The sequence below is a fragment of the Paralichthys olivaceus genome, chromosome 2 (assembly GCF_024713975.1).
Source record: "Paralichthys olivaceus isolate ysfri-2021 chromosome 2, ASM2471397v2, whole genome shotgun sequence".
Taxonomy (NCBI): Eukaryota; Metazoa; Chordata; class Actinopteri; order Pleuronectiformes; family Paralichthyidae; genus Paralichthys; species Paralichthys olivaceus.
Genome location: NC_091094.1, coordinates 23,303,958 through 23,435,718, shown reverse-complemented (window position 1 = coordinate 23,435,718; position 131,761 = coordinate 23,303,958). Strand labels below are relative to the sequence as shown.

The following is a 131,761-nucleotide window of genomic DNA, read 5'->3' as shown; positions in this document are numbered from 1 at the left end:
TCCCACCACCAGTTGATGTTAATCGATGTTTGTGACCACTATGTCTTCAGTTGTGTAAGTTCACACATACAATAGATCCCATTATTCTGTCTTTTAATTTGTAATCCTACCCAATTAATAATCCACTATTTTTACATGGCAGGATTGGGCCTCCATTAATTTCTTAAAATGTATACAATTCAGGGAGAAAACCCCAATGAAACCAAAACTACAGTATATGGCTACAGAGCATTACAGTTGAGTTGTAAACTGGCTGAACTGACCCTTTAACCTTTAACAGATCACTGTTAACTGCCTTCTACAGTCATGTCTGTTGCTGGGTGTCACCCTTAAAGAGATGTTGCTGTTGCTCTGTCCTGTTGTACACACTCCAGGCGGCTCACAGTCGTATTATTTAGCTCGGTTCGTTTGCAGAAAACAAATGTGGATGCTCTGTGCACTTTATTCTAATTACAGCGTGCCACAGCCTCCATCCATTCACACAGGAGCTTCAGTCAAATAGTGAAAAGCTGGCAAACATCCCAGCGTTGCATCGAGGCAATTAGCTGTCCTGCAGTGTTTGTTATTCATGGTTTGATGTAAAAATTTGTTTATTAAGACGGGCTACGGGCGCTGGTGTGCAATAGACCTGCTTGTAATTAGATTCCAATTATTTGTCTGTTTCTGATATTGTAAACTGGCACTTACCAAATCAGTTAAATTGACACAGTGCACTGCTTGGTTTACCCGGTAATTAAAATGTGTTCTGTTAATTAGATGATGACCACTTTATTCCAGGGCTCTCGTGTTCGGGCTCCTCGGCGGCTCGCTGTTTGGATCATGAGTTGCCAGACGCTTCCCTAATCAGCCCTTGTTTTGTTTCAATTACCACCTGCTGTTGAAAAGGCATGCCTCGCTGCCCCCCCTCCCCCTCCACCCTCTAAACACACACACACACACACACACATACACAACAATACCACGAGGCCGGTTTCAGCTCCAACACAACAATCAGCGGTTCACAGCTGGGCTCGCTTTCTTCTTTTTTAGAAGGCGCAGCTACGTTTCAAAGAAACTGCGAGCAATTAAAAAGGGAACTGAAGCAAGATGAAAGTACAAAGGTGCTTATCACATCAGTTAGCGAGCCTTGTGTGAGTAGCCAGTGGTAATTATGCTCATTGAGTAAATAGCGGAGATGCTCAGATGTCGCCTTCTCTTGGTAACAGGAGGTTAAGGGTGGGGCAGCTGCTGGATCCACTGATACGTTCACTAACTAAACATGTCAAACTATCTAAAGCAGGAGCTGCGTGGAGCTGAATGTAGATGAACTGCTGGTTAAAGACCTCCACTGATTATAATAACCTGAATTTCTTCTCTTTGAAATGCAGCTCATGCTCTGTGGACTTATCTTCTCCCAAATCAACAGTATCAGTTTGTTCGCCTCTCTCGTGTTGCATTCAGGGACCAAACTCAGATTTGTGTCAAACATTCAAGTTTGTTCTTCACCTTGGTAAAACTCTATTTTAAAAAACAGGTCCACCTCAAAGTCCACTCACAGGCTCATGATCACAGCATGATCATCAAAAGAGTCAGCCATGTTGTCATGGAGATGGATCTATTGACACCAACTTCTAGCTCAGATATTGGTGTAATTTCACTGATAACACTTTTAGATTCAAATGTTTTTCGGTGCCGTCAAGGAGGTTACGTTTTCGTCGAGGTTTGTTTGTTTGTTATTTAGCAGCATTGCACATAAACTACTCAACAGATTTCTAACTTGGTCGAAGGATGATTTGCGGGCCAGGGATGAACCCATTCAATTTTAGTACGATTCCAGATCAGGGGGCGGATCCAGAAATGTATTTTCAATTTCTTAAACACGTGGCATTTTTTCACAAATTTTCCAGAGAATTATTCAAAATTCATGATTTAAAAATACAAACATTTAGAGGACTAATATCTATGAATGTGTGAAACTTGGTGCAGCTTGATTGAATCGCAGGGGGCTGTTTGAGGTTTGTGATCTATTGATTGTGTTCTAGTTTCCCAGTTGAGTTGAAGACAGTAAATACAAACTCAGACCCAACAGTGAACATTCTTTCATGAACATTAAATCAGTACTTGTGTTTGGTGTACACAAACAATTACAAACACATCAGTGAGCCACACGGCTTCATTGGGTCACTTCTTCACCATCAGCCCACTCACTGTAGTTTATTCCTTCTTGGTGCCATTCACTGACTTGCTGCCATACACTAAATACACTTTATTTCATGTATTTATACACATATAAATCCACTGCTGAAAATAGTCTGGGAACAAATTGATGGTTTTCTCATGTTTGGTCAAAACTACAGCACTGATATGACACAGGGAAGAACAGAGCCGGTTTTAAAATGAAACTGTTTATCTGTGAGCCATTTGATTTATGTCTTCAGTCAGAATCAATGGGCTTGAGGCTGAGCCACATACAGAGAGGTGAGAAAGTGCTAAGAGGCAGACTATAGGTTAGAATTAAGATAAAACTCATTATAGGTTGGAATTACTGTCCCAGACTATAAGAACAACTGAAGAATAATACAAGTTTCATCCATTTAGGAGTCCCTACTTTGGTTGTTAATGCTTTTGAATTTTCCTCTTTATACCACACTACACATACATTTTTTTTAATGTTTTAAATGTTTTAAAACTGTTCTTCCATCCATCCATCCATTTGTTCATCCATCTGTTCTTCCAACTTATCCATCCATTCATTTATCCATCCACTTTCATCCATCCATCCATCATTTATACCACTTGTATTGGCCCTTGCATACATCAAATCTATATATATCACAATGTTTTCTACCTCTCTACTTTTACAAAAGAGCTGAAAGTTGATAATGTGGCTTTGTTTCATACGTTCTGACGTTTTGAACCATCATGTGAATAAATCACGCCAACGACTCCTGAGAGTTTGCGCAAGAAATATATATCCAAAATGCAGAGACAACTTTCCACAGACTCAAATGCTTTTTATATGGTTGGGCCAGTTTGCAGTGTTGGACTGCAGCACAGGAACCTGCTGCTGTGCAGTGAGGGTCCTGCTCTGTCGCCCACAGTGAGAACAGTGATGGTGGAGAGTCCTGCAGGTCTCCACCGTGGTCTCCGCTCAGCTGCAGACGTCTGGCCTGCACTCGTGTCCCAGCAGCCGACATCAAGACAAGAAATGTTTGCTTTGAATAATTGAAGAGATGCAAAACAACATGAATAATTAGTACATCTGCCTCTCGCACTTTTTGTGTCATGGTGAATTAACAGAGAAGTGGCGGCTGCTGGGAGGGGTTTTAAAAATGATGATTTATGTTCAGGAGAGAAATAAACCCAGTGTATTCAGAAAAAAGAAGACTGATTGTTTGTTAGAATGCACACAGTGTCAACCATGTTAGCACTAATGTTTCAGGACTGAAAAATGCTTGTATAAATATATATAACTGCAGTACAACATGATGAACAAAGCCTACTTTGTTTGTTAGCTCAGAAGGCCAATGAGAGCAGTCAGTTAGCTTAGTTTAGCATATAGCCTGCAGACACAATGGAAACAGTTAGCCTGGCGAGCTGTAAAAATGTTTGAGAAGCTGAGATTCAATGTGTCTAACTGTGAGCTTTAGCTGGTAGCTGTTTACTTTTGGTCACACTTTGGCTAGCACTGTTTTACGCTCTTTCCCTGATCTCTGCGATAGGCTAGGCTAGGCTAGGCTGATCGAATGTGCTGCTGGTAGCTTTATACTCAGCGTACAGAAAACGTGTATTTTGCACAACGGTTTAACAAGCAGCCTATTCAGTCCATATGTTTCCTAGATAGCGGTGGACACGACACAATACACCAGCTTTAATTGTACTTTGAGATTTCGAAGCATGCTTTAATATACATGGTGTTTGGGTGGCTCTCTGACAGCTTGACTTAAACGACAGTGTATTAATGCAGAGAGCCTCTGAATTCCTCCGGCTCTGATTCAGATCCTCTGTGGGTTTCGTGGGTTTCCTCCTCGTCTCTCTGTGAGAAAAAGTTATCATTTCAACATGGCTGGTGTTTACCTGCTCTGAACCTTGATTGAGGAAGCCTGTGCCTTTACACTGATGCCCTCCTAATCTGTATGACTGGCATTCTCATTTCTCTGACGCTGCCATTCAAAACACAAACATGAAATGTTGGTTTTAGAACCGCGAGACCTGCAAGAGTGAATTTCAAGTGCTTATTCAAATATTTCATTAAAATGTAAATTTTTGACAACGCTGTACGTCTAGCTGTGCACAAGGCATGACCTGAGAAGTTATGAAGTTATAACAGCGTTTCTTTCTCTGATGCCAATTAACTGGTGGGGGGACTATAATGTCCTTACCTTGTTTTATCGCCACATAACAGCGAGCCAACAAATGCATCTGGTGTAACAGGAGCTTCAGGTATTGACAGCTAAGATTGGTGGTCTGCAGGAAAAAAAGAGAAAGTCAAACATGAAGCCTCCTGGAGACTGGTGGCTAATCAATTCTCTTATCTCACACAAAGTGCAAATGGAGTGATTAAAATTAGGGTTATGCAAAAGCAAGGAGGGAAAGTGAATTGTAAATGAGTCCAGCGGCCGCACAGCTGGCTGCGGCTGAACGTGGAGATTTATCTCCTGACATTTGTCAGGACCAGAAACAACATGTCAGAGGTTCACTTCACCAACACTGATAACAGAGAAAGGTCCTAATGATTTTGATTTTTATAACATTAAAATAAACCATCACTGATTCATTAATTTTGAAATAAAGTAAAGTAAATACATATTTCTCTTAGAAAAATTGATGTGATTTGACTGCCCCTTTGTAGGATTACCAGAATATCCCATTTGGCAATTCTTTTTTGCAAATCAGTTTTGATATCGTAAACTGGCATTTACCAAATCAGTATCTGACTTTCTGTTTTTCTTTTCCTTTTATTTCCACTTTATTTTTCCTAGTAAAAATTTCAGTCAAAAATGTCAAGTCTTATTGCTCCTTTTTTTTTTTAGATAGAAAGAACATAACTTGATAAGTTGTTTGTGCACATGGCAAACCTTTAGCTTTGCTTTCAAAAATATACAACATGAACAATTACAGTAATACCACTCTGAGAAAGTTAAAGGAAAAGAGAAAAAAGAAGTCACACAACAACAATACTATATAATATAATATATAATAAGGTGGATGTTGTCAAAGTCAAATACGTACGTGCTACAAATTCTGAGACACTTTTCCCAACTTCTGAATTTGAAAAAATATGTCAGAATGTTTTTTAGCAATACATTTTTTTTTACATTACAATCTGAATTGTTATACTTAGATACTGTTTCATAGTAATGATTCTAGATTTAGACAGATGTAACAGTTTGCTGCTGAAATTGTTTGAGAATAAATGTATCTGACAGATGACTTAGTTTTCATGATGCATGTAACTGAATACCTTGTATGGAATGTTGGACTGTATCTATTGATTTTTCATTTAAAACTTTGAGTAATTTATTATGGATTCATGCTGTGTTAATATGGAAGGTACAGATACAGCTGAAGACGGACTGACACTGGGAGAGGAGTCGGTGATGGGGTTAAATCCAGAATTTTTCTTGTTTTTGTCTTTCGAAGGGGTTTAAATGCCTTGGAGGCTGTCTGTTCAAAAAATTCTGCAGTTTGAAAGAACAATATATGAGAAAGTCATGACAAACAGCAAATACCCTGCAAGGCTCTTTCCTTGTTAATCAGGTATTCATAACCGCAAAGTGTGTTCTTGCCAACAGATATATGATTACATCAACAGTGACATATTGACTTTTAGGGAGTCTTTCAATGGGATGATGATTTGGAAGTGACAGTTTACATGTGAACTGCTCTCAGACACTGGGAGAGAAAGCAGTGATGGATTGAATGATCAAGACTATTGCTAAAGTATCTGAAATAAAGAAAACATATATACATAAATGAAGACAGTAAAAATGAGCTGATGTTTATTTGGAGGGGGTTTGTGTGTCTCAGCTTGAAATATGCTGCAGTTTGCATGAACAATATTTGATAAAGTAAAGATGAGGAGCGAATCCCCTGCGAGGCTGTTTCCCTGTCAATCAGTTATTCATCACCTCAAAGTGTGTTCTTGCCATAAGATACATGAATGAATAAACAGAGGTATGTTGACTTTTAGGGAGTCAGACTACCTTATATTTGCTGTTCCGCCGCTTTGATCCGATGATGAAAACTTCAGTGACATAAACCTCCGGGTTCGTATCGCTCCAGGTTCTTCACTCTACCGCTTTATTTCTTTATTTATTCTCTCATTTTTAACTTGCAGGGGGGAAGAAGACAAAACGGTTGCAGGTGGTGATGAAAATAAGAGCCATCCATCATTATTTATTAGGCATGAAAAAGATACACAATAATGTAATTTAATCTCTCAGCAGACAATTATTTCCACATATTGATAACGCAATGCGAAAAGTGCCATGAATCCTAATATGATGTTTGCTTTTATTGGTGTATGATACAACCAGAACAAATAATGTAATTGTATCAGGAGGAAAATGTGATTATTTGCCCATGCTAACATTATAATACCAATCTGCCGCAGACAATGGTATCATATTATTTTGCTGTGCTTAACTAGTTGCAATTTGCATTAAGTTATTATGTCTGGGTGGCAATAAAGGCAGCGCTCTGCCAGTGCTCTGTGCTTTTCTTAGTTTCTCATTACAGCTCTGTGAACATTTTGGGAGGTTCCCACTTCGAGAGCCTGCATGATTCCTGAAGAGGGAAACTTTTTACGTGCAATTTGATATGATATCCTTTCCTCTCTATGCGCTTTATCCTTTATTTATTTTGTTTGCAGCTGCATTCCAAACACAGACGACTATCCAGCGTTCATCCAGGCCAATCTGAGGTTAAAGCAACATGACACAATAGACACAATTATTATGCAAATGACAGCGCTGGAAACAAAAACACCTTTTCCATTAAAAAGTAAAATGCTTTAAATATTTGCATATAGGTGCTCTGATTTGGTTATTCCCAATTTCAAGATGATTAACATTAATGAAGGAGCGGCTTGATGCACTGACTGTCAGGCCACATCAGGCCACCTCTGTAACCTCCTCTGTGTTTTGCATGGCGAGGCGTTCACGCCATACTGAACTAATGACCAAGTCAGCCCGTGTAAAATTAGACCGTGCATCTACACAAGTATCTCTCTGACATTATGAAAATGTTTTATTGATGACTCATTATTAGCATTTCGGCAGTGAGGTGAGTTTGATCCACCCAGAAGATGCAAAGTGTAATAATAATAATGTCTGCTTAATTATTAATACCCAAAACCTAATCCATCTCTGCAGAGAATATGTACATATTTTAGTGTCTCATTTGAATTTTTGCAACAAACACACCTAAAAACCATTAGACGGCTCGTGGTAATGACAGGTTTAAATGGGCTTATTTTTAAGAATTAATGTGTGACTGCCACTGTACGGCCTGAGCCCAGAGACAGAGGTCTTCCTGTTTATTCTGTTTGATTCTGAGAGCGTGCAGCAGCCCACCGCACGTCCCCGTAGAGAGGCGAGCAGAGCACATACTGTGTGAAAGCGTCATTCTGCACCGGAGGCTAGAGGAGTGTTTGCAAGTCATTAGTGGTTTGTAAATGATATTTGTTCCCATGTGACATATCATTTGAAATGGTTTTCTAATAATAACACCCACTGATAATAAAATAAGAGGGCCCTCATGTTGTGATTATGCTTTTCATAAATTCCGTTTGGAAAAAAGGAGGGAGGGGGGTATTTCAGTATGAATAAGTGCTCAATATGTTGATATGAATTTTACACTCAGATGTGAGCGTTCCACTGATACTGTGAAAGATAACGCCGCTGTAAGCTCAGGATCAGTTGCTGTATTAAACTTTGGTTGTAACCTGAATCGGTTCTGTTGTGACGAGAATCTTCTTTTCCTCTAAAGCTCGTGTCATTCTGTCCTGAAAGCAAAAAGCTTGACCTGTCACCTCCTTCCTTAATGACCCCTGACAAACACCTTCTGCCGCGCATTTCCTGTTTGCCAGAGCACCGAGCTAAGACAACTTGGCACGGGACGCAGTGTGTCTGGTGAATGGGGAGCCGCGCCGCCGCCCGAACACCATTTACCTCGTATTTTATGAAATGAACCAGCGGCTTGGAGATCAATAGGCCCCCGTGGTGAATGCGAACAACGCTACTGGGTCCTTATCAGGAGCCCGCTGCCAATCTGTGGCAAGCGAAGCCTGCACCTTCCCTGGATACACCATTGGTCTTTGAAATTAAAGTTGACGCCTGTAATCCAGGGAAATGGTCCCTCTACTCTCGCTTAACACCGGTTTAGTTTCACCCCAGCTGATGATAAAGCATGACAGAAATACAGAGCACTATCTTCTCGCCGGGGTTGATAGGTTTTGCCAGCTTATCAGGGAACAGGCAGCTAACCTTCTTACGCTTGGCCCGTTGACAAAACTGAGGAGTCAATTTACAATAGAAGCCGTGCTGCGTGGCTCGTAAATAAAACCATTCTCTCTCGATAGAACACACAAAAAATTGTGTCAAAAGAAAATACCCAATTTTTATAAACCACCCAAAAGCGAGTAAATGTATAACACAGGAGGCTAAGCGCTGGTGATGGAGTGTATTCATGTAAATCCGCCCAAGCACAGCTGCAGGAAATTGACAGAGATCTACTGGAGCGCTTTGCCTGTAAAGGGTGGGATTTACATGCCTAACTAGGGCTTAACCACCCTTCCTCCAGTTTACCTGTTACTCTCTGGCCTGTGAGCATGAGTCTGGATGGGCTAAGGTTGCACTGCTTATTCGTAATGCCTTTTCATCCCTGTTCATATCTGTCAGTCTCAGGAGTGAACTCGTAAACTCCACCGGGGCCGCTTGCTGCATGTCACAAAATTGGTTCAGTGTGACAGCATGTCAGGAGGTTTGTTTGTTTCCTTTCCTTTCTCCACGGCAGACCTCAGATCAGCTAAAAATTAAAGCACATGCGTGTGTACGGCAGGATGTGAGTGATGCCGTACGAGGCCGTACGAGGCCGTGAGGTGTTGAGCGCTGCTGCAGGACTGCTTTATGGGTAATTGAGATCACATTAAAGCGAGTGCTTCTCCTGAGGAGAAAGTGCAAGTCTTTTCCTTTTGGACAGGATGTGGCTTTGGGCAGTCAGGGGGTGGCGGGCGTCGCTTCTGGGCTCCACAGCCCTCAGCTCAATCTGAGCCCCTGCAGGCCCATTCTGTAGACCGCTTATGGCAGTTCAGACTAAGCAGAAAAACTGTTTGGCTTTCTTCTTTTTTTTTCTTTCACATGAAACTCGCATCTGTACACGTAGTGCACGCAGTGGCGAGCTCGTGCCAAAGCAGCCTCAACAAAAACAGTGAAATGTTTCCTCATTGGTTTTTTTCCTCTGAACCTCAGATCCTTCCAGATGATTGAAAAACACAAATAGCGAGCACTGATTCTATTAATGCTGTCGTCCTTTCACACAGGAACCGAGCACAGATGCAAAGCATTCCTCTTTGCCTTGTGTGTTTTGTACCCCCCCCCCCAACAATGATTTTCAGAGCTGGAGCCGCCACCAATAAAATTAATGGGAGACTTGCTGAGTCCATACAGGAAGTGGGCTTCTTAAATAAACACATTGTTTCCAAACTAATCCACACCCCTATTGTTTACAGACCAGGGAACAGGGCTGGGTGCAGACCAGGCTAGTCTGTCCCGATTACCCCCCCACCCCCTGTCAAGGCCGCTCCGTTTCTAAACAGAGGACGAAAAAATATCAAACTTCACTTTGATGTTATTTTAGGTCAGCATCTGTTTTCATGTTTGCTCTAAATATTACGTGATGTTCAGAATTTCTCATGAGCAGAAGCCCTCGTTACTTTTTTAAAAATGGGCTGAAATGTACATTCTCCTTTTCTGTGTAACAATGATATAAGTGAAGAGTTTTCAAAAGAAATTAATCTTTGGAAATGTTTGAGAAAAGCCTTGCTTTATTCATACGGTGTACTAGATGTGTCTCCACTATATCCAAGATAAGAAGGCTGCCATCTTGCTCATTAGGGGCCTAAGTCTATGCAGCCACCAGGGGGCGAACGAAAAAAGTGTCAGTTTGGGGGAGCGTTCATGTTTCATCTTTATATACAGTCTGGTTTATAGCATGATAATGGGGGGGGGGCACATGATATCGTTTACAGTACATCGACACTGGTGTCGGCCCTTATCAACAAAAGCTCTGGAATCTCGTCTTTCCAAACTGACATGTTTGTTGGCGTCCTCGTGTATATGAAACCTCTTTTCATCCTGAGATATTTGTATTCTTCCAGTTTGTCGATGCTTCTGCTAGTGATCGAAACATTAACATTTTCCTGCTGTAATCACACATAGTATCACTCGGACATTTTCCAGACATGGAGAATGTCAGGGCTGGAAGGAAAAGTTCCGAAAAGCGTGCATAGCAGCTATGGACGCTTTTCAGGAAAATCCAGACATGTCTGAAAGCAGTTTAAGTGACCACTATGATTTCAGGCTATAACCATTTATTTTTCCTGCCCACCCACACAAAAGAACCAACAAAATTACAGCACCCATCATCTCTCGTCTGTAACAACGATTCTCACTCACTGGCAAACCAAAGTCCTGACATCACTAAAGCACTCAGCATCTTTCTAAGGTTTGCTTTCTCCTATAGTTCTGATCATACTGACCATTTTAATAATTTGATCTTGCTTTTACATCTGTAAAGTTTTTTAGAGGTTCGGGTTGGTAGAATTTAGTGACATCTAGCGATGAAGCGTCATGTTGCGGCTGAACACCCCTCATCTCACCCTCCTCTTCCGAAGATGAAAGAGAACCTGTGGAAGCCTTCAGTTGTCTCAACTCAAAAGGTTTTAGTTTGTCCAGTTTGGTCGAGTAAAAAACATTGCGCCCTCCTCAGAGAGGACTTGTATAAAGTATTTAAATATAAAGGGCCATTCTAGGGTAAAGAAAACAACAATTCGTGCAATTTAGATGAAACACACTAGTGACAGCATCACTAGAATTATTTTATATTCAATTTCTGCCAATGGATCCCTTTCACCTAAATCTTACTCACCCGGCCTTTAAATGTTTTGCTCTCTAATGCTTTGTGATCATCTAATTGCTTTTATCTATTTCCTTATGTTTGCATATAATTGTTTTTTATTTTACTTGTAAAGCACCTTGTAGCTGTGCTAAGGTGCTGTGTGACTCAATATTAGTAGTAGTAGTTTAAATCAACAATATTTATCACAAATAAACAAATACAGCTCCCTCTGTTCCACTTCCCCCGTCCCTCTACATTTTTTCTCAAACAGAAGTAAACAATATTAACATTTATTTTTTTAACATCATTGTTATGTGAAGTGAGTCACAGACACACAGTTTGTCAGTTTTCATTCTGATGACAGTCAGTGTGATCATGAATGAGGTTTTCTAGAACAGAGCCCAAAAGGTTACAGTTACAGTTATAATCCGAAATCCGAAAAACAGAACATCTCGTTTCAAACAATAAGCTGCAGTAAATATTAACTTCAAACAATGGCCTCTCTTCTATTTGCATGCAGAGACCCTTATGTAATGAACATATTTTTACATGATCAAATCATCCTCCCTGAATTTAAAGTATATGTGGATATTCAGAACCACTCTGTCAACCACTCTCACTTATCGCCTCCTGCATTGATTTTTGCTTCAAATACTACCAGTCACTTATCCCCCCATTTACATAATGTCCGATGAGAAAAATTTGTCGGACAGATTGTAATTCATATCCCCACTCTGCGCGCTCGCCGCCCTGCTACTTCTGTTAGCTACCTCACATTTACATTTCAATCAGTGATTATAGCCTCTCCTCCTCTCACCCCGCTGAAAGTAAATACTGGACTCCACTATCTCGCACTGAAATGCGTTCAGTCGGACCTGCAGGGATAGGCATGAATATTCTGCCTGGTACATATTTACCATGTGCTGCTAAGTGTCACATGCTGCAAATGCATCCTTTAATAGCTCGCTGCTCTGCGTACAGCACAGTGTGGCACTGACACTGCCAGGACCCTCAGACGTGCTAAAACGTCTTGTTTTGGATTAAAGTGGCCACCAAATGGCTGGTGACACATCCTTCGAGGCTGCTGTTCAGTGTCCGGCACACTCGCCCCATCTTCGCTACGTTTATCATTTTGTTTTGTTAGTTTAAACCCACTGCCCCTTTTCCCCCTCCTTCGCACTCTGGGTTTATCTCACTGTGCGTCTCTGAAATATCAGCATGCAGAAAATGAACGTCTGACACACGAGCCGCTTCCTGTGAGTTTTTTCATGCAGCCACACACATTCAACACGTCACCGTGGACAAAGGTCAAGCAAGGGGAAAATCTGCCTGTTTTTAATTTACTGTTGACTGCAACTGTGAAATCAACGTTTGACATGTTTGTTCTCTGGTGTTTTTTGCAGAGATGGCCTCGAGCATAATAAAGGAACAAAATGCTGTGTGTTTTATGAAGCTGACACCCACACAGGCAGCTGCTGATGACAAATGTTGGGCTCCCTGCAGTCGTAGCGAGGCCTCACACAGAAAGCAGGTTATATCTTCACTGGGTTGGAAGCCTCTTTAGGAAATTCTGCTGCGTTTGGAAAAAGCTCACTTCCATGTCCTCCACCGCTGGACGCCTGCTGTCTGTTGACTTCTCTGTCAGTGGTAACTCAATATCCAACTTCATAGGGAAAAGTCTGTCAGTTGATGAGTCATCGTCGACTCACAATCATTACATTTGATTTGTTCGAGCGTGAGTTCAGATTTCCTTTGTGTCTGGGCTGGAGCGGTGAGGTGACGCTCAGAGGGGAACTGTTTGCATGTTTTCTTATTTGCTTGTTTTGGAAGAAGTTGTTGCATCTCATCTATCATGAAGCAAGGAGGGAAAAAAAAGGACAAATCATAATAATCACACTTTGCCACAAACTGCTCCCCCCGGCCTTCTGTTTTCCAAGTTTGGTTACACACATGTTGGCTCCACAGAATATTCAATAGACATTTATAGGAAATAAATTAAGAGATGAATGCAAACCATATGGCATTCGGAGGTTTATTTGTAAAGCCCCTGCATCAAAGCTTTTTCCAGATCACACCATATTAGCTATGTTTTTCCAGTCCAGCAAAATCAGGAAGGTAACCACAGACTTCCCTGATGGGAAACACATGAGCGGCGGTCCGCCGAGACAAGGAGCCTCATACACGGACAAGGCATCGTCAGGGAGCATCAGTGAAAACAATTATTCCCTGCATGTCTGGATGTCATATGTCACCCATGGGTTGGCTTTAATAAGAGGGGAGCACGGTGGAGCTGCGTCACTGCTTTGCTTTTTAGCCTCACGGTGACCCCCACATCCCCCCCACCCCCGCTACATTCACACTTCTTCATATGCGAGGCGGCCTGGATTCCTGTGCGAGGCGTGGGCTCGAAGACAGGCCGGGAAGCAAGCCAAGAGGAAACGGCAGTGCCCAGGGTATACACTTCCACCCCTGCATGAGCACAAGGCTAGACCCCCCCCCCCCCTTCTCCTCTCTCCCTCCCATGCATTTCATATGGGCCAGACAAGTTTACGGTTTTGTGCATCCGAGTGTGACAGCAGCAACCCTCCTGCGTGTGACGGGCCCAACAGCAGCTGCCGACACCCGGGGTGGTTTCCCCTTCTTCGCTGTTGATCTTGGGCTCGCGCTGCACACACGCTAAAAGGCCTGCCAATGGCAGACGTGGAGGGCCACACCGCTGACAGTCCGCAAAGTTTAACCAGGAAGGTTTTATTTTTTGCTGTGGAGACGCACACTCTCTGCCAGCTTGGGTTGCGGTTTGCCTTTCCAGGGCTTCAAACGTCTAGAATGAGCATAAAGATGTAGACGGTGGAAGTGTCAGTTCTCTTGCCATTACACAACACAGACCACATCAGGTCAACTCTCTCTCATTTGCCTTCTCTGCTCTACACACACAGATAAATGCACTATATGCTCAGAGTGATCAGAACCTGCTGAGCGCCATCAGGCAGTTTACCTCCGGACCAACAGTAAAGCGCTTTAAGAAAAAAAGAAGCCCGAGATTCCCGCTGAGGGAAAATGCATCAAAGCGCCTGTCTTAAGGCTATAATTAGCCACCGCGGTGCTTGAAATGTAGAAGAATGGAGTCTTTGGAGAAACAGGGTTGTTTATTTCTTCACATTTGTTGGTTTAATTTTCCCTCGGATTTGCACATTTCGCACAAGAATTGAACAATATCCACTTAGTTTGCTCTTAGTAGTGGTGTTTTGCACAATAAAGTTAAAATTAAGGTGATGTCATATTACAACAAGTGGTTTTGTTTTGTGTTTACAGTGAATAAACTGATCCTCTTTCCCATCAGTCTTTCAGGTTGCATAACAGCGGGGGCTTCGTCTTGGCAGAGCGCAGCAGAGCAGCGGCCGTGGATAAATACAGTCAGTCCATTCTCCAACGATGTATGAAATCCTAAACTAATAGAAATGTATGACCTGCCCTCCCTCTGTCTCCTGTCTAGTGATCGGGCCAAACCAGTGAGCCTGCCGTTGGCGTGCAGCACGCCGCTGATGAAAACCATGGCCCTCAGAAGAACTTCGGCATTGTCTTCCCTCAAGAGAGGAGGAAAACTCCTCTATTCTTTCAGCCACCGACACATCTGCTGACAGCTCGCTGCTCCACCAGCTTTTCTTCAGTAAAACGATTTATAAATATTTAAAATTTACTGATGTTTTCATGCGCTGTGTGTGGGGAGGTTTTATATAAGGCTTATTCGACAACCCGTTCTGAAAAAAAGTCCCAGTTGTAAAATAACCTCCGGTGCCTGGGATTCGATAAAAAGGAAACAGCATGATCATTTTTTTTATGTATGAATCATATTTGCACAAATCAAACAGTTTCACAGCTCTGGTCTAATGTGGAACGTTGCTTTAACCAAACGCTGCAGTCAGAGTGCACAAGGACGACAGATCGTCTCACATGGAAGAGTTTTGAGTCTGAACGGCTCAGTTTGATCTGCCTACTCTTTACGTTGCACTTTTGCAGCACCTTTTCAAAACAAAGAGAAAAAGAGAAATTCATTGGTATTTATTTGCAGTTGAGGGGCTGTCACTCAGGCTACATACATACTACTACTAAAACATTTTCTGTCCACACAAGGTGTTTGGCCTGAAAATGGTTGTCAGTGTCTATGTCATTCTTTCCAAACATCTCCATTTCGGCCCGTCCAGACTAAACCAGGGCCGGCAGCTTTTCCAAACTTCTCTGTTTTAGTGGCTCTAAAACTCCAGAGTTGCTTTTGCACCAGATGTATCTGTAGCGATGTTGATGCATTTTCAAAAGAAAATGTACTGGTGTGGATATAGCATCAGTCAGGCAGGGAGTGCAGGCATGACCATAAGCGATGCTACTGGGAATCACACAGCGTCGCCTTCGAGTCATCTGTACTTTTATCAGATCTTCTCACCAGCAGGTTTCTAAGCAAAAGATCCAATATCCTCAGGCTGCAGTTTCTTCTAGCACATGAAGTCAGTGTGGACCCCAACACAAAGCCTGAAGTAAACGCACCACACCACATCTGAAAAACTAAAGATAACCACGACTCTTATAGACTTAATATGAAACAGGTACGGCTGTCCAACAGAAAGAAGGGTTTATAGATCGTCTCGCTCTGTAATTCAATTTGTGACTGGATCCATGAGTGTAAATTTGTTTCTGTTTTTTTTATCTACAGATGAAGAAGGCAGTAGCAACTGTTTGCCTAGAGAGGCCTGCCAAGCCAAATGATATTCTTGGGTTCAGTCCAAGTTTTCTTAAATATGGACAACAGATTTTAGGCTAAAAAAACCCACACACATTTATATCATGCCACGCAGGATGGAAAGATATGCGGAGAAGGGTGATAATCAAAAGATTTTCATTTATTAACTGTGAAATTTCACTGAAATAACTGTTTCTATCTGATTTTCATAAACAGTGAAAGTTAAATGGTTGTATTTATATAACGCTTTTCTAGTCTTGAAGACCACTCAAAGCGCTTTACACTACAGTTTTCCATTCACCCATTCACACACACATTCATACATAGAGTGCTTCTATAGCTAGCACTTTTTGTTGTTCTATTGGGCAGTTTGGGGTTCAGTATCTTGCCCAAGGACACTTTGGCATGCAGATGGGAAGACTGGGGATTGAACTTCCGACCTTCTGGTTGGAGGATGACCGCTCTACCCCCTCTATACAACAAGAGCATAAGAAGCTGCTGACATAAAAAAAAAAAGGAAAAACATCTAATACTGTGATGTAGTAAAGTGAATAATTGTGAGATTGAATGAATTTAACTCTGATTGATTGAAAGTTGAGTTTTTGAGGACTGTAGTGGACCAGACTCCTCAACATGTATGTCTTCACTAACTGACTTCAGGTGTTTTCCATATGGGCTGTGTTTCTGTCACTGTTTCATATTTGTTCTGTTGTCTGTTAACAGAAACAGGAACTGCCTTATTGGAAATTCAGTTTTATTAAAATACTGTATATGTGAGCAAAGAGAGGTGGAGAGAAGCAAACAGACAGACTGTTTGAGGAGGTTTTAGCTATTTTACATTGAAAGCAATTGTTTACAGTGTTAGACAGTCGTTTTCAACGATGCAGTGTTACACACTGACCACACATGGTATATACAGTATATTATATATATTTGTTTTTGATCATCTACAATGATTAGACGTCCTTGGCCTGTATGGATTCCTAAATGAAGTAGTTTTCTTCATTTTCAGTCCACATAAAACATCTCAGTGTGTATTACTGTCATTTACCCCAGTGTCCTTATTGCCCAGTAAATGGCGCTCCAAAAGATCCCCTCATATTTACTTCCCCCATTTGAATTTGCTATCGCTTCAACCAGCAATTTATTCCCCCCCCCCCCCGTGAATAATGTGACAGTGAGTGACCCTCGAGTTTCACTTGATATTGTATTTCTTATTTGTTCTTTCATTTGACTCCACTTGAGCATCATTTAAAAAAACAAGCGCAGAGAGAGTTGATCCTCATCCTTACTTTAAACCCTCTCACATTAATCATCAATTCATCAGATCTCTTGTCTTTGCGTTCGCCTGCCTCAATAACTCTCAGAGCGGATGAGTCACCTCCAAAAAGTGTCTCCATCGCACAAGTGCAGAGAGAAGAAATCCCCCAGAATTCTCTGTTTCTTTATCCAATGTCAACAGCTGACAGTCTTTCAAAGTCAAAAGCAGTGTCAGTTTCAATAATTAAAGCTGTTTGTATTTCAAAAGGAATATTTCATTTACAAAAGAAGGTCATATCTGGACTAATGCCAGTGGATGGACTGCTTTGCTTCCATCATAGAAAAGAATAAGTGCACTGAGCCCAACCCCCACCTGTGAAAGTGATTACATTTTATGATTAAAAGGAAAAGTAATTGAATACCGCTGAAAAACTCCAGTTCATATTGACATTTTTACCACAGTGGATTTAAGTTGCAAACAACATAGACTATTCTGTTGTTGTTGTATTCTTTAGATCAAAAGCGGCTTTAATAAGCCCATTATAAATACATCTGAAAATTCACTCTGATATTCAGCAAACAAATCAATACAGGATGTGCACCGTTCATTGGTCTTTTATTGTGGCACTGTAGGCCGTTGCTGAGGTACCGCATGGTAATGAACAAAAACCATGCAGGGCTTCGGCTCCCCCGCTGTGTTCAAAGCCAGTCATACGCGGTGTACTTTATAATTGAAATAAAGGTAATCTCTCCATTCCTTTGAGCTGCCGCTTACATTCCTCTGCTGTTGTCTACAAGAAACACGTCACAGCCCGGTGGTGGTGGGAGTCCATGAAAGAATAAGTCGAGCCACATCAGTCAAGTGCTTTGTGGTTGATTCTTGAGACAATAATGTGTGGTGTGAGACTGACTGACATCTCAAAGCCAGCGTGGTGTATTATCAGATGTATTTATCTCCTGGTACTTAGGTGAGTTTCCATAGGACGAGCAATAAACCATATGTTTTCTCATAACTTATTAAACAATAGTGATGAAGTGTGTCCCTAAATCTATATCCCTGTTTCACTCCTGGTTTGGAGCACAGTGACGGTTGATTAGGCCTTGACGCCCCCGTGCTTCACCACCAGTCTACTTTACCCCTTTGCAATATTGATGAGCAGCAGGCCCCTCAGTGGAGCCTAAAAGCCCCCTTCTGGCCCCCACGTCTGCTTAATGGGGAGGGTAACACCAGTAGACCCCATCGACAACTGTCGGCTAAATTGAACAGTCATGAGATGTGTCTCAATTCAGCGGCCGCGTCCTGTGGAGGACTCGGTCTACGCAGCAGACGTCAGCTGCATCATCCACGAAGTGAGAGGTCTGGTTTACCTTTTGCGTCACCAGCTTGCCCCACTGTTACAGCCGTCGCCTAGCAGCAAAGCTACGGACGAATGTCTACTGTTAGCTGTTCAGTTGAGCACTCACATTTGAAAATAAATTCTCCTGACATTTTTTTTGTGCAGCCTTTGAAAAACAGTTTTTCATAGAAGCGCAATGAATTATTGGATATGTTGGGTCGGGAAGGATCCACCCAGTGGATTGTTGCTGTTGTTGCTCGGGGCTGGAAGGATTCATTTGTCTGCCACATTTGAAGGAGCCCTCGAATTGGGACAGACTAGTTCCGCCACTGTGAGGCAATCAGTGAATGCAGCCAACGAAGGATGAGGCCCCTGGATTGGGATGGCTACGATTTGAGAGAAAACAGTTGTAGATCAGTTTATGACCATGAAACATTTTTTTTGTAATTCATATCTCTCACTTCTATTACCAGGTACATGATATTAAAATGTTTAAAATATTTTTACATTTCAACAAAAATACAAACAATAGCTTAACTTTTCCATGTTACCCAGAGCAGTGGATTTGGCTGATGATTTCCAAAGCTTTGTTCGGCACCCTCAACAGTCCAAATGAATTAACTGGAATTTTACTAAACATCAATGCAGCAACACTTCATTTTATGGGTTTCTGATGTCTGACTAGTTTATTTGAAAGTTTCCTGAAAGGAAGAAGATCTGGTACAAATTCATGGGAATGTGGTGACAAAGCTCTGAGACAGATGTTTGAGTGTTTTCTGTTAAAAAGCAGTGGATTTATATTTGGCCAGGGAAGACAGATGGTTTGAAAGAGGAGTGAAGGAAGCTGTCTATGTCAAAGTAGAGAAACCATCTCTGAACAGAGGAGGAGGTTTAAAACACCACCTATCAGTCACATACACTCGTGACTGCCGGGGGGGGAGTCTCAATGACTCCGAGAGAAACCAACAGTCAGGTAACAACCCTACAATTAAAATACCTGGGACTCCCAGCAGTCAGTTAGAACTGAAGAAGCATGTTGGATGGGAGCTGAAACACCTTGAAGAGACTCAACCAGTCCTGTTGACCTGTTTTTAGCACTTGGATATACCATGAGCGGGATGACTGAGAATCTCCACAGACCAATTATCAGGCTGCAGTTACGTGATTTCTGTTGGCCGTGTAATAATAAATAGAACAACAAAGCATCAGTGTTAATAGGGTGTATTTCAAAACACTGCTTGTAACACTTGTTTTCCACAGGTGGTCATTATGTCAGGATTCCTCATATATCTGAACAATGCCTCACACAAACAGATACATGTTTGTGTATCTGTATTTACTCCTCATAACCTCACAGTGATCAGACTCCTCTCTCACCTACACTACTTGACCGCTGCACTCCTCAGCCTCACTATTGTGCACTGCAGTATAATAAACCTTGTTTGAAGTACATTAACCTGGCCCACAACAATGGGTATGTGCACCCTGAGGGGGATACCGGCATTATTGGCTTCCTGTTCCTGGAATGTTCCTGTCTTGACTGTTAACTGAACTCGTTTTAAAGTTTGCAGGCATGTGGGGGAAGTGAATGTATTAAAGACATATCCTTCTCTTCTAATGTATGAATAGGGATTAAGTGTTGATTACAGAGAGGGCCTCACTCCATCTGGACCTTAGATGAAACTTCAGATAACTGCATTCCTCCAGCTCCTAAACATGAGTCCAGAGTCACAGGGTAATTTTTTTTAAACATGCAAACATTTAATCTCTACTAATTTTCCAGTTGCTAATGTTTTCAAGACCAGACTTTACTGATGGAATGTCTCGATGTTTTGTATTTAAGATAATAAAAAAAAAAAAAGGAAAACAAGATTGGAGTGTGGACTTAAGTGACTTAAAGGGTATTTGCATCTTTTTGGTCTAGGCTGATGACAGCTCTTATTCATTGATTAACAAATTAAATGATTTATGTTTGTATTACATTTATAACTAAATACTGCGTAGATCAACTGAGCGTCAGTGTTGTTGGTGCTGAATAGCGACCGTTTCTCACAGTTGCACAAACCAACAGTGGCAGGAGTTATGTAAAAATCAATGACACTGCTTTGATAAAAACATAAGAAATTTACAGTGACCAATAGCATCAAGCTTTACAATCGATTTGAACAGCCCAGGAGGGAGCAGGTTATGAGCCAACAATCCCTCTGTGAGCTGTTCTAAGCACCTAATTCAAAATAAGAGCAGAGCAAGGAAGTCACTTGACAGTACTGTCTGACCGAAACATACTGTCTCACTGAAATACAGTATAATCATTATTACATCATGGAAAACTTGATTAAACAGACACATTTTGTTCAATTAAAAGTGCATGGCCATGGCTACATGTGTGAATAATGCTTTAACCCTCTGATTTTCTACTTTAAGAGATTATTACGATTATATATGATGAAGGTTAAACTTCTCAGGTGTAACAGGGTGACAGAGATGTGAGGTAAACACAGACTGTACAGATTTACATGACATCTACTCATTCAGTGAAACAAAGTTGTGGCCTCCACTTAAGTGTTCCAATTCAAACAAATAGAACATTATAAAATGAGTAGAGATACTTAACACAAAGGGCTTTGTATTTTGGGGGAGTTTATTTCAAACTTTTTTGCCATCTTTTTTCACAACTGCATTTTCATCAAGCACTTTTTTTTTTCTTACTGCAAATTTTTCTGTGTCAGTCTTGACAACAAGTACGTGACTGGCTGTTCTGTATGAGCTGACAGATATTTGTCAAGGATGAGGTCACTGAGGAGCAAAAGTTGTTCATTTGAGTGTTAAATGAGTGACTTAGCAATAAGATTAAACAAACATCATTTCACTAACTGACTCTTTTAGGTTTGTCTAACCTCTTTTCCCACATGTTGTGTTGGATGTGCCTTATTAAACATTGGACAGAGCTGAATGCATTTGTGATGGTAGCATACTACTGTATTCAATAACGTTATGTTACTTTAGCTGTTTTTATTGAACAGCTTTAAGAAGCCACTAAACACTACCTACAGACAGACGAGTATTTAGTAGTTTGTCTAATATAAACCTAAACCACAAATAAGCATTCTTCACTATACCAACGTCAATTCAATTCAATTTTATTTGTATAGCGCTAAATCATAATATGCATTATGTAAAAATGGAAGTTTACTTGGTGCCTGAAGAAAGCATATATAAAGTGATGAGTATCGGTCCAAGGACAGAATCTTGTGGAACTCCATGACTAACTTTTGTTTGAATGGAGGAAGCATTGTTAACATTGAACAATTGAAATCTAACTGATTTAAACCAGCCTAGTGCTGTTCCTTTAGTCCCTACATGTTGTTTCAGTCTCTGTAACAGAATCTTATGATTTATGGTGTCAACTGCTGCACAAAGAACCAGCAGGACGAGAATAGAGACAAGCCCATTATCTGATGCCTTAAAAGGTGATAATATTTCAGTGTTGTGTTCACTACTTGTTTCTGTTGTAGACAAAAGTAAAATCTTTTTTTGTGCAGGTTTGCAGACAGGTATTTTACTACAGCCATACGTTTAAATTGTTTCTGTTTAGCATTTTTATTACTACTAGTCCTATCATATAAAATGTGAAATATCCCCTCATCCAAAAATATGGAGTTATGTTATTTAGTCATGTTTGACCTATAATTCCTGCTCTGAAGAAGAAAGGATCAGACAATAACAATAATTACTAGGGCTGCAAGCAGCACTGAACGGGCCCAAGAACTCGCGAACTCGGGACCTGACGCAGTCGCCAGGGAGGGAGGTCGGGGACCGGGCAAAGCAGCGTTTTTGTTTTGATTCAAGCGTTTTTTCTCTCTTGTGTTGGGTTTGTTGGGCTCTTGCACTGTTTATATCTGTCCATGACACTTTCCACCATTCACAACTTTTCATCATACCCCTGTCTGTGCAGACACAATGTCTTTAATGTCACCAACATTACAATTATACATCACAATATAACTGACTGCGGTTGTCATCAACTTTTTGTTGTCAGTGTTTTTCTCTTTCACTTCTGGATGTAGTTCTATAAAAACAAAATACAGTATCTTATTTTCCAGATGTCTGTGAATAATTTCCATAAATTCTTCATGATGTAATATTTTTATTCATCAAAACTATTCCACATATTTCCTTTAAATGAGGTACACAGACCTTGCCTTTATTGGTCAGTTTTACTTCCTTTGACAAATATCTCAGTATGCTTTAAATATTTCTATAATGGGAATTCAGTTCCCTAAAGGAAAAAGCATTTATTGTCATTTAAGTAACTTAATGTTGTTAATGTTGCATATTGCTGTATATTCTGGACAGTATTAAATATTCACAAGCCTTACAGCAGTGAATAGTAAATGTGTGCAAAACTCCGAAGCAGAACCTGACAGCAACACTGCTGTGGAAAGTAAACTTTTGCATTAATTCAGGGCTAATTCAGCTTTCAGAGCAAACAGATGAGGAGACAAGCTTCTGGGCAGGTTACATCCACAGAGCTGTTTATCAAAATAAGCAGCCAGTCCAGAGTGGTCAGCCTATTGATTTTCCTGCCAAACATAATCTGTTTCACCATCATAAATCTGTGTCTGACATCTGCACAAAGCCCCATTTTAGCCAAACACTGCCAAGTAAGGCTGTTTATTCACCGATAGCCTGATAGTCTCCATGACAACGCTCACTACAATTAGACAACTGTAATCCCACCTTCAAACATGCACGTAGTTAATTATTTCAGCACAAAGTGAGAGGCAAAACACGAAGAGGGGAGAAGGAAAGGCAGCTGTGGAATCCTGGCCTGCTGCTGTCAGGCCCCGTGCAGCCACGTGTGTGTGCGTGTGTGTGTGTGTGTGTGTGTGTGTGTGTGTGTGTAAGTGTGTGTGTGGTGCACTGAACACAGCGCAGCCAGCCTTTAATGAGGACTGGGCCAAAACTAAATGATAGAAAAAAAAAAGCTGAGATTGAGAAATAAACACAAAATTGTACAAAGAAGTTTCAAACTTTACATCTACACTGAACACAAGCAATATTTAAGGGACATTCCACCCAAAACACATCACTTCTCCACCTCCTCCCACTATCCAGAAGTGGAGCCATAATAATCAAGATACGAAGCTGCCATCTTACACATGCTCATGCATGTGCTTGACCGATCATGAGTCAGTCTCAGCTGTCAAATCAAACTTATTGGAAAAATGTGCACTTGAACAAACAGCTGTGTGATATTAACTGCTTAAAATAATAGGCAATTATTGTGGAAAACAAAACTGACCTCTACTTTGACTTTTTAGTTTAGATCGCCAATCCACGTTTACGATCAACCACAATGATTACAATCCATCACCACTGTCCATGATCAGAATCCTCCAGTACAATCCACGATCAGCTGCCACTATATATATATATATATAGTGGCAGCTGTATATATACAGTGGACAGTGGACAGTGGAAGCTGTCTCAGTATTAATACATATATATATATGTATATATATATATATATATATATATATATATATATATATATATATATATATATATATATATATATATATATATACACATATATATATATATATATGTATTAATACTGAGACAGCTTCACTTTTGTGGAGCTGTCATGTCTCCATCTTTCTAACAGTCTACACTCAATACCATTGTGGAGGTGAATAGAATTCCATATGTGGTGCTCTATTAACACTTTCTTATCTATCTATCTTATTCAGAAATCTGTTTCTCTGGATAATGAACAAAACATCCTGTCAACTTTTTTTAGGATTTAGGCAGGATGAGGTTGAGACACTGAGCCTTTACTGAGGAAAAGATGCACTTCTAATAACAGGCTCCATCATATAGAGTTGAAGATTTTGGCAATTCATAGATGACAGAAGCTAAAAAGTAAATGGATCGAGCTTAAAAAAACAACATAGTCCAAAATGAGAGCATCTTTCATTAAATCCCCCATGCCTGGTGAACACCGCCTGGTGAGCATCCAAACACCTCTAAATGGTTCTTTGTTTTGCGTTGTGTCAGTTGTTCACTCTTTGTGTTATTCCACACAAAAGCACAGCACCACATGCTTTCTCCACTTCCCAACAGCCTCTCTTCAAATGTTGACTCAGACAGCAGCGCCCTTATTCCCAAGAAGCCCTCAACAAGCACCATTTGCTCGTGCTCATACCATGTTAACAGAAAAAACTCATTTGCAATGTATTGTTAAAATTTTTATTAATAGCAATTTATGTCACTCAGACAGGACCTCTGAGAAAGAGAAAAACATTTAGACCTTGTACAAATCTATCACTCAAGTTGTCAAAAAAATTTGTTCTCATGCAATATAAATAGGCCTGCGAGTCTGTGGGTAGCGAGATGGGATCTGTTTCTGTGAGGGCGACGGGCTGGCTGTTTAGAGGCTCCCAGTAAAACAGGTCATGCTGTTCACATCATGAAGCTTCAATCACAAACAAATGTTTTATTTAAGGAGCCAAAGCGTTGTTTACTCCAGTCTGCTTACTCTCCTTCCCTTCCCTTCCTCAGCCGCCCGGGCACACTGTGTGTATTCAGCACATTTGAAAGCTGGAAGCACACTAAGAGGAAACAAAAACACTCCTGACAGGAAGCTCCACACTGTCATGCAAAGGAACAAATAGGTAGGCATGTCGCTAAGTGAACAAATTGCACCGACACAGTTTAATAAATGAAGCATTCAGGGAGAACAAATGTGTTAACCGTTGCAGAACTCACTATTGCTGTAAATAACCTCCGCAGAGCTTGTTTGCTGACTAGACTGGAGGGTAAATCTGAGTAAAGTACACAAGACATGGAGGCTCCTGCTGTATTTGTCACTGACAAATATGACATGATAATGTGCTGCGCCCGTCTAACATATTGTCAGAATATGTCAAGTTATTATGAGTCAACTGAAGGATCTGTCCCGGGTCACAGTCCTGTCTCTTGTCCTATTGACTGCAACTGTGACCGAAAGCCAATTCTATTGACAAATCAGCCCTGCAGACGTCCACTATCAGCATTTATCTGTAGCTATAGTTCCATAATTCATCAAGGTTGTTGTCTCCTTAAAGGATAATTCCGCTCCTGTTTAACATGAAAATGTATCTACAAGACTTTTCCGACGACACATTAAAGCTATCTGGGCTTCACTCGATGTGGAGTCTTGTTGTTGATATGAGTTTGCCAGACAACCAGAGGAGTCACCTGACCCAATGTCAAATCACCATTTGTCATTTTAATACTTTGGTTTTTGCACATATTAGAAGATTGTGTTTCTGTTACAGGAATCTAACCCCACACAGGAGGCAGTGCATGAGCTCTAGTTCATACACCCTGCGTTCTGTACAATCAGTCAGATCCACAGCCGGGCCGCACCCCCAGGTTCAGGGACAGTTTCATCCCCCAGGCCATAAGACTTAAACTCCTCCCATCGGTCATTATTCATCTCTCTGCACCTTACAATATTTGTACGATATTTGCACTTCTTTTGTATTTGTATTTTTTATTTTTATACTCTATTTAATTTTTTATATTTTATATTCTATTTTTATTTTTGAAAATTCAGAGCATGTCTAAAGGGAGGCCTGGGACTCAAGCATTTCATTGCCAGCAACTGCTAAATGTAATTGTTGTGCATATGACAATAAAAACCCTTGAACCTTGAACCCACTTCGATTGGTACATTATATAAACAAGCATTAAGAAAGAAGAAAAGAAAAAATACATTTCTCCCTGAATGTATTGGGCTACAGCTCTTTACAGTGTGAGAGTCACAGTAAAAGTAAAAACACACAGATGGAAACATTTGGACACTAACTGCCCATTAGAACCACACATCTTAGTTCACAGAACAGTGTCTTGATTCAGCTTTGACTGAATATGTGTTTGTTTGTCTGTTTATGTGTTAGCAGGATTACAAAAAATCCACTAAACCCATTTCCACCAGACTAAGTGGAGGGATGAGAGCTGGCCCTCAGAAGAAACCATTAGATTAAGGTGCAGATCCAGGATTCTTTTTTACTGTCTTTGATAGCTGCTTTTAGACAATCACTGAACTCCAGATAATCTCCTGACATGCTCTATGGGGCTGTATGAGAAGGTCCATTAATAAAAACTATAATGTCCGAAGGAGCTGATGTGAGAACACAGCAGTATTCACTGCCAGCGGGTAAGTGTGTTGATGACGTTTGTAACTATCAACAGATGCACAAATGAAACAAACAAAAAGGAAACAAGCATCCCAGGATTTAAAAGCAGTGCCACACAAGTATAACACATAGAAGACACAGTCAAAGATGTCAGGAGTTTTTTGGTGATAAGAGCCAACGCCGGTGTCGATGTGCTGTGAACACAAACATGTGATCTCTGCCACGGGATTAATTTGTTACGTCCTGCCTGCTGCATCACCCCTCACCTTAATGCTCCAAAGATTTGTGTGTTGCAATAATGCGGAGAATCTCCTGCTGCATTCCTCATATAAGGCGAACTCCGAAGAAAGTTAATACTGGTATTACCATTACCAATTGAAATTATGTACAAGTTCATAAAATGAAGTTTATAAACAAAGAAAAAAAGAAATCATGCTCCTGTTACCAGAAGCAGAGTGGACAGCAGTGTAACCTGCACTTTACTGTGTCATTGTTCACTCTCTCCCCGGAGAAGATGTTGCTTTTAGAACATTACATCGTTCCATCTTCAACAAATGACATGCTACTCAGAAGCACATTAAAAGCGAGTGTTTCATTAGTGTGGCTGTTGTTGTTTTTCACACCGGGAGCCTCCTGTTTTGCATATGATGAGATGATTGTGCGTGTGAGCAAGAGGGAACGAGTGGTGCTTAATGTGGTGGACAGTGATCAGCGCCCCCCCCATCAGGACTGCAGGCCATCTCATTTACATTCCTGCCCGTTTGTGGACAGAGCGCTGCAAATCTACTGCGGCTCCTCTCTCCTCTCCTGCCTGCAGCACCCACCCAATATGTGTGTGTGTGTGTGTGTGTGTTTGTTTGTGCTACTGCCCAGTCAGCCAAGGAGGATTTTGCACAGGTTAAAGCCTCTAAATGAAAACCGTTATTCTCATGACTAATTCATGAGATGCTGAATTATAGCTGACAAACAAGAGAAATTTAAGTATGACAAGCAAAATGAGGCATAAAGCCTTGTGTTCTACAAGCCAGAAAAATGAGATGATTGAGAGAAGTGAAGGAGCCGTTCACCAGCGCCATGCAAAATCTGACAAAGCTGACTGACCTGGTCAACTACTACTGCGACATACAACATACAGTACTTAGGCTTGTAATGTGCTTGGTTTCCCTTTGCTCCACCCTCCAACCCCCTGCCAACCTCACCCCTAATAGATGAAATATGGGTTTTTAGCTGCAGGCCAGCAAGACGGAGTGAAAGAAAGAGAGAGGGGGGATGGAGGGGTTGAAACCCAGGCAGGGGTTCTGCTGGCCAGAGTCTGGCTCTTCACATGTCCTCTTCCAGCACTCACACCAGCACCGCACAGTGAGATAAAAGGTGAAGGGTAGCCAAAACACACGTCCCACCCCCCATTTCCCTCTTCATCTGCTGCTCTCCTCACTTCTTCATTTCAACCCAGCCCTCCGTCCACTGCCTACCACCCTGAATTCACTCTCGAGCAAGCGTCGCAGAGGTTAACCGTCCTCTTATCCCGTCTAAACCGAGAACAAAAGGAATGTGCAGTGATCGTGGTGCTTTTGAATAGTTCAAAAGATGTCGTCTCGCATAAACCCTGCGTCCATCTCGATCACAAAGGAGGCCGACATGAGGGAAAACAGGACTTCAAATGATGCAACGAGACAGTGGCGACGATTTGCAAGGGAGTTTCTGCAGACTGTCATCACACGTGTGAAACAAAGACCCTTTACATTTGACAGGGATTGTTTGCTCAAACTCAGATCAATGCAAAGAAGAAAAAAAATGAAAAGAAGAAAAGGTATACAACAGACTGAAGACTTCTTTTTATCTCTTTTATCTGATATTTACCTGTCAAGCAAATGTGTCATAACTGAACTTTTGACAGCAATTGCTTTGGAGGCAGGGAGGAGATCTGTCCTCAGGGGGAAAACACCATTAACATTACTCTTGTTTGAATTATTTTTTCCGTTAATTTAGGGAGGAGTGTATTTACATGATGGATCTTCAGTATTGACTGAATCATTTTTATACAGTGTGAATATGCAAATAGCAACTCAAACATTAGAAAATTCATATCCTATGTACAATTATGTAAATCGTCTTTGGTTATTCATTCAGTTATTCACCCTTGTATTCGCTCATGCATTCATTTGCCATATTAGGGGCTGGCAGTGATGCCCTGAAAGCGGCGGGCTCTCTCCGCAGGCTCTGTGGACAAGACAATGGGCGGGAGAAAATCCCCCTCTCCAGAGTTGCGGTGCTGCAAGTTGACCCACGCACAGCACACAACACCATATGGAGGGAGATCGCTTTGAAGAGGTCTGGACGGCCCTGCACACCAGTGCACAACTAGGAGCATACATTCTTGTGCACGCACCCTTGACCTCATATACACACACACAGTACATGATCACTTTTTGTTTCCCTACTGTAAGTCACACACACTGTGCTCAGGCGATCTCCCACTATTCTAGATGGGTTTTTTTGTTTTAGAGCTTTTCAGCGTGAATGAAATGACAGTCTAAATTAAACATTTGTGGTAAACTGCTGCTCCAGTGTGTATGATCCAGCTTTCCAGAATCAGAGGCATGAAGTGTAAAACAACAGTGCTGGCTGTTTCTGTTCAGGGGCTGCATACAGTCTACGTAGCCTATGAAGGATGCAGTCTTAGTGGGCCAAACGTAAATGATACGTTCTGGTCTACAGAGGCTTCACCAGCTCGTCATTACCAGTATCACCAGCATGCCCCATCTCTTATTGCTGTTGCCTAGCAACAGAGGTGAAGTTGGACATGACAAGAAGTTTAGTTTAGTTTGTTTTACCATTAGCTGTTCTGAGTTGAGTTTAAGCCTTATACTCATGCGTTAGAAATCTCGGAAAAACCGTTGGTCACTGTAGCACAATGAATCCTGGGATAGGTTAGCCTGTGAAGGATCCACCCTAGGAGCCTTAGTTTCTTGCAGATAACGCAACACATTTGGAGGAGCCTCTGAAATGTGACAGCCTAGCTGTGACATGACCGGTCTTCAAATGCAGCCTCAAAAGGATGCAGCCCCTGAATTGAGATACAGCTGCAGAGAGGTCGATCCGGTTTTGTGACGACCTCTGCTGCAGACAAATTCCATATGTTGTAACTTTCATACAGAACAGTGAGGCAGAGGGAAGACACAACCTTCCCCTCTTGTACAGAGTGTGTGAGAGAGGCGACAGTTTAATAGCTGAGCACCCTCAGACATGTTTTGTCGGCCCACATCCTAGTGAACAATACTTTTCATGCCCTTATGGTTTTATGCCATGTAAATGGGAACAGTAAGCTCATAAATATGCTCTACAGTTTGTGAGCGCACATGGGTGGGTCACTGGGAGGATTGATTTCCATGAGGACTGACATGAAAAACGTACACATAATGTTCACAACACATGGTTCTGATCAGACTTTTGACCTTCACGTAACCTGCAATCACTAATTTTAAGCTTGCTTCCATATGGAGAGGGAGTGCGGTATTAAAGGTGACATGCGAAAAAAAAAAATTAGGAGAAAAAAGAAAAGAAAGGAGGCTTAGAAAAATAAAGTACTGAACTGAATTGTGTCATAACTGGCCAGTCACAGCGAAATATTTTCATTCCTGAATAGCTTCACTGTGTAATGTAATGATGCTCAGGCCCTGACATTACGTGTGTGTGCTCAGGTGGTGTTTTTTTGTTCATTCCTCTCTCCAGCTTACACTATTCATAGCGAATCGCGGGTTAAGACTGGCATTTGGAAAAGCAAGAGAAGCAGAGCTGAGATGCTGGTTTTTCTGGCTAATTCTCAGTATGCTCTGTACCCACCAACTACAAAGCCTTGAAACGAAACAACAAAACCACAAACTGATGATGTTCTGTGGCGTAACACAACATACACTGAGGCGATAGTCTGATACAAAGTGTTGCTGGAGGGTGAGAGTGTCCCGTGGCGAGATATGTTTAGTGGAGAACAAAGCACAGGAAGGAAATGCAGAAGACACACTGAGCAAAGAAAAACATTTTCAAACACGACAGCAAAACACACCCTCCCCCAATCCGCAGAATTAACTGGGAGAGTTAATGAGTTGGCTGCTTGTTGGTCAATGATGCCATCAGTGGTTGTCGAATGTCTGACTGCAGTAATAAGATGTACATGTTTATAATTTTGTTTTGAAATTAAATATTTTTTCTTCGTCTTTTTTATTGTTTTTAAAGGTTTATTTTGGAATTTACATTTGCATGGAAGCTGCCAGTGCAACTTGTGGGCTGACTGTTTTCAGGGTAAAAATAATGAAATGATGACAAAGAGACAGAACGGATTTCATTAAACAATAACTGTGACTAACTGAGGGTCTGCATCGGTCTGGTGTTCTCTACATGTGTACCTGATCCCACATTCCATTCCCTTTCAGGAGGTGGTAATTTTGTTCCTGGGGCATGAGCAGTTAAACCATATAGTCAATGCCATCACGAATTTTGGGCTGTATCCGGACATAGGGATCTGTGCCTCACTTAGCGTACATTGGCTTTAATCACGAGGACCATAGCGGCCCCCACCGGACTGGAGGACGCGGACACTATGAATTCCTTTCATCTCCATCCAAAATTACATTTCAATGTTTCCCACCAGCAGGGTCTGGATCCAGCTGCGTCCTACAGCTGTATATAAGGAACTTGGCCAGTGTCCGACATTAATGACAGCATCGGTGAAGCTTATTCTGAATAAATATGTTGACATTTGGAAATAGACTTTAAAGTGCAGTAAGGTTGTTGTCCTGGATGTGTAATACAATATGTCATATGCTGCTTTTGAACTTACTTCTATAAATTCAAGCCAAATGGCTGAAACAAGACTTTTACAGAAGTTTTCATCAGCTTATTTTGAGATGAATAATGTTTTATGATTGAGTTTTAGTTAACTAAAGCTAAACTAAAAATGTTCATAGATTTCTGTGACAAAGATGAGACAGGGGCTTTATGAGGCGGTCCTCCTATATAAAAAAGCCCATAGGTCGTCTATGCAAACAGTTTATAGTTAAGTTGTGTTGTTGGGTGACCTCTAGCAGCCAGAGGAGTGTGTATCGATGAGCTGACAGTGCACTGGTCTTCAAACTTATTGAACTTTAACAATTTTCTTCAACTAAACCAAGTAGAAGTGTCCCTTAGCTTATAACCTAACCATTATAGTTACTATGACGATGGGTCCCATGGCCATGTCCTAATGGCTATATTTCTGTGTCCCCTTCTGTATAGGGGAGTAAGTACATTTTGCTCATCGTGTTCTTGTATTTATACTTCAGTAAAGTTCAAACCATGTTCCAAACAGTACTTTTAATCATAGCAGGTTTGTTTCTTTGTGGCACAGTTGAGCAAAGATTGACTGTAGAAGTTGCTGTGGAAGAATGTTTCAACTACAGAAAACTGAAATGAAGAAAAACTGCTTTTCATTTGAAATGTGTAAATACAGACACTCTCAAAGCCGTTCACCTCCTGTGTGTATTCACAAGAAGTGAAAGTAGTCCCTGCGTGTCACTGCATCTGCCACATGCAGGGCCTGAAACGCTCCACGCTCCATGTTTGTGTAAACTGCGTAACAAATTGGAGAAAAAGGCTGGAGCCAGAGACACAGAGTAAACTCCCTCCTGGACAATACCATGCTGTATTATTAATACAACAGCATAGGTCCTGGCGTTGTAACCTGCTAAGATGGGGGAACATGCTCATTGATGATATCAAGGTGACTGAACACACACAGAGCAGCGGGCCAGCTGCTGTTCAGGCTGCATGGTGGGGCTCACGCTGTGGACTAGGTGCCTGGCTGCATAATTGGGAATTATTAAACATGGCTCTAGCAGCGAGGTGATCATGAAATTGTATTTTCCGTCTTGAGGGATGAAAGCAAGAATTAAAATGTTTCCGTTTGTTAGGAAGCGAGGAAAAAAAATTGAAGAGTCTTGTCCTAAACCTCCCATGATTCAATTTCTGTTAAGAAACAAAGGAAATGCATTTGGACAAGCAGGGAGATGGATGATGCAGACTGCTGTCATAAATTGTGGATTGTTGTAAATTGCAATCTGGATAAATATTTCAGCAACAACTGGACCAACATGATGAAATGCAGGTTCAGAGATATTGTCCATGAAAGAAATGACTTTATAGTTAACTGTGATGTTGACAGACCTTCTATACAGCATGGATTATCAAATTGAAATACTTTTATATTATTATTTCACCTTTTAGTTCAAAATACTTTACCTTAAAAAGTGTATATCTAAAGAGAAAAAGCTCTATCACCTTTGTTGTCATACAATTTAAAAACACATTACTAATAAACACTATAGATATTTCTTAATCTTTGAGTCTTTTGTATAAAAGTGAACCTAAGGTCTCCACCACAATACACAATAACTAAACTGATAAAGGTCTTGATTGGGGACACTGAAATGTTCATACAACACATGTTACACATTGTGGAATAAAATGCAAAATATAAAGATGAATATCCAAAATATATGTGGTCTGTCACAAGAATATAATAAAATTCTCCCACAATAATTTCTTCCACATTTATTTATTGACATGAGGGAACATAACAGATGTGATGGAAATAACTGACTCACTCAGGGTTTTTTCATACTGTAGCTGAGTCTGGGGTTTTTTTGGTTGTGTTGGGCTTCTACATAATATTGTAAGGTCTCCACTTTACTCTGTTAAGATAATAGATGCTGTGATTTAGTGCAATACAATTCAAAAAGAATGGTGTCTACATTTTGAAGCAGATTTATTTATTTTTTTTAATAGCAAAATACACTTACACTTGTGTGAGTGATACATGCTTATTTATTTTCTAATTCCAACACGGATGTATTGAGATGAGTAAAAATTTGATTAAAGTAATTTTCTGTGTGTTGCATGAAAGCCATTCAAATAACTACAAAGTAAATCATAGATGACACTGTACAGATGGTGTTTTCTGTTGTCTGTTAAAAACAAAACTCCTAAAATCAATAAAAGGTAAAAACGTTTTATTGCGAATTTACACTTTTATTTGTAAAATACATCAATCTTAATCTTTCTTTTCCACAGTGTAGTAAAGATGTATGGAAGAAGGGTTCTTAAATTTCTGCTGATGCAAACATTGTATAATAATGGTTGAAAAAATTGTAGAAGTTGATAGAATTGTGTATCAATAAAAAATAATAATCTAAGCTCTGTCAGATACGTATGGTCAGATACCTTCAAAATAATATGCCAATAATGTTGAATTAAACATATTAAACAATCTGTGGTGTCATGGTTTCCACGCACTTTGAATTAAATGATTATTTCAGTAGTTGTTTCCCAACCCAAAATAACTCATAGTTAAATTCAGTTAGGTTGGTGCATATATTAGTGCTGCTTTATGAATCATGCATGCAGACCCACACTTTAAATAGATGTCACACCACACTGTGTCAACATAATAAAAACCAACAACTTAAAACAGCCAACAACTTTCTCCTGTTCAACTGAAAATTTACCTCAACTTTCCATATCAGAAAAGTGTGACAGGCCACACGCATCTTTGAAATGAGTTCATCTCGCTGGAATCATTAGTTTGGAGCTGCAAGCAGAACATTTTCCTCTGTAGCAGCAGTTTCACATCACGATGCAATAATATTTTCCAGCATAATCTAAAATGATGTTGGGGGGAAAAAAACGACGAGTGGCTTGATGTGGCAAAGAAGCAGAGGGTGTTAGTGATTGTCCTATATTGCTCATGCTCTCATGGATTACTTAATTATCAGCCCGTGCCGACGTTCTGCTCTGTTAATGGTAGGCAATATGGCCTTTACCTCACTTAAGGAATAAATTGTATTGCTCCAAATCTCTCCATCTTGTGACGAACACGCCCTCCCACACACATACAAACATCCCTTCCCTTCTCTCTTCACTGCTCACACAGATCATTTAAACTGGAATGGGATAGTTACTGAAGCAAAATCCCGATGAGATCCGCCGCTACTCACAATAACAATTTCTTTAATTGGGCATCTCTGCCTATTTCCCTGCAACCTGTTTTATTCATCTTTGCAGAAATCAGGGATGGGATTCTCATTGACACATGCTGGGTTTATGATTTTGAATCATGAGGAGTGCAACTTTTCAGAGAAATTGTTATTGCCTCAGTGGGAAGCATTGTTGTGAGGCTCAGAGGATAAAAAAAAAAGAGAATGAAGTTAATCATGAGCTCAGCCAGTCGTAAGCTGTGGCAGGTGGCGGCTGGGTCGACATCAGAAGAGAAATGAATGCACACCTTGAGGAGGAAGACGGCGGGGCAGGGGATGGGTATCTGTGTCATCAGGAGGTCAGTGTCATTAGTGATGATACGGGACAGAGGAGCTGGTCAGTGACAGTGGAGGTGGGCTCGGCTGATGAGCTGAGAAAGAAGAAACAGAGAGTATCTCAGGATGTTAATGTCACATTCTATTTTATTATTTATTCCACACTACGATTTCAAATGAAATATTTTTATTGAGCATTTTTACATCAAATTTTCTAGTTTAAACATGTCTCTCTGCTACATTTTAGGGTCCAATGTTCCACAGTTTTACTGAATAAATGACACAGTTCTCTAAATGAATATTTCACCAATTTACTGTAGATTTCAGAGATTTATATTTGTCCCACTCATTCTTCTTGAGGCCTGTTATGCTAGTAACAGAACAAGTTTAGGTTATCTGACCAGATATGATCAAACTTATCTTCAGCCCTAACTGCCACACAGTGACATCACCTGAGGCAGTTCAGGAGATTGGAGCTGTCTGCAACACTGGAGACAAAAAAGACATCAGACATACATGGAGTCATTCTCCTCTTGTCAAAAATAATTTGATACAGAGAGAGTTAATAAAGTAAATTCAAGCACTAATTAAACATTTGCTTGTTTCTTGATGAGAATGAAATGAGAAAGCTCAGGAACAGGGACTGAGCTAGCTTGCCATGACAAAAAAATCTATTACAGTTGCTGTAAGTTAAAGTGCACGAGTCTCCTCAGTAACTATAATGTTAGATGGTCCACGAGATGACCATATTTTCTGCAAATGAAATTTTACAGGAGAGCTCAACCTTTTCAGAAATCTCATATCTACCTCAACTGAACTTCAAACTGTTTTTTTACACAGAGCGAGCATGATTCTGTCCCGTACAAAACCAGACCAATTACTCTGTTAATGTAGTTAAGGCCAAGAGAGTATTTACTATCAGACAGAATTGAAATAATGTCAACATATCTTTTACTCTCTAACTTTTACCTGAAGAATCCCAATAAACTTGAAGTTAAAGAATGAATTAAATTATTAGTTTTTTTGACCAATATATTATTATATTTGTCAGTGTTGCATGTTGGATGCTGCAGTGAGGTAGCTTGAAAACCACTTTATATACAATTTTATACATAACAGAGAAATATAGATACATCTTAAGAGTCATGAGATGATTATCAAAGAGGACAAAATGAATTAAATGATTTTTAGCTGAGTTATTCGATCATTTGAGTATTGTTTAAAAATAAAACCATGTATTTCTGAGGGGGAGAAAATCACCAATCAAACAAGAAATCATGTCAGAATCCTAAAAGGTTTACAACTCGCAAACCACTGGTTTAATCTCCAACAATGACTTGTATTTTAAAAGTTTGTTTCATCATCCAGTTAAAAAAATCTTCACCTTAGAAGTAATCATTAACTTAAGTGGACAAAGAAATGCATTGCAGTTACACACACACACACACACAGGGACGACAGTGAGGGAGACCCACTGACCTCATCATGAGTTGTGCTCTCAACAGGAAGTCTCCTCCGTTTCACACCTTCCCTCCAGTGGACAGCGAGCAGCACAGAGGCTGCGCTCAAACCGCCTCTGACACCCCCTTGTTTGCCAGGTCTGTGTGTTTTCCCCTCATGGGCCTGTTTGGAGTAAATATCCGGCATTAATAACCACACACAGATCTTTTTACCAGAGGATTATTGAACATTAATTACATTAGCATTTTCTCTCTTACAACAAGGTGGCTTCTTATCTGTGATCTTCAAACTGCGACTGGGAACTATTGATCTGGGCCATGTTGTCATTCAGATGATAATTAGGAGCGGGTGAGGGGTCAGCCTCCAATCCGTTTGAACATCTGGATGAGAGTTCCTCAAGGACAATGGGAGCTGCAGGATGCCGCCACTCTGCCAAGCCCTGCGTGTCTTCATGTGCCTAAGTCCATTATACAAATTGTCTAATTAATTCCCACATTCCAGCAGCCCAACAATCAATGGAGACAAAACACTGAGACGAAACCCAGAGCACAGTTACACCTGGTGCATAGGGAGCTGGAGGTGAGGCACCTGCTGCACGGATTAAGTGTGACCTTTTTATTTGAAGTTACAGTTTAAGTTAACAGCTTCCAGGATAAAATGCAATGTTGCATGTAATTGCTAAGGTAAAGAAAAAACTTCCAAATGAAAACATTGTTTTGTGACTTTCACTCTTTCTAATCCATCTTATCTTCCTGAAGAGAACACTATTAACATTAATCTATAAAAATTCTGGACCACCGTGAGTTTGCCATCGTTTTATAGAAGGTGCTATCACAGGTTAGGCTTATCTATAATTAAAACTGTATTTTAAGGCAATGCAAATTGAGATATTAACAGACCTAACATATATCCTTCTCAGTGTGCTGGGGACAGAGTTCAAAAGAATCATTTTACAGAGATTCTGCTTTGTAAAAAAAAAAAAGTAGTTCATTGTATTCTTTTTTCATGAGTAAATAAAGGTAATCTCCATGGGTGCATTAAATTCTGTCGCCGCTGCATTTATGTTATCGTTAATGCGATGAATAATTCCGTTTGCACGCTACAAAAGTGCTTACAGCAGAAGTTTGCAAAAATCAACTGAGCAAATCGTGTGAGAAATTCCTAAATGGTCTTGTTCAGAGTGTTTAAGTGTGGAACAGCTCTCCTGCACTCTCTCAGTGTTTGGTACCAAGCTGTACCACATGCATGCTTGACCACTTAGAACAATGGCTTGTTAATCCTCAGTTCAAAGCAGAAACCGACGCAGAGCAAGACAACAGATGTCGCTCAGCTGAAATGTTTCCAAAACTACAGATAAGCGCCGGGTATGAAAGGAGGAAAGCGGCTGTTTTAGTCTGCAAATTATTATTGCCTGTAAATTGTAACTTAAAGGGCCTGTGGTCCTGTTAGTCAGACAGTGTGAGCTGTTGTCGCCACAGGAAACAGCTTATCATGGTTTCTGTTAACATGCTGCAATGTAAATGAACAGCTAAACTGTACTTGATCCAAATGTGCAAATGCAAAACATAAATGTAAATCAGTGTGTGTGTGTGTGCGTGCCTGCATGCGCCTGGGGAGGATGCAGACAAACAATGCAAATGTTGCCCCCTTGTGGTTCATGTGCACTCATGGGTGTGAGGGGGAGCTGGCAGACATCTGGGCCGACAGACGAGGCACCTGTAATGGTTTGATTTCAGGATGTAAGATAAAGGTTGGAGGAGTAAAGGAGGTGTATTTTAGCTGAATCTGATGTCATGTGGGAATCCTGAGTGACATAAGGAGGAAATTAGGCTTTTTAGGTTTTGTACGAAGTGAAATGTTCAGGAAATAAATGATTTATTCATCCAACCAAACCTCGACATTAACTGCATCCCTTCCCTACATCTTCGTCCCTCTCTACCGTCTCTCTCTCTTTCTCTCATTAGAGCAGAGTAAATTTCAATGTCACTTAAAGTCACGGCTGTAATTTATTGGCTCCTTAATACTGATGGACAAAGGTCGTGAGCAGCGCTGTGAGGCGTTCTATCAGGTTTATCTGTGCGGGTCATTAACCTTGACCTGGTGTAAATGCACTTCAGTCCAGGAGGCTCCCCCCGTCCTGCACGTGAACATTTTCCATGCCCCCAAGAAGTTCCACCCCACGCTGGCCACTCACTCCGCCGCCCTGTTAGCTCAAGTGCTTTAAACTTGCCTTTAATTGTCATATGGCAGCCAACGCAGCTTTCTTAATTGATCTGACCTTTCACAGCGCTTTCTAATTTCCAATCCCGCTTTCATTGTTCCATCTGGTACTTTTAAAACGACATCTGGTTGACTGTACTTTACCCGCTGATCTCTGTACAGTTATTTTCAAACTTAATGTATGCTTCAACAGATGTTAGATTTTATAGGTGAGCGAGGAGCCGGACCGCGCTCTCCCACGCCAGCCCCTGTGTCCGTAATGCTTCCCCTAAACGATTCAAATATTGACAGTAGAAATTATGAGCCTGGTCGTCGACAAACTCTCAGCTATTATGTTGAGGCTTCTTGTTTTTGTTCTCTATTTGTTAAACATGAATTCACCACAGCTTGTTCTAATCGCTGCCCATAAATAAAACATCAACTTTTCGGTTTATGAACAAATAAACATTTTTTTGTTCAATTCTGCAAATATGTTTGATGTGAGTGAGAAGGCAGGGATATTTGTTTAATAGATAAAAAGCTAAATGTGGGCAGTTGCTCACCATGGTCGCTGAGGGAAAAGCTGTAACAACATGGTCACTGCTCAAACACTTTCCAGAAGAATTCCTGTCAAGAATGTTAAAATATTCCCTTCACTATCAACACCACAGCTTCTTTTATCTTCACTCGACTTGAAAAAGCCTCTAGCATGGGGTACCTTCCCTTTCTGCACGTTCACTACAAATTTTCCATGCATATACATAATCTCCTTTTTAACCCTTTCCATTGAAACTGCATTGCTCTGGTCCGTCCTCCCTGTCTCCAAACATGGACGATGAAAATGTTGCAGACCCCCCTCCAAATGGAAACTTCATTTTCTGCACTGACATTTTTTCCAAAAGATAAATTTCCTATGGCCTGTATTTTCATGGGATAGTGCTCAGCTCAGCTCTACCTGCAGGCTGTTAAATTAGTGCCATATAATTGACTGATTAAACGCTTATTGATTGCTGAGATCCGGATGATGGAGACAGAGGATATGGATACTCTTGCCCTTGCATTTTACACTGTCCTCTGTTCATGAAAGAGCATAATAAAAAAAAACTGGACCCTGACTTTAAAAATCTGACTGAAGCTACATTTTGCAGATTGATGACTGAAGTTTTATCAAGATTGCTAAGAAATCATCAGGAATGTAACTTTTTTGGAGCAGGCATTTTAATAAATGCATATCAGGAATTAAATACGTTGTGTTTTTACAAATGTCTTTCTATTTGATAACAAAATAGGGTAGTGTTAGACAGTCTCACTGGGCTTTCAGAGACAGGGATTGACATGCGGCTGCCTCAAGGTCAAAGTCTGCTGCTGAAAGCCTCCAGCCACTGATAGACACGTCCTCCCTCCTGAGCCATGTTGGAGCAAACACACCACAGAACATCTGTTCGCAAACAGCCCTGATGGAGCCACACTGACACCGAACGCACACCTCACCACCCAATTCCCCGGTCGGGGCCAGATGGTGGCCCGTGCCGCCGCTCCCTCCTCTCTTCGTCCAGGACAAATCATGAGGAAGAATGGCCTGCAGGTACCGCCCCAGGCACGCCTGTGCCACTCACCGCTGACCACCCTCTGGTGGCTTCCAATGTTCCCTCCTGTCAAAAGACAAATTGTCCAACAGACTGCTCTTTTATGAATTCACCCCGCGGTCCATTTCTCAAAAGAGGTTAAGGAAAATCCTTGGCCTGAGCTGCTCAACTTTGAGACAGAACTCTGTCCTCTGAAAAGTTAAGATGCCTGGAACCAGAGAAAAGCAACGGGTCTGTAAACAGGGGGGTTGTTCTGAGTTTCTCTTTAATGGTTAATCTGACTGATAATCTGAGATCAACTCTAACAGACACATCACTGCTGTCCTCTGTATGAGGTGCCTCTGAACGTCCTGATCTCAGAATCATGTGCTTTGATGCCATCATCAATAGGAACTAAGGAGAACTGTTCTTTACCCGATATATTTATTAGAGTCAACTACTGGATTACTGGAAAATAATAAATCAATAATCATCAGCTAGTGTTTTCTTAGTGTCAGTTTGGGGAAGCTGAACCTATAAAGTATGAAAAGGATAAACACAAGAGACAGAGGTTAACCACTCACACAGCTTCGGTTTGTTCACACACACAGACACACACATCAATCATCGAGCAAACAACCAAAACCATCTCATCATCATTATCAAACCAATTGTTCAGTGATTCAGCTGCTCTGTGCTTTTCTCCAGTCTCTTTTCATGTGGGATGGTTTCACTTTCAGATCCGTCTGGACTATTTCAGCTCTAAAGTCATCTTTTCTTACAGGTGACCCGGTTAGGAATGTCACCACAGATCAGGGATAAGTGTGATTAATCTCCACTGACATTTTTACGGCACCTTTTACACAGCATTTCATCTTGAGGCAGCGCTGCAGAGATGTGTGGGAAACAATATGTCTCCTAAGACAGTTAAAATCACGGCTAACAGCAATATCTGCTCATGTCGTCTCTGTGTGATTTTGGGGGGTGGGGGCTGCCTCAGTTTTGCACTTGTTATAATTACCACTAATATCCTTGGTGAATATTGTGAGCAAGCTGTAAGTCAAGCAGATGAGACTTTCTTTCACCATTGTGCCATTGGACAAATGAAGTGTTATGTACAGCTGCTTGGATGTTTACATTGTGCATAATGACCATGGAGGTTATAATTACAGTATGAAATGATCTCAGGCATGTTTTAATAGGTCACGTATGTCAACAGCAGGCGAACTAACCCATTAATGCTTTGTCATCATGTCACATCTATTCCCTGGAGTGTGACGTCCAACACTTTTGATACAAGTCAAACAAACACTGTTCGCTTCTTCTCACTGAGCAGAACATTTCATTCAAGCCAGGAAACAAGCTTAACATTAACCTGGTGTACCCAAAAAAAAATCGCAAAAAATCGCTGTTCACCCGAAATAGCAACACATATTTCCCCCCACTGTGGTCTGTAGTCATGGATAAAGTTTTGGTTTTGTTTGTTGAGATTGCTGAGATTATTGCTGAGGATGGAGGATATTCAACTTGTGGTGCTCACAGCAAAAACCCAACATTGACATGCCCTCCCAGAAACAATGTCCTCATAATACTGGATAATCCACACAGAGCTCAAAGCCAATAGTTTTCAATAAGACCTGTCATTGGTGCGTTTTTATTCAAAATGTCATTATCCAGTGCTCCGTGTGCCGAGACATAAAATTCAGTTCATCATTTTATTAGGGTGGCGGCAGAAGTCTCAAACTGTTGCCAAACAAAGCCATAACTGTCTGTCTGTTAAAAAACCACCAACTGTCCTTTTAAAGGATAAGGCTGTAATATTCTAGGCCTAAACAAACATTGCTTTAGTCTGTCTCCTAAGGCTTTGTAACCTTCACAGTCTGTCTATAGCACTCAAAACAGAGGCTATTGGTTCCCATTTAAAAAAAATAAGTGAGGTCATTAATGCATAGTTAAAAAAAAAGAACAGCTCAATAATGTTCTAAACAGCTGGACATGGTTGTTACTGGCAATCGTTGCTCAAGCAGGGGTAAAAAGTGTTGCAGGCTATTTTCAACTGCAAATGAAAACAGTTGGTATTCTTGTGAGTATTTGCGGCTGCAGAACAATGTGGTATTCATTCAAAACAAACATGTTTAACATAATGAAGACACATGTTGCAGCACAGTGGCTCATTGATGGGGCTTCATGGCCCAAAGAATAAGTTTCACCAGACTTTAGAGGCACAGGTAACTGTTCAATAGTGTTTGCTTTTTAATGAATTTGCTGCCAATAAGAAAAAATATAGAATTTGATTTATCATTTCAAATAGCCATAAAATTGACTATACCTTTGAGACAAAACATTTGGCGCTATGGTGTACGGGATGAATATCATGCCACATTCCAAAACTGAGCGTTGAAAGGTTGAAACTTTGTGTTTGAAAGCTTGAAATCTAATCAAAATGGTTTTGCATGATTGAAAGATTGAAGTCTAGCTAAATGTTTTGATAGGCTGAAGAAAATCCTAATCTCTCTAAACATTATTTTGTATTTGAGTTTCCCTTCTTCAAACCCAAACACTGTTTCTCCAACACATTCTAAAAGTTTAAAATCTGTCCCTGTTCTCCCAGTGCATGTTTGTTTTCCATATCTGAAACCTTGTAAATAGGAAGTGGAAAACCCACTTACATTGAGGAAAAAACATTGAAACCTGAGTTTTCATGGGACAAATCTTTATTTTGAAACTATGCAGACAATGAAGAACACCTACACTCCTATTGAATTGAGTTTATAACACATTTTTCAAACAGGCCCATACATTTGCAAGCTTGGGGATCACATGTTTTTTGGCCAGCAGCTCAGATCTGAAAAACTGGAGAAACTGGACTGTAAAATAGTTGGGATCCTGGTGGCAGGGGCTCACTGTGGAGTACAAACCAATCACTTGTCATATACTGATCACTGATAAGCTGAAACATGCAGAAATAAACTGCCAGTTTCCCAGTAGTTCCCGGACTCAGTCTGTCCTGATGGATTTCAAGATTTATCATAAATTTGTCATTTCCACATATTTATAAAACATGTCCACATTTTTACCAAAGCAAACGCAAATATCTTGGCAAACTAACCCAGATAACAATTTTAATATTGAATCATTGGTGAATTCCTGGTTTACAGTTTATTGCTGATGACAGTTTAATCTTCATCATCTGACTCAGTGACACACAAGCCACGCAATCAGATGTTGCTCTCCGTGATCAAACGCATCTTTCTCATCCCCGGAAACATTAGGAATAATATTTACACTAATGGAGAAGTTCCATAAACATCAAATACCCATGCCAAGAACAATCAAAGCCTCACAAGTGACTCTCAATGAGAAGATATGACTGAATTCAGCCAGCTGTTACATCATCAGGATAACTCACATGATTTTTGGACAGCTGGTGAACTCCTCTGCATGGCTATTTCCTGAGCAACACTTCAGGCGTGTTTACAGTAAAACCAGGGCCCTCCAGACACACCACACAAGAGCGTACTTGACCGCGTGATGCGCTCTCTGAGAACGAGGTAAAAAAACATCAAGCGGGCCCCACGACCAAAGATCTCCCACCAAATCGTACTGGTGTTATTTAGTGAGATTGAGCTGATTAAAATGCTGAATAGAAGCAGAGGTGGAGGATGTTTTTCTTCAAGCAATCACCAGCCTAATGGTGCAAAGAATTTCTACCTGACGAGGGCATTCCTACCACAGGTACGTGTCCTGACCGCCAGCAGCAACAGCAGCCAAACAGCAATTTAGCACTCTACTGCAAGTGTTTACACTGCACTTTGGCACTGTGACTTTTTTAATGTAACTTGCTGTTTTTTAATATTCACTGTGTATTTACGTATAGAGGGTGAATTTGAAAATGGGATGCTAAGACTTGATGTTTTCATTCGCAGCCCTCCGGGGCCCACGGTGTGAGCTCGTCCCCACAGAGTTGAGGCTGGAGCCCACTCACTGACAGAGAGGAGCCAGTTGGTGCTGCAGGAAGGGCGAGGAGAAAGAGATGGCGCGGGTTGGAGGAGGGGGCAGGGTGGGTGCTCTTCATGCCTTCAATCCCACATGATCTCACTGGTCCTGGAGAGTATATCAGGCAAAAGCACCGTGATCATTAAATGCCCATGCTGCAAATCTTTTTAATTATTCTCCTTCCTCCCTAGCCTTTTAATGAGAGGAGTATCCACAGATAATGTGGGTAATTGGACAATGAGATTCACTCATTCAATTATTGACCACTGAATCTGCTCAAGAGTTGATGGGTAATCCTCATTCTCGGCTCTGGCTCCGAGGCTCAGTGTTCAGCATCCTGGAAAAAAGAGCAAAGAATGCTCCTTCTGGGGGATTGTATGTCATTTAAATACGTTTTTTGGGCCCCGTCCAAAAGAACTCATTACATTATAATTTGTTTGAACCATGAAAGGGTTAGATTTAAATGCTGTTTGGCAGGCTTATCCATAAAATCTTGCTTACTAACCTCTGGTATGTGAAGCTGGCCTTTGCACTTATACCACATATTGCCTTTTCAGTGGGAGATGTGCTGTTGAGTGATCGGCTTTTGTTTGAAAGCTATTGAAACAGAAGAAGAGTGTGTACCAGTCATTTTAATGGTCTGCTCTGAATCTGCCACAATAATTCAGCTGGATTCATGATATTAAATGTTCATCATGATGGTCGTTAAAGAAATAGTTTGACATTCAGTCAAACAAGCTGTTTTTCCTCTTGTAAAGACATTTTCATGTTTGCACAGTAAATAGGCGGTTAGCTTAGCATACAGACTGGAAATACAGGGCACCAGCTAGATTAGCTCCCCCCACATATATGCATTTCCTTACCAGCATCTCTAGCTAGTGGCTCATTTCATAAGAAGCTAATTAGTATTTGTTTAATAATGGAAAAATAAATCATGAGGCTATTTCTTATCTTTGACCAATAAGTTCCTGCAGTATTTGCTAGTTGCTCTGTAAAATAGAGGATCGTCAATTTGAATATGGAGCAGACAGAAACATGAGACAAACTTTAGCTGCAGGGATAATGCATACAAAGAAAATAGAAAGATGTGATTAGACACAGAATCGTTTGGATCCTTTAAACTCCCTTGGCCCTACTCCTAGATATAAAGTGCTCTTCGCTGAAGTATCCCCCTTCAAACAGAGCCACAAGGTACAGGGCTATAAAAGCTCCCCCTAGGAATCAGGACACCACTATGTCATCAGCAGTTTATCAACATTAATACAGTAACAAATAATATACAATTTTCAGCTTGACAATTTTTCAAACTTCATATACGTGACACAGGAGTAACCAATGTTACTTGTTATTTTACTCACTCAGACTGTTTACAAGCTTATTTTGACGCAGTGAATAGCAATTTTCCTGAGACACTTAATATTCGGCTTGATTTAAAAAAAAAAAAAAGATTATTTTGCAAGATTTCATACTTACATTTATGAGCATTTTACCAACTTTGTACGTTTGTAAAGCATTCCGGAACTTCCATGTACCCCTTTGTTTTTAGGGGGGTCCTGAATACAGAGTTGAAGGGGTATTTGAAGGGCTCTTAAGGCCCTTAAGTTCAGTCCAGAGGCTGAGCAGAACACAATAAACCTACATTCACTGTTGCCGGCTAGCTAGCAGTTTGTACAGTTAATATTTAATGGACATAGGCATGTAATGTATTAATCTTTTCATCTAATTCTCAGCAAGAAAATGATCATGAGTATTTACCAGATGCAGAAACGTCCATCCAAATAATTATAAAAGGAAATACAAGCATTTTGTTAATATAATTTAGCTCATTTTCTGGGTATTCAGAGGAGATAAATCCAAACCACACAGAGTTTAGCTCTCACGTAGGCTTACAGTATCTTTATACAGGTATGTAGCATTTATCCTGGCTAAAACGCGATTACAAGTAACAGAGTAAACACTGTTCCCCTGCTAAAAAAAAAAAAAAAAGGTGACTGATTCCCCCCATCTGAACCCCTGCTTAACGCTCAATTGAAAAAAAAAAAAATCAGTCTCTGGATAAAGGACTTCTCGAGTTTGAGTGAATTTCAAACCTGAAGGCAAAATCTACAAACCAGAGTGAAAACCCCAGAGAGAGGGAGAATTCCCCCACTGATCATCCAATTTGGATGATAGCAGTGTGTGTAGAAAGAAAAAAAAGAAAGCAGGAAGGAATCTTCCATCACCCTGCTTCTTTGTGGCGGCCCACATTGATCCAGCGCATTAATCATGAGCAGACAAACAGCATGTTGTGTCTGTTGGTAATTGTGACTCTCAACCATACTTAGCCTATAGCTACTCTCAACATGAGCTGATAAACCACTCTATTACCACAGCACAATGTAGGACATGTTCCATCAGTGCAGCTTCAGAGCAAAGAGTTTCCTGTAGCAATATCACAAAAAGCAGTTTATCTGTGTCCAGTAATGGAATTATGCACATTCTCCTGAACAGATATTTTCTCACTTGCAATGCTCCATTAGAAGAAACATATTATTACAAAGGGACGAACTGGCTTGCTACCGTTAGCTTTCCAGCACAGCGATCATGTTAACAGTCAGCCCCGCCTCGATCCACTTGTGAAATTCACACCTCCAGCTAGAGTCATTATCATAATTGTTACCAAATACTGTAACTCCCAAGTTTTAATTGCAATGCCATTAATTTCCAATCTGAATAATTCCCTTGCACAGACAATTTCATTTCCAAATTGACATGCCCACTCAAATGATTTCATATAAACACACTGATAAAAAAAAATAATATCTCAAGGGCCAAATAGGAAGAGAGAAGGGTGGAAGGAAAATTGTTTCAATATGGTCTCAAGGCAGGCAAACTGTATCAAGAACTAGTCACCGTTACTCCTCCAAGGCTTTTAAACAAATATGCCCTTCAACTGACGCGTTATCATCGTCTGTGCAAAGCAAATAAACTATGCCTTGCCTCATTTCTTTTCAAGATAAAAGACCAGTCGTTTGGGCATAATGGTCAGAGCCAACAAAATGAAATTATAAACCATTCATTAAATCAAGCACACAAGTGGTAACTTTTCTAATAAAAGATTCTCAAAGTTTAATTAATAGCAGTCGTTAGCGCTCGTTTAGAACTTATCGATTTAAACATAACAATATGTTAAAATAATGTATCCTGCAACAGTCATCACCCTCCCCCGAGCGGGGCCTCAGCTCACACCACATTGTAATCAACAGATTGTTAGACATGCATTTTCTGGGCCACTGACAAAGCCTGATGTATGGGGTCGAAGGGAGCGCTCACAATCCATCCATTGCTGCAATTTATTATCTTATTTTAATTGTATACACAAACATTGAGGTGATTTAGGTGACATGGTGGAAAGATGAAATCCGTTTATATTAAAAGGGTTGCTCACCCCTGGAGCCCACTGCCAGCAACACCTTTCAATGACTGCTTTTAACAACATGGTTATTGTTTTATTGATCAGAGTTTTATTACATATTTGACACCCATGTTATGTGTTAATCGAACTGCATATAATTTTTTGACACATATTTTACGAGATTATGACTGCAATTAATTTAATAACTATTATTTTTTCGGTGATTTCAGTCTTAACGAGGTTTGTGGGAGAGTGCTCCATTCGTCTTGGCCGTGTTGTCACTCATGCACTCTCTGGCACAGTGGCGCAGTGCATGACCTTAATGGAAGCCGCGGAAATGGCCGATCGAGCTTGCGTTTGCACTCCCCGGTTCATCTCGGAGCCGCCTCCTTTTGTTCTAGGAAGTGATATCACTATTAAGGAAGCCATTCATAGCCATATAATTCCTCCTTTCTACACTTAAACACTCCGAGCTTATGGGAAAATTATACAACTCAGCCTTTGCTCAAAAGTACCTCGAGGATGTATCATTTTTCAGGCAGTGTACGTTTAACCTGCAAGGAAAAAAATAACCATTTTCCACATTGTGAAGAGGGATTAATATCTTTTCTTAAAACACAAATTATGCAACATTGGCTTTGCACTCAGTAAATCAGGCAAACATGGACGCCTGCTGATGGTACATGGGCAGTTAAAGCAGGACAGGGGGGACAGGGACATAACAGCGTGTCAAGCTGAGATGAAGCTCACACATCTACAAAGGCCGACACAGAACGGGGCCACTGTTGGTCAATAGCATCCATGTGTGTCTCCTCTCATCTCTACGAAGTGCACATCTGCTGAACATGGCACAATTTATCTATCAGAAGAATTATTAATTAATAGTTCATCTCATCCTGTATAATTGAGGACAGATCTGGAACACCATTAGCTGTGATAATAAAGAGAGCGTTACCTCCCGCCCACCTGAGCGCACGGGGAAAAGCCTCCTCTGCTCCGGCTCTTTGTGGCCTTGTCAGCAAATGTATTCTTTTGCAGTGAGCAGTAGTTAACAACTTATAGGTTTGTCAAACCAATTTCATTCTTTTTAAATCTTCATAGCAATTATCTTTTTGCATAATCAGTTTCAGGACCTTGGGGGTCTACTGGGTCTTGTAACGTCTTTAAAATAATTGTTCAGATAGCAATTTGAAGTTTTGTGGAAATTGCTTAATAATCAGATCCCAAAGTCAATATTTGGCCGAGGAACTAAGTTGTAGATGGAAAAGACTTCATGGGGCTCTGACAGAAAAGACGACCGGCTAAAAATAAAATCATATCAGAAGTTGGTGCCAGCTCAACATAAAGGCATGCATGTGCGCTCCGATGTTCGAGTGTGTGCACACTAAAGCTAGTGGGTGTCCATGTGCATGCACATTACACTGAACCTCATGTGTGCAGGTGCACATCCAGAGAGAGTAGACCCATTTGAAGTCATAGTAATTTTCCATTTTAATTCACTATCAAAAGAAACAAAGTCAGAAAGATTATCAGAGGGAATAAAGCTATATTATCATGAAACATTAACAGCTGTTGTGGACCTAACACGGCGGTTATCTACGATGAACATTTGAAAGATATCCAACTTAAAGCAAGGGGGGGGGGCAGATTTTATGTTTGTCCGAATTACCCTTGTAATGAGATGTATCTGAGCCTGTAGTAATGACAGTAATGAGAAAGATAAAATGACAATGTGTAAAAACAGAGCTGGCATATCAATGACTCGCCAGACAGAACTTACTGTCTGATGTACTGTATGTGGGGACAAAGGAAGCTCGAGATCCGTGATCCCCAACAGCAAGGACAAATAAAATAAAATACAGGTCTAACACGGTGCTCCCCTTGACTCCTAAAGTATATATGAATCACTACCCTTATTATCACTCTGACACAGCAAGGAGCTTTGCTTTATGAACACTACTTAAGGAGCATATCATAATGTGCACTGACTAAAGCCAATCATAATCTGTCTTTCCCAATAACAACAAGACAATGCTTTACAGAAAACGTCTGATGTCATATCATCATTACACTAATAGCAAAAGTGCGGTCTACTCTTAGCCCCACCCAATTAGTCATTTTAAACTGCTTATTGGTGAGAAAGCATCAATGATCAATTCAAGCGTTTAGCCTGTGGAGCAGGGCTTGAGTCAGTGCCAGCACTGATTATCTTAAGGAGCAAAATGGTCTGTAATAATGGATATTTCTCACCATGTGTCTGTGAAGCTACACACCAGTTATTTTACTTTTTCTAGTAAAAATGGAGTTTCAGCCATCATTTCAACCATAAACATAAAGTTCAGGTTTATTTGTGCCATTGATTTAATACTGAAATGAAATTTAAAAAACAACAATGCTACCTTGTCAGCACCAAAGAGCAGACATAGCCTCGTTGGCAACTAGGTAGTCAGCTATCTCATGGAGAATTCAGCAGCTGGTGGTCAAGTTTTATTTGAAGCTAATGCTGCTCTTTATCTGCAGGATGTGTACTTTGGCAGCTTTTAGCAACAAACTAACCAAACCAACGTTGTTCAGAGATCTAAATTCATGGTTGAAAGCACATATGGCTCAAATGCATTTAGGGCATGTCAAATCAACTAATGCTAGTTCAGTGGTAAAAATGGCACATGGTTTAAAAAGTTTGTAGTTTAATTAATCATGGGTGCTTTTTGAGTACCATCTCCCATTGGTCGCTATTATAACAGTGTATTTGCCAGGTAGTGAGGGAGCATGCTTCTCAACAGAGGAAACAGATCTGCTTTGCAAAATGAAGGCTCAAACAGACCAGGGTCTTTTTGGCCAATGGCACAATTGCCTTCCACTGGGTCAAGGCACCAACAAATTCTTCACAGCAAAATTATTTTAAGAGCAACACACCCATGGGACCAGTTGATGCACAGGTGCATTTGCACTGGACATGAAAATGAAACTATAGCAAAGATATCATGGTGCTGCATTTTGTCTCGTAAGATGGAATCAACATTATGTTAAATGTTATACATTTTTTCACTGCTTCATAGAAGCCACAAATCTATTGAATGCTGATTTGGACATTATTTCATAATTGTTAATTATTATTATTTGAACAATCTGAATATTGAAATTGAATATATTCATTTTGATTGTATAAGGAGTAAAAGACTTCGATCTAAACTGAATTAACAAAAAATAATAATATTGTAACTATACTGAGAGTTCTTTACAGCTCTGGAGAGAGAGGATTTTTATGAACAATATAATTTTCCTGAAATGTATGTCAAGCAAAGTGTCACAGGGCAAGACTTTGATGTGTTCATTAATTACAACTGGCATTTTGAATTGAGAGAGTAAAAGCATAGCTAAAGTTATTTAAATAAACCTTCTTCCAGTTGAACAAATATTTATGGCAAAAATCTTGTACAGTTTCATACATTTTGAAGCTTATATGGTTTTTCACCATCAGAATGTTGGAATCATATCAGTAATAGGATTGAAAAATGTAAAATGACATGCAGCTCTATTTAAAGAAGCCAAGTGGTAGTGTTATGGCTGAAACTACTATTTTAAAGATATATTCTTAAAAATATACTTGGGAATATTTTGAGAATGAGTGTAACAGCGCTCTTTAATCAGGAGATTTGAACAGACACTTCTGAGGTTTACTATTGTTTGATCATTGCTAATATCCAGTGTGACACAATGAGACCTCAGACATTAATGAACCTTTCAGCTATGCAAATTAAATACAGAATATTGACTGAGTAAAATGAAATAGATCGCCTGAAACCAATATAGAAGCTCTGAAATCAGAACAATACGCCTAAATGTTAATAGAAAAAAAAAATCTATTTAGCCTTTTAGTGGGTTGAATAACTTCAAGGCTTTTTCCGAACACCCCATGGATCATCCTGAGGTCCCAGGTGGGACTGTTGCCTTAGGAAACTCTCACTTCCTCCACTGTGGAGAGAATCCCCAGTTGGTTTAAGTCATATACTGTTTGACGCCAAGGAATCCAATTTACCCCATTCCCATACTTCTTTGATTTCCTTTGCTTTGTAAGGTCATTTATCTGCAATCTTAATTTGGAAACTGTGATTTCTTCCCTCTGTGACAAGCAGCAGGAGTCTCTCACCCCCACCCTTGTGGGCTGTCATAAAGGTAGGCAGGTGTCCTCAAAGATGTGGCAAAACTTGAATATATCAGACATGTTCAATTAGAGCAAAATGATCTCCAAAATGAATTATTGTGTTCTTAATGGGCTGAGCAGAAACACTCCCTAGAGCACACAAGGTGAGCTCTGCTTTAAGGTACGGCACTTAAAGTGGATCAGAACAAGCTGCTCCATGGGAAACTCTGTGGTAGTTAATGAAGACCATTAATAACTGCAGCAACGTATACTATTAAAGATCTTCACCAGTAGTGGAGCAGTCAGTCTGTCAGAAAGGGATTCTTTGATTTCATATTTCATCCTTTCTCAAGCGTGGCTCAGTTTCCCAGAGGTGATTTTTCAGGATTATCACCTAATGCTGTGAGGAAGTAGTTATCGCAGGCTATTTTGCACTAGAGTATTTCCAACTCTTCAGCACTAAAGTTTAAAAGTAAGTTTATTTGAAAACTGATAAGAGAAGCATATCCATAAAACACTAGGAATTTTGAATGTTTTGAATAACTGTAAATCAAGTCATTAAATTTAAAGACATTTTGAGTTTACTTAACTATTTTACTACTTTTCAAAAATAAAATGTAACAAGCCATACTTCGCATTAAATTAGACAAAACAAGAAATTATGTGTTGAGTCTAACAAGGATCGAGCAGTGAGGAAATAAAAGATTTAACTTTATTTTGCAGTACAGCTCTGTAATAATATGTGGTAAATCACGTCAAACTGTTGGAAATAATCCAGTTTCCCGGCAGTGGCCTCCGTAGGTAACTGCTAGGGTTGGATTACATATCATTAAATGGTCAGATGAAGGTTCTTATTAGTGGCAAATGTGTTTGTTTATGGTCTAATTAACAACAAATCATTTCTAGTTTTATTGAATTTGATTTAATGTACAGGTTGTTACATCTTATTGGCACACTGTAAAATAAAATGTTACCAAATATAAATACATTTTCTTGATTATCTGTATTTTTCATTGTGAAGCATGTACGTGCACGGGATGATCTCATGAAAATCATGAAAAAGTAGGCATTAGGGATTAAGAATGTACATGTATGTGATAATTACCGTACAATATTCAACAAAACCACCCATATTATATTAAGTGGTTGTTTTTTCATGTGGCACGTTTAATAAAAGCATATTTTATTTATATTGTTATAATGACATCTCCCTATGACATTAAACTTGGCCCACCAGGGTTAACTATTTGAAAAAGAATGGAGTGAATATGACATCAAGTGCCATCTTCCCTTTGTCTTTGCCGGCCTCAAGGTGACATGGGAGTCTGCTCTCATCGGCAGAGCCAACTATGACACTTATTCTCTGTGGAACTCATTAAGGGACAAAGAGGACCTCTGCACCGGCAGCATGTTCAACAAACTAAGACTCCTCACTGAAACCACAAAAAAAAAACTTCCATTCAGTTCAATGCAGCACCTGCCAGGGCCACACATGGTGAAATTGTTAAGTTGTCCTTCCAAGGTGATCTGGAAGGAAGGAAATAAGATAATGTCTGTAAATATCTCATGGTTCCCTTGTTTCTTGACACTGAAGTCATCAGTGGGCTATACAAATAAAATTTGATTGATTGATTGATTGATCAGTGTTTCTGTCAATATAACCCACCAGCCAATGGGAATTTCACAGAATAAATTGTGCTAGTTGAAATCCATTTTTATTTATTATCTGTCATTTATCTTTCTGACAACTTCTCACAAAAGATTGGTCGTGCTAAAATGTTTGCACTGAGTACCACTGAAGACTTACAATATGTTTGGTGCTTGCCCAGTGAATGTGAGTACGTTGAAAAGGCAGGTTCACTGCCACAAACAGCACATAAACACATGCAAAAATGAGAATAGCAAAGGATGTGTCTGAGTGCTAGTTTAGAGCCGTAAATGAGGGAGTGGACTGTAAGTGAAGTAAAAGGGGGTGTGAAAGCATTTAGACTTAGTATAGAACTTGATCTCAGACTGTCACTTCACTCTGCTTTGAGAAAAGCAGCAACGGAGAGTGTCAACCACTGATTTACAGGAGCCAAAACGAAACCATAACTTGCTGAACCTCTGCGACAATGTCTTTGATGTCGACTGATGACACCAAACCAGTTGTGTCAGTGAGAAACAATAAGTCCAACAGAGTGACAATATGATGTCGTCACATCATCAGTTTCCTTATAAAGAAAGCGAGAGCACAAGATTAGTTTTATAATCTCTTAACACATTATATCATCATCACAACATAAAGAAAATAAGAGGAGGAGGAGGGGAGAAAGCATTAGACACTCTCAGTGGAAGTTATCTTCAGGAGTTATATTTACACTAAGCAGCATAGTGGGAGCTCTGTAGACAAATACTCTCACATCTTAATTTTTCAATTAGCATGGCTCTTGTTCTCTAAACATATGCAAACACAGCGGGGCGTCCATTAAAATGCAACTCTAGTGTTGAGCCTAATTAGAGTAAATTGGTTGGCTTGTATTGGGAGAAATTTGAATGCAGCTCACTATGCATGTTTCACCGCATGTTTCACCCCAACAAACAAACTGGCACTCGCTGCCTCATAAATATGTTCAGCAGAATCACTGCCTCGAAGCAGTGACTGAGTGTGTGTGTGTGGAACTATGTTCATATATGGCACATGTGTTACTTTTCTATAATTGGTATCCTCAAAAAATGATCATGGAATTGACATCTTCAATAATATTATTCACTATAATTTCACTAAAAAATTTCAGGGTGCATTTGGAAGGAGAGTTATCTAACTACTAATTTCACAAATGTCTGTCTGTCTGTCCGTCTGTGTGTATGTAGAACGCATATCTCAAAAACCATTCACCCATGGCATGTATCTTCTTAATGAATTTGGTGTGATTTAGACACACAACACTCTTAGATAAATATGGAATGAACAAGTGACCAGTAGCAGTCAGTGGGGACGGGGCAGTATGTGTTCAGTCTGCGGATTCAGCTGAACATGTCCTCTTCCACGTCCTCAGATAAACAACAACATTGATTGGCAACTGGCACATATAATTCTGTCCTGCCAGCTATTTTTCATAATTTAATCATTCTTGTTTCACCATATCAGAATGGCACAGACATTTATGGGTGTTTGCCGGTGCTCATTCCTTCATCAATGTAACAACATTCATAGAACCACTTCCTATGAAATAGCCGACATGCAATGTATGTCAGTTTAGTAAAACCTTTATATTATAGACACACATGTGAACAGCAAAAAAGCACATTCAGTTCAATTTTATGAGAAACATTGACTGTAAAAAATAGACACAAAATTAACTTTACTCTGCACTATAGACTATTTATAAAAAGCTCTGCACTCAATGTGAGGTACACAAACAATAACAGGTCACAGTATATTGTAGAACTGTTTGAGGAGGAGTCACTAATGACCATAAGGAATAATTCAGGACAAAAGAACAGAACATTACAAACAGGCAGGTTTAGAACCAGCACTACTCTGGCAGAGTGACTGATATTTTAAAGTCATGTTTCCTTTTATGATGTGATGCTTTGCCTTTAGCTTCATTATTACTTCACAGGACGAGACTTACTCAAACTTATAAAACGTCTCTGACTTTGTGTCTGTGATGCTGTGATCAGAGTGGATCTCCAGGATTTTTTGCCAACGTCACTGGAACATCAGAGAGGTTTACAGTACAGTAGGCAGCAGGCCAAATGGACCCTGTGCAATGTAAAGGATAATTTGTCCTGGATGCTCACCGATTTGTCGAAGTGAAAAGCTGCCTCCACAGCCAGGACCAGAAGACTATGTCGCAGACACATCCTGAGAGCTGACATGAGTACGGAGACACCGAGCTGTGGTATCGGTGTCAGACATTGACTCACATTGGCCTCAGTTGTGTGGAGCCTCATGTTTTTGGTTTGAGGTAATCCAGTTTGTCATACTAAGTACATTCTCTATTTGTGATGCAATGGACCAGATGGCAGATGAAATGACGTTGAGAGCCGATGAGAAAGACAAAGGGAGGGCAAACGCTGCTGAGGAGGGCTCTTGCTGGGTGAGAGGAGGTAAGTAACGTGACTCAGGTCTGTGGAAAAAGTCAGAGCATCGCCACTGAATCACTGCGGTTCTTGTAAATCTCTGTTATGATAATGTGCAGTCGTCTGTGTTATCCTCCATTTTCCTTGTCCTGAAGCAGCTGCCTTAGTGTACTTACTTATATATTCTGTGTTATATTATATTGAATGTGTTTTTTTAAAGAAAAGTTGCACGGCTGCAGAAAGATTTCCCCAACAAATCCCATTTTGCAGCAATGAAACAAATGGATTTTGTCAGTCACTTGCTTACATACATTTTTAAAATTGTGTCGATGTTTTTCAGTTCAACGGCCATGCTGCACGTTTGAGTTTGCATTTTGATTTAAAACATGAAGTGAAATTATCCTCACATCCACCACTTTGAGTTTACTGTGGTGTCTAATGAGTGAGTGTGGCTTGGCAAAACACTGGAACAAAACCTGAAAAATGCAAAGTATGCCTGCAGGCATTATTTCTCTATCAGCTAATGGTCATGGGCACAGACTAGATGCACTTCTTACCTAATTCATTAGATAACCCCAAAGCATCACATTGCTTCTCAGCTCAAACATACAGAAGGTGCTGATTTTCAAGTTTATTTTAACTTGTTGTTCTTCCAACCAAATTCCTTCCTTCTTTGCTTCTCATTTCAGCCACTGATATGTGTTTAATAAAAATGTAGAAATTTCCAGTGAGAGATAAAAACCTGACGGCGTTAACACAGGAAAATATTTTGAACTTTTCTATTGCATATTTATTACAAAACAGCCACTAAAATCTTAAAAATGGCCAATACAGCCCTGAGCAACGTCCATTTGGATCTGTCTCTCAACAGTTTAGGTAAGACAAACAAGACAAATACAGTTTATTCGACTTTCAAAAATGTGCCCAGTGTTTGAATAAATCATTACGCATTAAATGTTAAATAAACCAGAGAAAGGAATGGTGAATAATTCATTTCAAATAGGTGGTGAAAAAGTAAACACTCTGCAGCCAGCGCAATAATTCATTAATATCTGTTTAGATTAAAGGTTGACATTCTGATCTAAACACTTCAGTCGTCTACTACATGCCATTGTCTGATTTTCTTCGTGGTGTCCATCAGGTCACTAACCAGCTAAGTCAGAAAAGCTGAAAGCAATGCTGACTTCCAATGGGGTTGTTTTTATCAACGTCCTCTGTTGTGGTATTCATAGCCTTGAACTTTTTAGAATTTTCACAAAGGCCTGACACCACAAGTTTTCCGTGTTTGCTGACGTTTTCAGACATGGTGGATGACATGGAAGGACATTTTTCATTGGATGATAGGTTAATATACTTTAATTATAGCCAGATGGAGTTCTCTCGACTTTACCAATTGAACACCAAGTACAGTGTGTACACAAGTTGCCATCACAAGCTCCACCTTCCATTTGAGAGTCGTATATAACACCACTGATCTAGTGTATCACACATCTCGACTGTAACATTTGCACATTGAGAAGCTCGGCTGGTCTTTTGTTGTATGTTGTGTCTAGAGTGTGGATCACCGACCATTGTTCAAACAAAAATTTTGAAATGATATTCAGTTTCAGGTTGGTCACATTGGCTGGGTAGATTTGTTACACTGCATACGTCTATTATCGGTGAAGCAAGCAGTAACCATGCGTGAAAGGGACAGAGTCATACAAACTCAGTGCAGCTTTGATTAACTGTACATTGAGCTTGGGTCTGGTTTGGACACAAATAACCAAACTGACAATTGTCAATTGTGAATCAATCAGTCGTTTCATGCAATAAACATTGAACACTACCAGCCTCATTAAAGCTTCTGCAGGCCTTCAGTCCGCCCACACAGGTGTTATCTGATTACTCCTTTTCTCAGGACTAGGAGGGTGTGGACAAATTGTGTTTGACTGACAGCTCCACCCTCCTGTTCATTTTGTAGCACCCATTTCGAATGACTGGTTGACCTGTCATCATTCTTATTGGCACTTGAGTTTTGGAACGTAATAAATTTACATAATAACATTTTTAACGTGACCATGACTAATCAGCCCGAGTCATTAAAAACAGTGGGTGGGCAGGCTTTATGTGTTGGATACACTTTGCTTTTAAGCTACTAAGCTTATGACTTTATTTTCGCTTTCCACTTTCGAATGTGCAAACAAATCAAACAGTATACGTTTTTTATTATTATTGACCAGTGGCGTGTTCATCAGACAGATTGTAGATCTGGTGCAAAGTCAGGACACAGACTTTAAAGCAATAGTTTGGTTGGCTTGGCATAAAGACTGCAGGGAGACAAATGGTGTTCAGCAGATTTTGTTTCTTTACTTTTGAATAGAGTTAGCTGTTTCCTGTTACCATGAGATTATTAGCGTAGCTTGACTAGAAATGGGGAAGGTGCCAGCTTGGCTGTGTCCAGGGATAATGAAAAATAAATTCCATCTGTAACTCAACTCTGGTTGTCACCATGGAATTGCTTGCCTGACTAAATACCAACAAACACGATATAACAAGTCAATTAACTAGCTTTAGAGTTGCTAGTAAGCAAACACTGGACAGCACAAGGCTATGACCTGGACTGCTACATTCAGCTTGCATGCATCATTTGCCTAATCATTCTCAGAAAGAACAACATGCATTTCCAAAAATATTGACTTATTCCCATTAAAAAGGCATTTGCCCTTTGCAGTTAAAATTAATGCGTTGTTGTCATTTACTTATTTTAATCTCAGCAAAGTTTTTGGTAATTTCTTTAAATTCTTTCAAGGCTTTGATTTATCCGGTTTACTCCCACTCCCTACAGCATTGACTGTTTCTAAAGATATAACCCTCAAAGAATGTCAACAGTCTGGTTTTATTGGGTAGCTGCTGTGTCCTGTGATGGTATAAATACTTTGAAAAGCATTTTTGTGCTGACAGAAATAAATCTCCAGCCATGAAAGAGGAGAACATAGTGGTAGTCTGCACACAGGAATACTGTATTGAGCTGCATTGTATTGCATGTTATTGTAATATTACCATAAAGTCACTACTTTTTGGCAATAAATAGTCGAGTTCTACTCTAGCCAGTTAGAAATGGCTTGTTACTTTTTTCTTCTGTGACATGACAAGTGTATACTACAGCAGACAAATCCAGTCCTCAGCTGATTTAACTGTGCTGCAAATGACTGAGTCAATCAGTCAGCATCAGTACCTGTTGCTAATAAGTGTGTCTTTATTTATTATTTAACATTTTGTCTCTTACAGAAAGGATTCAATTTGAGGCTCAAGTCAGAAACTGGGGACCTGCAGAGATTGAGGCTGGGGACACCAGTGGGGACAGAGATGCTCAGCAGCCTAGAGAGTGTGACAGATCCTCTTCCCCTCTGTTCTCTTTGAAAATGTACCTGAGGAGATCTTCCACCACAGCGTCTTCCTCCACAGAGTCTCTGTCTTCCTCACCGCAGAGCAACATGGGAGGTTAGTGACACCGGCACTTACTCACCCCTGCATCTGATACGGTCAAACAGCACACTCAGCTGCCAAACCCGTTCAGATAAATACACACTGAAATCATCTCAGGAAAAATAAACCTTGAGCTGAATCCTCTGTAAAAACTAAATGAACTTTTTCATCCAAACACTGATTTTGTACTGATGAAATAAATGATAATTAATATGCAGCATAATAATGCCATAGACCAAAGACAGAATAAAAAATTTGACAAATTGTAAGCTTTATGCCTCACTATGCAGTGGGAATGCTTAAATGCAGTTCATATGATCAATTATGAAAATGTGTGAATAATTTAGAAACTGAAACTACAGCAAAAAGAGGAAGACTAATGAAAAAAAAGGCCACCAAAGTAGACTCGCTACTGTACATGCAGCACAAGTGATTACACCACAGACTGTTTGTTCTTATACACTTGTATTAAATTAAATATTAAATAAGTCATTTTAAAATAACTCATTTTAATTAAAGAGATAGTTCAACATTTTAGGAAATACCCTTATTCACTTTATTTTCAAGGTATGAGAAGATTAATGTCATGTGATACTGAGTCAGGACGTAGCTAGTCTAGCTTAGCATAAAAAGACGCTGGAGCTGCTCGTGTCCAAAGTACAAAAGTAGATTCCTACTTCTTGACAAACAACAGTTTATTTTAATTTATGCTCAATATTAGATACGTATATTAAACGGACAGAGCCCTTTTACCCATATTCTGCATTCATGACACAGGGAAGTTTGGTGGCAGTGATGATTACCTTATTTAAAACAAACATACCAGTATTTCTTTTTGTATAAAAAGGCACTATGGTACCAAGAATAGCAATGTCACTGTAACAAAGCTTCAGGAGGTTGTTCACAGTCTCTGTCAGCTCACAGTAGGAATCACATATGAGTATTATGGCCCTACCCCGAGATCTGAAGTGCCCTTCTCTGGGAGTGTCCCCCTTCAAACAGAGCCACAAGGGAATTCCCCTAGGTATCAGGACACCACTACCACTACGTCAGCAGCCAACGGACGTTGTTACAGTGACAAACAATATAAACCAACGTTATTTTTAGCAACCATTAAAACCATTACTATAATAGTGACACATCTGACAACTGCAGGACAGATGGGACAGATTGATCTCTTGATCAATACACATGATCAGTCAGCATGTTTACATCAGTTATTTCAATATAACCTTAGTCCTGTCCATGGAAACGTCTGCCCTGCACTAAAAATGTTATAACATGAGCCGGGAAGTTTTGTTCAAACTTCATATACGGGACACGGGAGTAACGAACTTCTCAGACTGTTAACGTGTTTGTTTTGACAGCGTGAATTGCGATTTTCCTGAAATGTTCCTTAAAGTGATTCAGTTACATTTTCATCTTCTACTGGATTAAAACAAGATATTCCGCTGGATTTAAAAAGAAATCCATGATTATTTTGCAAGATTATACAGATAATTACATTTATGAGCGTCTTACAGCAGTCACCATCTTGATTTGCTTCGTCCCATTGTGAAGCATTCAGGAATTTCTGTCGACCCCTTTGTTTTTATAGGGGTCCTGAATACACTACAGTTGAAGGGCTGTTTGAAGGGCTAGATGGCCACTACCCCTACATCACATAGAGGAGTGGGACAACAATGCCCCTTCCTGCCCATGTCCAAAAAGAAGGGGAAGGGCCTTGTTCTTTCACCATATCACGCTTGCTGTGGAAAACTTGAATTTAACCACCTTCAAACAATGCATCAACCATCCATGATTTAGACCTGGTGCATGGTGACATTATTATAAAATCTCAGAGAATTAATTCAGTTGTAGCCACCTTTTCCTCACTTGATCATCACATCCACCAATGACATTTGGGAAGAATCTGAATAACTAGTTACCATTTTTTGTATTTGGGCTGAGCTGATTCTTCTTGGCTTTGGTGCAGATAAGTCCCTTCTGTTGTCATTGCGAAATCACAAAAATCACATCATAACATTTATACCGAGGCTATTGCTTTATACTTTTATACATTTATATCCTTAGATAATGCTAAAAAATGCTCCTGTCTGACAGTAGCAGTTCTGACATCTGATTAAATTCTTGAAATCACTGCATAATTGCAATGACATATGGTGGATGGATGCTGATAACAAGGATGAGTTGAATGTAGTGTCATCTTGCTCATACAATAGCAACTGAATGAAGTAAAATAATGGGAATTCATCCCATAAAGTGTAATATCTTTATCAAAATGTATTATGATGCAGACTAGGATCTAGATGCAGATTTAAAAGCATTTCTGAATAACAGATTCATAGGATTTTGCAACCTATGAGGAATTGGGTTATATCTTCACTAAATTCTTTGCAACACACGTCATAGGGTCTTTTCTACAACATGTCTTTTGTGTGAGTAACTGTCTGTTCATGGTCAGTGTCATTTGATGATCTCACGCTTCATAGCACCCGAGGGGGCACCATTTGGCAAAGGCTGCTCGGAAGACACACAACATTGCTTCACTGCAGCCACACCACAAGTTGGAAACGCTCCTGGCAGAGTATACAAGAGAGACTTGGAGTAATTGATTATGTCTCCAAACAGCTTTCTTGCTTGTCTCTCTGAGGGAGTGGGGCATGATTTCCTAAATTATGCATGTATAAAGGAAGCAAAGGATGCTTTTAAAATGTTATAAGATATAAGTGAGGACAAGCAGCTCTTATAGCAGTACAAATGATTTATGTCCCCAGATATGGTTTAAACATCACACATTATTTCAAAGAGGTCTTTGCCAAAGCGTGAAGGGGTTATAAGCTTTTATAAAACTTAATGTCCTTCCTGACTGGGTGTGTCTCCCTCAGTTGACTGTGCAGGAATCATCCTCAACTGCCTCTTCTGCCGCTTCTACGATCTGATCTTCATGTTGCCGGACTCCTGTGAGAGAGTCGTCAACAACTGCTGCCCCAACTACAAACAGGTCGTCACGACAGCAGAGACTGCATCAAGCAGCGACGATGACTCTTGCATCGACTTGGACTGTGGAATGCTCAGTGCCTGTAATGAAGGAGGTGATTGTCTGGAGCTGGCGATGGAGGTTTCTGAGCTATGCTACCACTAGGAGGAAAACAATACTCATCACCATAAGGAACTGGATGGATCAGAGTGTGATCAAGATCAGACTGTGAAGAGAATGATTTCTTCAGGCTAAAACACAAATTAATGCACAGAAAATTATATTAAAGCTGTTACATGCAACATTTGTTATGTTAAAATAACAGCAGATATAGATAATGCATCTGTATATGAATGTGGCCTTGTATTTATATAATATACTGTATTATATTGGTTGTTACCCATTTTTAAAGCAGCGAGCCTGAACAGTAGAGCCAGGCACTGAATTCAGAAACTATTATTCATCACACCTACTGTGTTTGTGTTTCTTGTCAATATGTATTCAATATTATTGTTCCTCTGTTTATTGCAAAATACTGTATATGTATTTGATGCTTCCTGTTCAACACAGACAAATTTAACCTCAATCATTTCAAAAATTAAACATAAATCTGTCAAACGTTTTGGTTATTGAGGCTGTCACTCTTTTATCTGTAAAATAGTTATTACATTACACACTACATTTATATGGCAGATGCTTTCAACCATAGTGAATTACAGTAAAAGATAATTCAAACCATGTAAATACACTGTCACTGTTCCAAGTAAAGTGACAATCTGAAAAATTGTTCTCTTTTGTCAACATAAAACGGAAGAAATTTAAAGCAGATACATAAATGTGTGAAACAAACAATATTTCTCATATATCTTATATAAAGTGAGCTATATTAATTGCATTAATGCAACATTACTGATACACATTGTATTGACATGAAATGATACACATTTTGTATTTGTTATAATAATAGTATGTTGTGTAAAATTGATTGATGCATATACATTCTGTCAATGTTATTGCAAATAAATATTTCTTTATCTCTGACCTGCTTCTCCTAATCCTAACATCATGGCTGTAGCTATCACCATCCCCAATAGTTAGTGAATGAATGAATACTGTGACAGTTAAGTAGTGTGCTGAAGCTAAATTGTACTGTCCCAAATCACCATGCAACAATGCAGCAGTGTCACCACCAACAATACACTGGCCTCCAGGCCTGTGAATTCCATCGCTCCTCTGTTGATACTGACGCACCAACAAGCTCTCCAGCTGCAATGTTTTTCTGAAGTGTTGAGAATAAAAGTCTTGAAGCCTGTCCCCTGTTGAGCGGGCCTATTTCAGTTCAAGTGCCACTGGAAATACAGGAGCTGTTGGATGTGGCATTTGTGAGACACTCGTCCTTGACGCTCCCCTCAACCTCTGGTCTCAAAGACAGTTCTCTCAAGAGGTAGATCACTGTTTGGATCACTTCAGTCTGAAAGATGTCCTTGTCCCATAATGGCAAATGGACACAGGAGCCTGGCTGCTATGTTGGTGTTAGAACAGTGAACAGTACAACACAACATTGTTGTTAAGCACCATCTGTTTCTCAGAGAGGGCAGAGGTGCACAACTGAGTGTTACTGGATCATGTTCAATTACTAAACATTTGTTTTCTGCTATTATATATAAAGACGATGAGAGTAATCCTACTCTGAAAACACAGAGACTATTATAGTGCAGTCATCAGAAGTACTGCCATCGCATGTATTTACAGTTATACACTCCTACTACAGTCCTATAAGACTGATACAAACACAGGGATTGGATCTGAAATGCCTAATTCAGTATTATTTGTGCAGATATACAATGAGCTGTCACTGTAACTCATTTCCAAATCTGTAGCTCATAAATGATTTAATATTTTACAGAATTCATTATCTGTGATGTTACAATCCACTGTATTATGTCATTGTTTTTTTTAATTTAAATACAGACCACACAGGGTTTATTTAGTTTTTATTTACTTACTTTACTTTAGTTTCCTGTGGTGCTGCTGCAGTTTACACACTAATGTAATGTGGTCATCTACCAAATATACTGTAAGTCACATTGATTTCTTTGCCTTGTATTGCCGACAGTAAAGTATGCAGCAGACGTTTTTACTTTTTTTTCTTTTACTGTTGAATCGATTTTTATATTCTCTTGGTTGTACATCATTTCTTTTAATGTGCTTGTTTGGTTATTTTATATAAAGCAACAACTAGAAGTCTGTCTCAGTGCTGCACAGGACCTGAGTGCTATTCATTTATAAAAACACAAATATAACTTTTTATTTTATTGTATATATTATAGAAGCTTTACCACACTTTAATGTTGCAAGATGTCAGATTTTACATGTTCCTCAAAACCCTCTCCAGAGGACACATGAAGCTTTGTGATAGTTCAGTCAGGAACATCATTTACACCATAGATGTCCTCTGATATCCTCCTCGGAGCTTCGTTCACGTTCGCACGCACACGCACCAGAAAAACTGCCCACACTGCACACAAGCTCTTGACCAAGGGCACATGCGGGGTGCCCCTTAGCTTCAATACTCCTGCTAGCATTGCTACATCCTTTAGCAGACTTTCAGGCTTAAATGGTGCAGTTTCGAGTCGAATTCGAATGTCCGGGCTTGTGGACACTTGGTTGACACCACACAAGCAGTATGAAGGCATTTTATGTTGTTTTTTTCCCCTGTTTTTTATTTACGTTTGAAGAGGAAGTCATCAGTCATCAGTTACTTTAATTGTTTTTGATTTGGCTGCAACGCTGTTTAGCCCTGAAACTCCTAAAGTGTTTTGTGGACTGAAACACTGAAACACCCACCCCTTCATAGTGGTGAGTAGATAATGAGTGAATTATCATATTTTGGTGAACTGTCCCTTCAAGCCTATTTTTCATTCACAGTATTTAGTAATAGAGGGATAAGATAATATGCACAGAATTATTTTTATTAGCATTCTGTCCTTTCAGAAAATCTGAAGAAGTTGACTTTGTGTAGGCTCAAGGTGCTTTTTTACAGGCCTTGTATGAAGTAACATGTATTTTTAGATGGTATTACTCCTCTGATATGAATTATGTGCTGAACTGATGTGTGTGACCTCCTAAGAGCTCCACAGGAGCTCAGAAAGCAGCATGCAGACTACAAAAAATAAATGTGGATACTACACAAGCTGTGCAAAATTGTATGTTTCGGGTTACATCTACAGGGAACACTGCTTGTGACCAATTTTCTCATTACTTGGTGTAGCACAATTACAAAGCTGAGTGCTCTAGCTGATACTGCTCCATAAAACCTATTGGTGGTCCTTTGTGGTTTTTCGAACATAAAGTGTGCCTTCATAAACAGATGCCAGTTTAAAAGCGAAAACATCTGCACATCTTAAACTCGCTGGATCTCTTTCAAATTACCTGATGGCTCTGGGAGCAGCACAGGCTTCAGAAACTAATGTTTTTTTTAATAACATCCAAATGGCCTGTCCTTTACTGGCCACGGTTCAAACGCTGTCCCATCCTGAGCCGAGCGGATGTGGACAAGGTCAGGTGGTTTTCACTGCCACACAACACGTGCATGCATCGTAATGGTTGCTCAGAGGATAGTGGTAACCCATTAGCTTTCATGCTACTCCCCCAGTTTACAGCTTAATTCAAAACACTTGCACAGAGAGAGTCAAAAAGAAAGATTGATACTAAAATGATTAAATGCGCAATGTGTTGTAGCAAGCAAAATCCTTCCAAACAGTGCATGCCATTCCGCTGTTGTGATTGGTGACACAAGACTCGCATTAACAAAGTGATCTAATCGCGTGCAGCTCCGCCATGTTTACATGCATCTCTGCTCACTAATCAGATGTGAGGTTTCTTCAGAGTTCAGGCCCTGATCGCTTCATTAGTATGAAGCTGCTCTTCCTCCAGAGCTCACAGCACGAATACCATCTCCCCTCAGACACAGCACTGCTGCCCAGAGTGGCCTCCTGAGGAAGCAGCACCATTAAATATTAATGCCATGTGTTTAGAGGGTTTTTATTTCAAACAGCGGGTTTGTCAGCATCTTATGTAGTGTTCCTCAAGCTTAAGTCCATGTGGAAAAAAAGGGGGTCCCAAAGCTTAATGTAGCATTGTGCCTTCAGAATAATTTAGGCCTGTTTTTCTAATGGTCTTTCTGTGTTAATACTGCCGACACATTCAATGTGATTTTTCTGAAGTAAATTGAGTGTTTTTGAGTGTCTGGGAGTGCTGCTCTCAGTACCTTGCTGTGCAGTGTAGCTGTCACAAGGTGAAGAATGTTTGGGTGCGTCGAATTTGACGTCACTTCAAATATTTGATGCATGTGTTCATAAGTCTCCTTTCCAGTTACACCCAGGACGCTGAGCAAAATGATATGATGGCTAAGAAGACAACATTCTGCCCCATGAAACTGTGACATTAGAAGACAGTAGATATATAGTTATTAATGGAGTTTTATTGCTGGACTACCACACCACATCTGTGACTGCAGCAGGACATGTCTAAATTTATGAGCAATCTATCAAGAAATTTGTCATCTGTCCTAATTTTTTTGTCATTTATTATATTGTCCTAGTTTACATGCCAATTTCACAATTACCCCCACAAATGAACCTGACCTCTCTCTCTAACAGTGAAGTGGTTTGTGTGCAAGCATCATCCTCAATTAGGTCAGGGGCGTTAATAGTACAATGGAAAGCGAACACTCCCCATAACATCCTCCAGGAATTGCGCCTGACACTACTGACTCTCTCGAATCTATATTTGGGCCATGAGCGTGGATGTGTGTCACCCAAGACTGTACCCACCTAATCTCCGCCGCTGCAAGTAAAGTGAGTTGTGTGCCCATGGGCGGAGATTGTCAAAGCACGAAGGGAGCTCCCAGCAGGCGCCGCAAAAACCAGGCCCTGGGCAGGTTTTTATGATACCTTTCAATCAGCGCATGATTCCCAGCTGAAATGACAGGTGATTTGACTCAGCCTCCAATTAATGACCTCATTCGAACAATTAAGAGCACGGGAGGAAGGGGAAAGCCCTGCGAAAAAGACAGCGAGCAGAGCCGGGGGGCGAGTTCTGATGCCTTGATAGTGCAAGGCGCAGCTCCTTTCACTACGTCGGACGTGACTGAAGCCTGTCGTCCCAGCTCAGGTGACCCGCTCCCTGCTTTAACCAGGTGGCATCCTGCGGGGAGAGCACACACTGGTGAGGAGTTGGCATGGGGATGGAAAGGAGGAAGGGAGGGAGGAAGGAGGAGGAGGATGCGGCTGGGGTAGGGCGAAGGGGTGACAGGAGGGTGGCAAGGGAATGATGGAGTGCATCAAGCTGTGTATGCCCCCCCTTCCACTCCTCTCTTGCCCCCACCCCCCACAGCATAGAGGAAATTAAAGAGCTGTGTAGCAGGAGGAGAAGAGGGGAGGAGGGTGGTGATTTAGAGCGTGGCGCAGGGGGATGGGGACCCGGCGCATTGGAGTTAATTACTGAATAATGAGGAACAATTTATTGTGTTCTTGTTAGAGACATCAAAATGCTGCCGGATACTGCCTATAGAGACGAGCATGTCTCTCTCACTCCTGGTGCATCGGTTAAAATGTGGTGTTTAACACCAAGTCATTAACAGGCCCTGCCTTTGCCTTACCTTCTAAAGAGGGGGTGGTGCAGGTCTTCTGGGCTGATGAGGGAACGTGTCACATTACCCCACAAATACTTGCACTTTCCTCCAGGTCCTCAGAGTTTATAAAACCTACTCAGTCTCTTGTCCTAGTGTTGGGCTGATGATGTGTAAATTTAATCTCAAACTAAGACTGAGATGGTTTGTAGCTGATTAGCGAGCTAGCTAACTCAGCTATAGCTTTAAACTGTCCTCTGGCAGACTGACTTGTATCACGTTTAGGGCAATGTTGGAGAATTTCTTTTGGGAGAGTTCAAGAATAAAATTGTGTCACAACCCAACTCAAGGCTGGACAAAGTATGGATGAGTTTAAAATGAAAATATTTTTATTTAAAGAAATCAATAGGAAATTAATATGAAGAAAGAAAATGTTTTGTAATATCGGAACTTTACTCTCATAATATTACAGCTTTATTTCTGCAATATTACAACTTCATTCTCAAAATCTCAGATGTTTTTTTCTTCAGTCTGGGTCTCTCAGTTGGGTGAGCTTCAGTTTGGAATTTCTTTCCTGCGCTCCCTGAAAAAAGTGTTTTCCTTTGGGTTTACTTGCATCAACTACAGCACTAACTGTCATAAAATTTATATAACATTGAGTTTATTAAGGTTAAGAATAATTCCACTAGCATACAAATGTATCCAATAAAACTTTGTATAATCTGTATCTATAATATTCACAAAAGACTTTAGGTGCGTGGCCATAAATTCATCTTCTGACTAAAGCACTTTATTTGTTGTGCTGTTGAGTTCAAATTTATTCCCCCATAACCACTTATTTCACCTTTAATATTAAATAAAAATGATATTCAGTAACCACTGTTGAGGTGTTGCTCCAAAACTGCATTTGTAGTTATTGTCTTCATTGTGAAAATAACTTTGATTCTGCATAACACCCATATGCAGCTCTGTCATATGTCATACGGACAAAAGGTAACATGCCTGTTACGTCTAGATCATTTTGTTGAGCTACAATTAGACAACTGAAGGAATGTACCAAAAAAGCAAAAAATCACTCATTTGCTTTTTGTGCAATGTCATTCTCACTGTATATGTTGTGTTCAAAACAGTTCTCCATGTTTACAGACTACTCATGCAAGGTTTTAAATATAGTTACAGTTTTTAAATATGCTTCCTGGCTGCAGGAGATTCCTGCCAATAATTCCCTCATACACAATTCGCTTCCTCCACGATGTTTACTTTGTAAAAAAAAACTGCCTGAGTAGAACTTCATTTATTTGGCAGGGATGAGAAAAAAGAAGCGCTGAATGCAACTTGACTTCATTCTCCGCCACAGTGAGACAAACTCTCCTGTCTTCTGAGGGAAGTGTCAGACTTGCTATCAGTCCTTAGCAGAGTGTGAAGTATCCCAACTCTTTGATGTGTTAAATATGAAATCTGACCATAGAACAAAGCAGCTGTCAGCAAGCAGCACGTGTCAGAAGCAATCCACGCCAATTACTATTGAATTCCTGTCATACTTGTATCTGCTGAGGTATGTTACAGTATCGCAGTGTTAACACAGACTTCAGACGGTATTCAAAAATAAACATCACAGGCTTCAGTTGTCTCCATCAAAAGGCTGCTGATGATCGTCTGCAAATACACTCCCAACATGCACCTTTTGTCCAGACTGCTTTGAGATGAGGTCACAGGGTTTGCTGCAACACAGTCAGAAGTGTGAGGCCCCGACGCTGCATTGTGACCTAGAGAATATGACTTTAACTTTGTCAAAGGTTCTCAATATTAACAGCAACACAATCACTGGATCACAAATCACACACTGTAAGTTATGAGAGTTACATGCTGTGTCTCTCATGACATTGAGGGAGAAAGCGAGAAGGTGCTTGCTGAGTGTGTAGCCATGCTGTGTTGCCCAAATAGATACGTTCCATCTGAGAGTGATGCAGCCTTTGGAATGATCCCGCTAGACAGATGAGTGCTACTTGAATGTTAATGAGGGCTCCTTTAGACACGCATAAATTAAATGATTAGATGTCTGCAATCATGCAAGGTCCTTAGGTGTCCCCTATTTATGGCATTTGAAATGTAGCTGCCTTTATTTACGACATGTCTCCCCTGCACAGGCTTCGCCACCTGAGCAGCCTAACGCTTTCAAAAGACGAGTTTTTTAATGACCTGCAAATGAATCACTCTGGCAGAATCGTAAGAGAAGCGCAGCCCTCCCCCTTTTTTTTGAAAACAAAAAGGAAATTGTGCCATCCACTGAAAAAGCTTGCAGTTGTCTGGAATAAAATGCAGGAAATGAGGATGGCAGTAAAACATATTTGTTTCGGAGATGCCTCTTACCGAAAGATACACTGTCGAGCCACAGCGAGGGCCTCGGAGGACCGCGCGGTCTCCGAACGCAGTCACCCAACAATGAATCTTCTTCCTCCTTCAGTTCACACGCTTTTCATTGTCGTTTTCTGGTTGCAACAACAGCTATTTTCATCTTCATGATTGCATTAATTACAGCATAACTCATGTCTCTTGGCTCCACTAGTGTTTTCCCCATAGAAAACATCATGTCAAGGCTTCCACAAAGGAAGAGAACAGTACATATACTCAGCTGGCACTTCATTAATCAACATAAGAAATCAGCGTGGCTTGACACTTATCTAGCTGCGGCTGAATCTTCTACTGGAGTTGTACTTGTACTTTCTTTTAATAATGCCATTTAATCCTATTCTGAAGATTTTAATGAGATTTAAGCTCATTGATGTAATAATCAGCGATGCAGCCGTATACAGTCGTGTAGACATAAAGCCTCATGATGGACACACAGTAAGTGACTGCTTCTCTATTCAATCATTGGGGACATTTTTAAGACTTCTTAGGGTCCCAAGAAGACCCCTGGGTGCACAGATAGCAATAATAAGAGGCACCTATGATCCAGTCACCCACTCTCTGACCAAACTGAGGTTTTTTTGTGTTTTTGTGGTGAGAGAGAGAGCGAGAGAGACGAGGGGGAAGAGAGAAATCTCTCTTAAGATTTCCGCTATTTCCCCCCTCTATTTATTAGGGTAATGAATTTCCGACTGCAGTGCCAGTTCCACTGAGCCTGCTTCTCGGCCTAATTCTCTGTAACATTTCCTCATTGCCGCTGGGGAACATTATATGAAGGCAGGGCTTACAATACCATCAATATGCCCAAGACGACAATCGGACGTCTCATAGATATTAATGGAAGTGCAAATTAAATCAAAGTTGGAGTGCAGCTATCGGGGCTATGATCAATGCCTTTTGCACAGTCAGATTTAATATGGGGTTTGTAATTTGAGTATCCAAACAAAATGTGCATCTTAATGGGGAAGATGAAAGTAATCCCACATGGGGAGGAAATAATACATTAGCTGCATTGTAATTAGAGAACTCGGAGTGCAATGTTTCCCCAGCTTGGTATTAATGTTGAATAAAAGCCTGATACATTTACGACGTGGACATTTGAATTGTTTTTTTAGATACCTCTTGATAGGTCAATGGAGGCAAAAAACAATCATGATCGTGTTAGGTAAATATATTAGAATCAAAGTTAATACAAACCAGACTGCCTGATAAATATTATTTCACTCATGACAAATAATGAGAGAAATACACATTAGGTATGTTTTGATGTGATTGTGATGTATTTCATTTGATTATGAAAAACCATATGTTTTGTAAAACTGATTGTGCAAGTCGCCTCACAAACATTCAAAGAGAATAAAAGATAATAATGCAGCTTGACAAAACCCTTCCACTTCTATTTATTGGCAATCCTTCTGAGTACACACAGCAGCCGGTTAAAGTGACACCATGTAAAGTCAGCAGGAAGCATGAGGAGTGCAAACAGCAAAACAGCTTTTCAATGAATAACACATGAGATATCAAACAGTGGTAGACAATGATCCACAGCCTTCATCGAGTCAAGAGCAACACAGGAGAACACAACAGGCTCATCGAACTCGAGGCAACATCTCCACATCAAATCAGATCACAACGAAACAATAGTGGGTGCCGAGGTGCTTTTTAATGAAGAAATTAACTTAAATAAATAAATTGTTTGCTCTCTTCCCAAGAGTTACGTGAGAAGATTCATACAACTCCTATGCTAAATAAGAAGCTAGCTCGATTAGAGAGTTATCCGAGCATGAAGTTAAAACTACTGATACTGTCTGGTAATAACAACATGCCAAACAAGTTCCTCTTGCTCAATAAGATGTTAAATCTGATTGATATATTTTGATACCATAGACTGTATATAAAGAGGGACAACCCAAAAGTGGAGCCGAAGCATCTTAATCGCCACCTGGTGGCTGGGTGCAGTATAGATCACATATCTCACCTTCCTCATGTGAGTGGATGGGACAAAGAACTAACTAAAAAGTCAGGGTTTTTGTCAAAGAAATGTTCTGTCATTTTAAACAGTTTGATCACACTGATGTATGTTCAAGTGATTTAATCTGTGTTTTGGTGCATGACTTGTGTTTGGTTGAGCATGTGTTACAACAGGACCTTGCTACTGCTGCTCTATCCCTCGAATGGGCAAGATGGTGGCATACGTATCTGGGATATTTTGGCATCACCAATCTTTATAAATGGTTAATGGTTGATATATATTTTTTTTAACTTTATTTAAGTCCTGGTTTCATGCCAAGTTAAGCGAAACAAAACGCTTGCTGGATTTTCATGGTACAGAAATGAAAGTGGTTTTGATGTATTCATTGGTCAAATGTGAAACTATAGCCTTAAGCGTATTCTGTGAGAAATAATCTTTTTTTGCAAATTTTTTTGTGTCTATGTTTAAAACAAGAACCTTTGTAAGTGTCATAGCTGCATGATACAGTAGCAAATGTATTTGTTTTACCTTTCTGAGTTATTGATTTGGTTCATTTAAATGGACTGAAACATTGATATGTAAGTCTGAATGTCTGACAGCTAACTCTAACATATATTTTAGAAATGGCCAAGTTTCTTTGTGCTGCAATGAAGATCAGATTTTCCATCAGGTAATTAGTCAAATTAAATTGTCTTAGGTTGTAAAGTTTGAAGTTCAGACAGCACCACTAGACCTTATTAGAAGATAAATGTTGACATTTTTCTTTTACTTTTGCACAGTGCTACCTCTGATGATAGCCTCAGAGGGCTCAACTCAATTTATAAGGTATAACATTTCATCTTCAAAAACCTCACCGACTGGGTCTGTAACAGGACACTGTAATCCATCAATAAAACTGTATTGATACTGTCAAATGTTAATATGTCACCCATAAACCCCTGGGCATTCTTGTCACCAGGACACAGCCTGCTCAGCAACACCGATTGCCTCATCGTGTTGTTCAGCATCGACCCAGGTCTCCCTGTGAACGGCCGCCACTGTAAAATGTTGCACGCAGCAACTGAGTCGAGCATTAATCAGAGCAGATTTGAAGTGTGAAGACGCAAGTGGCTTTTTCTGCTAGAGAACTGTTTAGCACAACAGCGCCGTGTACAACCGGGTCCCGCTCTTCAGTGTAATGGCAGCAAATAGGAGGTCATAAATAATGGATTCAAGATCACTTACACCTCATGAAGCAGGCCGTGGTGTTTGAGGGTGTATCACATTTTTCTGCTCAAACGATGGATTCGGCTCTTTTGGCTGCAATTGTAAAGGAAAACAAGTCCTCTGCTAGAGCGCTCTGGAAGACTTTAATGTGGTGCAAAACATGATGGCAAAACAACAGTTTACACATTGAAGCTGAAGGATGGTGGCGAACAGCTGGAAGCACGAGTGCTGAAAATAAAAAGGCTTTTGGTCCGGATAGACTTTGGGATAAAACAGTCGCTTTTATTAGCTGTAACTCAAAACTAACCACATTATGTCCCAGCTTCATTCAACTTGGAAGAATATGAATGAATGAGTTTAACCTAAATCCTGTTTGTCTTGAGTAAAGATTTGGTCTGTAGATGCTGATGTAAATTACACTTTATCAATCGCTGTTATAGATTCTTATTTGCACTTAATTTTCTCTCAACTTTATTCCATCTCCATTTGAAAAAATAACAGATATAATTACATTTTTAATGCATTTGAAATGTAACTGTCCACTATCAAACCACATTTAATTGAAAATATATTAGTATTTATTCAGCAGAATTGGAGAGGTGTTCTTATTTTATCACAATCTCCTCACATACACATAAGGCAGAGTTCACTGTTATTACCTTTAGACGATAGCAAATAATGTGATAACCTCCTGTAACTTTGTGTCCTTGTGTCAGTGCTGCTGCTGCCTGTCTTCATACTGCCCCTCAGTGGCAGGACAATGAAACTGCCTTAAAAAAGAAGAGTTGCCTTCCTCTGAACAATTCTGCCATAACCCTGCGTGAATGTGTCAGAGTTAGATCTTTTACTATGAAATATGGGGATAAGAATCCCAATAATACCTAATGTGCCAATACAGCTGGAGATAAATAGCACACGAGGAGAGGAGATGATCAGATCTCACTCCATATCTTAATGGGATCCTCTCACGCGCCATCCCCATTAATGACCAATCCCCCAATTATGTAAATCAGCGGACGGTCACTAACAGTGAGAAATTGAAGTTGCCCACACAAACACCAACAGTGTCACATTGCAGAGAGTGCTAATTGGCCACTACTTTTCACATAATTGCAGTGGCCAGGGTCATGTCCTCGGCTAACCTCCCCTTTAAGTATTGTTTCTCAGCACACAAACAGTTAATGGAGCAATTAAGATGGCACTCACAAGCACCACTTGTAGGGACCATTTGGCACGAAAGAGCTGCAAAGAGACTGGGATGCTGTAATCCTGCACATGGTGCACGAGAGTCCGGGGGGAGCGGTAAGTCAAGGTGCAGACAGGGCATAATACAGCTAACTGCTATCCTGCTCTAGTATGAAAGTAAACTGGTGGTCACCTCTGAATCAACCATGTTGTATTGGGCACTTTCTGTAATTTCTACTAGAATTAAAAGGTAATACAGGGTTTTACTCCTGGTGTCAGTATGTACTGTATAACATGCAGCTTAGTGTTGCATTTGGGTGCAAATTAAGAATAGAATAATAATTCCATTACCTTGTTTCTGGAAACGTGGCTGCAAACTGCAGGCTGCCTGTGTATTAATGAAAAATTCACATTCACTTTTGCACTTGCATGAAACATACAATCTCTGCTTCAACTACAACTCTCAAAACACACTCACACTGACAATATCTTGCAACCGCACACAATTTAAATGACAGTAGGCTCCCTACAGTTTCACTACTGATTAGTATTAGTAAAGTGAAGCAAATTCCACACGTTTACCTTGAAAAACTCTGATACAAATCTCATATTTGCATTGCTACTTTTATTTATCCTATTACTGCTTTGGCTCACCTCGAAATACAGAAGTACACTGACATCAATACTTTAAGGCTGAGGTGACCTCCTGCATCTCACCCAGAGAAAACCCTCAGCTGCCCATGCCTGTGTGAGATTCACTCATTGTAACCATCATTTAAACTACTAATATATTATAGTTGCTGCATATATCAGGTGAACATCAGCAGGATTAAACATGAACCAAATAATAACTCAAAACAAAAACAAAATGATAGGGGGTTGCTTTATTTTCCATTAATATGGACTGTGGGTCCCACATTAGATGTGAACGTTTCTTTTATTAAAGCAAAAATCACACATGTAGTCAGTCATGCACTGTAGATATGCTTGTGTAAAGAAGCCTCAAATGAATTTCCTTTATCGCCCTGTGAAGCAACATGAGCTATATTTGAATGAAACAGTGCTATAACAATAATAATGAATAAAATTACTTTTTAGTGTGTGGAAAAAGACAAGTTTCTCTCAAAAGCATTAAAGACACAAGATTTACACACAATTCAGTTTATGTGATTGTCAAGAGAATATGGAGCAGAAATTGTGACAAAACTCTTTCCATTTCACTTTTGGACTTTTCTGAAACAAGTCAGCATAATGTACTGTAACAAGAAGCCTTGCCGGCTGATGCACCATTTTATTACTCAATAGTTACACTTCAATTATCAACTTACTGATACTGTTTTTTTCCGATTGCAAGTTTAGTTTGCCACATTTATAACGGTCATGACATCAAACTGAACGTATACAGGATGAGGTCTGTCAACTACATCGTAGCTGAACAACAACTGAACATCCACTAACATATATTTTTTGAAATTGGTCTAATATGTAATTTAATACTGATATGGGCATAAAATATTTCTTCTGTAAGTTCTTAAAAGAGAGATAATGTGAACACCACCTTTTTCTGAAACTGATCCCAGGTGAGTGAGGAACAAAGTTTCCATCTCCTCATCTCCCTCCTCTACCACAGACTTTGCCCACCCTCTATGACTAAGTTATGCCCTGTCATGTAGTCGGAGGCATCAGATGCCAAGTAGACCACTGCGGCTTGCAGGTCTGTCACTTGAGCCAGTCTACCAGCAGGAATATCTGACAGCCAGCGCTGCACCAGAGGCCTCAGACTCTCCGAGTGGATGAGAGGGGTGTCAACGATCCCCCTGAAAAAGAGAGACGGAGGAATGAAATCAGAAGGCATCACAGTTCAGAGCCAGGAGTGACAGCGTTGTTTCAGAGCCACCACTTTGGTGACAAAAATAAACCCAATTATCCTGCGAAGAAAAGGCATGGAGTTCCATGTCTGATACTTACTGTGGGACTAGTGGCACGTAAATGACTGGCATATCTCAGGAGGAGCCTGCGGGTGTGAGGGGACGTTTGGCATAATTTGCTCTCAGCCTTTGGTTAACTACTTAAATACAACTCCCTAATATTTCCCGATTGTGTGAACTACTTTGATGCAGAGACAGCTCCTAAATAGAATTCATGTGAAAACATTTTGTGCTGCTTTTAGTTTTGTGGCCGGTCCGTTGTCTAATCGTTCCGCGTCACAGTAAATTAAGTCCCCCTCCACCTCCTCCAGTGAAATATCACACGGCTCACATTTGAATAAATATGTCAACACGCCTGTTTGTGCCTAATACGAGACGACTTCTGACTTTCTACACAATCAACGTGACAGTGACTAAAAGCCGCGAGGCCCGAATCATTGTTCGATGCATCCCGGCGCCTTGATATGAAATTCCAACATTTGGCTAAATTAGCACTTCCAAGGAGCGTGTGACACCTTGGTTAACATATTCCACCTCAATTATATTTCTCTTCAGCTGCCCTGTTATCTGGAACCTTTCCTGGCAATCAGAGGTACTGTTTTCCCTCAGCCAATTTTCTAGATAATGCAGCTTATCACCGCCGCGGCTAAAGTTGCCAATGGAATAGGGCTCCAGTCAACCTCGCGAGCGCTAATTGTGTCCCTTTTTTATGCATATTTACCGACTGTCACTTCAAAGAAATCAGCGGCCCATTGAGACAGCCAGTTAGCGAGGGGGAGAGAGAATTGCTTCTTTGCAAATTAAAATTAGCAAACAAGCTGCCGATAAATAAAGCTGAGCGTGTGCAAGGGCTTTGTTCTGGGGCTGTGGCTGGGCCTGGCTCGCCCGGTGCCACCGGACGGATTTGCTCAGGGATGGCTGGGGCTAAGGGATGCTCCACTTAACACAACCATACACACACACTCCCCCTACACACACACACACACAACCCTTCCTGTGTTCTCCTCTTTTCTTCCCGCCGCTCAGCTTCAGAGACAAATAGATACAAACAAGGCTCCATTGTCACAGAGACACTTTGAGTGAGGTTGCAAATTTGATTCCCTAATTGAATAGAACAATTAGAGCAAGTGTTTGGTTGATTCATCCCTCAAGACGTCATCTAATTAAGCACTGATGCATTGTTTGAGGACTTAAATTAGTGCATTGCTCTCAAATGGGGCTCTTCATATGAAAGCAAACACGCTAATCACCACTCGTTTTTGGCAGCTCGAATCCTCACCACACTCAAAGGTGGACGGGGGCGTTTCAGCGCAAACACTGCGCGCGAGCGAGCGAGGGATGGCCAAGAATAGACGGCACTCACGGTGAGATGCAGTTGACCCGCACTCCTCGGTCGATCCATTCGGTGCCCAGAGTCTGAGTCAGTTTAACCACTCCGGCCTTGGACGTGTTGTAGGAGAGCTGCTTCTGAGGATGAGGGACTGCAGGGCAGAGGAAAGAGAAATCAGTCACCCAAAGATTCATTAAGATCACATTTATTGCATCATGTACTTTGACTTCAATTATCAGGTAATAGATTCAAATATTTTCCTTTATGATTTCTTTTATTCATTTGCTAGGGACAGTGCACATTTGAAGCAGAGTTAGCTGTACAAACTAATTTTCATGTGTTGTTCAAGCCAGTTTTTGGATATTGGTCATAAGATAAAATTACTTATATAATTACAAATATATATGGATAATTTATGTGTATTAAATTCATCAAAACTAACTAAACACATGATTAAAACACAGCAGCCAGTGAATGTGAGCAAATAGCACATGATTCAAATACATCATACAAATCAAAATATACAATGCAGCACTTAGATACAATACAGAGCTGCAGGTAAACTAAATCACATAAAATAAAGTGGAATGATTACACATGGTCACAAGTCTGGTTTGATCAATGCCTATGTCTTAGATTTGTTTTTAACAGATAGATGATTCAGTCAACAAATAAAGTCAGTCGCTCCGAGAAAAGACAGCACAACACATTCCCCTCTGATGCCTCTTGCCCTACCACTACTCTCCTTCTGCATTATAACCTAACTCACTGTGGGAGCTGCACGCCATGTAATACAGAACCATGAAGATGAGGCGGGCATCAGCAAAATATGTCAAACTAATGACATTAAATAGATAGAGAAAGAGAAATTAAACTATTTTGTTTGTGTCGTGTTTTTACTAAAAAAAGAGACTAACAGCCGATCCTTTCTCAAAGAGTGCTCACAGACTACACATCTTATATTGCAGCTCAGGCAGGTTCTTGTGGACACTACATAAAAGGGCTTCCATTAGCTGCTGGAGGGGGGGGGGGCACTGCAGATGAAGCCATGTAAAATTAATTGCTTATAATGTCCAGTTATGCTCTGTCCTCAGCAACAAAGGCAGGGAGCCATTTGTTTGCCTTGACCATCACAGATGCTGCACACTGCATGGGATGCCGGGACAGGGGCTCATTTTCTACCGGTTGATTAATCATCGTGAGGAAGGCTCCAAGTTACATACAACTTTAGTAGTTAACCTCATCACCTGCTGATCTGACTGCCAAATGGCTTCAGTGTGAGACGGGGATGATAAATAACGGCCAGCTGCAAAGAGGCAGAGAAGCGGGTCCTGGGGAGAGAAAAACGCTGGACCATCCCTGCACAGGACAGAGGTAGAAGGTGGGGAAGAAATAAGATGTAGACGTTAGGACAAAGGCTTCCTGGCTGAGAACGTGGTTGAGCGGGATTGTGTATAGCGAGTGTGGAGAGATAGCAGGAGAAGGTGAGGTTGGGCTGGGCAGGGCTGGATAAGAGCAGGCTAGGACCTCAGAGGAGCAGGCGAGGAGGAGCGGAGCCCAGGGCTTACACGCAGATTGAAGGTGAAATCCGACTTATCAGGACAGGAAACACAGCTCAAAATGCCTAACAGCACTAATCCTCACTCAAGACCTGATGATACAGCCCCAAAATACCATTCAGAAAATGCCTTCATCCTTTAAATAAACCTGCATTGATGTTTTCTCGCCCGTCTTAAAGAGCAGTAATCCCCAGAGAAGGGAAGAGGAGGTAGAAGGAGGGCATTCTCCAAAGCCCTCTTTAACATTCACCCTGCCACTTATTGCCCATTTCAAGTGGAGGAAAATACACGCTCTTTATCAGGCACGCCTTTTACATTTCAAATTCTTCGGAGCAGATAAAGAGATCAAATGATGCCCCTCCTTTCCCATAGTGGCACTAACGTTCACGGCCGAGCAGCTGCCGATCAGCAGGTGTGTGTGTGTGTGTGTGTGTGTGTGTGTAGGGTGCTGGGTGAGTCACACATCTCTTAGTAAGGTCATCACGCAGCCCCCCTCCCAAAAAAATAAAACATGGATATTTCCTGTCTAGGTGTCTTTGAGTTGCTGGCCATCATTCAGAAAAGAGAAATGGTGGTTGATGGTCGACGTGTGTGTGTGTGTGTGTGTGTGTGTGTGTGTGTGTGTGTGTGTGGAGGAGTGTTAGTGAGCACACATTCTATTCAGCAGATGGACAAAAAGCTGTCATTGTGCATTTTAATTGGGCATTTACGGCTGCTTTTTGGGCTTCCACTTGGCTAGAACAGGTCCCATCTGATTACACATTATGACAATATTACAACAGATGTCCAGACCAATAAAGTAAATTCCTGAAGGACTGCACGTAATGTGAGTAATTGATCATTTCTTTTACGCCGGCCTCTATTTACCAGCATGCTCCTGTTTTACAGATTGCCCCTGCAGTCGGGACTGGGGCCCATATGGCACAGCGGTTTACTGGCGATTTGACTACACTGCTGATGAAGTGTTGCTGTTCCTCCGGAGAAACCTGTTGGAGGAGGAATGTTACGCCGTTTACGCCAGTGCTGCGGATTACAAAGCTTTTAGTGGGCTAACGCTAAACTCTAAAAGTTTCTTCCGCTGTTCGAACACGGCTGCTGGCACAGGCTGAGGTTCTGCTGCTGCACAGGAACCCCCCCCCCACCTTCCCAAGTTGGACCTCAGGTTGCCTTCCACATCCTCCAGACAGCTCCGCAGAGAGGGGATGTTTATTATGATGCAAAAGCGCCTCAGCAAGATGCAATCACAACACTATGTATTTCCTGCTATGCTTATTGTATGCAGAGGTGGATGCATCTCTATAGAACAGTGTAACTGGGCTAAAAGAAAAAAGAAAAGCAACATAATCCTGTTTTAATTGTGCAAGTTCACTTAAAGTTTTACTTTAAAAGATGAAAACTGCGAGACGTACACGAGGCTGATCTTTTCTTATTTCAACTTTGCAACTGTATAATGATCGGAAGTCAGATATGATGACTTCATGTCTGCTGATAAAAACTACTTAATGCGACGTGCACTCCCGCACATAGCTGCACAGCAAAACAGTATTTAATTCTGCAACCCCCCCCCCCCTTCCTCTCAGCCTAACTCTCCACGCCAAATGGAGAGATTAAAAGCAGACATGGAGGGGCTCCAGAGAGAGTGTGGGGGAATAGAATCATCACTCACCTATTAGACTGGCCATGGAGGCTGTGTTGATAATCTTGCCGTATCCTTGCTTCAACATCACTCGACCTGCTGCCTAAAGCAAGGATTCAGGGGGAAAAGAGACACATTAAACACCTCATTATGGCGCAGATATGCTACAGTAAGGCCTGAGCGTAGATCAACACAAAAACATGTAGTTTATCCTCAGGGATAGTGGTTAAGCGTGAGTTACTTTTAAAGCTGTGGTGGAGCATCTCACATATGTATGACAATAAATGAGTGACAGTGATTAGATAATGTGGAACTAAATTTAGGTGCTATAGCAGCTAAGGCTGGTCAGACCATAGATAATTAGGTCAGACAGATTTTATTTTATTCTTAAATTTTATTTTTTAGATTTTAACAAAGCATATATTACTTAAACATTATTTGATGAGAAGAAAATGTTGGTTTTATCACTGTCCCTCTGTTGCATTTGATCATTTGTACCTGCTAGACAGTGTGTCCAGCCGATATCCCATTTGTCACTTTTAAGTATTTCAGATAAATTAGGATTGAGTGATTCATTATTGGGAAGAAAAATTCTCCCACTTCTAAAGCCATTAAAAGAAAATCTGAAGAACTGTCACAAATCTGAAAATAGAGATATTTAGATATTTTCACAGTGGTTTTCACAGGACAAAATGGATGTTTGACAAAAACTAATACTCCTATTGCCATAATAGAACATTTTAATCTAGTTCTTTAATATATACATATGTCAAACCCATTTCTACTCAAATCTGGTATGATCTATAAAAACAGAAATCCTTGTCTACGTAATTCTGTATCTGTTTTCTTCGGTATATTCCCACTGTTTAACACAGTCATGTACGATCCCTCAGTTTCCCAAAGATGAACAAAGGAAACCTTCAGATTAAACTAATCCACACAAGATGGTGGCTGAGTATCTCATTCTTTAGTGAACTGTGGCATCCAGCATTGATGCAGAATTTAATGAAACCAAGAAGATTTTGTTAACAATATATAACAAAATGTCTGATATTCCATGTGGAATATAGGTCCAGTGGAGAAAAATGTAATCCACTTTACGCAGCGTTTCAAACCAACAGCAATAAAAGAAATGTTGTGGACAAATTCAGGAGTTCAGTGATATAGAAATAGTAGTTAAAGACATATATCTATTTGTTTGTGTATATTTCAGGAAGTCTGTCAATTTCACATCACACTGATGCAATAAGGTGACAAATAAACTGTCTCCCTGTGCTTCTCTCACACACACGCACGAACGCGAGTGCGCACACACACACACACACACACACACACACACACACACACACACACGAACACACACTCACACAGACACACTGAGAGATAGAGAGGAGCGATACATGGTTAAAGGCATTTTAACATAAATCTGTTGATCCTTTATCCTAACGTATTTTACGTTCAGTGACACACACCTGACAGCACATGAACGTCCCCCTCAAGTTGACGTTAAAGGTTTGGTCCCACTCCTCTAAACTGGTGTCTTCGCTGGCTGAGTTCATGTTGATGCCGGCGTTGTTACAGGCGATGTGAATCGCTCCCCATTTGGAGACAATGCTGTCAATCATCCTCTGGACTTCATCTGATTTGCTAATGTCAGCTGTGATTGAAACGGCATTGATACCTGTATCAAAAAACAGGGACGTCTGTTAAAATACTATGCACACACTGTACCTTTAGTAATGCATAACTTCGATCTATGGGCATTTTAGAAGTGTAGTTTTGATAAACTTGATTTATACACAGAAGATAAAAATCTGATAAAACAACATTTCAAGTGTAGGTATATTTCTAATGTATATGAAATATAATTCTGTAAAAGGAAAGTGGAGAGAAGATCCCAACGATCAGAGAAAAGTTTGATGGAACATGTTTGATCAGGCAGAGAATATCTTATCCTTTACTATGCTGCCATCTGCTGGACATAAAGCAAAAACGGTGATATTTGGTACAAAAGTGCACACACTCAGAGGGATGGTATAATAATAATAATAATAATAATAATAATAATAATAATAATGAAAACCTTTATAGCACTTTTCAAAGTACAAACAGGATAACAAACGAATAGGCTCATAAAATCAAGCAATTAAACACAAAGATATATAAATTTAATAAATGGCTTTCATAAAAAGTGATTTAGAAGAAGTTTAAAAGATGTCAGTGATTCTGCAGCCTCAGATCCAGACTCAGGAACAGCAAGCACAGCCCTGGTCAAGATTCTGAGGCTGCGTCCGCGCTCAATAATGAGGAGCAATTCAGCAACGAAACTAGGAGCTAACCAGTGAAGTGAGGCTAAAACAGGAGGGCAATGTAAACCTGCCAATTTCTTAGTGTGAACCATAGACTGAATTAAAAAATGGACGACATGAAAAAAAAAGAGCATTCATTTTTTAGAGTACTTATTTATAGTCCATCCACTTCAATTTACAAACTGACCATAAATATTTCTAAAATATTATTACATTATACTTTCTTGCTAATGTCATCATCAAATGTCATCATCTGCACAACATGGCAGCATTCATAACTGGGATAATTTAATGTCATTTCTGGATAGAAGACGGAAGTAAAGAACCGTCGTCCATCTTTATTTACAGTCTAAACACATCAAATTCAGTTTCCTTTGAACTGACATAAAGGAATGATAGGAAGAGGACGGCACGTGCAGCTCAGAAGTTTGCATTCGTTGTGTTTTGCATGCTGTACCTTTGAGGAAGAGCTCTTCAGCCACCGTCTCAGCTTTAACTTTGTCCATGTCCACTACAGCCACCTTCGCACCAGCCTCCCCCAGGGCGTGAGCAAATGCTCGGCCTATCCCCTGACCAGCACCTGTCACGTAGGCCACCTTTCCATCAAGACGCATTCTATCGAGAATGGGCCGCCCCTTGACCCCACGGAAGACCTCGTCATCAGTTATTTTAAGCTAAGAACCAGAGAGGACATGAGCAGTGAGAATGATGCTATTGTAAAAAGTGTGATGAGTGAGCTGTGTGATTCTTTAACACCGGGGTAAACAGCACCTGTGTCCTTGAGCATTCAGAGGCCACAGACACCCGACGGATTATACTGATGCCGTCTCTGAGGGGGATGATGACCTTTAAACAAGACAAACATCATTAACATTAAATGAAATACCTAAAACACAGACTCATGTAGAGGTTGGAAACTTAACCTGCTCCACACGTGGATCACTCGAGACGAACTGGTTGAATTGTCGAAGCGCCAATCCGTTGGCGTCTGTGGTGTCTTTAAGATAAACCTTTGCTTTGAACAGCGAGTTATCTACACATATGACGCCTCGTAGTTTCAGCAGGTTGTTGTCCAGGATGAAGTTGTAGTAGTTGATGTAATTATTCTTGTCAGCATCAATGAAGACCATGTCAAACTGCTCACCTGCAGCTGCCAGTTCCTGAAGGGGACAGATGGTTTTTAGAAAACCTGCCACGTGCTCCACAGTTTTACTGATTAGCACACAAATATGCAGAGTCAGTGGCAACCATTGGCTGCTGTGACATAACTTAAAGTAGCTACGGTTCTAAATGCGTTCATAGTTTGCAAAACAGTCATCTTAATTGTCTAAACCAGAGTTCACTGCTCTGTACCCAGATGTTGTCCAACCTATAACAGATATACATGAATGTATACATGTACTGTATATAACCGTCACATTTTAACACAGGGTTTCTATTTTAAACGACAATGCTTTTCTAGCCTTTATACATCCCCCCAGGAAATTCACAGACCAACTGCATTTGTTGTAAATCATCTCACTGATGATCAAATCTGTGAAATCTGATGACCAGAGGCGGTGAGTGAGATTCACATAGCAGGGAGATGAGAGGACGAAGAATAGACTGTGATAAGTGAGTCATAGAAAAGTAAGAAAAGTCATTGGTGATGATACAATTATACTTTTATGAGTTTTTGTTAGAAAACAACAAAAATTTAATGTACACCTTTTATTTTTTCCTAAAAATAAAGCTTTTTTCTTTGTTATTTATTTTATGTATTTATTATTATAGTACGTATCTAAAATCTCTAAAGTTTAGTGTGAAAACTAACAATAGATATTAGTCAAATATATTGATTTATTCTTCTTCGCTTTGACAGTTATTGACTCATCCATCCATACCACTTATCCTTTGAGGGTCATGGGGGAGCTGGAGCCAATCCCAGCTGACATTGGGTGAGAGGCGGGCTCTGGACAGGTGGCCAGTGTATCACAGCACCAACATACAGAGAAAAACTACCATTTACACTTAAATTCACACTTTTGTATCATTTAGTATCTCCAGTTAATCTAACCCTAATCTGCATGTCTTTGGACTGTGGGACGGAGCCGGAGCATCTGGAGAAAACCCACACAGCCACAGGGAGAAATGCAAACTCCACACAAGAAGAACGGGGAGTCAAACTGTAAACCTTTAAGCTGCGAGGCAACACAGTGCTTATACATCTAATGGTTCTGGACCCTAGGAGATTTTCTTAACCCATCTATATATTAATAAATAAATAAATAAATACCTAAATGGTCTTAAGCATCTCTGAAAATCTGTACAATAGTCTCTGACAGTCCTTCTGTTGTGTTTGGCTTATTTTCTCTCACCTGTAGAGTGTCCATGGCAGATTCAGTTTTGACAGTAATCTTCTTGCCATGTGGGGACTTGTCAAAAAAGGGCTGAGCAAACTCCTTCAGGTACGGCTCTAACTCACAAGCAACTAAGTGGCCGTCGTCAGGAAGCCCCTCGGCCATGGACAGAGCTCCGTAGCCAGTGAACATCCCGATCTCTAGCACCTTCTTGGCTTGACTCATGTGAATCAGCATCTTCAGGGTCTGACCTGACACCAAGAACAAACCAGAGAGCATGTTATCACTAAATGCCGAATCAGAGAATATAGTAGCACTGAGCAGCAAATGTCCAACCTTCCACATGTCCAGTGATGCACTCTTTGGGAAGCCGGCACATGGTTTTACCCTCCTTGTGCACTTGATCCCAGTCATGAGATACTGTTTCCCTACACAAAATAAAGGTATTATGGTGTTAACACACTGACCTCACTATTCTTATTTTAATCTTGGGATGATTTTGTATTTACAGTAGGACATACTTAAACAGCTCTGCCAGAGTTTCACTCTCCTGTGTGGTCATTTTCTCCAGGTAGTCATCCAGACCGCTGGCGATGTCCAGAGCCTTCTGCAGGTGACGTGTCAGCTCTTCAGGGACATTACCACTTGATGTAGCTAGCTCATTGGCCTTTGTTAGCAGATCCACGAGGACCTCCACCGGGGTGTCAGGGACTGTGGAAATAACACAAAGTCATTTAAGTTTAGTAATTGCGAAGGAATGTCTCGCTCCTCAGGTCTGTGTGTGATTTCAGCTTGAAAACAATAGTTCATTGTCAGTCTTAAAGATATCTGTGAAGACACCGTCAGACGTAAAGCTGACCCTGTCCCCAGCAGCAGATGCCATGGAAACAAGGTCAAACAGATATGATGTGGTGGAGGGGGTAAACATTTTTGATAGTGGTGCCCTTCATGAGATATACAGTCTGTGTGAGAGGACATGCATAAGAACAGAATGAAATATAACATATAACAATAACATGACTGAGGTGAAGGTGATTTATTGTTAGGGTTTGGTGCTTAATGGAATCTGCACACGTGTATGGATCATGGACTATTTAAAAACCTGTATTCTCTCAAATGATCAGCAGAGGGCGACTCTACAGGATGTCAAAAGAAGTCAGTTTCTGTAGAATTCTATGAAAAGTGATCCTACATTTCCTTTCCTGTTAACTAATGTAGTATAAAAGAAGATTGTCAATCTTGAAGCTTCTTCTAAATGGTATCCAGGATGGACAATAAAGCATGGCAGGCATTGTGGCGTGGACAGAATATGATTGACAGCTGCTAACATCCAATGGTTGTTAGAATACAGAGATGGTGCTAGCCAAAATGTCAAACTCAAGGCTTCATAACAGTAGTCCACAAACCAGTGGGTGACATCACAGTGGTATAGATGAGTGCTGTGGTCCTGTGAAGGATATCTACATGTGGACATATTGTGAGTTTTGCACAGGTGCAAGGACGAATCAGAATTGAGTAACTTGTTAACACAGGATATGAATTGATCCTGTGTATTCTCCACATGTCAAGCTTCTATTGATGCAGCTGTATAAGACACCTGGGTCTCCAGATGATTTTTTTCATTACAAGATAAAAAGATTTCCCTCAAAGTAATCAACTGCTCTCTCTACTATCAATACCTTCTCCAGGAAATATGATGGACATGCTTTGGCAAAGGTTTATACACAGTATCTGTCTGTTTGTGAACAGCCTTTGTCACTGCAACAGTGTCGCAACTGTGCAAGACACAGTCAGGTGTGTGTTTGAGATCAAAATAAAGGCCCAGTTCGAAAATGTTCATCTTCCATCCCATGACTACTTTACTGAGTGCTCACGTAATTATCTAGAAATATCTGCTGAGCTCTGATGGGTCAGAACGTCAATATGTTGACAGATGTCACCACTGGTGTGATCCCATCACAAGACGACCCTGAGTCTCAGTTATAACCTGCACCAAGGAGGTTATGCTTACGTCTATGTATTTTTGGTAGTTAGGAGGATTATACAAAAACAACTGGACAGATTTCCATGAAAACTGGTAGGAGGAGGCAGTGTGGGTCAGTAAATTGTGTGTGCGGATTCGGATCAAGAGGTGGATTCAGGATTTTTTTTTTTTTCACTTTTCTTTGACATTTTGGAGATATCTCATTGATATCCCTGAGAATATTTCAAGGATCTTGATGAAAATAAAATCAGACATTTTAAGGGGCTGATGTTTCTGAGTGTGTGCGATTTGGTGCAGAGCCCAGAAAAATCCAGATCTAGTGAATTTAAATGTGGTTTCATGGGGGGGGGGGGGGGGGGGGGGGGGGCTGTTGGGCCTTGGTGGATTGTTTGTTCAATGAAAATTACACATCACAAAAATGTGATGTCTTCAAGTTGCTTGCTTTGTCTGTCCAACAGTCCAAAAGCCAAATATTATCATTTATTGTAACAGAAAAGGGAAAGAGGTAAAAGTATACAATAGAATTGAATAAACTGGGACTAAGTTGTTTTTTTCCTCTACTTAAAAATAAAAAATATCATTGTGTGGTGCAACCAGGTAAAAAATTTAAACCATTAAACAATAGGTTTAAGTGAACATATTATTGTCCTATACTTATGCATTTTTTGTGTTAATGTTTTCCCATCTTTAATGTACATTTGGATGTTGGAGATACTGAATACCTGGACACGAGGGACTTTGTAAAAGTTCCTTTTTAGAAGCTTAATTTGTATTTGAGCCAATATCAGTCATTTACAGATTCATTACAAATAATTCAGATTGACACTAACATTATAGTTACTATAGTTCCCTTGCGGATTCAGATTTAAGCTAATAAATACACATGCTGATCTTATTGTTAAAGATTAAACCAGGGGCTCTCAGTCTGTTTGACGTGTGTCCTCTTACAATAAAAGCAGTGTGAGTTCAGTGCTTCTCACATGTTTCATCTCAATAACTTGTTAAGGGCCCAAAATGTACATATTCGATTACAGACTACAAATTTCAGATGAAAGAAGAACTAAATTAATTTAAATAACTTTGTTTTAATTTCTCTCCCCTTAATTATCTCATGTCCCCTTAGATTTATCTTCTGACCTGCAGAGGGGTGTGATCATTGGGAACCAGTCCAGTTAAAACAACCACATGTAAATCAACTCATTTAGATTCAGCAGCAACAACAAAATGCAGTATTTACACATCGATACATCTAATTCAGAACTTTTACATTTTTGTTTTGGTATTTCAGGATATACTGCATACACACACACAAACACTCTTAAAATACTCTATGTACTTTTTATATTGTAATATTAGTTTCTGCATTGAAACGTTTTCTCTACACTGTGAACCAGTCGACAGGTGTCAGTGTAGAGATGAGACAGTGGTAACAGGCTGATCCACGAGGCTCCAGCGGAGTTTATTTCTCACACTTGTTTATGAAACAACAGTCTTACCTTTGTGTGCCGACATGTTTATGGGCGGGACGACCTCAGGAGGAGCCTCAGCACAAACACTAGTCAGCGTGTTGTTGTAGTTTGGGTTCAGTCTCAGCAGAGAAGTTCACGGTCTGTGGTCTGAGAAGTTCTTTGCAGAACGTGCGAGTTCACGCGTTATCCAACAGCGCGCAGCACGTGTCCGCGTCGGGTGAGCGAGCACGGATCCACCTCACTCTGCAGCAGAGGCGGCTCTAAGTATCCTGGGGCCGGATTCATGACCTAAAGTGCCCCCCCCCCCACAAAAAAAAAAAAAAATAGGATCACTAATAGTATGTTTTCTGCATTTCAATGCAAGCACGTTATTTGCCAAATAAGAAAAAAAGTCTGGTGTATTTAATGCACATCTGATATAAATCAATGCAGATCTGATGAAGTGATATGGAAAATATGTTGCTCGCTCCTTTTGTCATTATGTAAAATGTTTATTGAATAAAGAGAGTCAATCCTGCCAGCCTGGTCTGTGATGACATCTCTTTTTCTATTATTTTTAGTCTGTAAATAATCCAAACTAATACTTTATTGAAAATGTAGATTATTAAATGTCTGCCTTATCCTTCCACTACACTGTTTTGGATAGCCCTGTATGTTATTTATCAACTGATATAAACACAGCCTAAATCAAATCAACAACGGGGCAACACTGGGCTTTAAAATATGTGGGCCCTGCCACCACAATTACAAGACATTTGTCACAGTAAATCATGTTAGCTGTGAAGGATGCAGTCTGCCAGAGCTAACAGGCAGGGTGCATGGTTGCTAGGCTATAGTTTTGGCAAGACAAACACTAAACTGTGTGATATTTCTTATATAACTTTTATGTAAGTTAGTCACATTAGATCTGTTTACAGAGAATCAAAATGATTCTGCATTTGTTTTGCTTTATTAGATTTTCACTTCACTTACACAGAGTAATCTAGTTAATCATAAAGACAGTGACAGAATAATACATTTTCAGATGAGGATGACCCGGTTGAGGCAGAGCAGTGCTCATGTGTGTCCCAACAGCTCCACCAGTCTAAAACTGATTCTATACAATGAACTCCCCAACCTATGTCCAGTGTGCTGAGTTGGTCTCTTAAACTTTGTTCTGCATTTTGAATGATACAAATCTTCACTATGAAATGTTTTAAAATGCCTGCTCCATGATGCAGTTGCTTGTGTCCAACATACAAACATTCATTTGAGAATGATAAACATGATAAATAAAGTCTAAGGGGGAGTTTTTGGTGATGGTAATCTTACACACATGTTAGACACATGATGGGCCAGTGGAATGGAATGCCTGGAATAACTGGGGTGCCAGTTGGTGTGGCTGGATATTTTTAACTGGGAGTTATGGCCCACAGAAACAGAGATAAGAGGGGAGGATACCATTCAACTTATTTCATTTAGATGTTATTTTGAAGCTTTTAAATATAATATATGACTTTAAAATGTATGTTTCATCCTCTTTATCTAGTGGGTTGCTGATGCTGATAATCACTGCTGATTATTGCCCTGAAGCTGCTAGTGTCTTATTTCTTTGGACATTGGTTGCAAGATTTATTTTTCAATTGTTAAGGGCTCAGATTTTATTTATGTGTATATACACTATGATGTATTTTGTGTGCATGTGTATTTTCATCTGGTCTGTGCTTGGGTGAGCTCGCCAAGACAAAGTCTAAACTCCTTTGCTGATATGGGAATACAATATCCTATATTCAATCATGTATACACAACTGTATTTATAAGGCATTCAGCATCTAAGCAAGATAAGACACTAAAGAGAAGGGAAAAGAATTCCTGGATCTGATCCACATACCCCCTAAAATCGAATGGGTTTTTTCGTGACCCATACCGCATTGCTCCACCAATTATTGTGGTCATCCATCCAGGAGTTTTTGCATAATCCTTCTAATTTAAGCCATTTTCAGACTTGACCTGCAGGTAGAATCCAGAGAATTAGTTATAGAGTTTACTCGCAGTCTGCCTTTCACACATTCACAACACAGAGGGAGGTTCTCGCACAGACCTCTTCACAACAGCATCAAATCCTCTGCATTATTCAGGCAAGAGGTGGAGCAGCCAGGCGCAGCAGACAGAGGCAGGAAGTGACGTATTATTTCTGCTGTGGAGATGACATAGATAGATAGATAGATAGATAGATGGATAGATAGATAGATAGATAGATAGATAGATAGATAGATAGATAGATAGATAGATAGATAGATAGATAGATAGATAGATAGATAGATAGATAGATAGATACTTTGTTGATCCAGAGGGAAATTCAGGCATCCAGTAGCACACAAAACAGTAAAACACAGGACCATAAGAATAATAAATCTACACAGAATCTGCACTGAAATGATCGTCTAACCACCAGGATGACTACAAAACTGTCACTGTAAAGAAGTTTTTGCTAATGGGGATATCGACAATACAGATAATTTAAATATAAGATGAATGGAAATTGAGGTGAGAGAAGTAGAATAAGGTAACAAAAGTAACCACCCTGAGTACTGAAACTGAATATAAATACAGATTTAAAGATAAATAAATGAAACAATAGCAAAGTTGTGCATTAGACTAACATAGCCTGTAAATTATGGTACAGCAAAACAGTTGTTTTTTGCGACTGTTGCACATCAGAAGCTTCATCTATTCCCCTCTGTTCTCACAACGGATCTTCTTGACTTTCTATGGACAGATAAAGTCTGGTTTCAGCGTTGTTTATAATCGACGCTGGCTCACGGATATGGTTAACTAGGATATGAGACCCACTGTTGAGAAACTGGGTATTATGGGAAATTAACAGTGACGTGATTGGTGGCCGTGTTCTACAATCTCACCATGAGCTAAATGCAACATTGAACAGAAGGTATGTACTGTGTGGGCACCAAGCACTGGTTCACCATCAGTAAAACTATTTTGAATATATAAATGGTTAAAAAGAATGTTTAATTATTCTTACTAGTTGAACGATTCCTTTTTCGAACAGAAGACACGGTTTGATTTTGCTTGAGGTCAGGTACAGTTGCCCTGACAGTTTGGATGGAAGATGGAAAAGACTTTGACCTCCGTTCAGCGGAGATATGTCAAAGAAGGAAGGTGAAGGGACATCTGGGGAGGATAAGGAAAAGACGATGACATCAAACATGTGATGCCCTTGTAGCTTATCAGTCTCACTATACTCCCTAAGAGAACTGTTTTTTAATTTTTGTAATCTGTCCTTATGTAACATTAAAGGGATAGTTCACAAAAAAATGTAAATTCGTATTGGATTTGGCTGCAATGCAGTGACCTTTGTTTGCAAGATAATGGATAGATATATGATGGATGGACATATGGACACTGAATCAAGTGACTGAATGGCTCATTGTTTTGCCTACATGCAATACTGTCCTTGGTTTGAAGATGCTGGTCAGTAGGAATAGTATATTTCTTCCAAAGCAGAAGTTCACTATGACACAACATGCAGCTCGAAATCACCCATAGGCATGAATGTGGTGGTCTGTCTCTGTGTGAGAAAATAAATGTAAATTTTATGTAAAATGGGGTATAATATTGGATACATAGTTTGGTGAGATGAGTGATCACTACACAGATCAACTAAAGCTGAAAACCCAGAGATCTCTTTAAAGGTACAGTGTGTAGAATTTTGTGATATCTAGTGTTGAAATGACATGTTGCAGCTGAACACCCCTCACCTCACCCTCTCCTTCCAAACATGAAAAAAAACCTGTGGTAGCTTCAGCTGTCATAAAAACTCAAAAGGTGTTTAGTTTGTTCAGTCTGGACTAATGTAAAAAACATGGTGGCCTCCGTAGAGAGGGTCCCCTCTATGTAAATATAAAGTATTTAAATATAAAGGGCCTTTTCTGGGATAAAGAAAACTACAATTCATACAATTTAGATGAAACGAACTAGTGAAAACATCATGAGGATTATTCTACATTCAATTTCTGCCAATAGTTCCCTCTCACCTAAATCTTACACACTTGACCTTTAAAACATAGATAAACTAAGAGCACAGCAAAGTTTAAGTTTACATGTGGCATGAAGAACACAGGGACTGAGTTTAGACTAAACCACATTTCCGGGGAACAAATTCCATGATAAGATGAACACAAACAATGAAATAATCCTGTTATCAAGTGTTGTTTTTGAATCCGCTCAGCCTCTTAATTTGCGCCATAGACCTGCACTGTAGTCAAAATACACCATGCAGAAGCCTAACAGAGCCATCTTGTGACAATAAGACTGAGTCTCTGTTTACTTGTATAGATCATTGTAGCTGAGTGTGTATATACTTCAAGTAAAGTTTTTTAGGTGAAATTAAGAAAGTGATTATATTAAAGCTGACAAAAATAGTTTTAATATTATGTTTCCTCACTTTGATGTTTACTCTGTGAAATCCCAATCAGACCAGTTGGAAAATTACTGACAAGGTTACAGGGTTGTTTATCTTCATGCATGCTGACTCTCCTATTGAAGGTTAATAACACTGGCACCAAAAGCAACAGCATGTCAATGGTGTTGAAATATTGTAAATGTAATTTATAAAATAAGAATCTTATACCATTCTCTTGACCATAACCATATATCCATTTAATAATCAACATATAATGCAATTAAATAATGTCAAGCTTCAGGTTTTTGTGTAACTTTGAGGTGTTCATACTGTAAGAAAAATGCTCCTCCCTTATCTAAGGCGTATCCTCCAAATAGGATGCTCTGCCTACAGAGTCCTCGAATCTGGGACTCATTGAGTCTGTAAGCAGTTCACATCTGTAACTGACAGTCACCACAGCAAGAATGGGAAAGGTACCTCTGGAGAATGACACCAAAGAAAAGAAAACTGAGTTCAGCTTAGTGCGGGTCAAAAGTACCTGGAAGCGTAACCGGGGAACAAAGGTCAACATGGACACAGCTGACTGTGTGTCTGATGCAAAAATGTGAGTTCAACATTGATCTTCACTCAGAGTTCTTTAAATAATATAATACAAATGGCAGGAGAAATGTATCTTATTGGTTGTGCGTCTCTGCTAGATACAATGTATTTTAAAGGTCAGTTTTGCATTCTGATGGTAGCATTGTCTGATGCATGATTACGAGTCTAATGTTTACAAAACATGTCTGTTTTTCCATTCAGAATTATGCCTTATTTCACGTTTGCTATTTGCACAGACAAAAGGTTCATGGTTTAACCAATGGAATACAGACAATGCAAAATCTGTATTAACGACAGCAGCATCTTTTCTGTATTAAAAACAACTGGTTACAGTAAACTTGAATTTAGACAGCTACTGTCTCCAGTGTTTAAGTCTCGTGCTGTAAAATCCAGAGAATCCACCCTCACCTCTATACTAATAAGGATTTGTAAGAAAATGTTATGCCAGCAATTGTAAAGTGCAAGAGCAGATGTTCCTCAGGAGTCTATTATAATTTATGTGTAGCAGAGGAGATAGACTGAATATTTTCAATAGAGATCAATTTAAGTTCACACTTTCTCAGGTATATCTCAGATAGCAATCTTTAGGGAAAACCAATAATGGGCAATCGACCTAACACCATCAGCCATTAGAGCTCATGTAGTTGTCGTGAGGGTAGACAGCCCTCTGCCCAACATGTCAGCATAAATATATAAAAAAGTTAAAACTGCTTACATTTTGTGTCAATTCCAATTAAAACCACAAGTTGTTATAAAAGAGACCCTAATGATGAGAAATGCCATACTGAGTATTGTTCATCTGGCTATTCTATGGGTTTTGGAGAGCAATAGTGTGTTACAATATTTGTTCCCATGTGAACAGTGCTCTGATAATAACTTGTTTATACAGTTTTTAGCCAAAACAGGGACACAGAGTTTTTGTAGGCAGTGACAATTAATCTCTTAGAGATGGTGTTCTAACTGAATGTGGTCCGAGAAATTCAGACAGGGCTTCTCACTAATAGAGAAACTATTTGGGTAATACATGAAGAGACAAGGAGCCTGTTGATATCAGCTGTTTTTACAGCTGGGTGAGGTTTGGCCCAGTTAGAGCAGAGGTTGCTGATATCATTTGAACATTTATGCACATTATGGTTTGATTCAACCGCAGTTTGATAAATGCATTCTTGAAAAGTGTTACATTTAAATGGTGACTTAATAATCATTTTATTTTTTCAATTCCATTTTTTTTATTTGTTTGTCTGAAGTGTATTCTTATGATTGATTCCAAACATTGTTTTAAAGTCATTGTTTTGGCTTCAGTCTTAAGTCTTCTTCGTCTTGTGCAACTATTTCACACACAAAAAAAGACCTGATGCTGACACTGTTTCCACTATATTCTGCAATATATTGACAGAAACAGAACATTGTGCTCTGAAAGTGTTGATATAGTACCCATTAAGCATAATGCATTTTTTCATGTGTGTTGTGTGGCAGCTATGAGAGCATCACAGAGCATGGCAACTCCTGGACAGTGGTCAGCCCCATCGTCTTCACTTACAAGGTAACCGAGACTCACAATCTGCTGGACCCATGCAACGACACACTCCTGCTGGGTCAAATCACCGACCCGCAGCAGGTGGAGGACATCAAAAAATCAAGTAAGCCACTCAAACGGTTCATCGTCGTTGACCAGGAAGTTTACAAAATCTATGGTTCCAAGCTGACTAAGTACTTAGAGGCCAACAATGTCCTGTACAAGATCTTGGCTCTACCCACCACTGAGGAGAACAAATCCATGGACATAGCCTTGAAGATCATAGAGGAGGTCAACAACTTCTCCCTTGACCGGCACAGGGAGCCCATCATTGCCATTGGTGGAGGAGTGTGCCTTGATATAGTGGGTCTGGCCGCCTCACTCTACAGGCGACGGACTCCTTACATCAGAGTCCCGACCACCCTGCTCTCGTACATCGATGCGAGTGTGGGGGCAAAGACAGGGGTTAACTTTGCAAACTGCAAGAATAAGCTCGGTGCCTACATTCCACCCACTGCCGTCTTCCTTGACCTGTCCTTCATACAAACCCTTCCTCGACGGCACATCTCCAACGGGCTGGCAGAGATGTTAAAAGTAATGACCATCTGCTAATACCATGACTCTCTATATAATAATATAATATGTAATATGATATTTAAAGAGGTGGAAAAACCTTGTGTTACAGTTATTACAACACTTGAAGTATAAAGGACAACTTGATTGTAAGACCAAAGTGAGGAAAAATAAAGTTGTTCTTTATTCTATAAGTGTTGTGGTTTTGACCTCTTTAGAATTATTCATGTTCCATTAAAATCGGGACAGAAACCTTAACTCTATGTCCAGTGTTACTTAACACTTGCCATTTTCAGTAGATTAACTACTTACTATGCTTTCTATGTGTTTTGCCTGCTGCTTTTACAGATGGCCTTGATGAAGCACAGAGGCCTCTTTGAGCTCCTTGAGAAACATGGTCATATGCTGCTGGACACTAAATTCCAGACTGATAATAGTATAGATAGACACAACCGCCTCCAGACTGCATCAAGGGCAACTCGTTTAGCCATCACGTCCATGCTCGAGGAGCTTGCCCCAAACCTTTGGGAGGATGACCTAAACAGACTCGTGGACTTTGGTCATCTTATCAGTCCAGCATTAGAGATGGTAATTGATTCTTTAAGGCAGATGTAGCTCAACACTATCAAACGTATAGCCCACATTTGAATCTAAAACAGAAGTTATATGTACATTTTTACATCTTAACATGTTCATTGCATTTTGATAGCAAATACCCACATCCTGACACTGTCAAACTTTTCTTTTCCATACAGAAAGTTCTCCCATCTCTCCTGCATGGTGAGGCAGTGAACATTGATATGTCTTACATGCTTTACGTATCTCAAGAGAGTGGTCTATTGACAGAGGAGGAGAAGCAAAGGATCATCAGCTGCATGGTGGGCCTGGAGCTCCCCATCTGGCATGAGGCATGCACCATGGAGCTCATACAGAAATCTTTGCAGGACAGGCTGAAGCACTCCGGTGGCCTCTTCAGAATGCCTCTGCCTGTTGGTCTTGGGCAAGCAGGTAAGAATCCTCAGCGTGAACTTTAAAAATAGGAGCATTAGCATAGTCCTCAAGCAGCCTGAAGCTGTTCCTGAGCATGAATGCAGGGAGTACATCTTTCAACTTGATAAAATGTTAGCAAGCGTTTAACATACTGGAAAAGGCCTGTCACAATATTTGGCCAGCCTCATTACAATCGTTAGAATTAAAAATTACATTTACTGATAACATTTTTTGTATAAGTGTATTCTTATGTTACCCAGAGCTCATGTAATATTGTATATGTGCAGTCTTGTTAATGCTCTTTCTTTCCTTACAGACATTTTTAATGACACATCATATGAGACCCTGCACAGAGCTTACGAAAAATGGCGTGACGAGCTGAGCGTCCGCCACTGCACCAGTTCAATCCAAAGTGTAAAACTGTAGAGACTCTATTTTTTTCATTGGAAAATAGCTGTAGTTGAGAGCATTTACCCACTGCATTTGACCAACAGTTGTTTGTCCATAATGTGTTTTCATAATAATTTCTCTGCAAACAGTGACAATATGTTCCCCAAATTGCCAGTTCATTTTAAGGTGTTTTGAAAACAATCAAAACTGATTTTTTTGTTTAACAGTTTGATTATCATGTATGCTGTATGTATAATCACAAGCAGCTTGCTAACTACGCCCCTGTTATGACTGTGAAATATACCCCAACACTTCATTAAAGCTTTTTTATGTTCATTAAACACAAGGTCAGTTTTTCATGCAACATTAGTGTTTCAGGCCTCCTCACACATTTAAATCCAACACAATGATGAGAAGCTAAAGCTAATATTAATAATGATTAGTGAAGCCTATAAGGGCCTATAGGTTCCACTGGTTTACCACCATCCCCTAAAATGAAGGGAGCCCAAATCACACTAGCTGTCTAATTTAATAACCCATCTGAAAAGCCTGATAACCAGAAAACAAGAAATATTTCTTAAGGTTGTTAAATTATTTTTTACTTAATAACACAACCTTGGTATAGGCCTGGCTATTATTGTATGTGAAAGTGTGACTTCATGTTGCTCAAAAAATGCTACAGCTTAAAAGAAAATACTTGGTGCTGTGTATTTTAAGCATTGAAAGACACTTTTGACATTTGCAAATTTGTCCACTTGCTAAATTTCAAATGCAGACAGTAACTCGGAGAGAAAAGACCAGACCTTAGCCATCATGATTTTTTTCATGTTAGTAAAAAGAGGAAGCTCTTAGTACATGATGAAACATATTGCCAAAATGACCCATTGTTCATTGTTAATTATGACTATCTTCATGGACAAGTGAAATCAATGCATTGAATGTTTTTTAAATGTTTAAGGGATAGAAGGGATTTAATGAAAGGTATTGAATGTATTTTGCCAAAAATCAATGCATGGATCCTTGACTATAACATATTTTCAGAAAACCTGAAAACAGAACTGTGGCTGTCACAGGTGTGAGGCATATATTGCTGTGAGCCCTAGCATATAGATTATGTTTTCATTTCATGTTAATTTATTTCTTAAATTTCATTTTACATTCATTATACACAAAGTGCGATGAATTCAAATATGTTACAACCAGGATTTTTTATTGTTTTTTTTCTTATAACCAGACCCACAGTTTATAAAATACTATCATACATTATCAATATAAGGTTACTTTACATAATATTGTCATGTTTCTAATTTATTTTTATAAAACTAGCCCCAATAAGGATAAAGGTCTGATGTCTGACACGTGAGAATAGGAAAAGATCAATGACGTGTTTTTGAGATGTTTTCAATTCCTCAGAGAAAAAACACATCTTGAGAATTAATACAAACACAACAAGCTCTCAGTGAATTGAAAAAGAAAAAATATAATACAAATAAATAAGTGATAGTAATAATATTATACCTCATATGAACAACAATATTTCTCATTCGGTCACTGTTCGACTTCTCAGTTCATCAAAACATATTGAGGGCATGGAGTAAAAATAATATAAACTTAAATTATGTTTAAAATATGTCTATTTATACTTCATATGTAATTATATGTATATTTTTGGCAACGGAATAATCAGAAGTTAGATTTTACATTCTGTCTACAAAAAGTTTGAACATTTTGCACTTATGCACAATATTATATACAAGTATGTTTTCACATGGATGTCATACCAGTTGCCAAGGACAGTTCGGTACACTATATGTACCTCTGACAAATATAAAAAGTTAAAAAAGACAACACTTAAATGATCAAGGTAACCAATCTATACTGACAGCAGGCATTTCTCAGTAGCTTGTCAAGTAATTCTGAGCTGTCAATCTGTGTGGAATCGAGATCACATGACTGTATCAATAGAGTGCACAATGGAGAAATGCATGAAAGGTCACCCTAAAATAAAAATGGTTCAGCAATAATTGAGCAAACAACGATAAAAATATGAGATCAAGATGAAATGAGCTTCTCAGTTCCTTCATCCACTCCGTCATGTGGATACCTTTAAGTTAATTTAATGTAGGTGCTTTACTGATGGGCTGCTACAGATAGGGAGTGTCACCGGATGATGCTAACAGCTGTGCTCCTTCTCCTCCATACTGGAGCTGGAACTGTGGTGGCTGCTGGTGTTGTTGGAGCCGTCTGGGGACATAGAGGACAGCAGGGGATCACTCGAGGAAATCGATGACAGGGTGCTGTCCCTCAACAACTCCTTCATTTTACAGGTCCTGGAGTTTCCATAGGGGCCGGGGGGGTCCCCACCGTCTGAAGGGATCTGGTCAAAGGTGATGGTGCCATTGTTCAAGTCCAGTGTGGTTGGGGGGGACATGTCGGGAGTAGAGCTGTGCTGGTAGAGGTCCGAGGGGCAGTCGCCGAGGACGGGCTCCTGTTTAATGGCTCGGGCCAATAACTCTGACGTGCAGACAGATGGGGATGACACCACTGTAAGACCATGAGCACGGGCCTGGATCTCCAACTCCTTCATGAATGAACAATCAAACAAAATATGAACACTTTTAAACCTAATGCCACATTTGGAAAAAAATTTAATAAACCTATCTGATCAGATTAAAGCATAGAATGGCACCAGTAATAATTTTTTAATGGATAGGGACTAAAAAAGTGTAATGGAATAATTTAACATTTAGTTTTCTTTTGAAGAGATAGATGGGAAAATAGATACCACGCTCACATTAATACGGTCAATGTGAAGCAACGGGCGGCAGTTACTTTAGCTTAGCATAGAGACTGAGGGAAACAAATGGTCTGGCTCTTTCCAAGGTTAAAAAATCCTCACTTTATTTCACCAGTTAATATGTTATGATCACATTTGTTTTACACAGCACCAAATAAAAAGAGGTGTGTGAGTTTCTTCTTCTTCTTAAGTTCTGCAAACATGTACAAGGCTCAGTTTTTTTTCTCTTGAGTTATTTAACTTTGTTGTAGAGATGTTGCAAACCAACATGTTACACTGTATTTATTAGTGAGCTGAAACTGGTATAGTTACTTACTTTTGGACAGAGCATGGCTAGTTGTTTCCCCCTGTTTCCAGTCTTTATGCTAAGCTAAGCTAACCAGCTGCTTATGTTTAATAGACAGATATGAGAGCGGTACTGGTCATCTTAATCACAAGGAGAAAAAAAAACTCTTTATTGAATTTTCACTACTCAGGTGGACAGAGGTAGAAGCAACAGCCATGTAATATTAATTGTCCCTACCTATAACTGGTAAAGAATTATGGCATTATTATATATTATGAATTATGGCCTAAACTCTGGCCTCTCGTAGTTGCACAGATGATCCAAATACCCAAAACTTTAAACGTGTATTAGTGAAGCACTGTGTCTGGGTCTGGATTCATTTTGTTTGTTGCACATCTTTTTACATGCATTGATATTTTGACAAAAGTTCTATTTTTCTTCTCTCGTCCTCTGTTTAGAATAACACACCTGTATACGTAGCATCAGGTGACGGTTTGCATGCTCCAGCTTTCTCTGTCTGCACTCCAGCTCCTTGGCTCTCTGCTGCTCCCGCTGCAGCTTTCTGATGTAGTCCACCGAAGCTTTCAGAATGGTGCCCTTATTCCAGCGCATGTCTCTGGGGTATGCAGGAGACAAAGATCTTACAGTCAGAGTCAGCTGACTGGCTGACCAGCTGACCAGAACAGCACGGGATTCTTTACAGCTGCTCTGAGCAATCATGCCTTCACACTTGGACGCATGAGGGGGGGGTAGTAGATGACAAAGTTAATGAACAGACAGACAAACACACACACACACACACATATAAACACAAACAGAAAGTACTCACGGGTCATTTGACTTGGGGATCAAAGTTCCCAGCTCTTTGATGCGGTCGTTGATGTTGAATCTCCGTCTTCGTTCAACTTCAAAATGGATACACTGTTAGTTCAACCAACCAGCTCAATCAGTCTAAGTAGGTTTAATTACAGGTCAAAGAATAAATCTGTATAAATCAAATAAAACTATAAATAATAAAGATAATTTAAAAGTATTTTATAATTGTAATTCCAACTCAAGTTTGATATTTCAAATTTGCCAATTTAGGACTACAAACAAAAGTACCAAAAACAGATATGAATGATGGAAATATTAAAAACCAATTTCCTTAAAGAGATCTATAATTTTATACTTAATAATCAGTAATTTTTCTGTTGAACTACTGCATAATAATAAGTTTGTATCAGGTGAATCACTGGGCTTTAAAAATGTTATTGTTTGGACTTACTTAAATTGTGGTTGTCCTTCTTTTGTCTCTCTTTAGCAAGAGCTCGAACTTCAGCCTCTATGAAGCAAAGAGAAACATGAACGTCAGGGCCTGAGAAAACATTTAATAAAGGGCTAATAAGACAGTATTTATATGAACGTGGTTGCATGGTAACATTTTAACATTTCTGCAACTTAACACATTTTATATCTTTTAATTTATCACGTTATATTGCATAATCATGACTACTAAAAAATATAGGGCATGATCTCAGGATTACAAAAGCATTCTATGTTTGCACTTTATTCACTTTAATCGTGTGCGATTTATTAATACAAAAAAAACGTATTATTAACATACAGTTCCTGAAAATCGGATTGAAAACAGCTTTTACAGTTGACAAAACATCATCTTTTTCACTTCTGTTGACTTTGCTTACCGACTGGATAGCCCTCTTGCCTTTGATAGTTTTCATACTGGCTACAGGATCCAGACTTGTCCAGTACTTGCTTCATGCCAGGAGCTGGAGTAATTATTTGGCAAATTATTGATTCAATGGTATCTTGTGCATTTCCAAATTGCACACAATATCAACAATGCCCTATGCTCTCACTTCTTACATTCTGATGGAAATGTGTTCTATAACCTTAATTAGGATTTAACTACAAAAACACACAAGTAAAAAAGTAATCGGACCTGTAGACATATGACAACTTTCAATATTCTAATGGGATGTGACTACCAGATGAAGTTAGATGTATTGAACGGAATCAGTTGTTCATCACAGGTACAGTAAGTGCTCTCACTGTTTGCAACTCTCAGTTAAACTTAGCCTAAATCACAGTAAGAGCAGTAAATCAACAGTAAAAAGGATATACTGACAATCCCAGATAAGTGTGAAACGTACCTGTGTATTCCCTTTTAATGTTGGGTGGACAGGAGTTGCTGATGGCAAGGCCCGGGAGTGGAAGTCCTTGATTACCATAAACATCAAGAAGGTTGCCAGACACAGGGAGCTACACAGCATGAAACAAAATATCAAATATGTCAATATAATTATGAATTATTTCTTGGCCTAACCTTTTAAAGAAGTAGGTATACTTAAAATTATCGTAAAGTTTCAACCTTACTATGATAAGTGCCTTAAGATAATGTGTGTTATGATTTGGCACTATACCAATTAATATCGAACTGAATTGAAAAATTACCGGGTTGTTGATTTGGAGTCCTGGGTCCATCAGTCCAAGAACGTCTTCATTGTAACTTGACTCCAAGCTAATAATATCATCGATGACATCATCCATCTGTATAAAATAAAATCTCATTAGATTTCACGATTACTCTAAAATTATGATACAGTTCATCAGGGCTTCTGAATATGATGAAATCAGATCAGACATACTTCTTTTTCACAGTTGGAGCTGAGGGTGAGCAGGGCCATGGGGCTGTTGGGGGCACTGCTGCCGGGCCCAGGCGGCATGCCGTGCTCAGGGGGCTGGCTGGGGCACTGGTTGCCGGCTTTACCACCCAGGGTGGTGGACAGATACTGCCTCACCTGCTGCCTCTGGGCCTGCTGGATGTGGTACTTGGTGGGATTATCCAGGTGGGACTGCACCTATGTGAGGAAGACCTAAACAACTGAATACAACCTACGAATTTCAAACCAGTCTTTTGTCAAGCCTATATGATAGCAAGTATACTTTTTCAATTGTATAGTAAAAAAAGGCAAGGATTGACGATCACCAGTAACTGCTTATTCATAAAAAGAGCAAAAACATTAGTAGTGATAATTAGTCATAGGCTGTCAAATGTGTGAAAACACATTTAGAGGATCACAAAATAATTTTAATAAATGATTTTGCTTTAAAACACAGGTTTGAATGTAAAACCTGTTGATAGAGACGCTTGAAATTCAGCTTCATGTTTGATGCTGCTATGTAAATTCAAGTTTTGCTTTTAAAATAAATGTATACAAAATTGAATACGAAATATATTGTGCTACAGCTGAATTATGAATTCCTGTGACCGAGTAGAACTTTTCTTCTTAAATCATATTTCAATTTTTAAAATTACAGAGGGAATGAAGGAACATAATCAAAGGTACAAAGCATATTCTAGCATCAGTCACCCAGACTCAAGGTCAGTTTTACTTAGCGGACACTGAAACTCCACAAAAGGAACAGTGTAGAGTGTTGTGTCACATGATCTATGACCAGCTAAAGTTCAGGCAACTGTAAGCTTATCTTTGATACTGTGTAGTTCTCATCGACAGCTTTAAACGGTGATGATCAAGTGTAAATACTGTCCTAGAGTACTTAACACTTAATAGAAGGTAAATGTAATACTTAAGATAAATGTTATTTTGACAACAAGATAGAACTAAAATATTCAAGTCATGTTCATGCTAGCGATATTTTTTCCAATAATAGAAGGAGTGAAAAATCTACTCATCTCACCTGATAGTGGCTGTATTCAAGCATCTCCATCATGTTAAATTAGTGGTATTTGATAAAAAAAACAGTTTACATACAGTATATAATCCCTTTTATCTTGTTAGCCTACAGTGTGGACAGCAAGCTAGTTTGTGCAAATCTGAGAGCCGTCACTAGTCGTGCTTAATTTATCCAGGGCTTAAGGCTCATTAGTTATGCAAGTTAAGAAATGGAGGAGGACACTGAGGCTCATCCCACTGCTGTGTTGTTCCAGCTTAACTATGAATTTATGTCTTTATAGAACCCTTTTGACGTCACCACCTCCAGCTCACAAAGGAGCCTTTCTACTGGTCGGCCAGTAGTCTGCGAACTGAAGCTTGCTTAAGGCCAACTAACGTTTCATCTTTAGTTCTGCTCATCTAGTATAAAACATTATTTGTTCTGAGCCCCAGCAACACAATTGATGCCACTGTTTCACTACAAACTAGCCATATTAAACCCTCAATGTATGGTGTGTTTACCAACCCTCCCACTTTTGGATGTTTAGAGGTTGATTAGATTTAAAAGTCAATTGTTATGCAGTCACATTTCCAGGGTGAGGAAGGTGAATGTCAATCTGGGCCAAAAGTGTACTCAGGCTAATGGCTTCAACCATAGTGAATTTGTCTGTTCACAGTTGTGTTTTTATTCAGCCTAGATCAGCTCGCTTTCTACTAGAAAGCAGGTCATAGGAAGCCTTATAGTGGCAGAGCAGCAGTCAAAGACAACACATCTGCTCCAAAGCTTTTTACAGGATTTGTGAATCAGTTGATCGTGGCAGCAGTGAACGGTGCACTTTTACAATAAACTGTAGCTGGGTATGTCTGGGTATGTGTGGTCGAGCTTTGATCTCAGCTAAAATTCATGTGGCAAATGGCCATAAAGTTGCCATTGTCCAAATTTCTTGATACATTTCTTCAATCAGAGCTTGTGAAACCAAGGGGAAGTTGATTTTTCTGTTTCCTGTGTAATGTGAGGGTTTGATGTGGGGTAGTTGGATCACTTTAAATGTGAAGAAACAACAGGATGGAGATGGATGGAACTTTTTGAGTGGCACATTACTCCACATTGGTCATCTACTTCAACAGCACACACTTCCTTATTATCCCTTTCATGTGACTGAACTAACAAATAAGAATCCAGAAAGGCCTAAGACTAAGGTAAATGTGAAAGAACTACAGAGGCAGATTCAACACATCATTACTCCTGTTCTTATGACGCTAATGTAAATATTCAAAAGTGAAAATATGGAAATCCTGCATCTGTAAACTTAAAAATGTCAATTACCTGACAGTAAACACATTTTTAGGAAATTAGCATAATAATAATACATTTTATTAATAAAGTACCTTCAATAGAAAAAACGGCAGCTCAAAGTGCTTTACAATAAAATCAAAAACATAAAACAAGATAGACCAAAAGAGCATGTTAGCAATAAAACAAAGACCTAAAAAAACAAAACAAGCAAAAGGTACAAAAATACATTTAAAAAAATTCAATAAAGTCAATGGTGTTAAAAAAAGAAGATAAATTATTTAAAAGCAAGATCATAGAAATGGGTCTTGAGTTGTTTCTTAAAACTATCAACAGAAGTAGCTTGTCTGATGTATTGTGGGAATTTGTTCCAAACCTTTGGTGCATAGCAACAGAGAGCTGCTTCCCCAAAATGTTTGTAGTTCGTTATTGGTATATTGAGCAAGCCCGCGGTAAAAGACCTTGAGATATATGAGGGTGCTTTCCCATCAAAAGACTTAAAAACATGTAAAATTATTTTTAAATCAATCCTCAGTGATACGGAAGCCAGTGTAATGACGCTAAATCCGGAGTAATGTTATCTCTTTTCCTAGTTTTCGTTAAAAACCTGGCCAGATCAATGGATTTTTTCGGTATTCCTGAATATAGTGCATTACAGTAGTCCAGGCGAGAAAGTATAAAAGCATGAGTCAACTTTTTGACAACTTCCAGAGTGAGAGGTCCTGTCTTACTCTTGCAATATTTCAATCTTTGTGACATTGTTTATGTGTGGATTATAATCTTTTGATTTGTTTTGATGCGCCTGACTTCCAAGTTTGCTAATAATCTTTTGTCTCTCCAGTACCAATTACAAGAATTTCTGTTTTATCTTCGTTTAATATGAGAAAATTGTTGCTCAACTATTGTTCCAGGCAATTTATAACTTGATTTGGAGCATCAGTATCATCTGGCGCTACAGATAGATATAGTTGAGTATCATCTGCGTAACATTCACACCATGATGACTATAATTTTTCCCAGTGGGAACCCTGTGGAATGCCAATGTAATCATGCTTTTGTGAAAACATCTTCACAAAGGCTAACAAAATATGTTCTGCCAGTGGGGTATGAAAATTTTGGACATTTTATATTTAAAAGCATCATGAGGTGCACTTTGAGAGAAAAATCAAGCAGAGTTACAGGACAGTATGAATGTATAATAAAGTATCTATACATATTCACATTATGCGTTATAAGAAATAAGGCAGACAACTATGCTGTAAAAGAAACGAGACTAGCGACTTCTCCAATGAAATGTGCAACAGCACAGGTTTAATTCAGGGTTCAGTGGCGAAACAAGATAAACAATTAAGACAGTACTTCCTCTTTGCCTGGACCAGCGTCTCCATGGCCCGCTTTCTCTGTTTTGCCACATGTCTCAGCCTTGCCCTCTTCTCTTCTTCAGCTGTCTGGCTTTTAGTCTGCTGAACACTGCCAGATGCCTGGGAGCCATACTTGCTATGCTAGCAGTATTCTTCCCAGCATTCGCGCTATTTCGATGCTGTAGCGCAGTGGTCACCAACCTTTTAAAGCACAAGATCACTTTTTAATTTAAAACGTGAGCCGAGATCTACCACCCCGATATCTTGCAAAAAACCCACTTAGGGGGGTCATATTTATTATTTTAGTATGAATTCATGCATCTTCAGCTCCTGCAAATATTTCACAAGAAAAAACTTAAACAAAAGAATGGATTTGGTCAACAGAAACGCTGGAGTGCTTTTCTTTTGTGTTTGTAACATAAATTCAACAGATAAACATTCAAACTCAGGTGAAAGATCATTTTATTCTGCAGTGACACACAAAGTTGATCTGTCTATGTCACAAACGTATTTACAACACTTCTTGAACCCGTTTCAAAGTAAAAGCACTCCAGTTTTTCACTTCTGAATCCATTCATTTGTTCTAACAGGGCTTTGATAGTTGTCGACAGACCAGAAGATGCAGGACTTCATACCGTAGAGTCCTGACATTTAGTTCAGTGCATACTGCAGGAGGGAGATAAACCTGCTGCTCCGCCGCCAGTAGTGGACACACAGCGGGTGTGAACAACAGACAACCGACCCACAGCTGATCTGCCACGCAACGGCAAACTGAGTCCAGAGAGTTATCGAGATCCACGGTGAAGACTGTCGAGATCGACCGGTAGATCGCGATCGACGGGTTGGCGACCACTGTAGCGCTAGTAGGGGAATGTCTTGTTGAATTCAAGGCCCCCTTCAGGCGGGCGCAAACGTTCGCAGCTCACTATGGCTCTGTGCCGCTCTCGTGTATAAAACCAAAGTCGTAATAAAACTATTTCCACCCCCCAAAAAAATCATCGGAACTACACGTTTCACGTAGGTCACCTATTTTGGATTCAAAACGGCGAATTATGGTTGGTGTTTGCTCTTTTTCTCTCTTATCCGTGAAATAAGAAATTCATTTGAATTTTTATTTTTTATAGCAATCTACGGTGCAGATTGAAGTTAGAAATGTTTTTGTTCATCCTACCTGGTTTATCTGCATTGAAGATTGTATAGTCAATATATAGCCAAACAGGAGGTGAATGTAGTTGCCTAGTTGGAGCTCAGCACCTGTCATGGGGCAGTCCATCTGTTTCTCAGTCTGATATGGTAAGATAAAAATAATCAAATGCTGCTGTAGTTTATCCGATACACAACCAAATGTGAAGTACATAAGATGAATGGTTCATGAGATATGCGTTCCACATACAGACAGACAGACAGACGTTTGTGAAATTAGAAAGCAGATATGACTCTTCTCATCTCTTTTTCACCCCTAATTTTTCTAGTAAAATGTAGGCTACAGTTAAATGCTTAAAGCTCACATGATAAGATACATAAACTCAAAATACATCTCAGTGCAAGTCGCAATCGAGAGGTGACAATCTCCACAGACAACTGTCCTTTGTGTGTATTTATAACGTTTATTTATTCATGATGACTTGTTTTCTTCCCAGCTCACTGGATAAACTGCGTGTGCTCGTTGTGCCACCAACTGTACTCACTTTTTGGGCTGTAATTAATACTCATCAGAGGGATAACATCAATGTCACACCAAATTCTTTTCCAGTTTGGCTCCTTAATCTACTCTTACAAAACTGAGGCATCAATTATTTACAGTATCGCAACTTGTATTTTGTTGCTGCCTGTGATGATCGTGTATCTGCTTTTATAAGCAGCACACACAAGAATTGACACAGTGCATTCAAAGCCGATTTCATGCCTCTGTATTGAGGATGTTGAACAATAAGATATTCTCAGAATCCAACATTTATCCAAGAAATTATGTTGCTTGTAAGGATGCTCACGTGTAATGAAACGCTATCACTCGTGCAACCAATAAATGCAAACGCTTGACGTGTGTAGCGCTGTCAGGAGTCACAGCATCACAGCTTTAACTGGATTTATTGGAAACTCACTAGGAGTTTAGAGAGGTGAACACAAACACAAGGGAAGTGCCGCCGGCTGAACAGAACCTTATACGATACAACAGAGAAAGTATTCTTTGCAAACTCATAGTAGAGTGTTTCTTTGTCTCCGCTCTGCAGCGTGGCCTTTTCTCACAGCCAAACCTTTGGGTTGAAGGGGAACTATTTACAAGGGATGTATTTCATTTATCCCCACAGCAAGCTGAGCTCTCACTTAATTCAAAGTCTCTTTGTGAGACAGAGGTTTATTACCTTCTCAAGGACAGCACATGGGTCCATGTTTTAGACTTCTGCCCTGAGGACCAATAACATTTCGAGAGACAATCATCACTCCTTGACCCCTGTAAAGAAACGGACCCATTCATGTCTCTCAACCAGCTCGGCTCTGTTTCGTGCATGCTTTGGCCAGCAGCCACAATCAAGGGCATTTTGTCAAATGTAGACACTAAACATTTACTGTGTGCTGAAATTTAAAGGGATGGCTGCTACAGAAGAGCTACTGACATGATATGACATGTTTTCAAATCAGCTTGACAACAGCTGTGGCAAACAGAGGGTAAATGGACAGAAAGTGGCAGAGTGGGAATAAAAATAGGCTCGGGACTTTTGACTCACACTGGAACCAATCTGGGGTCACATCATCACATACAGTCCATGTCACACTTTGCATGAACACAAGAATCATGCTGTAAACAGAGGTTGCTTACACTATAATTGGTAGCACAATACATGAAACAGCTACACATGTAGATATAATTTTCTAACACTATAGTCAAATTATTTACCTGATTAAACTCAATAACGAATTTGATGATTATATTTTATTAGTTCTTATGGCAGTGTGTGAAGAAATATAAGACATTTGTTCCATTTATTTTACACAAAAAATGTAATAAACATCACTGCTGTCAACCTACATTTTGTTATATAAAATATATTGTTAATAAATGATCAATCAATTCAAACAATACCCATTCCTTTCAGAGACCATAAATGTGCACACAAAAATAAATGCTAGTCAAAGGTCTGCAGACCAAAGTGTTTTTGGCTGATTGGCAAACTTATTTGGTCGTTAGTTTTTCTAATAACTAAAAGTCACAGTCCCGAAATCAGAGTGTCCTGATTTTCTCTGTCTGATGTATTGCAGTAATCCTGTCAAATTCATTGTTTGTAATTGCTGATTGCTCTGTCAGTTGTTGTTTTTTTAAACCCTGTTAATAGGTTGTGCTATTAAAAGTCAGACAACTTTGAAAAAAACAATTTCATGACTTCTTCATGAGCCCCAAAACGTTTGCTTTGTAAGACAAGTAGGAAATCCTGGCCTTGTTGGCATTTGTGCTTGATAAATAAAAACAGATGAGTAAAAAAAATTCTCTCAGTGAAAAGACTAATCTTCCTAGCCCTAATTGTAATCTTCTTGTTTGTTAATACTGGGTGTTGTTACAATTTTGTTTTCATACAAAACTGTGTAATTGTGTAACAACTTCCAAACCATAGTGGCTTGTGTGCACACAAAAGACCTCCTACACAAGGTAAGTATATAAGAAAAAATACAAGTGGAGTTGCCAAAGCCACACACAACTGTTCTGCTGATGCCATTAGCAAGGAACTTTGTGTGTGTCTCTAGTATAGTGTTAGGAGGAATGTAGGCAACAAACAAACAAGCTATAGAATAAATTACTATCAAATAAAAATAAATAGTTGTTTTCCAGCTTCAGCAAACTCATGCTGGAATTTTTTTTCAGAATACATAGTCATTCCTGCTGATGTGCATGTAAGATCAATGTCTTTGGTGATAACATTTTCTGTTATTCATTAGCATCTGTAGGTTTCAGCACACAAATCTGATTATTAGCACGTCTTTTTAAACTGCATGCCAATGAATAATAATATTTACAGCAAGCTACTGTTTCATATAGGATTAGTAGCAGAGCAATTACACAGCAAAAAGTTGCAAGATCAAGATCACTAGTGAAACCTTTTCTACTACTCTGAAGAGGAAGAGTTTGATAATAAATGTCATCATTAACCTTCTAAATATGCTATCTTAGCTACTCTTATCTCAGATTCCCTTTTTCAGTAGCAGAGCAATTACAGGGGTTAACTTGGACCCTATTCTTCATTCTACCAGAAAAGGACCACCATGATGTCCAAAACCTTAACTTTTTCAGTAATGGACCTGCCACCCAATACAAAAAACGCTCTAACATTTGCATCATATCCACTGAGCAACAACAGAGGGGTTTCTCAACAGTGACATGGAACTTCTTTGAGTTAAGTCAACAGTGTGAATAAGTTGTTCTGGCCAAGATGATGTCAACTGGTATAGTGATCATGTGCCTGATTCCAGAGCCCCTGGCATTGGATAAGGGGTCAGTTCAGATTTATCAGTGGTTCTGGTAGCTCATAATGGAGCCGCTGAATGAGTAAAATAGGTACCATGACATGTAATACTATGACTTGATGAAATGGATGGAATGAAAATAAAATGGATATGTAAAAAGGGGACGGTTCAAAAGTACCTTTCTTAATCTGACTCTACTAACATAGCATGTAATGGTAGAAATATTAGCAGACAGTTGTGGTTTAAAAAATGTGTTGAACTCTGTTGGACAATTAAGATGAATCATTCGCATTTATAATTGTATTTTAATTTTAAATTTCTATTGCATTATCATTATTCTTTTGTGACTGTAATTTACTGTTCTTAAAAGACTGATAAAAAATTCCACCCAACCTGGTATTACCTGCTCACAGCCTGACACACAAGAAGGGATACATATGGTAAATACTCAGTAACTACCAAAGTATTATGTTAGTATTAGTATTGTATGGTAGCCTGAAATGATTACCCCATACACGGGTGCTATATACCTATTATTACAAATACATTCCCATAGAATTACAGACCAAACCCCTCTACACTGCTTCTATTTTACAATGTAATTACACAATTCTGTCACTATAACTTGTCATTAATCCGATTTCTTACACTTTGCCTCGCCTCAATGATGCGCCCTGCTGCACTGAATGAGTGCTTGCTCATTGCAGGAATGCACAAGATTCTGTTTGTCGTTTTAGAGAATGAAGTAACTATTTTCCACATTAATGATGTATGATGCCTATTTCACCCACCAAAACCCATCCGCTATTTATAAGAAATGTTAACCCTACCAACCAGACCCGCAGATCAACCACAAGTCCGTGGGTTTAACTACAATCTTCATTACTTCACAGGCTTATATGCTAAACCCTTAATGATGGTAGGCTACTACAGGATTAATCAGCGGATCATCAAAGCTCTTAGGATTCATCCTCACGGGGATATGATTCAACCAAATTATAATCTATATAACAAACAATTCTGTCAAAACCACAAACGTAAACTTCATGTTATTACTTGTTGAAATATTTGGGGATCATCAAAGTCAATGGGTTAAATAATCTGTAACCATGAACAAGTGTACAATTTGTCAGTTAAAAAAGAAGATCAAATAGATAGCAGCCAGTTAGCTTAGCATAGAATAAACTTCTGCAAACAATGGGAATTAGCCTGACACTGTGTCACCAGAACTATACCAATATCTTTCTGCTAGCATCCTCCATTTTTAAAAAACATCCTGTGTGAATCCGGAATGTATTCTTACCATTGGGGAATTAACAAAGTAGACACATCACAAAACATAGACAAGTTAAATTACCTGCAGGCATTTTAGCTGGTTCCCTTCCCCCACCTCAAACTAAGATACACATCAAATAGCAGAGTGTTCCTTGAATTAGAAAGAGTAATGGCTTCACTGTACTTTTGTCCCTCATAAAGCTCATCTTAACTGAAAGCAGAACACATTATTCACTGACATGACCTTGCTGGTTAGCCTGCAAGCAAGCCCGCTGAGATGTAATTCAAGCTAAAGAAGTGCTCTTCTGACAGCGTGTCAATTGTTTAACTGATATAGGCATGAAGTGAAAAGTACATTTGTGCACATTATAAAAAACATGTAAAACATTAATGTAACTTATGGGCCCATGTTTTAGCACAATGCTTATTTCCCCAGGAATACACCATGATAAAACACCAAACACATAATTGGTCCAAAGTGACAATAGAGAGCCAGATTTTGAGACGCACAACTACTACATGTGCTGATTTCCTCCATCGCCTCGAGGAAGTAGATTTTGCTCTCTTGCCTGATGCCCTTAGTAACAATTCTCTACAGCAAATAGCAGATACTGTAGAGACAGACCCCTTTATCAAGAGGAAGAGCATAGAACAAAGAGTTGTTTTCTCTGCGCCTTACCCTGTGGCTACTGGGTAACATTAGCAAGAATTTAACATCCGTCCAGTCTGGGGGATTAGGAACATGCACTTGCTTCATTGGAAAAACAATGAAGCTTAATTTAGCAACTACATAAACAGAGCCTCGTTATTGTGCTGTGGTGTGGGGCCATATGAAATCTATCAGCAAAGATTTCTGCAACAGAGTTAAACAGTGAAGTAATTCAGAGGAGATACTGTATGTTCCCTATTAGCAGCGAGGGAAAGGTCACACAGTCCTATCTCTATACTTTACAGATTGTGATTGTGAAAAAAAAAAACTGCCTAAAAATTAATGCGGTAGATATTAAACTTGTGCAGACATGTCCTACACTTTGAAAATGTTATCTTGAGGAATCAACTGGCTCTTAGAAATCGAGAACAGAGGTCTAGGTATACTCTGATGAGTTTAGTAAACAAAAGGCTCTTCTTTGCTCAGCCTCAACTCAGTTTGAGGCCTCAGAGACTTCCCCGAAATTGAAAGAGCACAAACATGCAGCATTATTCAGCTCAATGCGCCTGGAGTTTGAGGAAAAGGTCAGTTTAAACCGCTAACAGCTGCACGTGGAGTTTGAATCTGATGATTTTTAAAAGTCAGGGTTTTTCAAGGCTATCAAATAATGTGACTTTGATCCCATAGTTGACTTTGGGATATATTAATTATATGCTGAGAGTTTTAAGAGTCAGAAGACAAAAGCAATATTAGATCGAAACACTGCATTGACTGATAAAACAATAACAAATACAGAAAGAAGACTTGCAAGACTAGCTTTCTCATCACCGCTGGAAGCTATGTATAATTTTATAACTTTACTAGTCAAATGTGTCTGTCACTACTCAACTACTGTATATGATACAGAAAAAAATATTTGGTCCATTTGCTATCCTATTCCCCATTTACATGGAGGGGGGGGGGGGTTTAAGACCTATTCTGCAACCAGCCACCAGGGGGCGATTGAGATTCTTTGGCTTCACATCTGAGGAGCTTTTGCGGTCTATGGTTTGTCACGACAATCAAACGCTCTCACTTTTCATATTTCCATTTAATTCTGTTGTTGAAGTAAAGAAATATTGATTTGTAGCCTACAGTGTTTGGAGAGAGCTTCTACCTCTACATGGAAAATGTTTATATTTTTATTGGCCAGATTCAAAGATTTGATCTAAACATGGGAGAAGTGACAAGCAAGGGAGAACAGGGGTTGACCAACATTTCAGCGCCTGACTCAAAGCATGTCTGTGCCAAAGACTTGCAACAACTATCAGAGGTGGCTCAAACAAATGATATAGAATTGAAATAGTTTGCTAAATAAAATAAAAATACATGTTGCAGTGTAGTGCTGTATAATGAACCTTCTGCAACTGATGCTGTCACTAATCTGTTATAATCACTCCAGTGGTTATTTGAGGACACAGAAAACTAAAAAGTCGCTTAAGAAACCTAGTAAACTGACAAAAATAAAGTAAGAAAATAATAACATGCATAAATATTAAAGTCTTAAGTTAAGTTTCCTCTATATGTACTACTGTAAATTTCACTTTAAACAAACCTGTTCTTTTAGATGTTTGAGTAGTTTTAGAAACCCTAACCCATTTTACATTACATCACATTACACATTGCATAATTTGAATCAACTGGATAGTGTTAAATAAGTACAGAACACATTAATGAAATGTAAATAAGCATAGGTATTACCTTTTACATTGTATTATTGTTTTATGTCTTTTTAACAGTTATGACTAAAATACATTATATTTATATTTATTATTATATTTATTCACAATATTACAATTTCTTTATTTGGGAACAACTGCATGAAAACTCCAGGAAAGGAGCCTTAAAATCTGAATGTAGTTTTATAAGTAAGATTCAAAGTAACTCACTTGTTTAAGTTTAGTTCCAGGAGCACAGCACTGATTAATGTCGAATACATTTGTCAATAGACATTTTTAACAACACACTTAAGACACATATGCATCCCACTTATATGAACTAGGTCGAGGACCTGGGTGTATTGTTCATGTACAGTCACAAAAATTAAATTATATACAGTGAAAATGTTTTATCAATAATTGAGTCAACATTTTTTGAGACGTTAGAGCTTTCTGAAACTATTTAGGATCTTTTTTTCCATAAAGTACTGAGGTCACGTCCACTGGTGAGGCTCTACAACAGTCATTGTTCTATAGCAACCCTGATAACATCTAAGACAGCATGGATGTACGCACAAGTCAGTCTCCAAGGAGATGAATTATATACCCAGGCATGAAAAGCGTTAGTGTAGCCAGTGTTGAAGCTGCAAAAATGGTTCCATTGTATAAAGCCATCTCTGATCGAACCAACTTAATTTTTTGTTGATGTCAACAATGGAGACAGATTGAATGTGGAGGGAGAGAGAGGTGGAATTGTCTAACGTGGAGAAACAGTTCACACCTCAGGGAATTGTGGCCATGTGGTATGACCTATTGCCCATAGTTTAGCAAAGACTTCTCCTGGGAACACAGAATTGAACACACATTTATTAAATGTAATACATGTCTCAGATTGTGCCTGCAGGGGTTCTATATAACACTATGGGACAATTAAGCACAGCAGCTGTATCCAGGGTCATCTAATAATCAGGACTATGTGTTGGTGGCTTCAATTGCGATGCTGCTCATTCACAAGGAATGGAGTGATGTCATGTGTTGCCAAACATGTTTCCAATGCATTCGGTAGAAGTCCAGCAGAGTTCAACTTTTCATGCTGCACCAGCATATCAAATCATGATGAATCAAAAGAGAAGGCAGAGGCAGCTGGGTTACCTGGTGTTTGCTCATCTGGTTGGATTTTAACTCCCATGAACTTCTCTTTAGTATCGCACTGATAGCTAGCATGGCAAGTTAGCAGAGAGCCAGCTTTTTTGTTTTTTGTTTTTGCTGTTATGACGATCATGCCAGCATTAACCGTGGGGCAAGCCCACTGTCAATTGTTACGCATTTGTGTTAGTCCAACAGTAGATAGATGCAACTACGAGTAGCTCCCTCAAAGTTTGCTAAATTTTGTATATAATTTTCTATTTTCACCTTTCATTACATTATTATTATTCATGTATTATTCAGCAGCCCGACCAAAATGCTGCAAATGGTACAATTGATCCAGAAAGATCTGTCTGCACAAAATTGTGTTGCATAATAATATTTACATCGAATTTTGAATCTTAATTCAGCATACTTTATATATTTCTAAATTGCCAAAATGTAAACCTGGACTAAAATGGGGATCATTTATAGCCTAGAACTTATTAACAAATTGTCAATGACCTTCTTTACTTGCTGTTCCCATCACCCAAAGCTCCCAAGTTATGGAAAGGTGTTTTAATTTTGAGAGAGAGAGGGCTTAAAGTCTCATACTTAAAAAAAACAGATTTAGATTATCTGGCAGTGTATCAATTCAGTTTCTTTCTTAACTGAGCTCAGGTTTGAAGCTAATTATACTTATTTGTTGCCAACTTGAGTGTGTATTAAAACTCTGTCTGCTTTTTCCTTGATCTCTGATCACTTGATTCTTACAGGGGTCAGAGGTAACCTGGCTAATTAAGGGTCCCCCCCTCCCCTTTTGGACAGCCCCATCTGAGCATTATGTTTTCACTTTCATGGTCTAGCAGCTCTGCCTGGTACTTCTAACCTAATTTTGCCTCGCCTGCTCGGTTTTGGGGGGGGTCTGATAATCCACAGGTTAGGTTCAAACTGTCAAAATGTGTTTGTCCAGGGAACTGGCACTGCTATCTGTATGATTTTGTACTGTGAAAATGTTACAGTATGAGAAAGAGTTCCTCCAAGTTTTCCTTGCTCTATTATTAGTACAGCCATTTACAAGGACTTTTTCCACAGGTAAAACAGTACATTTCCATTCCAGTATAAACACCACCACAACAATCTCATGGCTCGGCAGTGGGACATTTTTACAAGGAAATAAACAACAATAAAGTAATTTCCTGTTTTGCACATAGACACAAAACCACGTGAAAACAGCGAGCCACGTGCCAAGTGACACTGTGGCGAGATTTCATTTTCATGCCGAAATAACTTGGAGTGTTATAGTGCTAAAGGATTATGCCACTCTGCTATCAATACGACTACTGATACGTCAAAGATGAAAATGGTACTTCTCACAAGTCAACAAGTGATGTCATTCATGACCTTAAAAGAATGTCTCCATCACCCAACGGCAGAAACGTTACACTCATCTTGCAGAACATATTGGGCTTAATGATATCACATGCATATCTTTGATAACTGGCATGTAGCAACAGAAAATCACTAAACACGACAGAGATATCATGAATTGGAATTTTCTCTCAGAGACCTTCGAAATTCCTAAGGGGGTGAAAGTTAATACCTAGTTCTTATCTTAAATGCAACAAATTAAATTCAGCCAAGATAGTCTTAATGATCTATCAGACGATGTAAGAGTTATTACGCAAGTGTTAGCTACTGGACAACATTTTTGTTGTCATCTTTGTATTCTCGAGTATTTCGTGGGATCCATTTGATCGCACCAGAAATCAAATGAATGAAAATATGTCAGTGTAGTGGAGCAAATAGGATTAAATGAGCTGAATGCCCAATGTCTGGAAACAGGAATTCTGTCAAGAGATAATCCTCTCTTTGGATTTAACACAGACCGCTCTCAGAGAACTGTATTTGTCTCTCAGGAGTTGACACAGATGTAAGAATTTGAAAAGAAGTATACATGGGATCTCATATGCACAAGAGAGCATCTATCACTATGTTGAACACTGTCACCTTTCACATCACTGTTGCTTATACTGATGTACGAGGCTTACCTTGAGAACTTCCATGGGCGGCTGGCTCACAGCAGGCCGGCCGGGTTGAGGCGTCACGTGGACAGTGAAGGAGTGCAGGGTGCCGTGGTGTAAAAGGTCCCTGGTTCTCTTCTCTCTGTCCACCCTGCACTCTTGGCCCTGGCGACGGGCAAACACCAGCTACTTTCGGAGCTGTACCTGTGACGTCACAGCCAGGAGAGGGGGTGGGCTCTGGAGGTGCTTGTGGAGGCCATGCAGGTCCAGAGGAGCACTGAAGACCCCAGCCCACCCAAGAGCAAAAGTAAGAGGGGGGAGTTGGACATACCAGGCTATAATAATGTGCTGGTGTGTATTTTCACAGCCAGTGGCATTTTTCTGAGCCATCCTAAGCAATATGAGGAATTGTAGTGGAGGGCAATATCATGACTGAGAGACAGGGCAGCCAGGGATTCTTTTACCCAGAATATGGTATTGTTCTTTGAATTGGGGTGAAAGATGCATTTATGTTCCAGGAAGGTTATGCAATGTGACGACAGAGGGACACTTTACATCAACACAATGCTGCCTAGTCTATTTTACTGATTTAAATTGCTCTGAATGTGTTAATAAAAGTATAAACTGTGTTTTGGAAATTTCATGTCTCTTTTTTGTTGGCAGCGGAAGCGAACTGTAAACACTGCACACAAGAAAACAGTTGCCTGTTTATGAAGTTTACACAACGAAACATTAGCATTCATTGGTCTTGTTGATCATGTTGGTTTCCACTTGAAGAATGTTAACTCCAATATTTACTCTCCTTTTATCTCTGCTTTGGTCTGACAGCTCGCTACAAGTGAAGTCAAATCCTCTCGACCCAAATAAAGAGACACATCAAATACATTTTGAAAAAAGGGTTTCTGTATTTGAAGTTAGGTTATATGTACGTTCAGGTGTACATTGGTTTAGTTTTATTTAGTTATTTTATTGATATAAAGAGGGTGAAACATCATGAATGACAGCTGACACTGACTTGCAATTGATCAAGCACATGTACACCTCGATACCACAGACTCTGACATTTTGGCCTTATTTTTGTAAAAGAGGAGGAAAACAATAACCTCTTTGGCGACTGGGTCTGGCTGTATGCTAACTGACTGAGGCTGAGCAGATAGCATGCATGTGTTTTTAAGTTAACAATAGTGTGGGCAAGCAAACCAAAACAATGAGTTAGACGGCAAAGTTGAATAATAATTCTTAGTGGTTTAATGACTGATCCCTTTCACATACACATGTAATTTAATTGACTGCATGGGAAAACATTGATAAGAGCATAACTCCAAATTAACCCAAATTTCAACAGAAGCAGCGAAAGAGGCATTACATCAGTTGTTAATTCTTTTGATTAGCACAGCATCAGCAGCCAGATTGACTTAGCCCTCCAATACTCTGCCAGCTCACAGATCGGTTTGACGGTAAGCTGGTGTGGATTTTGTGCCACCAGACTCCTTATAGCTGCTCTGTTGTGAGGTCTACCTGAACCAGTCTGCAAATCACTCAACCACTTCACAGCTTTACTCATGGAATAACAGACTGAGCAAAAACTTAGTCTGTCCGATCTGAGTTCACCCTTTCAAATCTGCAGAATATTTGAGCGGACAGTGCCTGCACATCTCAAACCGAAATGGATCGGGCCGTGCACACGCTGTCAGGATGAGACATTCCCCGGTAAAATGATCCTTTTGATAAAAACCACTTCAAATCCTCTCAGCCTGTGCAGCTGTGTGATAATCGCACTAATTAGGCTGGCATGTCAAATCCAGCCCCCGTCTGCAGCTATCACTGCAACATCACCAGTGGCAGCGCTTCAGGACTAGACGAGAAACTCAATGATCTTTTTTGTTTTTTTTTAACCAAAGAATATCTTAATTATTCACAGAATTCCACCCCTTGTTTCTTTCAAGCAATGATTCTTTTGGGACTTGTTCATGACCAGTGCCTCTTAACCAATGTGAATCCTGTACGTCCCACAGACCCCTGAAAAGTGACATCTAAGTAATGATCTGCCTTGCAGTTTTCTGGAATTGTAGGCAATATTTTTTTATAACAGAATACTACAACATAATTGTATTGGCTATTCACAGATACAGATACAGCGCGTGTTATCCACTTCATTACCTCCACCAAGGATGTTATGCTTTTGTCTGTCTGTTTGTTTGTCAGCAGGATTATGCAAAAACTGCTCAACAAATTTCCATTACATGTTGTAGAGGGGTGGAGCATGACCCAAAAAAGAATCCATTAAATTTGTGTGGCTCCAGATCAAAGGGTGATTTTATTTTTTTTTCACTATTTGTAACATTGTGTTTATCCACATTTTTGTTGAGTTTATGGATTTTAGAAAAAAATGATGCATATTTATGTATTTAAGTGCCGTAAATATGCATTTTTTAATATATATATATGTAAGTGTGTGTGATTTGGTGCAGATCGAAATAAAAATCAAGATCTAGTGAATGTAAACGTGGTTTCATAAGGGGACCTTTGGGTCTTGGTGGAGGTATGCCTCCAGCTGAGTTACTCTCAAGTGAAACTATGTTTTTCAGCTCTTTTGGTTTCGGTTGTAGACCTCTGCCCAGCATTATCAATTCAAATAGACATGCAAAGCTCAAGAAAAGCTTGAGCTTTGCATCCAAAAATAAACATGGATACAACGTTATACCAATATATTTAATCTAATGGCACAAAGTAACTCAAACTCTGTAGACTGAATATGATGAAGCCATAAAGAGGCTCTGTTGACAGATGTCAGTTTCCTATAAATAAAGTTATTTATTCACAGTACTTTAAAAATGCATTGGATTTGAGGCTTGCAGATTCAGTGGCTTTCTTTTCTTTTAAATCACTTCTCAAAACATATCTTTTTAAGAACGCTTTTTATTAATTCTGGTTCACCATTTTTCTTGTAATATGTACTTTCTGTTTTATGTTACTATAAATCATAAATTATGTATGAATAAAGTGTATTATTATTTATTATTATCCATGATAAATTAAGGCATTTTAATCAGTAGGACGTGTGGAGTCCAGTGAATGTAGTTCAACAAGGCTGAGTGATCCTCATTAAATGTAATGATTCATGTTCAGCTGACACAGAAGAATTGGTCATGGCCACGATCCATTAAAAGGTCAGTAGAACCAAATGTTATACCTTAAATTTCAGATGCATGACTTTTAGTCGTACTTAGTGCATGTGATTGTGAGCGGGTCGAATGTCCGTAATGAAATATTGTGAAAAAAAACTGTTAAAGCAGCAAAATGGGATTTTTTTAACTTACTGCCATACAACTTAATGTGTTATGCCTGTTTCTGAATAAGTGAGTCATCTTAAATCAGAAACACTATTTCACAGAATCGGTGATAATCAAACTCCAACTGCTTGCTGTATAATAGTTGTAAAACTGTTTATTGTGTTCACAGAAAAATCTAAACTTAAAAATGGCCAATATTTTGACTAAATCTGCTGTGTGTTTGAGTTTAGTGCTAATCTTACCACACAACACAGTGCATAACTAAAATATATTTTGTAAGATATCTTTAACAGCAAAGTGACCTTTTCAAATTTTCTACTAAACTTACTAATGTGACATTTATATCCAGATGAAGATCCTTGCTGACAACGTGCTAATGAATTTGCAGGGGTATCCATGGATGATATCTGTAGCTAGTTGCTCATTACCGCACACTTTTGTTCTCTTTTACAGTTTGGACATCACAGCCCCTGTGGTGGCTCATGCTGTTCTTTCTGCGGGGACAATGATGCGCTAGATTATTGGAGGATTGACCCCAGTTCGGTGGCTGCACAAATTTGAGGAGTTATGAGGTGATTAATTAAGTAAGTAGAAAAATGATGTTCTGAGGTTCAAATACATACATATTATAAATGGTATTTGGGAAAGCACTTCTCTCCTATCTGAGCCATCTTGTAACTCTAACACATTTAATATTCCAGTCATTCCACATACAGTCAGTGAGAGTATATGTATGGATAGGACGTCAATCCTTTAATCTTAATATGTTTTAAACGTTTATTTTACTTTTTAAAAATTAATAATTCAAAATATTAATAGAAGGTGAACATGTGCAGTACACAAAACATTCGTTTCAGCATGCTTAGCTGGCCAAAACTAGCATGAGGCATGTTCTACGCATTTCCACTCTGGAGAGCTTGTTCCTGAAATTTGCGTTAGGAAATGTGTTTGTCACTGAAATTTCAGAATTAGATCTATACAAATTCAAAACCAAATAAATAGACCAATAGGCTGACAGGATGCTGGATTCATGTATGACTCAGTGGGTTTCTGTTGACAGCTTACTATCCAGGTTTTCCCCAAACAGCCAGAACACTGATTTACTATAGTCACATTTCCCGACCGAAAAGCAATGCCTGACCCATTAATAATGTCAATCGTGTTAAATGCATATTCAAATGCTAACTGCTAAATTCATTGTCTTTACCTCAAAACCAGTCGCACTGTAAAATTGTCATTGGAAACCACAGAGAGTCATTTACAGTACACTCTATAGTTTGCACTCAAGACAATGAAATGGATGTGTGTGTGTGTGTGTTCCTGTACTTATATTTTTGTGGGGACCATTTTAAGCATAGACCCGACAGAGTGAGGACATTTTGAATGGACTGATGTTAGGGTTAGAAATTTAGTTTGGGTGGTTAAGGTTAGGGAGTGTCCTCGCTAAGAAGATGTACAAATGTGTGTGTGTGTGTGTGTGTGTGTGTGTGTGTGTGTGTGTGCGTATGCGTAGCTCAGGCACACAGCTGATGTGTTGCCAATCGTTAGGATGTGCTGTACAAGCGTAACACACTTATCCAGTCGCTCGTAAACACCCATCAGTTAAGCATGAAAAAAAGGCACATGGAAACACAAGAAAACATCTGTGACCTTATTATTGAACTCAAGAAGTGTGAATGTTTATAATAAAAATGAAAGATTTGAATTTTATCTGAGGATAAAAAGAGCTCTTACCTTATTATTGTTAATGTTTGCCAGGCAATCAAGAGTTTTCCGCTTCACTATTGCTGTGAGGAATTATTGGTCCTTTTAAAGTGCTCTGGGACTTCCTTGTGTGACACAACAATGTCTCACAATGACAAATCCCAAATGTGTTGGCGTTTGTGCTTAAATTGGAAATACTAGTTTCGGGAAGGAAGTCGAGCGGTTCTGTAGTTTTGCAACAGGAGCAGTTATCTATCACACTATCTCCATTCACTGCAGCTGGTGTTTGCAGTTGAAAAGTAAGAGGTCAATCAAAACCTTCATTGAAACATTTTTATAAGGTTCAGACAGTAGCTGTGTGTGCAGCACAACGACTGTGTCCACTGGGTTTTAGAAAAGACTGAAGGAGGTGACTGGAGCCTAAGCTGAGTTGCTTGAAGTTCATTTCTTTCAAAAACAATCTTAAAAAACTATAAACTGAAGAGTCTGTATTTGCCCGCAAGTTAAGTGTAAACCGAAACCTATTTTAAATCTCAAGCAATCATCGAAAATCCTGCAAAACATTAAAAAAATGTTAGGGAATTCCATTTGAAGCAAACTACTGATCTTATTTTTATTTGCTTGCAAGGTTTAGAGTACACCGCCATCATTTCTATCCATTGAATTTAAAGTTAACACTGGGGTATCATGATGACATCACGATGCAACACATTTGCATAATGCCTAGCGGCTAGTTTGACAAACCCCCTAACTATTTACTGCTGTTCCATTTGAAGTCGCCGTCAGCTTGCAGCGGATGTAACACAGTGACGTTGGACGTACCTGAGACGATACCTATTGGCTGTAAATAAAAGTGGGAGTGTCCGGAGCACAGATAGCTGCGTTTCGAGCAAATTCTAAAATGACCAATTAAAGAGCAGCCTCAGGTCCCATGGTTGTCAGAAGTTTAAGGACCCCCATTCACATCCATTTGGAGACAAAAGAGGAGCTGCAGCAATGGACAGTATGACGAAAATTATTTCTGTTCTGAACATTAGAGAGCATGTAAACCTGTTCAAGTGATCATCCAAATAGAGTAATTATATATATCATAAAGAGAGACAGAGAGACAAGTTCTGTTGTGCGAGTTTGGGCAACGGTCGTCCAAATGCAACCACAGGCAAGAAAGGAGTGATCACTATAGCTTCAACATCTTCAGTGTCGGGGTAGAAGGATGAAACCTCTGGCTCAGTTTCCTGGACTTTAGCATTAAATTTACAGATTATTATTACTTACTACACACTACCCACAAATAATACGAGGTATTGATCACAGAATGTTCATATTCCCAAACAGAATCAGTGAGGACACTAAATGGAGTTACTAAACTGAAACTGAAAAGCACAATAAATATAATCGCTGCATCTGCTTTTGTGTCTGCTGAGTGTTTGCACAAAGTTTTGTTTCACAGTGGTGAGAGCAGCTCAGGAGCACGGAGCAAACCGTGATATTTCCTCTACAGGGTCTTTATCCTCATTCACCTCCTTCTCAATAGAGGCCTTTGTCTCGTCTCTGGTTATAAGAGTTTGTTCGTGTTCACATATCAAACTGATGTGAAAGTTTAATGGGAATTATGTTTTAAGATTTCAATTAGTTGATATCTTGTACTAATGTTCTTTTACTTTGTTATGTTGTCGTTGTGGAGTTTATATTTGTATGCAAATGTTGTGATGGGAATTACAGTATGTGTTTTTTCAGATTTTACAAAAGTAATAATCCCTGACTCCACTAGTATATGAGGACACATAAATATGTTGTTAGTGTTGCAATACATATGATGGAAGGTCTAAACTCAGTTTTTCTGTAGAACCTTGAAATCCTCAGATTGTAAATGTAGTGCATGGCAGCCACTGAAAACAGGAAGCAAGGAACATGATTCAGCCATTTCCATACTCACATTTTGCTCTAAAATTGGTGCATTCTTTTCAAGACAGTTTCCTCATCTTCCTCCTATTGCGTGAGATGAGAGGCTGATCAATCTATTTTGGACAGAACATCAACTTCTCAAAGAGTCTTCTGAGGACTGGAATCCTGCTCTTCAACATAAAACTTTAGCACGGGTCAACTTTGCTAACCTAAAAATATGTTATTCTTTAGTGAACCGCTGAGCTGTATATGTTATGAGACATTCATCCTTGTTTCTGATTTCCAGCAAAAATCACGACTTAGCACATCAGTAACAATAATGCCCAGCACAAACTGCGTGGAGTAAGATAATGTGGCTAGTCAGATGTGTTTTGCTTCATGTAGGATTCAGTGAAAGAGACTCCCCCTGTGTCTCTCCACTCCATGACGGGGTTAGCAGAAAAATTAATTTTTCTGGTTGATGTGTGAGGATGTGACTTGTTACAAGGCTAGTCGTCTGCACACAAAAGGACAATTCAAAGCAACATCTTGTGTTCTTTCCCCAGGATAATGAGTTATTCACAGGATCTGATGCAGAATAGTACAGATAATATTAATTCCTTTTCCCTTTTATCAAACCCATATATTTACATTGGTTTGATATATTTTGAAAAATTGTTGTTCTGGGTTTGTTCCGTCATGGTTGATGCACTTATTGTAAGTCCTCTGGATAAAAGCGTCAGCTAAATGAAATGTAATGTAATATGTGGTCTAGGTATGCACAGTGCTACCTTCTGAAATTCAAAAATTATATTTGCTGCAACCTTAATTCAAGTTGAATAGACAAATTAAATGATTTGTTGTCTCTTTATCCAACAGACCCTTCATTGTATACTCCATTATCAACCCTGTCATGTTGTGGTGTCCCCCAGGGTTCTATGCTTGGTCCCATTTTTTTCATCAAGTCAAATTATTAAAAGACATTCATTAACCTACCTCTTGGGCCTTGACCTCAGTGACTGGCTAAGACAGTAAGTATTTTTTGTATAATATTAACACCATTGTGTATACAATGTCTACAAAATGTGGTTATCTGCACAAAAAGGCATTATAAAGAAAAGTAAAATAGAAGATAGCTGTCAACATCAGCTGTTGTGAGTACTGACAGTCTCGTAAACTGACTCCAAGTGTAGTAAGCTTGTTTCTGGATATTTCATTGTGCCCCTAACAGTAAAGTTTTTAAAGCAACAGACTAAAATAAAACATCACACTGATCAGTGTAATCCAAGTGCTAAGAAAAAATGGAATTAATTGAGTTTCTTGAAGACGTTTCATCCAAGAGGCTTCTTTAGTTCTAACTGACTGCTCGGAGTCCCAGGTATTTATCTTGTAGAGTCTTAACTATGTCCACAGTTAAGAATTATGTTTTGTAACAAATAAACCATTTAGGATATCAGACCACTTTTATATTTCTAATATATGAACAAAACTATAATGTGTGGGATTGTGGAGTTACGGACTCAAGTGAGTGCAACCGAAAAACTGATCTAGTCTTCCCATATTCTTAAGGGGAAAAATCGATTAAGAAATTGTAAATCCCCCAAATTAGATTTTAGTATTCTTGGCCATTCCACACAGCCCTAATATTTACCATTATAGAAATCACTGAACATGTTTTGTTTGCTTTCTTTCCAGGAGTTGATGTTAAAATTCCACACTTCTCATATCTGTGCATTAAGTCTAGAATTTAAGCCAGAGGCTATTATCATTGTCTAACATAATAACTGAAGGAAGAAAGAAGCTAAAGCTCTTCATGCTACAGCATAATGACAAATGAAGAACTTGAAAATACTTGAGAAATCGAACACTCGAAACTTTGATTCGGAGGGTGAGACTATTCATAATCGATGATAATAATAATTCTATTATTAGTTAGCCATATTTTAGTATGTCAGTGGGATGCTAGTTTTTAATTTGAGAAGGCAGAGTCTTAGGGACATTGTTGTAAACCCTTAGTCTACAGTGGTGTTTCTATTCACAGTGCAAGAGCTCAGGAAAATCACCCTTGAGAAAAAGAAATAAATTCAAGTAGGTTTTTCATTGCCTAATATTTGCCTTGTGTGCTTGAGTACTTAAAACAAAAAAATATTCACATGCAAATTAATTGCATAATAAAATGACCTCAGCATAGACCCTTTTTCTCAAATTTTCTTTTTTTAATTTTCCCTTGTATTTGCCTGCACATAATGCTCTTATGTTTAACCTTATGTTATGTTGAGGTTTGTTTAAAACACATTTTTATGATAATGCCAATGAGGCCATCATTTTTTTATTTATTGTTATATGTTCCTTTTTTTCTCACGAATAAAATGTTCTGCTGTTTCCTTTGTCTTTTGAATGAACATGAAATTGTAGAATAGACATCCGTTTTATTCTGACATGCTGCATTTTCTTGTAATTTTATATGGATGAACCACATGATGGTTATTCTCTCTGCATACGTATACTGTATATGACAGAGAAGATGTGAAGATGTCAAACATGCAACTTCTTATGGGCCCTTGTAGGGTGAATAAAAATACATATATATATATATATATATATATATTATATACATATAAAATATATTTAAAAACTGGTGAGAAGGTATTTTTCCAAGTTATAAATTAATTAAAAAAGTACTTGAAAAATCTCTGTGATTATCAAATCACAAATTTGCCTTAAAATAATCAGAGATTTTTGGATTATACCTAGAGACAAATTCAAATATTTAGTAAATTTGATTAGATTAACTATTTGTAATTGCTGTGAATCCCATTGGTTTTCCCATGGATCAGACTTATCATACCAAAGATATGTCAAATTCACTTAAGGTGAGACCTCTGGAGAGAAAAAACTCCCTCTGTTGCATCGCAGGCTCATAGTTCCTGATGCACTAAAGCTCTCACCTCATCCAGACCAGCTTGTTGTTGTCTTGTGAATAGGCCCACTCCACGACAATATCTCTTCAAAGTCTGGATTTTTGTGAGTCTGGACTAAAATCACGAGTATTTCCTTATTACTAAATCTGATTGCAAAGTATAATTTGATAAGGTCATCTCCTGCAGGCATAATAAATGACGAGCGGCGGCGTCTGTGTTGAGGTTGATCTAACTTTGCAAAGTGAAGCGATGTGGTTCCTTGTCAAAGGAAAAACATAATTTTGATGAGGGCCATGATCTTAGTGAACACAAATCTACAGATATACACACACAAGTAATATACACTAACAGGTACATGATTTCTTATATTTCATTCATTCCAGTAACGCAGGTTTTATTTTTGCTGTATGAATGGCTCGAGTGCACAACAAAGACTGAGCCACATTACAGTTGACAAACTACCATGAAGCTGCAGGGCATCTCTGCAGTGCCTGGCTTGAAGCCATGTGATCAAGTTAAAGTCTGTGTGTGGCTTCTTGGCTGCTCCACAGAAAACCTCCTTTGTGTAAAGAGACACAATCACATATCGTGTTGGGATTTCTTCAACAACACAATCAGTAAGACTTGTGGGGCTTTTTCAAGATTGCTATTGCAGTAGCTGAAAAAATTCACCAGACGGCGCTAAAGACAAGTGAAAAGCCAGATTTCCAGCAGAGTTAACTTAATTCACAAGTTTGATTAATTCAAATGAAGATCAACTGTGATTTTTCTTTTCACATTTAATAATAATTACCAGTAAACTTGAGTGCAATTTGTTTTCTCCATTTAGTGTATGAAGCAAAAACTTTAGGCCTACATTTTCTGGAAAAAAGATGTGACGTAGAGTGTTTTTACCCTCTCCTATACGTATTCTCTTGAATGATGCTGAGATGACTCAAATGGTAAAACGAAAAGAATATTCAGAATTAATTATGAGGGAGAAACATAGCTACAACTTTGTGAAACACACTGTGAGTGAAATTTAACTAATTTATCTACAGATTAAATGTAACAAAGAAAAAAGACAATTGAATATGTACTGGCAAATTCTACTTATTATCTCTGTAAGAATCAGAGTAAAAAAATGTTTTTAAAAATATAGCTATGTCATAATAAATAAAAAGGGCATCATTCTCCTTTTTTTAAAAAGGCTGATTAAAGTTAAAGTATATCAGATATTTTGTCAGAGCTGTAGTCTTTTGGTGGATTTAAATGTAATCAAGCTGCAACAAATTGCACTAATTTATCATATCTCTGTTTTTTTCATCAAGATTCATGAATTATTAACTGGGAACACAGTGAAAATGTTGAAGGACAGAGTGGAGGATTATAGCAGCTCAGATTTACAGCAAAGTCATATTTCTACCCCTCAATACTCCTACAATGACTCGACATTGCCTCTTGGGGCACAAAGTAGTATTACGAGATGTGTCAGGCCAGTATGATGAACAAATATGAATGAATTCAATATGAATGAATAAAGAAATGCAGAAATGATTACTTAATACAGCAAATGGGATGAAAATGATACAGTGTGCAAGGATATTTTGCACACTTGATGTATTTCTGTATTTCTAAATGTATTTAGTAGTCTTTGTAGGACTGCAGATATAGGTTTCGGGTCTGTTTCATCACAAGTTCTGTTTTTTTCATTTATTTCTGCATTTAATAATTTATTTCTGCATTTAATAATTTATTTCTGCATTTATTTATTTTTATACTTACATGTTATGTTTGTCCTTCAAGGGTTACGGGTAGCTGTTTAGCATGCTAACTTTGGTAGATATAAAACAGAAAAAGATAGATATGAAAAACATGTGCAGTCAATTAGTAGGAAAATATGCAAATTATTTGGCAAATCCATTGTTTCCACCCCTACAATGGAAGGTTGAGTAAGTATTGCACAGTGATTATTTGTTTTACATGTACATTGCACAAGGCTTGTTGGATTTATCAATAATATCTTACATATAAACACATTCTCAGGTTTTAAAGAAATTGTGGGGGAGGGAAGAGTAGCAGTGAATTGAACTTCTGAATCTATTCACCCTGACCTGGAAAATACTAAAGACACAGTGAAATGACCAAGCTATCAAGAAGAATGCACACTGGTCGCACAACAGATGACCTGCTTAGAGGTCTGGTGAGAGGATGAGCTGAGATGGAGGGGTCAGTGCTCACTTATTGTTAATGGTACTTATTGTCATCCATCCTTTATTTATCCCAACTAATCATGAATGCGTGGAGGTTGCTTCAGGAGGAAGCATGAAAGTTGGCAAGAGCTCACGTCTGTCAAAGCACAAGTGGATGACATTAGGAGCCCATCAAGGTCAAAGCTGATGGCATGGGGTAGAGTTAATCTGTCTTGGATGGGGGTGGGGTGGGGGCGATATGCAACCAAAGACTGAGAAGAGAGGATGCACATTGACAATGGGCCAGCGACTGCGGGACAGTGTGTGTGAGGGGCCGCTCTCAGGAGGATCGACCTCTCCATGTTAACATCTGTTCCACGAGAACAACATAATCCCCTTGTCCTTAAAATTCATAATTTCCTCCCCCGGCACAGGCTGTTTCCGTTCTTTGTTTTCTTCTCAGTTGTTTAACTCAAGATTTAAACCCGAGGTGTCATGTTAATAATGATTAAGTGAGGGCACTTAATGACTTCTGAGCTATAAAACATCTCATCACAAGTATTTTGGAGAGACATGAATAAAAATTTTCTTTGTTAGAATCTTTTTTTTTTTGTTGCTTATATTTCTGTACTGTTTTAATGTTTGATTTCATCATATAAACCAAAATCAGTGTTTACTACAAATATTTCATTCTTTAAAACCACCAAGTCATGCAGTGCTTTCTTTGTATTATCATAATGAGAGTATAGCTTAAATTAAGTGTCATCAGAACAATAGCTACCGGGCTAATCTCATTGGGAGCTAAGGCAAGGCAGAGATTGGAGGGGATGACGTGGGGGGCTGGGGGGGTACTTGGTGCACACATGGCACTGGGGTGAGCCTAATCACGGCCTTGCAGAAATCCTCACAAATGGGGAGGGGGATGGGGGCCGTCCCTGCGGTGACTCATTTAGTCTTTGAAGAAAGCATTTTCCCTCCTGTAACACAACCGGCCTTTGCCTCGACATGAAGACTCATCTTTTGTGTGTCTTTTATTTTCTTTCTTTTTCTCCTCTGTGTGTATGCACAGCTGAGATAGACAAGGGTGCGTCACCCCGTAGACGACCTGACACTTGGTTCAACCGGTTTTATAATAAACTGGACAGTTTTCATCCCTCCCATTTCCTTTGCCCCTGCAGTTTTTGTGGGCCTTTCCATTGTTCTGCCTGCCACCGAGCCACAACAGCATGGCACTCCTTTCCTTCCCCTCACACTGGAGTCATAGGAAAATCTTCAACATGTTCAAAATGGGACATGTAATGTTCCCACGAACGTGTGCACCATTACCATCATGTCCATTTTCTATTATTTCCACTTCAAATTACAAATAATAGCTAATACCTCAAGACTTTTCTAAGAACTTTTTTTAAATTTAGTTCAGTAAAATCAGGGTCCATTGATTTTATTATTTGCAGCTCACAGCAAGATTGCTGTTGGCTCCTAAA

General features: G+C 39.5%; 4 protein-coding genes across 5 annotated transcripts; 2 read left to right on the top strand and 2 right to left on the bottom strand.

The window, feature by feature from the left end:
• Positions 1–55,717: 55,717 nt before the first annotated feature.
• Positions 55,718–63,053, top strand: mdfic2 (MyoD family inhibitor domain containing 2). The gene is made up of 3 exons (XM_069517566.1): positions 55,718–55,814; positions 59,058–59,270; positions 62,144–63,053. Exons 1-3 carry the CDS (start codon positions 55,718–55,720, stop codon positions 62,398–62,400), a joined length of 567 nt encoding a protein of 188 aa, XP_069373667.1. The 3' UTR covers positions 62,401–63,053.
• Positions 63,054–75,784: 12,731 nt separating this feature from the next.
• On the bottom strand, positions 75,785–89,473 carry LOC109629028 (uncharacterized). Its single transcript, XM_020086508.2, has 11 exons — positions 89,221–89,473; positions 86,262–86,451; positions 86,077–86,168; positions 85,759–85,991; positions 84,325–84,561; positions 84,173–84,247; positions 83,859–84,075; positions 82,565–82,773; positions 81,123–81,195; positions 77,931–78,048; positions 75,785–76,456 (listed from the first exon to the last, which is right to left on the bottom strand). The coding sequence occupies exons 1-11, from the start codon at positions 89,234–89,236 to the stop codon at positions 76,261–76,263; spliced, it is 1,656 nt and encodes a 551-aa protein (XP_019942067.2). The 5' UTR covers positions 89,237–89,473; the 3' UTR covers positions 75,785–76,260.
• Positions 89,474–93,998: 4,525 nt separating this feature from the next.
• eevs (2-epi-5-epi-valiolone synthase) lies at positions 93,999–98,121 on the top strand. Its single transcript, XM_020086542.2, has 5 exons — positions 93,999–94,199; positions 95,672–96,305; positions 96,633–96,872; positions 97,040–97,292; positions 97,591–98,121. Exons 1-5 carry the CDS (start codon positions 94,060–94,062, stop codon positions 97,698–97,700), a joined length of 1,377 nt encoding a protein of 458 aa, XP_019942101.1. The 5' UTR covers positions 93,999–94,059; the 3' UTR covers positions 97,701–98,121.
• Positions 98,122–98,855: 734 nt separating this feature from the next.
• Positions 98,856–123,468, bottom strand: mitfa (melanocyte inducing transcription factor a). 2 transcript variants are annotated; one of them, XM_069512618.1, is made up of 10 exons: positions 123,332–123,468; positions 118,332–118,581; positions 103,396–103,608; positions 103,202–103,297; positions 102,901–103,009; positions 102,433–102,516; positions 102,015–102,071; positions 101,577–101,652; positions 101,216–101,363; positions 98,856–100,245 (listed from the first exon to the last, which is right to left on the bottom strand). In XM_069512618.1, exons 2-10 carry the CDS (start codon positions 118,344–118,346, stop codon positions 99,838–99,840), a joined length of 1,206 nt encoding a protein of 401 aa, XP_069368719.1. In that variant the 5' UTR covers positions 118,347–118,581; positions 123,332–123,468; the 3' UTR covers positions 98,856–99,837. The 2 variants fall into 2 exon arrangements, with proteins under 2 accessions (XP_069368719.1, XP_019942053.1); XM_020086494.2 differs by lacking the exons at positions 118,332–118,581; positions 123,332–123,468 and adding an exon at positions 104,450–104,599 and having other exon boundaries at positions 99,687–100,245.
• Positions 123,469–131,761: the final 8,293 nt, after the last annotated feature.

What these genes read in the sequence shown, in the direction of transcription:
- LOC109629028 (XM_020086508.2), bottom strand. An exon ending in CTGAATGCTCAAGGACACAG is followed by an intron (nt 84,076 to 84,172) that starts GTGCTGTTTACC and finishes TCTGGTTCTTAG; the next exon opens with CTTAAAATAACTGATGACGA. An exon ending in CTCCATGGCCAGTCTAATAG is followed by an intron (nt 78,049 to 81,122) that starts GTGAGTGATGAT and finishes TCTGCCCTGCAG; the next exon opens with TCCCTCATCCTCAGAAGCAG.
- mdfic2 (XM_069517566.1), top strand. Translation starts at nt 55,718, where the DNA reads ATGGACCAGATGGCAGATGAAATGACGTTGAGAGCCGATGAGAAAGAC. An exon ending in CTCTTGCTGGGTGAGAGGAG is followed by an intron (nt 55,815 to 59,057) that starts GTAAGTAACGTG and finishes TGTCTCTTACAG; the next exon opens with AAAGGATTCAATTTGAGGCT. An exon ending in ACCGCAGAGCAACATGGGAG is followed by an intron (nt 59,271 to 62,143) that starts GTTAGTGACACC and finishes TGTCTCCCTCAG; the next exon opens with TTGACTGTGCAGGAATCATC.
- eevs (XM_020086542.2), top strand. Translation starts at nt 94,060, where the DNA reads ATGGGAAAGGTACCTCTGGAGAATGACACCAAAGAAAAGAAAACTGAG. An exon ending in GGCTGGCAGAGATGTTAAAA is followed by an intron (nt 96,306 to 96,632) that starts GTAATGACCATC and finishes CTGCTTTTACAG; the next exon opens with ATGGCCTTGATGAAGCACAG. An exon ending in TCAGTCCAGCATTAGAGATG is followed by an intron (nt 96,873 to 97,039) that starts GTAATTGATTCT and finishes TTTTCCATACAG; the next exon opens with AAAGTTCTCCCATCTCTCCT.
- mitfa (XM_020086494.2), bottom strand. Translation starts at nt 104,482, where the DNA reads ATGATGGAGATGCTTGAATACAGCCACTATCAG. An exon ending in CATTAAAAGGGAATACACAG is followed by an intron (nt 102,517 to 102,900) that starts GTACGTTTCACA and finishes TAATTACTCCAG; the next exon opens with CTCCTGGCATGAAGCAAGTA. An exon ending in ACCTGATGCTACGTATACAG is followed by an intron (nt 100,246 to 101,215) that starts GTGTGTTATTCT and finishes TCATTCATGAAG; the next exon opens with GAGTTGGAGATCCAGGCCCG.